The 116,038-nt window shown below is 42.1% G+C and overlaps 2 protein-coding genes across 2 annotated transcripts in view; both read right to left on the reverse strand.

Moving 5' to 3' along the window:
* The window catches only part of kctd15b (potassium channel tetramerization domain containing 15b), a 20,285-nt gene extending 9,808 nt beyond the window's left edge, over nt 1-10,477 (reverse strand). Inside the window, exons 1-3 of the mRNA XM_030766628.1 lie at nt 10,466-10,477; nt 7,698-7,873; nt 2,127-2,271 (exon numbers count right to left, since the gene is read on the reverse strand). Of these exons, the coding sequence (XP_030622488.1) occupies nt 2,127-2,271; nt 7,698-7,873; nt 10,466-10,477 (333 nt within the window). The remainder of the gene's footprint in view (nt 1-2,126; nt 2,272-7,697; nt 7,874-10,465) is intronic.
* A 17,772-nt stretch (nt 10,478-28,249) lies between these two features.
* On the reverse strand, nt 28,250-115,194 carry chst8 (carbohydrate (N-acetylgalactosamine 4-0) sulfotransferase 8). The gene is made up of 3 exons (XM_030766762.1): nt 115,020-115,194; nt 30,601-30,638; nt 28,250-29,389 (listed from the first exon to the last, which is right to left on the reverse strand). Exons 1-3 carry the CDS (start codon nt 115,192-115,194, stop codon nt 28,250-28,252), a joined length of 1,353 nt encoding a protein of 450 aa, XP_030622622.1.
* Nucleotides 115,195-116,038: the final 844 nt, after the last annotated feature.

The raw sequence follows: 116,038 nt of genomic DNA on the forward strand, positions 1-116,038 counted from the left end.
TTTGATTTCAGACTCTGGATGCGTATAGTGAGCGTTACAGGTATCTGCGAAACCCTGTTTGCGTTGCGTGATCTAAGACCACGTAATTCAGTTTCTGTTGATTTCCTGCTGAATTCAGGTTCTTTTCATTCTTGCTGATGTAGTAAAAGTGCCTTTTTTTTTTTTATGAGGGCAAGCAGGCAATCAAAGCAGATTGCGAAGTACCAATACAATATTTCCCACTGATGAGGGAGTGGCAGGCATACTGACTACCTCTCCTGAAAGCTTCCCTAAATACAAAACAAAGCCATAAAATAAAATATGACCTTGGGGGTTTGGTAGACATTACAGTGCAATACCTCCATACAGTCAGTATTTTTCTAACTCAATAGTTCTGGAACCTTCTGCGAGAATTTCTCACACTGAAACAGCCAACTAATCCTTTTTATAAGAACAAATGTCATATATTAGTTTAACACGATGGTCCTGTTACCGATTGGTCGACTATTAACTTCATATACAGTTGCAAAGATTCTTCTCAAAATATATTAACTTTGCCTACATGACAACATAAAATTAGAGCACATGACATCTTTCTTACAGATATGTTCAAAATGACATGCAAGAAAGAAATCTTACAGGTACCATTTACTTCAGTACCTCAAGGATAACCTCTGAGAGCTTGTTTTCAAAGCTGAAAAATACTGAAGTGTGTTGATGCACAGTGACTTGATCAAAGTAGCAAACCAGCTAATTTCCAAAGCTCACACCTTTATCAGGGTTTTCTTTTTTCAGGAATTCAGTGAAACAGGCATAATTATATCACCTTTTTGACATTTACAAGCTATAATCATCAATTTCAGCATACGCTGCACTTAATTTGCTATGCTATAAAATAGAGCTATAGCACATTAACTCTTAAGTCTGAGAGGCTTTCTGTTTGAAGAATTTAAACTATTGGAGGAGATGTCATTGCACAGAAAAAGAAAAACAACAAAAACACGTTTATGTCAGAGCCCATAGGCACAATAGAGTGGCCCCCTACACATTGAACAAGGAACTAGCTATTTAGCCAGTGTACCTGAGGTAGCCAGTCAGGCACACCACCTGAGCTATGTTTCCTGTTCTGAATGCAATTTGTGTAGTTAAGACTCAAGCTCATTCAAAAATTCTTGGAACCAGTGGAAAAGAAGCTACGTGAGATGACTGAAAAATGACCGCGGTGAAATAGTGCTGGTCTCGTACATAATGAAATTAGAGGAGTAAAGATGAATAGCGGTCAGTTTGTGCACTGTTTAGAGTAACTGGTCATCTACCATAAATGTTCACAGGCCAGATGACCGCTCTCTGAGACATTCGAGAGAATCGTGAAGATTGTGAGGGCGAGTACGACATGTAATGGCTGTAACAAAAGCACAGACTTTGGCAACACAATGTTTCTCAAGTTCCTTGTGTTACAATACAGTCAATACTAAACCATTTTTACATCAAGCCTGGTTTGAAATTGGAAATAATTCAATTAGTTTATAAGTTGGCTATGGATTGGAGCAATATGGAGAAATAAATATCGACTTTACATTTAACTTGCATTGTGCTTGCTAGCAATGTCTGGAGGCCAGTTCTACAAAATCAGACCAAGGGTGCACACTAAGAGAATGCTAAGCAAGTGCTATTGTCAGTTTCCTTTCAAGCCTTCACTGACTCTGGTGTGACATAAATTTTTAAAGTTATGAGAACATACCTAATGAGCTGCTGCCATTTTCCTCTCAGAGATCTGCTAGTTAGCTTACCATCCGATCAGCGTCATCGTCAGATTGCAAAACTGCACAGAATCACATAGCACTTACAGAGGCAGGGCTCAGTGAGTGCTGGTCTGCAAATACTCTTTCTCAGTCTTCTAAAAACAAACAAAAAAAACCTGCTCTACGTCCATCTGTAACTTCAGGGCCTTACCCATTTAATAAGCTCCTAACTCAGCTCCTTGCTCAACTGAACGATGACATAGAGGAAAACCAATGAATACACATGATGAGGTACAAACTTGCTGCCAAATAATGATGCGATTTCAGAAAAGTAGTGCAGTGAGGTTTTTTAGGGTGTTTTTTTTTTTTTTTTCTTTAATGTAAGATTTTTCTCTCTGTCTGTACCTTGAAGTCGTCAGGAAGAAGGAGTTTGCAGGTTCTGAGGAAACTGAGAATGTAGCGGAATATCTCTCCATCCCGGTCGATGAAATAGTGCTGCTTCAAGCTGTCCAGGACGATGGGCTCGGTGCCATTAAACAGGCGGCTGATTCTGGAAATTAAAGCACAAGTCATAATGGAGTGAAGGCGGCCTCCTTCAAATGCAAGAAACAATTACCATTTACTTTTCTATTTTATTAGTGGGGCAGGCTAAATTGTATTAGCATTCCGCTCTGAAACAAGAGGCTTAAGGCACATTTTTCTCTTGTACCAGGACCTGTTTGAAGTATCCCTTTTTTTTTTTTGTCGCGAGATTAAAACAACCTAATGTTCTGCAGCAGAACATACTGTAATGGAAAGGGCTTTGGTTTTACAGTTTTTACATTACTAAGACGTCAATTAAACAACGACCAAATATGTAAATATGTCACAATGCACTGAAAATGACTCGTACATGTGTACAAAAGCAAACGCCCAGCTGTGGATGTATACCTCACTCTAGTTCATTTTTTCACTCTGCAGTCATTGTTTAACACCTCCATTCGTGCTATGATTTAATTCAGTTATATATCTCTGGCTTTTTTTTTTTTTTTTCTTACAGTATACATGGCAACCACACAGCTTCATAGAATCCACGGGCCTGAGGGCAAAAACACATGCTTTGTGAGAAGGTGTCTCTTTATTAACAAGCTGTAATCATGTAACGTCATCTGTGAGCTTCTGTAGAGTTCTAGAATACTGGAATAGAATACTGGAATCCTCACATGGAGTTGTAGCTCAGATGAGCTTGAGAATGTTCTGCCATTCACTCACACATGCTATTTCACTTTTACTGATTGTTGGCCGCCCGCTGATATGAATTATTGAAAAAATGTTGGAAGTAACGACGCATCAGTTAAAATACGTCCAACGCTCACGTCTTTCACATTGAAACTGGGACTGAGGGAGGAGTTAGCTGTGATGTTGTGTTGGCTATAGGAGGCTCATCAAGGCATAGGCCAGAATTATAGCAGTCTGTTAGCTTTCATCACGCATGTCTGTGATGTGTCAAGACGTAATGAGAGACCTTCCCTCTTTCCCCTTCAGTTCTGATGTGATCCTGTAGCATTACCACAGCTTCTCATTCTAATGGAACAGCTACATCCATGCTGAGAACAGAAATGTCACAATGCCCGACCATGTCAAAAGGACAGTCATACACTTTTCATTCCCCTATCCATTGCTTGTTTACATTCTGAAAAGAAAAATGAAGACGGAAAGGAAGGAAGAAAGAAAAAAAAAAGAAAAAGAAAGAGACATGGATGCAGTGTTACTTTAATGGGATTTCTGTTAAGGGATTCAGAGGGCTAAATGTTTATATGTGTTCTGTACATCTCCTTCCTCAGTAAGCTCCCTGCTGAATGAGCTTTTGCCATGGGAAGGCTTCAGTGCCGCCGTCGTTTTTTTTGATGTAATCTTCGCTTTAATCATAGCAACGGCTTTTAGGTCAGCTGAGTACAGTACAGACCACAAAAGAAAATCACAAGAAGCTACGATCCACCCCCCCACCCCCCCAAAAAAAGAGAGAAACAGCTCTCAACCCGGCGCTTGTCAAAGCCTGTTATGACAAAATAGCACCAGAGAGAAAGCGCCTGAACAGGACTCTCAATGCACACAGCTGTGTTGACTTTTAAGTCTGAATCTCTGAGACGAATGGAATTGAATTTCCATTACAATCCTCTTGCTTTTTAAACGCAGCCCCCCTGAAATCTGAGGGGGCTCCGTCAGGTGTTCTCTGGAATTCCGAAAGACCAGATCTGTTCTCTTGTCTTTTTTTTTTTTTTAATGTAAACTGTGCATATGCATACACACACACACTAACACACACACACACACACACACACACACACACACAGCCCCCTTTTGTAATGATGCTCTTTTCTCAATCTGTTTCTCTCCCTCCCTTCTTTCAATCTCTTTCTATCTTTCTTGCTCTCCCTTCCTTCCTCTCTCTCTCTCTCTCTTTCTCTCTCTCTCTTTCACTCTCTCTTTCTTTTTTTTTTTTTTTCCTCTGGAAATCGATGCAAAATGCTTTATAAAAAACCAATACTCATCTCCCTGTCCTGCCTGAGGTGTTCCTTTCTCATATGGTCTTGCAATTCTTCCAGCTAGAATTTCACCATACCCCCTCAGGCTAACTCTGTTTTTCATCTCCACTTTTTTAAAAAGCAATTAAAATGCTGCCTGTTTTTCTTTTCTTTTCTCTTCCCTCCCTCTCCCCTTCGTCTCTTCATCTCTCTCTCTCTTTCTCTCTCTCTCTCTCTCTGTCTCTCTCCTTCCTTTCGGTAAATCACTGGCTGGAGCCCCTAAGCACCTGGAAGACGAGCTGCTCTGACTCCTCTTTGTTTCTGTCATGTCAGACAGTCAGAGCTGCACACCATCCTGTCTACATCTCTGAGAGAGAGAGAGAGAATGAGAAAGAGAGAGAGAATGAGAGAGAAAGAGAGAGAGAGAGAGAGAGAGAGAGAGAGGGGCAGTGTAGGAGTTTGTGTGAAGGACAGGAGGATCTCTCAGATCTCCCATCCCAGCGGTGCATTACAGAGGCAGTGAGCGGTAGGTAGGCATTTCATGGACTCACACATGTCAGATCCAGCCTCCCAACAGTAACTAACAGTTTAGTGCAGAGATCATGGCCGGAGGTAAGGGCGGGTCAAGTGCAGAAACACACGCCGTTTTAGTCAGGGGCTGTCTCCAGTTGATTCCACAAGAATTCTGACATTTCATATAACCCTGCCACCTCTGCCTTCTCAGACAGGGAAATGTTTTTTTTTGTTTTTTTTTTAAAAAAAAAAAAACCTTTTCACATCTATTCATTCTTTTATCACCCACTCGCCAGTCCCGGGTTTTAATTCAGACAAAATTTTGATCATAAGTAATGAATTATCCAGTGACAAATAAATCCTAACAATGTATTTTTTTATGAGAGATTACATCAAGCATATGTAGTGTCCTTTAGATGATTCACCACCTCGATCAATATACAAATAATCAGTTCAATCAAACATTCCGAATTTGTGCAGCTTTTCGAAAACTGACGACAATGAAACGCTACACTTTAATATCGTTACAATCAATATTTTGTCTGGCACCTCTAAAACACAATAAGTGTATCTCGGCATTCTTCAACCTGAAGTTCAACAAACGAAAATACCACACCATATTTTGGATATTTATGATCAACAAACAAGTAATCTGGGTTTCCCAGACGATGCCTGTCAGTGTCAACGTGACTACACAGCTTTGCTTAACTCTTTCCCACCACAGCATCACACCAAAGCATCACTAACACCAGTTAAATGAAACCAAGAGTTAACCTGTTAAAAGGGAATTTAAATGTCCGTCACCACCATAGTCGATGAAGCCTACCGTTTGGGACAGGGGTTGTCGGTATGACCCGTTTAACGAGCTGAAACAATTGTTCAGTAAGTCGTCGTAGATGGTAGGCCAAATTCAGAGATAATCTTTAAACACAATTAATTCATTTTACTCATATATTCCACGTCTATGCATTAGGATTGTTGTTAGAAGATGGTGAGAGATTGGAGCTGTGAACTTGTGTTTTCTATTTGACTTTATTAAATTAGACAGTTACAATGAATAAATCGAAGTACTGTTTTGTAGTTGCTTAGCTTAAACACCCACATTTCAGGCTTTTCTCAGTCTACTCTTAAACTAATAGAGATATGATCCAAATCATTTATTCCTTGCGAAAATAAACTGATGAATTCACCAGGCGCTAGTTTTAGAGAAAGAAACAAAACACTTTACACATCGACGTTTGAAATGGTAGATTGACTTGGACTAGTTTCCAACCGTTCATTCAGACTACGTCTACAGGGAAAACTATGGAACCAGTCTGTTCAATAAGCAATAATAAAATGGGTTTTTTTTTATTCGAGTTACACTGAATAAAAAACATTCAAATATCAGAGTGAAATCAGCTTCAATCTCTAGAGAAACATGACCCCCCCCCCCCCCCCCCCCCCCCCGCCCCCTCCTCCTTTTCCCCTTCCCCCTTCCCCAGTCCAAAGTCAGCAGTGAGTGATGGTCAGAATGATTACGTGTCTGGTCTCTTTTGAAAGTAATCAGAGAGGTTCATGAACTACGCTCGCCTGTTTAACATTTGGGCCGTGTGACAGGTCTGTGTTGAACGAGGAGCGGTATCAGGCAGCGTTGTAAAAAGACAGGCTGCCCAGAGAGCACATCAATGTTTTATGCCCGCTGTCTCTTAACGCAGGCTCTACAGAAGAAGACAAATGTTCTCACATTAGTTACTAGACTAACTTTCTTTTCGCACTCTGCATTATTAAGGGATCAATCTATTAAAAGAAATCATCAACTTAAAATTCTTTAACCTTGTTCTTAGTTGTCAGATTAGCTTTTGATGTCAAGCCACTAATGATTTTTTTCTTCCTTCTTTCTTTCTTTCTTTCTTTCTTTCTTTCTTTCTTTCTTCTTCTTCTTCTTCTTTTTTTTTCATTAAGCAATTTGCTGGTGTGTTTTGATTTGTATGTAATTGTTCCCCTGTCGACAACTCTCTAAAAACATATGTAACTTCAACATAGAAATTGCTTGTCATATACTTGAGAGCTATACATACGTATGTCTGTTTTATAAATACATCTGTAATAATGTCATAAAAATGATACATAATTCTGGAAACCTGAAGGGGGAAACATGCTTATGACCAGACTCAAACATGCCTCTTGTTCTTTCTCTAACTTTTAACCCTTTAGGTTTATCTATCTGAATAACCAATCATCTTTAAAAGGAAAAACTTGGATGATAAAGCCAAAGACAATTTCCTTACAGTTACATTACAAAATTTTTTTAAAAAATAATAAAAATTCAAATTCCTTGAATGATGGTAACAGAGTATGATGCATCAAAACTTTGCACACAAGTCTGTCTCCTACAAAGCCCAGAGAAAATGTTTTCTGTCATTCTGTTTTAAAAATTCCCAGTTTCTATTAATGATACAGCCAAACATCTCATCATGCAATCTAGTATTACAGATCAGCGTCCTAGCGAAACACTGACATAACTCTAACAACAGATATATACATATATACATTAACTAACCTTAAGACTCCTATAAAAAGTACAAAATAAAATCACACTGCTTAAATGCGCATCACATGACAAATTATCCTGCTCCATGCAGTATGTAGATTAAAACAGCATTTCACGCATCACACAAATCATTACTGTTAATTTTTTATAGATAAATATCCTTACAGTTTTTGCAACAAAGCAATCCCAGTGTATTAAAACCCTCTGGAAGCAGCTTTTATGTATAGTCAGGCTTCTCATCCATATCCAGACTTATCGAGATTCCACCATGCAAATTCAATTCAAATTTCCTTGATAATCACAGCAAGTTTCCGCTTCTTTTCAAAAACAGAGAAAAATCTGTGAGGAGAATTCCACACAGAGGGTTCTTGGTTCTCGTTAAAATATCAGACACGTTACATGCAGAGGGGATGGATGCAACCTTACCTTGAGTCTGGGTATTTGGTGAGAGTGGCCAAGCTGCTGGTGTACATGTGTCCACCGACGTCAATGTGAACGGGAGCATTGGCTTTGGTGAGCTGAGCCGGTAGAGGGATTCCTTGTGCGGTTAGAGGAGAAACCGGAGACCGGGTCAAAGACAGGCGCGACATGCTTCTTCCCTCCTGGAAGCAGGCAAATGGGAAAGCCATGGATGCAACAGGAGTGAACGTTTTGTATCTCCCACCTTTGGACTAACTGGGGTCCTCACTCTTATCAGATTGCTTCCACATCTGCCTGATCTCATATTTAGCTTACAAATTATTGCCACAGCCCTAATTAAGTATGTTTGCATCTTTTCATTCCTATCACCGGAGGGGAGGATAGAGAGATGCTTATTAGCGATCCAGAAACAGGGAATGCTAGGTGTTAGCCTCTGGGGGGGGGGGGGGGGGGGGGCAAAAAAAACAAACTGCAGTATTCTAATTAAAGGTCGTGTTATGCGTTAGACGTGATATTCCCAGACACTTGTACAACCAATCTGAGAATTTCAGAATCCGGGGCATTTTGACACGCTAAGATTTAAAAAAAAAATAGGCTCATGATGAAGTAGGGCTACTCAACAACCGTACACTCAATTCTTTTAAATCAGTCTAAACTGACTTAGTGCTACGGTGTTCCAGCGAATCATTTTTAGAGACTACTAGTGGATAAGTGGATCATTTTTACAGACTAGGTTTTGATAACATTTTACTCCAAAGAACATCCATGGAGGGTAAACAAAATGAACTGAGGGTCCTGGCTGTGTGCCAGATTTCCACAGCGTAGACCACGAAAAAAAAAAAAGGCCCAATGTGAAATTTTGGATTTACGGAGGTTTTCTCCAACTGAAACCAACGTCACCATTTAGCTGAAACAACTCTGTGTGACATTGTGTTTTGAAAGCACTGGGCTTATTACAGGTCCTCATAACAGAGAGCATTACACACTCTTGTTCAACTTTTTCAAACTGGAACTATTATCATAAAGCCTAGTCTAGACAAACCTCTTGAGGATAAATTCACTGTATGTCCAGTACAAACATTTTTTTCAGCATGAATTGCTTGAAATGGCTGTGGCATTCTTTACATTTTTTTTTTTTTTTTTGCAAAAACTTAAACTCTCTGTGGTTCAAATCCTTACCAGAAAAAAACACACATACACCTAAAATATTTGAGAGAGACTATACCAAGTAACATGAACTGGAGCAAAATTATTTTGCAACGTTCACTAGAAGTAAGATTAAGCATCTCTGATCAGAAAAGAAAATCTGATTATTGTTAATTGTGAGTTAGTTGCAAGGGATCTAAACAGTAATCTCTTCCATGCAGTTGCTCATTTGAGAGGCTGTTATTTTAACCATAAAAGGTAAACAGAAGGCAGTTGTTAGGGCCCCGTTCAGCCTTTTTGCTTCAGGCAAGGTGCTCAGGGCAGAAACTGCTGAAAGACTACAGAATTTTCCAGGGTGTTGCCTGCTCCTGTGTGCACGAAGCCTTCAGGAATACTGTTCATTTAATACACAAGCTGGATGATACATTTCAGATCCCTGTGAAAGAAGCTCTTCAAAAAAGAAAGAAAGAAAAAAAAAAGACATAAGAAGTTTTGGCGTATGAAGCTATCCCACCTCTTCATATAGCCACAGGGCACAGTAACCAAAAGAGCCCGCTGAAATTTATGATAGTGAATATAGGAGATCAGTCTCTCTCTCTCTCTCTCTCTCTTTCTCCCTAACGTGCGCACACGCACACACACACACACACACACACAGAGAGAGAGAGAGGTTTTTAAGGTATCGATGGGAGGAGCTAAAGGGGCACGGGTAATATTAAACTTAAGAAAATCGTAGCTTTAGAACTGGAAGGATATAGAGGCTTTCCAAAAAGAAAAAACACCCAACAACAACAAAAAACTTATACATACTGCATATCCTATAATCAGAATGTATAACTACGATGAAATGCACCGAGAAAAAATGGAACATTCGGAACTTATTTCACAGCCTTCCCCAAAGTCCGTCACCACAAACAGAGCCAAATTGAAGTCATCATAGGCTCATTTTAATGACATAAAGTTTTCCCTTCGCTGTCCGTACATCTGATTTCCGATGGACCAAGTCCTTGGTACAACGAATACATGGCGATTCACAACCAGTAACAACGCAATATTTAAATATTTGATAGGCTATTTCTTTGTCCATATTTGATACTATTCGCCTCTCTAAACCTAAATTATCAAAAGGTTGAAAGATCTAATATTTCCGCAACCAGTTATCATTCCGACACAAAGCTGTCATCATATCACAGCAGTTTTCCCTTTTAAGTTTTGAATGTTATTTTAACTCCTTTGCACACATACCCAGAAATTTGTTTCCAGATTTAGAAACATTCCATTTTTATACTTTTACTCTCTCGAGTATAGTTTGCTGCCCCTCGGGTAGGCTAGTCTAAATTCAGATGATTTCACAATATGGCGTCTTACTCATAGATATCCATGTAAAAAAAAACTATTAACAAGATACTGTAGCGAATTTCCAATATTACTAGTGAAACCGACACAAAACACAATGTTACAATTGATACGAGAGACACATGATGCGCAATAGCGTACATCTGGACAGTACTGGCAAAGACTAACGAATACCTAGCAAGAGTTCATTGTAAAACTGGTTTGTGTGTTGAAATTCTTTGATCAACCAAATTCATGCGAGCAGCCTATATACTGAGATGAAATTATCATACCGTTTCAAACATTGTAGGAGTCCGAAGCAATCCGAGTCAGGTTCAATCCCAGTGGAAGGGTGCGTTCTCCCTTTCAAATGCCCCAAGTTTCGATTAACTACTGAGATCCAATATACAAGCTTTCCCCGAGTCGTGCCTATCTATTCTCTTCCTGTGAGGAGCAAAAATATCCTCAAACTGTATTAAAACGTGTAGGCTATCGCCGTAACGCGGTAATGATAGATTGATTGGAAAGGGACGCTGTGACTTTAAAGATCTATAGCCTGTGTTGGCTTGACTAGTTCAGACCAAGCACTTTCTACAAAAGCGGCACAGGAAGCAAGCAGCGTTCTTACCTTGAACACAGACGAGGTCTCTCCGTCCCCTTTTTTTTCTGTTCTTATTTCTTAATACTTAAATTTTCAGTCGTTGTGATCCTGCTGCGTAATTTTGCTTCTTTACCCTCTTTTTGCAAAAATGAAACTGCTGGGTCTGTTATGAGAAGAAGAAAGCCAATAATCCGCCTCTAAATAACAGAGCGCAGCTAAAAAAGAATTCTTGCTCCAGGCTGCCCAAACGCCTCTAGGGCAAGGATTAGGCTACAATTAGCTCAACCCCACTCGCGCCCAAGCTAATTTTTAAGATGAAAACGTGATATTCTCCCTCTGTTCACAAAACACGAGTGCGATTTTACCGAATCATTAATGTTTTGTTTTTCGTATTTTCCGCCAAAGTAAAAATAGATCAGTGCTCGTAACGGTTTAAGTTCTGGTTTGCAGGGGATAACGGTTTAATGCTGTTCAGCATCCTGCAAGTGTCACGCCGCTCAACAGACTTAGAGTAGAAAAAGCAGATTTTAATCATTGTCATTTCGTCTGATGTAATATTTCCCCAGGCGTTTTCAGCAAGGCATACATTTTCATTCCCTAAATAAGTAAAACAGGGCACGTTTCCGCTCCCTCCATAATTCTTGTACGATGCAAGCGCACTATAACTTGTTGATAAAGTGTCTGTAAAGAAATAGATGTTGAATATGTAGATATATTTTAATAGTTTTCATGCGGAGATTTTCCCCCTGTCCTTTCTCCCTTCCTAATGTCTCGGATTGTAGCTCCAAATTTCCTGTAGGCCATTAAAACCAAATGACGTCTATCGACATGCATTCTGCTATTGCAAAAAGCGCCCTCACAACCTGCCTCCAGCAAAACGCGCCATTTCAATTATAGCACACGGCTAGATGGAGATGTCTGCCGTGAAGATTTCCCATGCAAACAGCAAGGCAGACTGTTGGCTTATCGTGGATATGTTACCCTTACAACAAATTTACATTGTTTTAATGAAATTGGAGCTCTGATTAAACATCAATTTGCTCATACATAAAACACTAAATGTGCGCAAATAAATCTGGTGTTTCGATTTGAAATGTAGACGGATGGTTATTATGCTGCTTCCAGGTGCTGGCATTGGCCGGATGCTTATTTATTTATTTAGATGTTTGTTTATTTGCGTGTAAACAACTGTGAATAATTGATGTTGCATTGAGATCCGTAATTACTATATCTGAAATCCACCGATACCTTGACTTGTTTCTTGTTGTTTGGCGCCTACCAGTGTGTGAATGTATGAATCGTCGAGCACAAATTCTTGTAAAGCCGTATAGGTTTAGCCTCATGAAAACGAAACGTGAAACAGACACACTATACCCATTTAACGATTTAACTTGAAATATATAACTACAGATAAACCTCACATCATATTTAGGTTATTATATGAAACTTCACTTAAATGACCATTAGAATCCGCAAGAATATTACACTTTGCACCTGACCAAAAAACTGGGCTGCGGGACCCCTTGATGTCCGTCCGAACTGAATGCCTTGTGAAGCTAACCTAACCACCTCTTAAAAGGGCATAGAACGCGCCTTTGGGGTGAAATTTGTTGTCTTCAGGAGTACAAACTGCAGGAATATGCTTGTATATTTTTCTCATTACAGTAACAACCCTGGAGTTAGTTCAATTACACGAAGAATGCAGAAGATGTTGTAAATTTAAAGATTTAAATAGCTTACAAAGTTGCCTCAGGCCCCATCAGTTAATTTCCTTAATTTATGGATTTTAGCAGAGTGTCTGATGTGAAAAGGAGACGAAGAAGTAGGTCAGCACCACGATCTGCACGTTAGATATACTTAGCATCGAGTCTTTTGGACCGTTTTTTGGGGGGGGGGGGGTGGCAGGTGAGTAGAGCCATTCGAAAAACCACCTTGTACACTAAAGAATATTCGAAGCAAGTTTTGGAAGATTATAGGGCTTGAAAATAATTTATTAGTTTGACTACAACAGAGTGAGATGCAGAAAAAGACAAAATATTGTTCATTTTATCTTTTTGTTACAGTTTTAGATCCTCATGATCAAAGTCATTTTTCTCTATATTGTGCTCAGTAAAATCACTCCATGGACTACAGTGCCAGAATAGCTAGTTGGACCTAATGATTTGAAATCTTGCATTTATGAGGGAAAAAAGAGTGTGATCTCCCTTTTTGGCATCAGCATATTCTTTCTCCTAATTATAGGAAAGAAAGAAAAAAAACCTTCGAGTGAATGACAAAAAACATCAAGTGTTTGAATATTGAATTACTGTGTCATGAAAATCGAAAGAGTTTTTTTTTTTTTTTTTTTTTTTGCCAGGTCTGTTGGAAAGGGAACGTGTTATGTTAACGAGCTGTATGCATTAATGCATGACCCTATAAGAATAATATGTTTTGCCTCAAGGTTCAAAAAGCAGGTGTCATTAGTGAGGACGCCCTGAGCATAATGTCGAAGTCTGTGGTGCAGTAATGATCTATTTTCAGCATCTCTCTGTACTTCCATTACTTTAAAATCACTCAGATGATACAGTGTTGTTTAGGCAGTGCATGAGGCTACCTAGTAAATTTTAAATCCTTTTTTTTTTTTTTTTTTTTGGTAGACATCTCTGGCACTTAAGAATTTGTAACCTTTGCTGTAATATGAGATCACTTCGTGTATTTACCAGATATTGCGATGGCTAGTCACTGCTCTCAGTATAATGTAAGCATGTGTTTTTAACAGATGGCATTTTATCACTTTGTACCTGCGAACATAAAGGCCATTCCATTATTTCAAATGTTAAATGTGTCCTAAATTAAGGGATTGGCAGAGGTAACGCTTGGAGTCATAAAAGAAAAAAGAAAGGTCCTGTTTGTTTTACATGCTTGAAATAAGACGTACACACACCAAACTAATGTTGAGAGTTTGCGCTGTGTTCTCAGTTTGATGTTTCTGTCCTGTGACACCATGATGTTTTTGGTAAGGGTGCATGTTGTCTGTATCTTGCATGACCACTGCATGACTCTCTATGACTGTAAAGTGTATAAACATGCCCTCTGCCACCACTCAGTATATTCATCATCAGATGAGTGAGTGGAGTATGACCTCACATGTTTTAGTACTAACATACTGAAATGGCTATTTCAGCAGAGAATAAAAGGAATGATCTCATTTTCTTCCATTGAAAACCAGGTCTCTTACGTGTTCCTTTCTCCCGCAGAGAGCCAGTGTGCTCGTGTTAAGTTTTATGACGTTGGGTTTGTATGATAAAGTGCCTGGTGCCAGTATGATAATAACACTGTTAAATAGGATTGTGCTCGTATGACAAATGGTCATACGTACCACCATGAAACAACATTTTGCCTGTCTTCTATCCCGTCTCTAACCTTTCAAACACTCTCTGTCTTTTATTCTTAATTGTGACTTTAAATGTCTTCTTTTTTTTTTTTAAGTAAACATAGCGTGTTTTTGAGGCTTTGGTAGAATAGCCAGATGATGTGTTGTGGGCATAGCACATTGAGAATGTAACATGGAGTATGGTAAAGCTGTTTTTGTAGATGCAATGAGAGCCTGTTATGGTTTAATTTGACCTTGAAAATATTGTATCTTTCCTTTTCTCTTGACCATTGTTGCACCACTTACTGGAAACATTGTAACGGTATTGAAGAGGATAAAAAAGAAACAATGAAGGGGAATTATTTATGCAAGGTCAACATAGGGTCAAATGGTGTATTGTTAGTACATTACAAATACATTACACTTAACCTGAAGAAATATATGTGTACGTATATATATATATATATATATATATATATATATATATATATATATATATATATATATATAATCAAATTAAATGTTATTACCAAAACTGATAAACAATCGTTTTAAGTTTTACTAGAAGCATTTTTCACGAGATGTCTGAAAAGTCACCAAGTCACTTTAAGCAAAACGCAAGATGTCTGTGTGTTTATCTGTGTAATCTCAATTCCTGTGTTGCATCAAAAATCACTCACACGCCAATTTTCTCTTGTTTGTGCTGACATTAATGACTTAAACGGAATTCTCTTGTGAGGCGTTTTGATGTGAGAACCAAAAAAAAAAAAAATCTCCAGCATGGTGTCACCCACTCCATACTTTCGATTCTGTTTTTCCATTTTTTTTTTTTCTCTAAATTTAATAATCTTAGTAACCTGTTCTTGACTGCTGAAGCTCACACCACACCTGATGAACACACTGGCTGCCTACCTCAGGGAGTTGAGTGAAGTTTTTTTTTGTGAGAGCGTTGAGAACTAGCTTTTGGTAATATGCCAGTCTTATCATGTGTTGTAACTGTCAATCCTCAGTCGTTTCCCCAGTCATTTGGCATTCTGTTTGAAGTGTTGTGCGCGCGTCTGTATTACAGCATTGTTCATTATTTCACAGGCAACGTTGGGGCGCCTGTTTATTATTAGAATTTTTTTTTTTTCCGACGTCGCGTTGCATACAAATAGGTATGGTTTAACAAGGCCAGCTATTCCCTCCAGAGCACGCTTACTGTTTGAGATGAAGTTTGACAAAAAGTATGCTTGAAAGACTTCTTTACCTCCTGCGTCTCTCTCTCTCTCTCTCTCTCTCTCTCTCTCTCCCTCTCTCTCTCTTTCTCTCTCTCTTTTTTGTCTCCAGCGTTAAATATCAGTCTAGTTTCTTGGATTAAATGGAAATAATTTATCCAGTTTATGGCATATAAAATAAAATAAATTATTTGCACAAGTTCTTTATATCGTTCTTGTGGCAGATCTGACAAAAGAATTTTATAAATTGGTTTAGAATTTTACCAACAAAAAAAAAAAGGTGTTGTTTGCTGTACCTCAAGCTTGTTATAAAGGTTTGAAACCTGATACGCTTGTGATAGCATGTCCTCCAGCTGTTGTCTCGTTGGGTAAATGGGAAACACAAGGTTCATTAGAACACATTTTACCTGAGATTGCACTGTGCCATTATTCTGCTGAAAATGAAATATCATTTCTGATATGTGACATCCCGATGGGAATTTGGTGTTTCTCTGTCGTCTCTGTCACTGGTTCACCTGAACATTTGGGATAGATAATTCTTTCTTACGTGCACAGTGTAACACATACAAAATGCAGTTTCCTGTTGTTTTGTAATGTGAGACTTAATGTGTGTTTAATACTGCATATCTGCGCAGGTAAGAATGAACATAGCTTGGATATTACTTTATTGTACTTGGTTTTGGCTTGCATAAGTAACAGTCAGAAAGCACTGTGAATTGTGAAACTATTATTAAACATCATTAGCCAAGAGATAAAGGAAATGAACAAAAGATGGGATTGTTTCTGTAACACTATTTATCTGAGTCTTTTGGCTGGGTAGTTATTTCTTATTAAGTTATTGTCAAGTTATGTTATTATAATGATGCTATTACAGGTTAATTCACTCTTAGTTACAGTGTGAGTGGAATCTGTTTTTCTTCTTTAACCAGATTTATGAGAGGTGGTGTGCCTTGCAGAGAGATGTGTGTTGAAACCCGGCTAGTTGTGCCGCATGTAGCCAGTTGATTTCACAGGATTTTTCTGTGCTCTGTGTTAAAAATGTTCTCCCGTTTAATGAAGCACTTGAATGGTTTTCTAAACTGGCAATGTCCAGGTGAAACTCTGTCCATGTCTGTGTATGAGGACATCTGGTGGAAGTGGTGAGCATTGCAGTCTGATATTTTGAATACATTTACAATACATGCATCCGTATCATAATTGTTGAGACGGGCGAATTTCCCTTTTCACTGAGGAGTGAAAGAAACCTTGTTGGAAGTGAAAAAGATTTTTAAAAAATCAGCGTAAAGAGTTTTCAGATTGGTGTTGCGAACCTACTCTGTCTGAATGTAGCCAACCTCTGCTGTTTCACAAGGGCTTGTTTTCTGCTGCCATCAAGTGGTACTAGATTACACTTACAATGTAATTTTTATTTGTTTTTAATTTGCCGTGTTATAAGGCCACTCACCAAATTGTTCTGTCCATTGCCAAATATTACTGCAGATCTCAAATCCATAAAAATGGACATCCAGAATCCAGATCTATAGGGCATTGACATCTTTTTTTTTTTTTTTATGTTCATGAAATAATGTCTGGACTCTGTGGTTTAGTGGTGGAGTATCTCTCCTCATTTTTAGCCTCCAGACTTTTGAGAGCAACAGTCCTTAACCTCAGATTTTCTTAGGAATCCTCCGAGTATCGTGTATAGTCATTATCTTCAGTTATGTTCTCTACAGTCTGTAGCGTGCTGAAAAAAAAAAAAAGTGTATTTGCAGCGCAACACTAACACGCTATAATGCGTCTCTCTCAGCCTTTAAGCAGTGCTCTGTGTTCTGTGTTTTCTGTGTAATGTTTTGTGGTGGAGTATAAACTCTGGAACTTGAGTCCTGCTCTTTTGTCTGACGTTGAGGCGTTTGCATCGTGCAGGGCCTGGGTTTGATGTGTCTCTCTGAAGGCCAGCTGCTTTGTCAACACGCTGAAGCCTCCCTGCCACTATTGGAGCTGAAGGCCTGGGGCGTTTCAGAGACTGGTGAGAGAGAGAGAGAGAGAGAGAGAGACAGACATAGGAATGGGTAGGGGGAGGGGAGTGAAGTAGAGAAAGGAAAGAAGAGGAGGAGGTTGGGGGGGGGGCAGTGGTTGGGGGAGTGGGGGGGGGGGGGGTCGTGTGTCCACTGCCCTGGGCGAGAGTAGAGTGCTCTATGCGGCAGACTGGCTGCTGTTGGGGGTTTCGGCGGTTTGAGCTGATGACATTTTATGGTCACAACATGCAATATCTGTAGGCTTATTGGGCAAAAGGCTCTTCTGCTGCACATTTATAATAATTCAAATGTTTGAGCGTCAGATATTTGTGGTTGTGACTCGGGAAAGACAAAACGCCTGTGTTTTTCTGCTGCTTCACCTCAGCATCATGTCTTTGTCGACTTGTCTTGTTTGTAACGTTGAAATTTATCTGAACAGTTTGCGAAGAAAGTTAATAGTGGATTTTGTGGTTGACTCGTCATTGTGCAGGGGGATTGTTTCATCATATTGTCACTATTATTCGTAATGTATACATTTCTGTTAGGGATTTTCATTATTACTACTGTTCATTTTTACATTTAAAATCCAAAACATTTTCTGTGTAACATCTATCACAGAACGCTTGTCCATGTGTCTGAATTATGTGTCTGTCTTATTATTTGAACAATTCATCATGCTTTATTGTGTCACCATCAGCAGCTGTAGAGGTGGAGAATCTTAAACACATTGCATATGTTTCAGTCAGCGTTAAGAATGGCCTGCATTATGACAGCCCTGTGAGCTTATGATGTATCGTCTCTGTGCAGTGAATCAGGCACTGAATCTGTGTGCAGAGATATAGCTTGTGAGATGGGCCATGCCCCAGGCAATGTGCTCTGTGCTCTCTCTCTCTCTCCTTCTTTCTCCCTCTTTTTTTTTTCTCTCTCTCTTGTGCCAGACAGGCCTGACATCAGCCTGTGAGTAGACCGTAGTACACCCTCTCTCTCTCTCTCTCTCTCTCTCTCTCCCTCTCTTCCCCTGGGGTATTCGGTTTTCTTTTGGTAACACTTTGCATTTAAGTGGCCATTACTTACGCTGGGTTTCCATTGTGTGCAACCACACTCCCAGTCAGCCTGTGAACCTCCTAATGATGCACTCATACATTGCAGTGGCCTCTTCGCCCTGTCGGTGTTGACCTCCCCCGTCCTCTCTGGTTTGAAATCGAGCATTATTTTACCCTTCCCTGAGATAGACTGGCAGGGTTCAGTGAAGCGAAAGTCCTCGGTTACAGCTGATAAACTCTGATGAACGTGAAACAATGACACTGAGATGAATTTGGATTATAATGTGTCACACTGCTAAAACTGCAAGTCCTGCAGGGTGTTTTCTGTTGTTTCCTTTGAAAAGGATTTATTTGGACTGTTTTAGAAAAAGTTAAAAAAAGAAAGAAAGAAAGAAAGAAAGAAAGAAAGAAAGAAGGCACAGGGGAGATTGAAACATGTTGCGAGAGAAATTGTTAGATCTGGTTACAGTGTGTGCATTTCGAACCAGTAAGGGCATTTTTTTTTTGTTCAGAAGTAAGCAAAGATAGAAGATGCAGTGCTTGTAAATACATGGCTGTTTGTATACAAATCATACGGCACTTTATTGGATCTCAGCCTATCAGGGCTCAAAGCCATTCATATGCACCAAAGGAAGTCATGAAGTCACGAGTGTTTAGAATTACTTCCATATAAATTAAAAAAAAAAAAAAAAAAAGGCTCTTTCTATGTAAAATCTCCGCAAGCAACCCAAGCAGTGCCATAGCTCTCTAGTGCAAAATGCAGCTCCAGAATATCCGAGGGGAGGCACTTGAGTGCTGTCCACTCTGTCCAGTGGCCCGCCCGGACCCCACAGGCGCACTCAGATAGCTCCTGTCTGATTAGCTCCTTAGGACCCCATTGTTCCAAAAGCAATTCACTGAACTCCCAGTATTAATTTAGTCCCGTGAGAGAGACTCATCCATCCTGGCTTGGCCAGGCTCTGCTGAGGGCCTTTCCCACAGCCTGGGTAATAGGACAAGGCCGCCTGGCCTGTCATTATAAATGATGGGGCTCAGGTATTTTGCTGCCTCCCTCTGTGATCTTTCCATCAGACGCTGCTGCCACTTCTCTCTCTCTCTCTCTCTCTCTCTCTCCTGCTCTTCCTCAGCAGCAGTGCTGGGGCTAGGCATCTAAACTGTCTCCGACAGCCCCTCCTGCCAATCACGGATCAAGACGGACAGTTCGGAACTTGAAGCTGATGGGAAATGAAGCGGATTCGCTAGACCCTCCAACATCCTCGGGGCGGGAAAACAGACGGGGAATGGAGACAATGAAGTTTTCGGTTGTGGTTCTGCCAGCGCGCACAGATGTACAGGTCAAATAAATAGTATCACTTGACTAAGTTAGGGACACGGATACATTGAAGGTAGGTTTTTTCCACAGGTGTGACTCTTGAGTTAATTAAGAAATTATTTTCCCATGATGCTTAGGGCCTTGTGTAAAACATTTTGGCTTGCCAGGCCACCCATTATTTTGTCTTCTGTGGCTACAGGAGAAGATCTTAGTGACTTTGAAAGAGAGGTTATTTTTGGGACATGTTTGGCAGGAGCTTCAGCATTGAGGACTGTTGACAGGGAACTGTGGCTGAAGGCGATATTGGCATGGAAGTCAGAGAAAGACATCAGCTAAGAGTCAACTGTGGTCAAAAGCCCATTTTCCTGGCATGGCACAGGTCCACTCCACGCCTTTGGTGAAGCGGTTCTATCCCAATGGGAGTGGTCACTTAAAATACAACAATGCACCCGTCTACAGGGCTATGAATCTCTTAATGGTTAGTTGAGTATATAAACAATTTAAACCATACGCCACGGCCCTCTCAGGCACGATGCTGGGACCCAGATGAATGATTTTGGGACATTCTGGAGTTGCGCCTAAGGCAGGATTTTTCACAGCGATCAACAAAACCCCAAAATTTCGCTTGGAAGAATGGCGTCATATCCGTCAAACGGAGGTTTGGAAACCTGTTGTTTTAATGCCAAAGTGCACTGGGGTTGTGTTTGGGAGAACTAAGAAAATGAAAAAGTGGACGTGAAAAATTTCCCCACAACGTCAAGAAACCCAGGACTGGATGTGTAAAAATAATAGGTCTTTGTTTAACTTACAGAACAAGCCAGGATTTCTGTAGCAGGTGTTTTCTAATTTTCTTTCCCTCACACAACAGCCTTGCTCCAGGTTTTTAAAAGGTAATACACAAATCGTTCACTAGTGCAGCCTTGACATGACCAGTGAATCATGACCAGTGTCACTGACATGTCCAGTGAATCATGACCAGTGTCACTGACATGACCAATGAATCATGACCAGTGTCACTGACATGACCAGTGAATCATGACCAGTGTCACCGACATGACAAATGAATCATGACCAGTGTCACTGACATGTCCAGTGAATCATGACCAGTGTTACTGACATGACCAGTGAATCATGACCAGTGAATCATGACCAGTGTCACTGACATGACCAGTGAATCATGACCAGTGTTACTGACATGACCAGTGAATCATGACTAGTGTCACTGATATGACCAGTGAATCATGACCAGTGTCACTGACATGACCAATGAATCACGACCAGTGTCACTGACATGACCAGTGAATCATGACCAGTGTCACCGACATGACCAATGAATCATGACCAGTGTCATTGATATGACCAGTGAATCATGACCAGTGTTACTGACATGACCAGTGAATCATGACCAGTGTCACTGACATGTCCAGTGAATCAAGACCAGTGTTACTGACATGACCAATGAATCATGACTAGTGTCACCGATATGACCAGTGAATCATGACCAGTGAATCATGACCAGTGTCACTGACATGACCAGTGAGACTTTTCAGTAAGCTACAGTTCTTTGAGGAATAAAAGAGGCTCTGATACATTCATTTAAAACAGGTTTTGGTAGACTGGTTGAGAACTTGATTAAAATGATAGGATGAAAACAGAGACTGAAAATGAGGATTCTCCAGTACACACAAACAGAATTGCAATTGAAGATGCATGCTTAACGTTACTTTACTCTGTTCCGCTTTCTGGGAAAGCTAAATGAAAATAAATGAGTAGAGAAATTCACTGCCAACAGTCATTTTCTGTTGCACAAGCTGATTTACCGAAAGAGCTCATAGCTCCAATATCCCTCTGAATTGGGAGAACTGAACAGCACACATGCTTTAGTTTGGTGAACTCCAACTTACTTGAGTGGCTTTCCCTCTGGCTTCAGCACAACTCCGCCTTCCAAGCTGCCACTCCAGGGGTGTTCTAGGGCTGAGTCCATGCCAAACCTTGGAGGATCTCTTCCAGGCACTGAAGTGCACCAATATTGGCTGTCTTCAGTGTACTTATCTCTTTCACTAAACCAAGGGGTTGTTCCAAGCGATAGCTTCAGCTGAGCATTTTTGTAGTGGCAGATCCATCTTTGTTCTTCTGCGGCCCGACTTCCCTTGTTCTCGCTTCAGTACCTTGATCTCTTGAATGAATGATTGTGTCTTGGTAACAAGTGCACCCTAAATCTCTGTTCCTTTGTGTGTGTTTTTACTTCACTAGATAAAGGAATAGGGCACCAGAAAATGCCATTGCTGACATGAGATACTGATATTATTATATGATATTGATATTATATTATTACAGACTCTCTCACAGTGTTTCTCCAAACCAGTCAACTGACCAGTCAATCGATTGATCAATCAACAACCAATCAATGCTTTATCGCCAAATCAAAGGAATTTGTCTGTATAAATACATAATAGTAATAATTATAATAGTATAAATACAAAAGCATGCAGTCAACACATAACAGCACAGCATCAACAGCATTCCAGCATGACAACCACACAGGCTTAAATGCAGAAATCAACAGAATGCACAACCACAACCAGTGTTCCAGATTGTGAGGTTGGGATCATGCACACAGAGTCGTTCACTCTGAATGCCTCGGGACGCGACTCAGGGCTGCTCTAGTTCTGAAGCTCCTGCAGCGGGTCGCAGAGGGAAGGCTTTCAAACAAGAGACACAGCTGGGTGTTAGGGGGTCAGCAGTCACTACTTTGGAGAACTCAAAGGACCAAAAATGAATAAATAAAAAAAGGAAATCAGTTTTATTATTTTATTTTGTTATTTCCTGTGAGTTGTTCTTTCTTTCTTTCTTCCTCTATTTTTTTTGGCATTTTGAGTCTTCCATACAGTACAGCATAGATATTCAGCATGGACAAACAGGTTTCATTAGACAAATATTCATTTACATAAATACAGTTATGCTTATTTCCTCTTTAAAGTAGTAGTAGTAGTAGTTTCCAGACTCATTCTCATCTGTACCACTGTCCCCAATACCAATGAATATTGACAGTACTGGTCTGCCACTGGCATGTTTTACACAGATAAAGTTTTGAACGGTCATCTCAATTTCAAGGTCATCCTCATGAATCACCACTGCATGACATTTGAATGACTGCCCTGTAGTTTCACTTCATAAGCATCATAAACTGTCAGATTTTCCCAAACGCGACAACGTTTCTTATTTCTCAGCTTAGGAGAACAGAGCACATAGGTGCCTGTTTCATCACTGCCGCTTTTCGGTTTGCTTTCATTGCTGTCCGACACCATTACATTTCTTCTTACCCTCTCTGTATCTCCGTTCTCCGTCTCTACCGAGTATCATCAGAAAGTATTTATGTTTGCTTCCCCTGTCCCCGCGCAGCTGTTGCAAGACGCCTAAAATGACTTTTTCATCAAAAACACATACGCAAAATGTCTTCATAATGGGAACACTACGGTTTATCAAATACGAAAGGCAAATATGAACTTTCTTTTTCTTTTTTTTTCCAAGCCAAATGTGAAAGCAATCGAAAAAGACTTTTATTAGCCTTGTTTAAAGATTGCCTCAAGGTTAGAGAACTTAGTAGCTTGCATGACTAGCTTAATTATAGAATCGGTGTTTATTGATTCAAGTTCATTAATGTTGTTGCATAATTCATGCCAGTGATTGTATGAGGCTTTAAAAAAGGCTGAAAAAAGAGGAAAGGCAGACTTAATTAAAGCAGGGGTGTAATTCATGTTCTGACTTCGACGCTGCTAAATTTAGTTTCATTGTTTATACAAACTGAGTCATTTATTTAGGAACCATCTATCTCTTTAGCATTCTATCCGAAGCCCTGAATACAAAGCATGTGACAGCAGCGGTTTTGTAGCTCTAGGTTAAAGCATATTGAGTCTCCCTTGTATCGAGCTTGTCTGTACTGAGATATCCCGCAACTCAGTAGTAAAGAAGTGCTGCCACACTGTGGCCGCATTGTTGTCCTCCGCTGAAGTGAAACATGAAAAACATGTGTTAGGCTACCTTTTTTCTTCCCCCAAATTAAGTGAATCTTTGGAAGATTAAACGGCAAGGATTGTTTAAATAACGCTCTCTGGTTCTTCTCTACACACGGGGATTATTTGGTTGTCTCCCTGTGTGGTTTAACGGATCATTAATGGACTTTAAATCGCTCAAACGAGCTCTGCCCCCGTCTTATTAGCTCTTGCCGTGTTCCAGAATGCTGTCAGAACAGAAAGAAAAGCCGCGCGGAAGCGAGAAAATTGGCCTGACGTGCTTATTTAGGAACTCATCGATGTCTTAAAATGTTCTGATGAGAAACGCGTTCTTGGTGCGTGCGTGGCTAAACTGAAGAATGAACAAGACATTGTGCTGTGCAAACAAATGGAAAATTGAAGCAAACCCATCATACGGTGATAGCTTGTTTGCGTGTGTGTGGTGTTGAGTTTGTGTTATGGTTCGGCTTGCCGATATAGACGCACAGAAATGACTGAAAACATCAGGACGTCATACTTCTGCATTTAAGTCTATACGTTATAATCCTGTATATGTTATTTTATATATCCTGTGTTTAAATGTTGAAGGCCTACTGCTGACTAGTTTCAGAAACTTAGCAGTGACAATTTAGCAATATATCCACCTTTTCAACTTTATGTGGGTGATGTGTGTATATGTCTTTCAGTATGAGTTAAACACATTTCAGCTCTGATTATTATTCTAGCTCAAAAAACCCCTCACAGTGTGTTCTTTTGAGTGTAGGCTTTAACACTGTGCTGTGGGCGATAATGATTGTCTCTTGCTTGTCAATGGTTTTTGTAATGTCATGCATCGTCATCTTCCATTTCTTTCTCGCTCTCTCTCGCTCTCTTTTTATTTATTTACTTATTTATTTATTTTGTGGATCATGAGTGCGTGGAACAAACCGTGAAAGGTCGTGTGTTGTTCTGACTCTGTCACCCGAAGCCTCCGGAAAAAAAAAAAAAAGTTTCAAGATCCCCTTCGCTGCATGACACGAATCCTCTTCAGCTAATGAGATGGATTCTTGACTTTTTGTTTTCCGAATGAATTGGATCCGAATTTTAAGTATGCCCTTGTAGCTAACGCAAGAGCTGTAGCGGAGCCGTGCCCGCAGTGCTTCAAATGTTTTTAACTTCATATTGATCAGTTCTTCAGCGGGACTCGGAGAGAGAGACTCTATGTAAATGCAATCTGTATCACGAAGCATCACATCAAGTACCCTAAACCGGGATGCTAAATGACTTGTTTAAATGCCATACTTACCCAACTAACATTCCCTATGAGAAGTGCCTCCGATGATACGTCTCCACCGAGCGTGGCCCAGCGACACTGTCCTTTTCGGTGTCTCTCAGATGTATGTTGGCAGGGGAAAAGGTCAGTGCAGTTCAGAGAGAAGCTGCTAAGCCAATTGCGAGAAAATCTGTCATCATTTGTGCCTAAGAGTGTTTCTCATTTACACTTATAAGATCTTTAGAAAGCAGAAAAAAACGGGCCGCACAATCAACCTCGAAACTGGTGAAATTCAAAAGTACGATATCTGTTAGGATGCAGTACATATCTTTTACCGTATGTACTGTGCTTTTTTTTTGGTGTAAAACCATTTGGTAGTATGATAAACTGAAACAGCAATGTCGTGGTTCCTCTGTGCCTGTAACAGTGCTGTTTCCAAGGTTACAGGATGCATATGTCAAATCATAATGAAGAGAGGACATAGTATCCTCTAGATACTAAACTCAGTGTATTCTCAGGGCCGTAATAGCTAAGTGAACCACAAAGTACATTTTGTATTTAGACACCAATATTCTTTACCAATAACTCTTTCACACACACGAATCAAGTCATCTGTCTTGACGATGAAGAAATCAGAGATCATTGGTCTGGCGGTAGCCAGCCTGGTTCATTTGTCTTTACCTGTCTGGATGTTAATAAACCTGAGGCTCATGCAAGCACGCACATTTTTAAATATAAAGACATCAACAAATGACTGTACCAGAACAATGATGATACATTCTGGTCACTCCACATCATCAAACTCATTTCTGATTTTGAATTTTTGAACAACCATAACAGAAAAGCCCTAAAGCATGTTGCATTGTTTGTCTGAGCCTGTAGACCAATGCTTTTACGAGCTAGCATGGGCAAGAGTTTCACTGCAAGTGATATATGCAAATTATAGAATAACTACATATTTCATAACTTGAATGATAACATGTAGCATCACACTAAACTCTGAATATGAAACAGCAAAAAAAAAAGAAAGTTCAGATATAGTTAGGATACATGAATAGAAACATATACACGTGTAAAAGCCAAAGACAAAACGTTTATTCTTAGACGGAGAGCTCATCCACCTGAAAGAGGTCTTCCTGACAAACACTTTTTGATTGGCAGTGTAAAATAAGGCAAAGGGTTTTTAATAACCATGAATTCATACACATCTGCACCAACAACAGCTATACATTCACTGGTTACCTTACATATACTTATCATATATGTATATATATATATGTGTATTTATGTATATCTCCATATTTATGACATAGTATTCTTTAAAAAAGGGAGGAAAGGAATAGATCATTTTGCATTTTAAAGTAGAACTCTTTTTATAGAACTTGATCTACACCGGAATCTGTTCACTTGTATAGAATTTGCACATTTAAATCTTTATTATTTATTTATTTATTTAACATGGAAAACATTATTTGGGACCTGCAAAGCCAACACACCACAATAATGAAATCTGATAAACTGTACGCACCCATTGTGGTTAGATATATTTATATATTTATATATATATATAAAAATAGAATAGAATATGAATATAATGTGTCTGTATATTGTTTAAGATAATGTGTGCTATCTTTCGTTGGTTACATAGAAATACAATAACAAACATTTTGACCTTTTGAACTGACATACTCCACTCTACACTCCACCGGCATTGACCAAATACTTTGTCTATGGTTTCAGAAATCTTTGTGGTAAAACGGATTTATATATATATATATATATATATATATATATATATATATATATATATATATATATATATATATAAAATTTTCTAATTTGCTAATGATTTATAAAGGGAATTATTGAGCTGGATCAAATTAAAAAAAAAAAAAAAAACAGGTGAGGTTTAGCTCAGTTCCTGTCCTGAGGGGCTGAGCCTGTGAATAGAAGAGCGTAGGCTATCTTATCCTTTAAGGAAGCGGGGGACTCTCACTGCGCATCAAAGCGAACAGTTCTTTTGTGTGCTCTCTCTCTGTCTCTCTCTCTCTCTCTGTCTCTCTCTCTCTCTCTCAGAACACAGTCTGACTGCCTGTGAGTTAGCCCTGACACGTGTTGCGTAATCTGTCACAGAGGTTTCGTAATACTGTGTGAACAAGACTTTAACAGTGGTCTCTTGGCTTTCTTGTCTCCTGTATGGGCTCAGGGCCAGATCTCTCTTTGTCAGTGAAGAGAATAACACAAATAGGGATTATTACCTTTTTTTCTGTGTGTGTGTGTGTGTGTGTGTGTGTGTGTGAGGAAAAGGTATCGTGCATAAGGAGTAAATTGTGAAGGTTGTGCGTCTCTTGTATTTCAGAGAAAAGAATAACTCACAGAGGGTGATAGAAGAGGAACACGGAACATCTAGTTCACGCACACACACACACACACACACACACACACATAAACAATCACACACGTGCACAGACACACAAAAACACACCCACACCAATACACACACACGCACACACACACACACACATTCTGAAGAAGGAGATATGTCTTTGTGTATTGGCACAACTCTCTGTCTCTTACTGGGACATAATCTGGACTGAGTTTTTTTTTTTTTTCTTTTTTGCGTCAACGTCACCTTGGAAAGAAAGCTCGTCTTACAAACGTCTGGTGCATGCAAGAAACCCTATAGGGCTTGGAGTGACCGGTTACTGTACGCTCTCGACGATATTACTGCAAGAACAATCGATGACCTTAGAAATGACGAGATCCACACAAAAAAGCATTGAGTACACCAAAAGCCATTATACAAATACATAGAAAAATATATAGTCTCTGAATGCCCTTTCTACAATTTTTGAATATAATATTTTTTTCCCTTTAAGTTATTTGTGTTGCTAAAGCTGTTTCGTGACAGTGTGTAAAATATGATTTCTAAAGGGTAGTTAGTTGTGTGTAAGCTCGTGCACAGGGAAATGAATTCTCTTAGACTTGTAATCATGTAATATATCTCCTACTAAAATTCAAAACTCCATATCATATTATTTATCTACAGACGTGCCTTGCCTTTACGTTTTGAAATTCATTAGTTGCAATATATAAGTTTGAAATGTTACAGTTTCGGAAACAAATCGGCTTGTCGCACAGAGCTCCATAGTGCTAATGATTATGAGAACTTACTAAGCATTACAGTGTGTAAAAACTCCTGTAAGGGAGAAAAAAAATCAGTCTCTTACAGATTACAAAACTATGATAAATGCACAGGATGGCAGAAGACAAAGCTATTGATGATGAACGTCTCAGTATAAGTCTTTGAGTGGTTTGGAGTAATTGAACATTAGGTAGTCCATATAATAGAAGTCATAGGCCCTCTGTCTCTCTGATGCATTGAGCTGTGCAAAGTAGTGCTGTGTGATGTGGGTGGAAGTCCTTGCCGCCTTGGGGTTCCTGTCCTTGAAGGTGGGGAACGTGAGGTTTTTAGGGGCCCCTATCTGTTTGAGGAGAAAGTTCGCTTCTTCCTCCATGGTCTCGAACTTACCGATGAAGTCGTAATCCAACAGGCACGGGCTGCAGAGCTGGCTTACTGGTTCCCAGTGGATGTCCATGCCCACCGGCCTGTGCACATCCAGCAGGTACTGAGTAAATTCCCGAAAGGTCACGCCGCTGCCCGTCTTAAGGGCCGCCTTCGAGGCGTTGACGCGATACTTCGAGATGATCGGCTTCCCGAAAACCGGATGGTAGTATGAGTTGGGGCTTTCAAACTTGTCCCGAAAGGCTGACACCAGCCTCTCCAGAGGCTCTCGCACGAAGAGCACTTTGGTGTAGGTGTCCAGTCGACGGGTGATGCCCTGGCGGTCAAAGCTGTCCAGCCGCTTAAGGTGGTTGCCGTAATGCACGGCATCGTGTTTAATGTCGTGGGTGGAGGAGGCGAGTCCAGCTAACACCATCAGGATCCGCTTCCAGTTGGAGCAGCCTGCTTTGGGGACCTCGCAGTAGAGGAGTTTGTATTTGTCCTCCACGTAGATGCGCGACACGTGATGGGGAGTGATCGTCCTGGAGATGTTGCTCCTGTATTTGGCACACACCTCTTTCATCAACTGTCGCCTCGCTTCCTGGATATGCAAAAGTCTGCTCCAGCTTTCCTGTGCGGAGATGACGAAGGAAGGCTTGGAAGAGGAAGAGGAGGAGGAGGAAGAAGAGTTTTGGTGTGATCTGACGACGGGGCTCGTTTTCAACAGCTTCCTGTGACGTTTGGTGACTCGAGGAGAACCCATGTCTTGCTCCCGTGAGCCGGGGGTGGCGGCCTGACCCCCCCACTCAAAAGCGGGGAACTGCATAGGTGAGATGGGGCTGGATGCACCCTCTTGGCCTGGTGTGTTAACCCTGCTCCTGCGAATGGACTCACTCCCCGGTGCTTCACTATACTGAGAACACATCTCCTACAGAAGAACAGAAACAGGTCAAAGTGAGTCAGACAGAACACATCAACATGTGTCAGAAAGAGCCCTATGTGGTTTGATTAGGGTTTTCTTTATAATCCAGAAAAAATATATTTTTTTAAAAAATGTAATATTTTATGAAATGACATAAAATCGTTCCTGTTTGAAATGTGACAAAGCTTCACTTTTTGGGAGATTACATTTCATTTCTTCCAAAAAATGCCACTTGATGGCGCCCTTCTACTGTGTCACTATTACAAGCATTTTTTTTGGTGGAAACATCACGTTCACTAAAAGCTTCCAGTACACTAATGACGATCGTGACCCTTAATGTACTCCAAAATGCATTATCAACACTTGGCGGGATTGTTTTTTTTTTTTTTTAATAAGAATCCTGAATACCTGATAGCCACAAACTTCCCCAGACAAATGATCCATCCAGATATTCATTTGAGTTTATTACAGTGCAATAAACTCAGTGGATTGAATACGGTCATAATTCCACCACTAACAAGGTGATTAGGCCATTATGCGACTTATGACTTATTTGATTAGAGATTGTGGTGTCAGAGATACTGCATTTTTTTTTCTGCTCCCCTGCCCTGTGCAGTCTTATGCTGAAGAATGAGGAATCAGGAATGATCCCTGACTGTGTCATATGAACCGCTTGCCTCCCCAACCTCTGTCCGATCAGACGCCCACATGCCGGATTGCATTTAACGCAGTTCTCTCCGTGTTCACTGATGATGAGAGGAGTGATGAGGGCAGATTCAGTTTAACGGGGGAGAGGAAGAAGCGTGTCTTACATAGCAAACAGCCTGTGCCCTTTCACACACACACCTCTCTCTCTCTCTCGCTCTCTCTCTGTTTTTTTTCCCTCTCTCTGGTCATAACCCTACCACGCTTAGGCAGCACACTGACTCTCTGATACACTGACAGGATCTCTCCACGCTGTCCTGATGAGCAGTGACAAGCTTACATGGGACTGATAAGTGAGACACTTGCTCTGAATGTAATTGTAGACTGGCATAACACACACAGGACTGCCATCCAGTTAGAGAGAGAGAGAGAGAGAGCGAGAGAGAGAGAGAGAGAACGAGAGAGAGAGCGAGAGAGAGAGAGAGAGAGAGAACGAGAGAGAGAGACAGAGAGAACGAGAGAGAGAGAGAGAGAGCATCTCTCTGTGCAAGCTGCATACTGTGTCAACTCACCTCCCTCGTCTGCCTGGCCGTGGCTCTGAACTTCATCCCTGAGAAAAGAAAGATGGAGAACAAGGGAATTAGCGCGTCTGACTCGAAAAGGGCAACACTTTGAGAAACGAAAAGAAACTTTTTTTTTTTTTATTTAAATTTAATCCTGCAAATAAAAACGAGCATTTTATGACGGATCAAATTGCTAAAGTGAATTACTCGATAAGGATTCAGACAGATCTGTTGAGCGGTTGTGCATTTCAGCAATCACGTGTTGGTGATTACATGCTAAAAGCCTCATGAGATGCAGATAAGTAACATTCTCTGTGATTAAGGTATGGTTGTGATTAAGGTTTTGATTAAGCTAACAGATATGTTCATTTCAAGAGCTACTGTTGTGCTAAACAATACTTCAAATGCGCCCCACACCCCATATGACTATGACTTCTCTCCATTCGTCATAGAAGATACATGGTCACCAACAGATTTTTTGTTTGACTCAAATTCAATCTTTATACATTAGTGATTAATGAATTTTTTTGTTGAGGGGCGGGGTGTTAATGGAAATCATCATAGTCCTCAAAGACACTTTTGTTTAAAAATAAAAAAAAAGTCACAAAGACATTTTTTTTTTATTCAAATTCAGTATTACTACATTAATGCATATTGATTTTTGAGGAGTTGAGTTTGCAATGGAAGTGATCAGATTTCATGGAGACACCTTTGCTTAAAAACCCGGAGCTTACACGGAGCTGACAACAAGCACATGACAAATGACACGTCTGAATTGGTCGCATCCTTCAAAACATCTGCTCATTTTCTGCACATCAAACTTATGAGACTTGTTGTTAACATACCGACACACATTCCAACAAGGAAATCTAATCATGGCTTTGGAACGAACCTTGGCCACAATAAAAATAAATAAATAAATGCGGGAATTGAGTTGTGGTTCTCTGCGGCGGAGAGAGATCTAGAGAGAGATGTCCTCTTGTTTGTTTTTATGGTTACCCGTCTTATTTGTGAGATTAGTTTTGTGGCAGATGAGATGGGCAGAGACAGGTGGTATGTCTGTGGGGCAGATGTGACACAGCGGGGCAGCGTGTGTGTATGTGTGTGTGTGTGTGTGTGTGTGTGTGTGTGTGCGGAGGGTGGTGTGTCCAGCTGGACGTTTCCATTCCTGTGTTCCCTGCTCCTGTTGATGTGTCGTCGGTCAGACAGCTCTGTGCGTGTGCGCCTCGCTGCTGACTGGAGAACTGAGACACCTTCGCCTGACTGGCCTGTCACTTCCAATCACCAGCTGGACGTGACAGAGACCTGCAGAGAGGAGCCACAGATGTGGCCTGCGAAACTCCTTTAAGTGAGGAGGTCTGCCCACCCAGTCTTGCCGCCCAGAATAGAAGAAAAAAAAAAAAAAGAAAAGAAAAAAAAGAAAAAGGTGAACGGCATGGAGTGTATGTAATGTTGTGCTATATTACCGCGCATTGTGTCTGAGCCTTTGTTTGCTTTTCTATCTGCCTCTCTTTAATCTCCCATCCAGAAGCGTGATGCTAGTGAGGGGTGGAGAGGAAGGAGGGGCCGGGGGGGGGGGGGGGGGGGGGGGGGGCGCTAGGGTGGCAGCCGCTTGCACACTCAAGTGCTGTAATCTCATTCAGGTGACTTGTGGGGGTCGACCGCTTTACAAACCATAACAACAGATTTATAGAAGAATTTCACCGTGCGTGTCAGAACTCATTGAGAAAAATGCGCTGCGTGATTACTCAAGGAGACGCGCCACACGCGCACTGTCTGTTTGCAGCGGCGGCGGTGGCAGTGCACGGGGAAAAAAAGATCCTTGTAGTTTTAAACATGCGAGAGCTGCAGCGCTCACTCTCATCTCAAAAACTCCTTTCGCTCCGTGTGCCAGAGACTGGGATAAAGCTCGGTAATTGATTTATGAGGTGCTGTAATTGCCTCCTGCTAAATGTGGTTAGTGTGAGTGAATCTGTTTGGCAACATGCAAATGCCGCTGCTCGTCCTCTCCCTTTCCTTCCTTCCAGGCACAAACGGCCTGACGGCCTTAGGTCAGAGGTTCCTAAATCCAGCCCCGAAAGGCCAAAGTCCTGTTGGTTTTCCCATCAGCCAAACACTGAGTTGGTCTCCAACCGACCAAGGAGTGCACTTACCTGTTTCCCTAGAAAAACCAGGCTCTGTTTAAGAGAACCAAACAGCCGCGGGACACTGACCTTCCAGGACTGTGTTTTGGAACTCCCGTTTTTTGGTGGACATGAATCCCAGGTGGAGCACATGCAATGTGTGTACAGGTGTGTTGGATTTAGGTGATTTGAATTCGGGGAGATCACACAGTGTTTTGTTTGAATGTCCTCATACACTGACATACTATTTTCTTCCATTAATTATTGTTTTACCAAGTTATTAAGCTCATAGCCTACTGTCGTCATTTTCCGTCTACAATAAAGCTCCAAAATTGACTTTACATTTGTCTGGAAACTTCTATTCAACATAAGTCCAAACATCCCCCATTACTTCGGATATCCCACAGACACGAGGACACTAACAGAAGTGGGCCTCAGGGTAGTGAATCAGACAGGTAAGTCAGGTAAGGGCTTGGTCCAGTAGCATGTACATCAAGACATCTTTTTGGGTGAGGGAGAACCGGGAAACCAACCATGACTGCTTGCAGGAATACCTCTGTTAGCTACAACAGCACCGTAGTAACTTCTGTGAGTTGGTTACTGGAAAATATTTCCCCCATAAAATATCTTCCTCTAGACAAAGAAAAGAAAACCCAGTAAACATTGTAGTGCATGTGTCAAGTGAAATTTCTAGGTTTACCCAAGCTTGTCTGACATCTTCAGTGAGTTTGTGACATTGTATCTGATGAAACATTTTCGGTGTTTGGCGCATTTCAATTTAAAATGGTTTTTCCGGCAAATGAATACAATAATCGAAGGAGACCAGGATTCTCTGCGACATAACCCGCTGTACTAGTTGCCGAAGCTTTACGCTGACGTGACCGGTTGATTTTAATGTCAGGATCCATTGCTTTGTTTGTGAGAGAACTCTCCTCTAACTCTCCTTTGTTCTCTTGGTCTTATACTCTCAGCCAACGCACCCATTTCTGTTCTGTTCAGCAAACCACCCCCCTGGAGAATCTCAGAGAACTTGGCAACTTTGTAAAAAATGACGCCGCGACTTCCGCACGCCAAGGTGTTAATGATTTCAGCCGCTGTAATCTTGCAATACGTTTGATGTCCAATGAAAGAAAGAAACGATTGCGCTTCATGCTCATTATATCCTGCCTCGACAGCAGTTTAATTAAGTCAATATTCTCTTTTGGTGAACGTTTACTAGCAATTTCACACTCTGTCAACTTCACAAACAACAATAAATGATAATTCCGTTCATAGTGGATTTTATTCCAGGATTTTGATAAGCCCCTGTCACTCCCTTCCCATGCTTTGAGAACGACGTGACGTCAGTAAATGTTCGACGTGCGGTCACAGAGCGGAGATAGCGTTGGAATATTAAACGAAATCAAGATCTCTTCCTTGGGTAACCGGCCCATTTTACTTTTAAGAGAGCAGTTTTCCTTCTCCACGACTTTAACCTTGAGCGTCGACGCAGACATGAATATTCATGCCGTAGCCATTACTGCGTTATTGTGGTTAGTCTTGAAAGCTTTGGCCGCATCATTAGCCGAACCGTTATTGCCTTTTGCGGCAAAAAAAAAAAAAAAAAAAACGATCCCGGTTACTGTTGTGCAATGCAGACAGACTTCAAACACACCCATTTCCCCTCCTCTCCATGTCTAAGCAAACTAAAGCTTAGGAAAAATATCAGACGGAGACACTGGGACTTAAAGAGCCTGTTAAGGAGAGGATGCCTAGCATTTTTCTAAAGGTTGTGGGCGGGAGGTCTTTCTTAATTGCCCCCCCCCCCCCCAGAAAAAAAGTAAAAAAAAAAAAACTTCTCCAGGGAAAAAAAAAAAAAAAAAGATAGCACATTTTTTTTTTCCACCAGTACCGCATTGTCTGCTCTGTGTATCCTCTGTGTTCCAGAGCCAACTCATTGGTCATTTCTCTCTCTAAGCCCCTGACTCACGGTATGTTAGCCCCAATGCATCACTACACCACCTGCTCTCTGCACCGACACTACTCCCAACGCCCAACAGTGTCTCCGCGGTGCGGTTTTGCTTTTACAGTCAAAAGCACTCCAGAGCCGTGGTATTAAGAGCCGTAAGCTCCCTGACATTGATGCTATAGGTTTGTGTAACACAGCGTCTGGCATCCACCTCTAAAAACCTCTCTGTGGGCAGAGGCGGGGGGGGGAGCTGGTTCTTCAGAGGAATTTGCAGAGGGGGTGGCTCAGGTGGCTGTGATCTTTCGCCTCGCTGGATGAATTTTCTCAAAGCTGCGTGGAACTCGGCTCCTCGCCAAAATGATTAGTTTTGGACGAAACAGAACTTTAGTCTTTGGGCTCATCTGGGAGCAGAAACCGGCATGTAGGTGGAGAACCAAGAGCCTTAAACAGGCTTCTCTCTTAATTTCAATCACTGCTGACCTTCAGAGGATGCTCGGTGTTTGGCTTATTGCAGAATGCATAAATTACTTTTGTGTTAAGTGCTTATCGTATCGGATTTTGCACGACCTTTGGCCTCGTTTTTAAGGTCAAAGATCAGGCAGGCCATTAATTCATGAGAAGCTGGTTTGCAGGCATTAATCTCCAGCTGTCGGTTCAAAGCATGCAGCACTGCTCCATCCTCCACTTCCTAATTACATATAGTAAATATCTCTCGATACAAGACGTATTTATTTTCTCTATGACTGATCGTATATTACACATCCATGTGTAAACTGCAACGACAGTGTCATTGATGAATAGTATTGAGCGAACTTGACGGCTTGAGAGAAACGTTTATGTTAATTTTGCTGTAGTAAATGAACTCATCACAGCTGTCTTCACACTACGGTGGTTCAAAGTTTCAAACAAGCTTAAGGTCGAGAAGCATAATGGCACACTAGACACTGATTTCCATGGAAACTGTTTGTCTCTCAGAGGGGGCTCACTGGGACTGTGGGGGGAGAAAGAGGGAGGGGTGGGGGGGGGGGGTGGAGGTTTGATATTACGAGAAATTGGAGACCTGACAGATTGTGAAAGCGGGGTGTCATAAACAAATGTACTTGTCAGCCGCAAACTACAGCCTAAGTGAATTACGGCTGCTGAGACGTGCCGCACAGAGGTCTCTAATTGGCTTGTATCTTTTTAATATGCAGGAGTGCTCTTGACCTATCGTGAGAACACACTGCAGCACTTTGGGAGACATTGGGTTATCGATGACAGGGGAAGAGACAAGAGGCAAGGCAAGAGAGGGCTGAATAGAAAGGGGAAAAAAAAGAAAGAAAGAAAGAAAGGTGTGTGGAAAAAAAGTGTTGCTGACATTTTCACCTCTTTTAAAACAAAGTTTGGCACACCGCGTGATTTGATTCATGGAGAGCGGGGGGGGGGGGGGGGCTTTCCGCTGCCGCTCCTTTGTCTGCGGGGGCTGCGGAAGAGCAGGCGGTGAGAGTTTGAAATCACAGATACACATGCGCGGAAAAGTTCTCTAACGCAGAGGATGCGAAGGCTCCGTGTCTGAGATGGCGTTTTACTGACAACACATCCCGTTTCGCATCACCCCATTTAAGCCGAGATCCACCCCCCCCGCCTCCCACCTCACCTCACCCTGCCTCTTCGTTCAGTAGCACAGGCAGTGAAACACAACGGTGTTCCTTCCAATTTGCTGAGAGATACGTAAGTGGAATTGGTCCTGTCAGTGTTTACCTTGGCCTTTTTTTGTTAAGTACGGACTGTTCTCTGGCACGCACTCCTTGGTCTCCTCCTGCCGCCCCGTGCACTGATTACCCCGTCATTTGATGAGACTGGAGAGGAGGAAGAGGCAGAAACATCCTCTGAATTCTAAAGGCACATCTGTGAGCCACCCTCACCTTGCTTCATTCTGATCTCCCTTGACAGAGGTGAAAGTGAAATTCTGATCATCCTAGCACAGGGGAGGCAGTGAGGGGGAAGAGAGAGAGTTGGCTCTCTTAGGACACAAGTAGCCCAAGGTTATTATTATTATTGGGAGGCGGAGGGGAGAAATGACGCTCTGGAATATTCACCAGCGTTGCTCTGGACTCTTGAAGGCAGAGGGATTAGAGCAGACTGCCAAAGCGTAGCATGGGAGCTTATTGCTCTTTGACACTGACTAGCACAGGGGGCACGCCTCAGATTGATTAACTGTCAGAATCAAATCCTGGAAGCCGCTTTCTTACGTGTCCAGTTAGGGGCGGAAAGCGCGGGAGCCGGAACTGTTGGAGCTTGGCATTTTTAAAATGCCCATTCTCCTCCGTCAAAACCGAGCAGAGCCTCCTGTAACAAGCTGCTCATCTCCAGGCTCAGGTCTAAATCAGCCATCAAAACCTCCTCCCTCCAGCCTCTCTCCTCTCTGTCTCTCCTTACACCTCCTCCTCCTCCTCCTCCATGCCCTTTAAGAACTCTCCCTTATTTTTAGCTTCTCTTTCCCTTTAGGCCCTAATTCTCTTTCCGTATCCCTCTGTTTTCTTTTACTTCGCCCCTTAACTTCTTCTTTTCCTTTTCCCGGCGTGATTGATTTCTTTCTTGTTCTGTTATCCACCTGGCCTCTAGCCTCATGCTGCACTCTTTCTCCTGCATGGGCGCGGCATGACCGTGGCAAATGTTGGGCAGCAGGAAAGCAGCGCTGGTCGTTAAGAGTGTCCCCGCATTTATTCTACCCCTCCAGAGCTCTGCACACTAATGAGAGCAGGGTTAGTGTATGTGTATGTGTGTGTGTGTGTGTGTGTGTGTGCACGTACTGTTGCTGCTCAGCGCAGTCTCTCTCTCTCTCTGTCTGTCTCTGTCTCTCTCTCTCCCTGTCTCTGTCTCTCTCTCTCTCTCTCTCTTTTAGTCTCTCTCTCTCTCTCTCTGTCTGTCTGTCTGTCTCTCTCTCTCTCTCTCTCTCTGCCGTCTTGAATGACGTTAAGGCGACTGAAATAACTCCTGCTCACATCAGGTGATTCTCACCTGGCGGTCCCCAGAGCAGAGGTGTCAGTGTGAAACGTGAAACGCTGCAGCTCATTCTTCTTCTGGGTTCTCACATTATTACACATGTTGAGCTTGACTGCAAAGCCCAGTCCGGCATACCGCCGCACGCAGAGATTCGAAGGATGATTCACAGCGAAAAAACAAACACACACAAACTAAAATAAAGTTTTGTTTACAAAAAACAAAACAAAAAAAGGGAAAAAAGAGTGACAGAAATAAAGACATGGCCAACAGAAAGAGATAGAAAGATTTTGACTCTGCTCTTGATTCACACTGCCTGCCCTCCTCTCGCCAGATCGATTGTGCTGTGTTACACTCCTCCTCCTCCTCCTCCTCCACCTTGTCACCTGAACTCCTCTGATCACAATGTTTTAACATTTAGGACGCTCCCCAACTCCCTCTGTGATGGCGGTGAAGCCTCTGCTCTCACCGGCGTGGAAATGTCACCGCGCAGGGCGGGGCCCGGGGCCCAGGGCCGCTGTGCCCGGAGCTCTGTCAGTCAGACGGGAATGCGCCTGGACACAGAGTCATTAGAATAATACCTGCGTGTCACTCCCGACCTTTAAATTATTCAACGCCGTGTTTCCTGCTGTAAAGAACCCACCCCCCCCCCAAACACACACACACACACACACACACACCCTCCATTTGAGATGCATATTGTAGATTTTGCTAGTTGCCTTCCTGAAGGAAAAGTAGGTTTATCACACAAATGAGACATCTGGCCTTTTGTCAGGTCTGTTTGTATCAGAGGCCATGTGGGAATAGAAAGGTAGAGAATACTTCAGTTATGGTTATACGTTTTTTTTTTGTTTTTTTTCTTGGATGTGGAGGTACACCGTGTTCACATGCAGGTAGCCAGAACAGGAAAGGAAAGGTAGCTAATGGTCATACCACATCTAAATTATGATTTGTGGGGGCAGAAATGAAGGGTTAGTCCTAAAGAACATGTTGAAAGTGTTGTCATGAGATTGGTGGGTTTTTCATTTCTTTCTTTCTTTTCTTTTTCTTTTTTTTTTTTTTTTTTGGCCAGGCAATCAAAGACAAATCTGCAGCCAAATACATGGAACATTTTTCCCCTGTTCCCTCTCAGCATTATTAGCATTACATTATTATTATTCTTTTGCAGGTCAGAATCTTGTTAGCTCTGCAGACCACATTCTTATGGTCTTTGAAGAACATTTTAATTGGAGGTTTCCCATGGCAACGTTGCTCTCGCTCTCTACAGCCTCGACGCAACTTAATGCCAATGACGGCGTGAAGGATCAGCATAGAAACAGCATTGCATAGCCCTAATTACCAAAGAGTAACAGAATGATAATTGTAGGAGTAAAAAAAAAAAAAAAAAAAGGGACACCACAGATGCCTGCACTGCCCCCTGGAGGCCGGTCTTAATCATTACACCGCTAAACAAACAGTCTCTGTGATATGGGGGAAGCTGTACGTCACTGTTATTTTTAAATGGGGAAATTCACTGTTATGTTCGTATGTGCTCCTTTTTACAACTGTCCTCTAGAAATTAAACCGTTAACACAATTTCTCACCATTTTTCCGATGTCTGATGCTATGTTCCCACTGTTTTCTGTTGTTTACATTTTAATTTTCAGGAAGCGTATCAATTCACAACTAACCCGGTGTTAACAGCTTCACAACCTGTCCTAAGTCTGGTAGTAACAGATGCTGCTTTACCCTGTATCTCGTAAGAGGGAATGACAACAGTATAAACCCTAGTCAGAAAACTCTTCCTTGGCAAGAATAGCATTTAAAAAAAGGGAATTTGTTAATTCACTATCAACAAAGGCAGGGCTTTTCAATGGCACTGTGTATCAGTGTAGTTTGTACTATTTTTCAGGTTGTTATAGAAAATGAGTGTATTTGGTAAAAAAAAAAAGAAAAAAAAGGCAAGAATTAAAAAGAAAAAAAAAGAACCTAACTCTTTGATCCCAGAGGTAATTCTATTGAGGAGACTATAATGAGCACATATATCTGAAAAGGTGAACCCACCGCGGTCTCTCTCTCTCTCCCCGCCCACTGCAAGCCACCTTGTCTGTGCAAAAAGAAATTCTGCAAAGAAGCCTCTCAGAAAAAGTCTCTCAAAGCCTGCTTTTTTTTTTTCTCTCTGTATCACACATCTGTTACATTTATTCAGATTTGTTAACATCTGTAATCACAAAGAAATGCTGAGAAGAAGGAGCATAATGTAATTCTAATTTGCAGCCTGGTCTTGGATCATCCATGTGGTAAGATAGTGATGCATGTTCTGTCAATGGTCAATATCCTTTCTTGCGAACAAAAAAAAAAAGAGGGGGGGGAGTATTTTATGTAGCCTGTCTGCTCATGCACGGCAAGGCACAGCAGATGCATGCTGAGGAGGGGTGGGGGTGGGGGTGGGGGGGTGCAGGAGGTGGGGGAGTGGCTGGCATTGGCTCTGTCCAGTGGGACGTGAGAGGTGATGAGGCATGGGTTGGTGGAACCTGGAAGGGTTGCCCTGATAATCCGAGGAGGCATCCAGAGCTTAGGTAGGGCGCATTGCACTGTCACTGACAGAAGCGTCCATCTGACTGAGCACGAAACCTGTGTGTGTGTGTGTGTGTGCGTGCGTGTGTGTGTATGTGTGTGTGTGAGATTGTGTGCACACAGGCATGTGTGTGTGTGTGTGTGTGTGTGTGTCTGTGTGTGCTTCGAGCCTTTCTATCAGCAGTGAAAATTCTCCTGAGGCAAAGTTACTGTCTCTAACGCAGCAGCCCAGTGCTCATGTCCCTTCACCACTGAATCACAGCGCCGTGTTCCACAGGAGCATCTCTGGACGGTGAAGACAGATATTTCCTTTTCATTTATTACAGTGAAATGACTGGAACGATAACAAATACATAAGAGGGTGAAAACAAACTGATCCAGATTACGTGATGATACATCCACTGATGGGGAGTAGTATCTGTGACTGTATCGTGGTACTGAATTATTCACGGGTAAATATCTCTCAGGACGATTTTTTTTTTTTTTTTTTTTTTTTGCATTTCGAACGAGTGAGCCAGCCTGTGACACAATACACTTCTTGGTTTGTTTGTGAGTTTCGTTTTTCGTGTTTGTTTGAGCTGGTGCAATTTCTTATACTCTCAGGCAGTGAAAGAAATGTCTTTTCCGACAGGTTTGATGTGGCATGAAAAGGAGGTCTTGGCAATGGCGCCGTCTCGGGGTAAAGACGAACTCATCTGGCAGTGCATTACCAGGGTACCATCACAATGAGAGCTCTGTGTCATTGAGGGAGCCTGTCCTCTGACAGCACACCCTCTCTCTCTCCTCAAAGCCTACACTGAAGCTTTTACAGCGTGATGATTAAAGGCGAAGGAATGGTCCTTAGCCTTATTGTGAGCAAAGAGAAGTCACAGAGGCAAAAAAAGGGATGGTAATTATTACCTGGTACACTCGGGGGGGAGGTGGAAGGTGATGAGACATTTATGAATCACTGGAGACGTACCCCGCATTCACGGGTTAGATATTAGGCGCAGAGCTAAACATACAGTTGTATAAACCAAGGTATACAGAGTGCATACGGTCCTAAATATATTAACCCTGAGGGTGCTGCAGAGGCATGTGAAAGTGAAAATGGCAAGTGGGCCTGTATAGCAGCAGTGGCAGAATAAATAATATGTAAATATCCGTGTTGCGTTTACCTTGCTTATCAGTGTTAATATAACATGCGTTGAAGCGTGATGGAAATATTTGCTTATCCTCCCTCATATGCTGCGTCTCGGGCGCTTGTGTTAATTATTAGTTACTCCTCTTTGTCAGATGTGAAGGGAACCTTATGAATTTTTATGTAACCGCTGTGCTCAAAAAAACAAAAAAAAAAGAAAAGAAAAAGAAAGAAAAAAAGAATTGGATCAAATGGCATGCGTATTATTCAAAAGCACGCACTTCTGAAAGAAGGGAAAAATACCATATTGTAAAGACGCTGTGTGTAAAACTTTGTCTCTGTACTCTAGAGGAGGCAACCCCATCCCCTCACATACAAATACACACACACACACACACACACAACACACACACAACATACACACACAAACACAGCCCCCCCCCTTCCCTTGCCAAGTGCGTGCTCGCTTGTAGGTAAGAGGCAGAGCAAATTTCAAGGCTGTGCATGAAGAAGCGTCTCGCCATCTTGGCACTGTCATTAATCTCTCTCCTCTGTCTGTCTGCACTAGATATATCTACCCAAGTGCCTTCCTCCCCCCAAAGTGAGCAACAAGGGAGATTTAAGGTCAGGACACAGTCAGGGAATCTGTCAGCCGCATGATTGACATGCCTCCTGACGAATGGCAGCAGCTGCTTTAGATAATGGAGAGGAGGGTACTTATTGCTCTGGCAGAAGGTCGTCAGCTAATTATGCTGGCCCTACAGACCTTTATGTCAGTCCCACGTGTAAGGGAAACATGAATGAACATGATTCCCTGGGCTTTATTGCTACTGGCCCTGAGCTGCACAGCAAATGGATAATTGACACAGTTCACCATAGTCCTGAAGAAACTGTACAGCTGAAGTGCTAAACGTGCTGGAAACGCGTTAAATACGATTGCAGCCGGTCTGGACAACATGACACGAAAGGCAAGGGAAATAAATGTACGCCTCTTTTCAGCTGTGTCATCTTACTTACTTACTCTACTTGACAAGTATAGTATTGGTTTAAATATTAATTGCTTAATTGTTTATTTCTGATTCTTTTGGAAGGGGGGGGGGGGTTGCAGGAGGTTGATGGTCGTATTTCATTATGGACATTGTGTACAATGCGTGTAGGATATTTTTCACTGGAGACTGTCATCCAAAAGTGCTTAAAATGTACATTTTAAAAGCCTGACGTTGATAACAGTGCAGAGAGAGCGGCGGAAATTTGCTGACTATTCTTTTGAGAGTCCTGCAAAAATACCAAACACTCCAAAGCTTCGTCAGCCTCATATTTCAGATACATATTGCGTATTCTCAATGTGTACCTCATTGACTTTGTGCTTACTTAGGCATGTATGTGTTACATTTCGCATTCAACAAACGTATGACTATGAGGTTCTGCATATTTGGAAGGAGAAAAAAAACAAATACATTTTTAATGAATTCACCTCATCAATCACACTCACATACAGTATACAGTACACACAACAAAACTGTTGGTTGCACTGTTGGTTATGGACTTGGCCTCTTCTTTTTTTTTTTTTTTTTACATCAATATGAGTGAAGAAAGGAGCGTGTTGCAGAGGGACGGTGAATTAGCGTGAAATGCTAATTCGATAGCAGGTGGGATTTTGCATTGTGCCTTGATTCTCAAGCGGACCACCTGCTCACTACGGCTCACGCCGGAATGAAAAGCGGCATTTGCCGGATGATTAGGGGAAAAAAAAAAAAAACGCTGTAGGACAGGCCACCTTTTTGATACCTCCGTAATTATATTTGATATCTATTTGTTATCCACGTCGCTTTGTGCCCGAAGGGAAAACAGTCGCGCGCTCCCGTGCCGCGTTCCTCACACTGCTGACTGAATGACTAGACCTGGGTTCAGTCATTCACTGATGTGAAAACCCGCGTCTGTGGGGGCAAATGGAAACATTTGGTTTGGGTAAATAAAGTGAGGTGGAACATATGTTAATTACAATGAGGTTTGCAATAGCTCAACCCCTGGTGTGTGTTCAGTGTTGCCCCATTGAACGTCTCTCTGCTGGAACAAGCACATTAACACAGTCTCTGAAGATGAATGCGGCACGCACGTCCGCTAATAAATCTTTATTATGACTGAAAAGTCCGGGAGACACTCATACTCAACTATTAAAATGGGATGTAAATGAATATAGGTATACAAAATGTGTCCATTTATTTCTTTTGTTAAAATCTGATTTTTCGCACAGCAGTCCGCAGGGCTTTGGTCTGATATAAGCAGTAAATGTAGAGATGAGTCATAACGAATGAACTTAAATGACCTTAGTTTGCTCTATAGATGATATACAGAGAACTAATACATGCAGTGGTGTGATTGGCAATTATAGAGACAATCTCGGGCTGTGTGTTATTCCTTTTCTAGGAGATGGCTCTCTCCTAAGGGGACTAATAAACTCTGTTATTTCTCTGTTTTGCCCTGCTGGAGGTTTACTCTAACTTCAATATTTTTCTCACAATCCTGATAAGGCAGGGGGAGTTTGTCCTGGTATACAAAAACACCCCCAAACAAACAAACAACAACAACCATAAGCAGGAAAAAACAAAATTCTCTGAATATTGCCTCAATTATATCTTGAATCCACACAAAAAACAAAATAACGATGATATCCATGAAGGTTAGCGCCGAAAAGATCACGATCATGATTTTTTTTCTCTCTTTATTTTTTTATTTTTTTTAATGGCTGTTCTGTCGAAGGCCAGCGAGAGCATGAATATTAAAAAAGAGTGAATTAAGTTGATTGGCAGGCCTTTATTTAGCGGTTTCACACAACGCTAAGGTCACTGCTGACCAACTAAAAAAAGGCAAGGAAGCGAAAGGGGAGGAAAGGAGGGAGTCATGAGGATGGGTAAAGAGACAGACCGGCCACACATCCCAGGGAGTCTGTCACCTTCTGCTTTATGTTCAGGAACTATATTGTGAGAAAAGGTCAGATGTGCATATCCAGAGGTAGGGAGGTGTTCTGAATGGGAAAAGAGGACAGCCCAGCATGGGGCGGGAAGCTAAACAGCTCCGCTAGTCTGGTAGCTAATGTCTGGAACTCTTCTGCATTCCCTAAGGCTAGCAGCTCACAATCACAGCAAAGCCTACGACACAGTCTAGTTTTACACGCCGCCTTTGGAAATTCAACCTGACTAAATACTGCCTGAGATTGTACCCAAATAATCCGTCTTTCTTTTTTGTTGTTGTTTGTTTGTTGTTAAAATGTTTTTGTTGTTACGAGCCATGTTAGCTGTATGTTTTTGTCATTACTATAGCTTGTAGTTTTTACAGCTTTCCTGGAGACGTGTGGGGCAGTCCATGCAGGTAAAGTAAAGTCAGTCTATGGTCTCTTGCGATTGCGGTCTCTCACCTAGCCGTCTGTCTAATGCAGGAACGGAAAAGCCTTCGGATGCAAATGACATTTCAGCATTGAGCCCACAGATCATCTCCCATGGAACAGATTCACTCAAGTTCCAACCTAAATGGCTTTTAAAGCCAAGGAGAGCTTTGTGCAGAGAGGGGGGGGCAAATGCCATTCTCACAAAAGCCCCCCCCCCCCCCCCCCCCCCCCCCAACCTCCTCCTTTCCCTTTCATGCTGAGCAGAAAGGGCTTTCAACTATCTTTTCTTTTTTCTTTTTTTAAACCTTTCCATCAATCGAACTTCAAACCTCTGGTTAAATTGGCAGAGCGAACGAAAAAGTGTTGTAATGACAAAAAAAAAAAAAAAAAAAAAGATTGCAATGCTAAGTGAAGCACTTACGTCATGTCCTTCTCACCACAAGCAGGAAAGGCTCCTGAGGTTTATAGTTAGCAGACATTGATTATCAATGTTTTTGTTAGCGTAGAGGGGAGCTCCCTGCCCATCGGGGCGGCCTGGCTGTGTTTTCCAGTCTGTTACCCAGGGTGTAAATCAGCAGACTGAGGAAGTCTGATTATGTGATTAAAGATGAGGGAGAGTTGAGACTTCTGCCCAATACTCCTCAATCAATAGTTCTCAGGGGTCAGGAGAAAAGAGGGATTTCGTTGTGATTCCATTTAGGACCCCAGACTGGAGGAGTGGGTGTGTGAAATGTGTGTGTTTGTGTGTGTGTGCGCGTGCGTGCGTGTGTGTGTGTGTGTGTGGTATAAGGATAATCTCTGTACAGGAGGATTCGATATTTCATCTGTCTGCAGACAAAAGTCTTTCGGCTCTCAAACTGAAGACTGACCAGAGCCAAGATCATAACGGCCGCTGTCTCTTCCACGATTAATGACGGAACTGACATGAGAACGTTTCATTTGAGGCTTCATCTCCGTCGCCTTTTACAAGCTCGACTTTGTAATGACGCATTAGATAATTAATGTGCCAAATATTTCCGCGTTGAGGCAAAATATGAATTTGCGGGGAAAACATCACACAGTGAGGCAGAAAATGAGACGTTCAATAGCAGGATATTAGAAAGGGATTGAATTTCACAGACAAACACAGATATGTGCTCCGATTTATTTTTTGTAAAACACACTTGAAAAGCCATGAAGTTAAAAGCCTCCGTGAAGATAATATGCTATTATGATTGGAAATTATTGAGTTATGCCTTTGTAAATCTCTGAATATTTGGTTTGCTGATGCAGGTTTTTTTTTTTTTTTTTTTTTCCCCGGCAAAAACCATTGTATGGAAGCTTTCAAGGTAATACATTATTGAATGCCGTATTTGATTAAAAAAAGCAACCCCCATGAAATTGCTGCCACCTGCAACAGCGCTGCGTTCTGTTTTCAAAGATTGTGATTTAATTCAGTTTTAGATATCTCATTCAATCTGTCTCTTCTCCCGGCACCTAAACGCAGATCCCTGAATGCTCTAGCCTTTTAATTTGATATTCATGAAGCTTAAACTCATAATAACACAAAATGCACCTAAAATTAATGTTTTTCCCAACTTTTGGTAGCCTACTTTCCTACATGTTTTAGGTCTCACGCTTCCCTAATGCGTCTCTGTGGATTGGGGCGACTAAAGCGAGAGAGAGACCTAGGGTGTGCCATCCGCTGAGCCTCCGAGAGCAGTATTTGGAAACAGTCCCTGAGTAAAGGCTTTCCGGGCAGTAAACGGGAGGGGCGCTCTTCCTCCCTCCGTCCCTTTGAGAGGAGAGAGGAGGCTCTTCTGTCACCGGTGTCTCGGAGGACACCGAACAGCACCTCCTCTGAGCAGCGGGAGCCCATGCTACGTGCCGGCTCATTTATTCTCCTTCACGCCTCCACGCCGTGGAACTGATAAAGAGGATATTGTTGTTCTGTGACAGGTTAGCCCCATAGCGTGCAATTCATTTGACACCGGGGATAATCTCCACACCCCATCTTATTTCCCAGCGTTATCTGTAGCGGGGAGACGCATTTGTCGCGAACGGAACCACCGTGTTAAATGTAGGACGCACGCGAACAAATTGCCCCCCTCAGTAAGTGAAAGATGGATAATACTTCGCTCCCCCCCCCCCCCCCCCCGGTGAGAAAATTACCTATATTAGTGAGAGGTAAAAGCCTCTTTGTTCAAAGACCAAGAATTTTCTCAAACGGTTCTCGCGTAAACGCAACATAAAGGAGAGCGGCGTAGAGTACTGCTGTGTTTGGAGAATGATTGTCCTTTGTCTGACCCCAAGCTTAAGGCCAGAGAATGCCACCAGCACAGGCTCTTTATGAGCTGATCTCAGATCAGTCAGGTCAGGGAACTGAGACAGCAACCCTGTGAATCCTGACAGCAATTCCTGTCATGCCTAATTAGCTTTTATGCAATATGTTCCATTTTGCATAGATCTTGTGGTTGACGTAAGGTGCAGACAGAGAAAACTGCGATTTGTGATTCAGTATAGTATTACAACGTGATGCTGTGTCTTGTCGATTTTCCCGCACGCGAAAAAAAAAAAAAAAAAAATAATAATAATCGGTTCAATTTGTTCATTATTCAAGTTACACATTCATTGATTTTGTTCTTATGGCTTTTGCATTGTGACATGTTCTATCGATAAAAAAAAAAAAAAAAATCGCTGTAATTCTGTGTCCGCACTTTAATTTAGAACTTTATGCCCACAGCGCAGCGGCATACCCCTTTGTCTTTCTTCCCTTTTTCTTTCTTTCTTTTTCTTTTTCTTTTCTTTATTTTTTTTTACTTAGATTATTACATCTCCCAGACAAACACCCATACATACTAATGCCAAGAGAGCAGCTGACTGATAAAGAGAAACTTACTTTCCAAATGTCAGTTCATCAGATAGACACAAAAATAGACACTAAATTATTCCCAGAATGAATCTGTCTTTGACAAAAAAAAAAAAAAAAAAAGAAAAGGAAAAGAATCTTCCACTTCTTTTATTATAAATGTCGAAAGCAATATTTTATTGTTATTAAAATACCAACCCCCTCATAGAGTGTGTTGTGATTCTCGTGAGGGGGAGTTTTAATATCTTTATGATTTAATATCCAGAGCATGTTCATATCTGATGCTCTCACCACACACACACACACACACACACAAACACATACACTGTGTTTTTATGGCTCTGGGGGGCCGTTTGTTTTCTAATTTGTGGCACACGGAAAATAGGATTTGTTGTGGGACGCCTCTCGTGAAAGCCCAGAAAGGTTTTAAAGTGGTTTCTCGCTTGGATCGAAGGAAGTTCGTTCTTGTCATCCTTGTCCCATTTTAATAATGTCCGTATTGTAATTTAAATGCCAATGAGATCTTTGTCTGATTACTTATTGGAATGGCTGAATGTTGCTCATAGTTTTAAATCCGGTAGTACAGTGAAATCCAATGTGCAACTTGGTGATCAAGAAACAACTGAAAGCAATTTGGCATCCTATCTTCAATACGAAAAACATTTTGACTGAGAATGAATGAGAACATTATGAACAAGACTGTGTCATGCAGAGGATGCTCTACTGGAAAGATAAAAGGTTTTCACTTCATTTTTAAACCTTCTGACATTTAAAAAAAAAAAAAAATTTTGAAACTCAGCCGCAGTTATTGGTATGACAAATCAATGTCGCTTTGTTTGAGTGTGTCTCAGAACATTCTGTCTGGAAAATGTTTGGAAAGCATCTCTGAAAAAAATTAAACCTAAAAAAATTGCTTAAAACACCATCTGAGGTACCAACAAACATTAACTTAAGGGCTGTAATGAGCTTGTATGTGAGGGAGGACTTTCCCTTCTGAACCATTCTGGCTCAACTTCAACAAAGCCATGTTGGGAAGAGACTCTAGTATTTTGTGCTGGACTGATTAGACAGCATTCATACACATCTGTGCAAAAGCAAGTGCAGCAGTAAATACTGTATATTACAGTATATTAAAGTACATCAGTATATCAGTACATCAGACAGACTTACAAGCTACTAAAGCAGCAGGTTTTTTTTTTTTTAAATTACAGTTGCATGACAACACTAACACAATTACATGACAGCAAGATAAAATGCAAACTCGACATCCTGAACTTCAAATAGATTATACCTAAACAACAGCAAAAAAAAAACAAAACAAAAAGACTTCAAAAACATTGAAATGATGCTTAAAATTGGCTGTTGATTTCATTGTTGTCTTTTAACAATTCAGCAAATGGTTGAGCTTAATCAGACTCTTTAAAGTCGATATCAGCGGTTTGTTCGTTTGAGGCATTAGTCTCAAGGTTTTGGTTCAAAGCTACTTACCTAGAAATACAGATTAAGAAAAAAAAAATCTATCAAGCTATCAAAGAGTTGTTTTTTTTTTTTTTTTTTTTGCCATTAGGAATTCTTAAGGAACAACAACATCTAGCGAGCAAATTCAAATAAATTCACATACATGGATTCGTAGTTGCGGGCCAAACCACCACACTGTCAGCCAGTGAAGAGGCCCAGCCAACCATAGCCAGATTGTGAGCACAGTGACTCTGGAGCCTGAAGCAGCGAATGTGTTTCTAAGATCCTGGGTGATTGTGTCTTTGTGTGAAACACAAAGAGACAGAGGCCTGGCCGCATGCTTATTTATCTAGGAGCCCGCTAACGCTGTTTTTGTTGAGTCAGGGTTATTAGCACAAAAAGTCCATGTATCCTTCATCTTACTTCATAGTGTGAATTATTAGGTATGGCCAGGTACTGCACAGTATAAATCAAGTCCTGCTTTGTTTGCTGTTTTTTTTCCCCTTTTTTTTTCTTTTTTTTTGCTTGTATAGGAGCAAGGGCAAGGCAAGTGAAGTACATGTTTGTCCACTTCTCCATGAGTGCCCAATTAAACATGGGTCAGCCTCGACTAATTCAACCTGTAAATTAAACCCGCCGTGTTTTTGTTTTTACATGAAGTTGAAATGACCCCAGTAAAATGACAACGTCTAAGCCTGTTGTTGTCAGCTTAATCATTCTCACTTAACGTTGTTATTAGGCGTTCGTGTCACCTTGAATCGTTCACGGACCCGTCACGGCGGTTTTTGTTCTCAACCCTCAAAGTCTCATTTAACTACACTGCAAACACACAAAGCGCTGCCCTGAATACCAAGGCCTCAAACAAGGTGCAAACATATTAGCATTGACTGTCCACCTGAACTTCACCTGCCTATCAAGGAGAGCACACTGTATCCAATCAGCCGGTGAAGTCATGGCAAATAACTGGTTGGCCTGGGCAAACGGGGCGTGGCGTTTATGTAGCGAGGAGCTCGGGTTGCAAATACGTGTGGTGTTTGGGGAGACGGGAATGAGCGTGTTCCTTAATCAGAACCTGGATCAGCGAGCTCTAATCTCTCCCTCTTGTGTGCGAGTGTGAGATATTACTGCTGGGAAAAGGACTCATTTTCCAGATTTGGCAGCGAAGTTGAAACTCTTCCGCCGGGACAATAAAGCCTGCGTCAGGCTGAGGCTGTGTGCGTATCCTGTGGTGTTTTGGAAACACGCATCTTTGAATCTCTCTCTCCCTCTCTCTCTGTCTCTTGTCTGTCTCTCTCTTTCTCTTTGTTCGTACTAGGCTTCAGTAACATTTGGAAGGTCAGTTTTTCAGATGGTTTGCGAGCATCAGAAGAGGGCTGAGGTCGAACCATGTCAGGCCATGAGGGATAAGTGGTTTAGAGTCTTGAAAACCCTTGGACCTTGGACAGACTTGCACTGGAAGGGACAATGTTTGGCCAAATGGCTGTATGCTGGTGAGAGAAATTGAGGAAGGTGTTGCCATGTTAAAAAGATCTTGGTAAATCCAACTGATTGAAGTTTCATTTCAGTTTAGTGCTTGTCGTCAAACAACATCAAAGAAACAGTTAAAACAAGCCCATATCATAAAGATGGATCCAGTTCCCCTTAAACAACTGTTTGTGCCTTACCTCATTTAACTACAACCAAAACAGCTTATTTATTCTTCGTCCAATGTTTAGATTGGTTCCTCTAGAACATTCTTACACTCTCTGTTGTATTCCCTCTTTGTATTCCTGAGCTTAAATCTAAAGATACCAGATATATGAAGGAACATAAGACATCTGGACATCTGCAGCTCCTGAGGGACACAGGGGAAGGGAACAGGGCCATCCCATTAAAAAGAATTATGAGTTACAGTAACCACCAGCAGTAATGTAATTCTCAAAATGTCAAAATACTCAAAGCAGATTTTTTTTTTTTCTAACTACATGGACACTGAACGATCTTCTTCCACACACACCACCTCAGCGTGAGATCGATTTATTATCATTATTGTATTGTTGACATATCAATCAGAAGCTTTAACTCTGACTATAATCCTGGCTTTCTTGTTGAAATGTCAAATCTATGTGTCCAGCAGTATGGTCCAATGGAAGCCAGCTTTCTCTGCACTTGCTGTTAGAGAGGTGAGTCATCACAGTCTTTCGTGCCTGTCATCTCACAGTTTCCCTCTGAAGCCCCACCCCCCACAGAGCCTGTCTGCAGGACACCGGTTAGTTATCACGTCTAAAAACCCCGCTCTGAAAAACGCGGTGTGATGTTTCGATAAGTTTCCATTTGTACCAATTACCGTCTCCCTTTCTGAGAGAAAAACGGTGATTGGCGGGTGACCAGGATGTATCGTGTCTAGTAAAGACACTCAGAATACAGCTCTGTCTCCTCATTAAGACCATAGTGTGGCTTGCATAAGGCTCGAGGACTCCAGGGTCATTTTTAATCTTAAACAGCGTTTTACAGTAACCCGGGAATTGTTAGTAATCGTTAAAACACATTGACTATCTGTTAATGGTACTCGTTGTTTAATACTCAGCGTTTCAGTGCCTCCTGAATATTACAAAGCCTTTTGTTCTTCGGATCTGTATTTCACCCATAATCCTCCAGGTGTCCCTGAAGGCAGTAAGAGCGTCACATGGCGTGATGACGTGGACGATTCCTGCAGCTGCTTCAGTTGTTGAGTTTCAGACACAGAGAGACGTTGAGTTATGATCAAGAACGATTCTGAGCCTGGTTTAAACCGCTCTCCGCAACCAGACGTGGGTTCCGTTGGGTTCTGTTCTGTTTACTCTGACCCGGGCTCTCTATTGCTCTGCAGCCCTTCCCCCTCCCGCCGCAAGGCACCTTCTGTTCACAAGTTCTCTGTGTTTGCACTTCTCTCTAGCACTCAGAGAGCACGCTGTCCCCTCTTTCCCCTGCTGCTTCTGCACTGGACCAAAGCCCGGGCCTCATGAGCTTAACTAATGTGCAGCATTTCTGTCCCTGCGGCGGGAGCAGAACTGGCTCTTCACCTGGTGACGGTGGTGTCTTCCCAGCCGGCCCAAAATACTGTACAACAAACCCACGCCGCGTGCAGTTTTATTTATCCAGCCTTTCATTATTCATGACAATTTAGTCTCCCTCTAGTCAATTGAAAGGAGTGACAAGCTATATTATGAGCGAAGCAGAGCTTGGTCTAAGAAATACGGATGAATAATACACCGTGAAGGAATTAATCTGTTTAAATAAGCGTCTGTGTGATTCACTCGAAGCGTGCGCCGTGCCGTGGCAGATAAATGAGTAGAAGAAAGCAGGGACTACCTTTTTGCCTTTTTTGTGTGTGTGTGTGTGTGTGTGTGTGTGTGTGCGCGTGTGCGCGCTTCGCACGCGTGTGAGTGTGTCCTACCGCACGACCAAGGGAGATTTGTCTCATCTTTTCAAGTGATACCCCCCCCCCCCCCCCCCCCCCCGCCACCGCCCCCCGCCCCCAAATGACAGCCGCTTTAATAGAAATATGAGGATGAGGGTCAGTGAATTTGACAAATGGCGACTCCTCAGTCGGTGTTGACCACATCTGTCTCTCTTCATTAGTCTTTTCCCCATAACCTCGGCTAATGAACGCGCCGCTGCGGGTTTGGGTCCTATCTCTAAGAGTCTCTCTCAGGCCTTGCCCCTATAATCTTTATTTTTTACAGCTTTTAATCCTCGGCATTGATAGAAACGTTATGCGCGCTTTGGGATCACATGTATAATTTAACAGCCTCTTCCTTATTATTGCAGGTAAAATGGATTCTTTATCTTATGCCTTCCGGCTCTGAAGCGATAAAAAAAAAAAAAAAAGTTTTGCCTGTTCGTCAATCTGGCATCTACCTCTTTCAGTTTTTTATTATTATTATTATTATTACTGTCATTATCGTCCATTATTTACTTATTTTTTTTTAATGAAGGATATTCACAGGTTCATACTTAAAAACTCTGTCCATCTGTCACTCTCCGCTCAATTCCTTTGTGACATTCATCAGCCGCCTGTCCCTCTCTGCCTACTATCCAATTTAATGCATATCTAATTGATTATTCATTCTTCCACAACATGTGAGGGTAATATTACAATTTCAGATTTGAGGCGGTGCGTGTGAAAACTCATTCTCCTCGCATGAGATCAGACCTATGACTCAGTAGGAGTGTGTTTCTGGAACAACTTGAGGTAGACTTGCTTCTTTGACCTGCTTTTTTATGGGTTTTTTTTTTTTTCCTTTTACCTCGTGGCTAAACTTTCAGCCTCCCCGCAATGAAGGGTCACCCAGGCCAAGTCATAGCTCCACTCTCTGCTCTGAGAGAGGAAGTTTGAGAATGACAGAGTGTTGCAGTCCTGGAATGGGCTCCCTGTCCAGACCAAAAATAAATGCCCTTTTTCGCCTTCTTTGGTTTATGGGTCAGAGCCCATTTGCTATTGATCTCTTCAAATTACAGCGCATCGAAACACCTTTACTTCACAGCCGAGACTCTGTGACCAGCTCTGTGTCGGACAGCTGCCTTGACCAACTAATTACGTGAAGAGTAGAATCAACTCAATGTTATGATTCCAACCCTCTGATTTACTTTTGTTCCCTTCAGTTATTTATTTCTTTATTTTAATTTTTCGTCTGGCTGCGGACTGGCTACTGTATGGTTCTGAGGTAAAGGAGATTCTTCCAACAGACTCTTTACTCTTTACATGGACTTTACACAGACACAAAGCACTTTACACAGATAAGCAAGCCTTTATACAGATAAGCAGGACTTTCCACCGATAGGCAGGACTTTCCACAGTTAAGCAGGACTTTACACAGACACAAAGCACTTTACTGTGCACTTTACTGTGTATTGTAGTCCTGCGCAGAAGCACCTGTTCAAATGAGTTTGCTCTCTTTCCTGTCCATGGCTATGTGATTAAGGTCAAATAAGTGATGGTTTGTTCTTTCAAACCATCTTATTTGTTATTTGTGCTGCTTGCACTGAACTACAGAACAGTATTTACAGGCAGAATATGTGGAACAAGGTGAACGGCTTTCATTTCTATATATGTTATGTAATCTAGTGGCACTGTAAGAGTCCAAAACACCTCAGTATTGGATTCATTTGTCAGAGAAAGCCTGCACTAGCCTGACTCACCCAGACTGAGAATCTCATGTAAGGACACTGAAAAGATCATAGATCACTGATCGTTCAAAGGTTGGGCAAAAAAAAAGGGAGGAAACATTTAAATTCACTTGTGCTTATTAAATTTTCAATTTAAGGAGAAGATGTAATTTTTTTTTTTTTGAAGTTTTGTAGCATGTGTGGCCACAAACTCAAAAAGGCACTGCAAAACTTTGACGTAAACATTGGCACATTGCAAATAAAATGTCTCAGAACATAGATGAAGCAAAAAAAAGAAAAAATAAAGAGTTTGTTATTTTAAAACCACAGACGTTTGGATGGTAAGAAAGGATAGAGCCTAGCAAACTTGGTGCACCGTAATTTCTCTCTGAACATTTGCACAGAGTTGTTGGACAGAAACAGTTCCTATAGACGGTGTTACAGCAGTTCCATAGGGGCGTGATGATCTCTTTTTTTTTTCTTTTTCTTCAGATTGCTGTCTCTAGATTGTTTCACACCAAAGTGTGACTCTGTGCCGTAGGCAGTATAGGCTATAAGAGTGTGTGTGTGTGTGTGTTTGAAAGATTCACACCCCTCCCCTTCCCGGGCAGCTATGCATTATCCCACTAACACTTTGGCTTTTTCAGCTGCAGAGCCCCCTTCTACACCAATCAGCGCGTGACAGACCTGAGACAAACTGGAATCCTGGACCGTGTTTTCGTAGAACAGCCTGATATGTTTGACTCCAATCACAAAATGCTGTGAAAGAATTCTAAAACTTCGTTAGCAAAGCGCACGTGTAGAAGCTGCATGCCTACCTCTGCGTTGGGATCTAACCAAACGACATCAGAGGCACTCTCATATCAAACAGGGTATATAAGACACCAAAAGAGAAAACACGCCACTGTGATGTCAGCGGATCTATTTTTAGAGAAAAGAAAAAAAAATAAATAATAAAAAGCACACCGTCTGTGTGAGTCCTGGGCCCTAAACATCTGGGTGTTGTACCTGTGAAACTGCACTGGCTATCTCTGCTCCCTTAATCATGACTGCTCAGGGTTTGAATCCCTGTGGGTCAAGAACTCATTCACACTTTGACTGCTCATTCCCTGTTTGGATTAGAAGGCTGGCAGAATGAACAACAGCCTAGAATGAAAGGCATTGGTTTTTCTTTTTTTTTTTTTTTTGTTTTTTGTTTTTTTTGCTGACAAGGGACCAAGCAAGGAAGGCTTCCTTAGGACAAAATTGAGTTCTAATGACTTCTATCAAATACAAACAAGGGTGGTGTTTGGAGAGAGATCAGTTTGTGGTCCTCATGAGAAAGGAATGAACAATGAACTGAGCACACCTCTTCTAGATCTTTTCTACCAGCAGACCTCTGCAGTCAGGCACCCCCTCACCCCCCCCCCCCCCCCCCCCCCCCCCCCCCCCCCACCCCCCCCCCCCCCCCGCCCGCTCCTTCCTCTGGATGTAATCTCATTTTCACACCAGCATCATCACTCCAAAAACCTCATCTTCTCTTTCCCGGTACCTTACAGCCCCAAAAGACATCTAAATAAGCAAAAGCTTCATATTAAAAAAAAAAAAAAGAAAGAAAAAGCAAGGAACACAAGTCTTGTAATGTGATCTGAATGAAATCGCAGATATGTTACTTGAAATTGTTCTAAAAATAGCTTACAACCATAATAATAAAAACCATAATAAAAAAAACAAAACAAAACAAAAAAAACTGAGAATCATAGGGGAGATACTTTGGTATTCACACAATGCTGCCTTATTTAAACATCATAGAAATTATTTTATGTAAGCCATCAAATCTGAAATCATGGGAAATGTAAGGTTGTGCATACAGACGTTCTGATTTCAAAGAGGAATTGAAAAAAAAAAAAGCAGAGAGAGAGAGAGAGAGAGAAAAGAGAGAGATGTAACACAACCCCCAATTAGCCAATTCACTTTTTGGGTCGACGGCTTTGATAAATATTGATCCGCTTCAGTGAATTATTATGAAGGAGTCCTTTCTTAAATATTACAATTCCTTTATGAACCAAAGGAGCATGAGTGGAGATGCAGGCATTTATCTGTGTTCATAGTAGTTTGCCGTCCCTTCACTCTCGTGCTGATGAACTGATAGTCCCATTCAGTGAAGAATTATGTGTTCTTTTCGGGAGAATTAATTCCGAAGCCAGCGGTGCCTGTCTGCGGTTCTCTGTCTCTAGCTAAAAGGGACGAGGCATTTTAATTGTTCTCCGCGCCAATTCATAGTCGCATTACTGAATTACACCAACATTAACAACATTAGAAAGGCGTCAATGGAAAAGGGCAGTGTTGCCCTCCGGAAGCAATAGCCTCCTAACTGCTCATAACATGACTATCACATAATGTCAGAATGTGTTTAAATGTTGGAGGCCTCACTACCCCATTATACCACGCCCCACACAAGTGAGGAGACACGAGGGCATTGCATATATGTAAGAGCCAAAATAAGGGAGACATGCGAGCGAATGAGGCATAGAAAATATACTGAAAGGCTGTGATTTCATACAGGTCTAATTCCTAAACGAATTAAGTCATTAAAGCTTCAGTGCTGGACAGGCCAAACTGGACACGTCTTGTGCTATTATGACTAAAGGAGACTGACTTTGAAAGAGGAAATTGACTTTGAAAGAGGATTTATTGTTTGGGCACGTTTGGCAGGAGTTTTGAGACAGTTCAACCCGCCAATGTGCGTGAGGAACCGAAGCCAAGGGAATGGTGACCCGGAGGTTTGAAGGATGGACGTAGTCGATTTGGGTCAGCTGTTGCAGAAAGGGTGTAGTCCTTCAATGTAATGTCTGTGCAAAGGTTTAATGATGCAAGGGAAAGTAAATGACCAACTCTGCGTCAACAGACTACAAATAAGACTTGGGAGTTCAAGAACAACTCTTCAAGAGTTTCACTTTGGGGGGGGGGAGGGGGGACTACAGCAATGTAGCTTTACGTGTCTTCCTTATTACCTTTGCAACTTACAATTTTGTTATTTGGCAGACGCTTTTAGCCAAAGCGACTTACAATCAGTGCATCAGTCGGATTTCTAATACCTCATGAGCAGAGATCACAATAAGACTGAGCGTCAATTCACCCCTTCGTATTGTGCCCCTAGAATACTTTGACAAACACAGATACAAGACAAGGTTTATTTTATTTATTTTTTTTATAAGGAAAGGGAGGTTAGGCAGTGGGGGACAGGTGGGTTTTAAAGAGGTGGGTTTTCAGTTTCCTGATGAAGATGGTAAGAGATTCTGCAGTCCTAACTGCATGAGGGAGGTCATTCCACCACCGCGGGGCAATGGCGGAGAAGAGGCGTGGTCGGGAGGAGTGGCTGCTGGGTTCCCGAAGTGAGGGGACCGTCAGTTGACCAGAGGTCGTAGAGCGGAGGGTTCTAGTAGGGGTATACGGAGTTATAAGGGACTGAAGGTATGATGGGGCGGAGCCTCTTGTGGCCTGGTAGGCCAGCACTAGTGTCTTGAACTGGATGTGGGCAGCTACCGGAAGCCAGTAGAACGCAGTAAGCAGTGCGAAGAATGAACAGATCTCGAAAAATGCACATTTGTGAGTAAAGTCGTGTAAAGAACTCATGCAGTGATCTGCTGAGCAGTGGACAAAAGTCATATGGTTAGATGAGTCACTGTTCCCTCACCATTTTCTCAGCAAGGAGACAAGAGCATGTGCAGCATGTGTGAGATGGCCAAATTAAGCCAGGAGGACAGAGTGCTTGTTTCCCCGCGGTGAAAGGGTTCTGGCGGTTCTGTTATGGTGTGGAGCGCGTTTTCTTGGCATGGTTTATTTCCACTGAACCTCTCAGAGGATGAGGTAAATGCCCATAAATACAAAACCAATCTCAGGGATTACATTTGTCCCATCCTGAAATTCCTCTGTTCTGACAGGAGTGATCCCTTCCGGGACAACAATGCCCCCATCCAGAGTGCATAAGTGGTTGTGGAATGGTTCAACAAGCATAGAAATGATGTAAATCAAACACAATGTTTGCCCTAGCCACCAGATCTCAGGCCAATTAAACACTTATGCAAGATTCTAGAGCTGAACTGTTGCCATCAGCAAAATGAAAGACCAAATGATGGAATTTTTCATGAAAGAATGGTGTCAGTTCCCTCCAGTGGAGTTCCACTTGTGGAATCCATACCCAGGCCACACTTACTCTATTCTGGTTCCTTGTGGTGGCTCCCTACACCCTATTAACGCATTATGTTTGTGTTTCCTTTGTTTTGGCAGTCGCCTGCGATAGCATTTTAGCTTTGTGAGGCCATGTATGAGTATGATAAGATACTATATAAGAGCATATCATAAAACCCCTCATGAAGGATTATATATGATATGTATGAAAACTATATTACACTGCTTTAATCTGTTCTATGCTTCACCACACTTGCTATGGTGTGCTTTGTTGTCCGACACCAAACTCTTTCAGTAAACAAATCTATGTTACACGCACGTCTGTGCTATGCATTCTGCTTTATATACTAACAGAAGTAACATATATACACCAAGGTTTATGAAATCCAACCTGACCTTGTGAAGTGCTACGAATATCTACCTTAAGTCTTTCATAAAGTGAAACTGGTTTGGTCATAACCTTGGGATAGCATGTAGTGTAATATTCTTTATACGTAAAGTCACAAGACACTTTGTCGAAATGAAAGAAATGTGCTTATCTGAAGAGAATAAGAGTAGGCTAGCTTGCCTTTGGCGGGAATGACTACTTCTTAGCATCATGCGTCTTTTCCCATTCATTTCTGTCAGAAAAGCTGCTGCACCCCCCCGCCCCACACACACACACACACACCCATCACTTCTTCACTTCTTTGTTTTCTGTTTCTGTTTCAAGTGTCTGTCACTGGGTTGTGCTGCTTATTCTATAGCCGCTATGTTCTGAAGACATAGAAGTTATCTTGTTGATTTCACTGTTTCCGTGTTTGCTGCTTGCTGCATGGCACTCTAAATATATCTAAACCCGGAGGAAAGGAAAGAGTGTCGATCAAATACTAACTATATTCATCCACGGTGCTATATGAATGAGGAGTGAATTCATTCTGAATGACAGCTCTGTGCCGAACTCTTAATGAATGAGGGATGAGGTAGATCAATGTTGGAAGCAATGTTGGAAAGCAACATTGGAAATAGGTTTGCCAGCCCATAGGTTGTGGAATTTTACTTGATGTAGGATTGCTGTAACGAAATCACATCTTCAGCTTCATAGACGAAAATGATCTTATATGGGTAAAATGAAATGTGATTGTCTTATTTCAGATGTAGCTTGCATTATTCATATGTATTACATTTTAATATTAATCATATTGATGATGAAAATGAATGATCAAAACGGTGCAAAAAAAAAAAAAAAAAAGAAGCTCCATGTTATGGAGACATAGGTTTCCTTTGAAGTAATACAGAATTGAGTGATCTAATGCTTTAGAGACAGAGCACAGCATTTTATGTGCATGAATATGTATTTACCTCGCTGGTGGTATAAAACAGCACATTTAGTTGACTGACTCAAAAAAGAAAGAAAGAAAGAAAGAAAGAAAGAGAGAAAGAAATGTCTTTTTTTTCCATTTGACAGATTTGCACCATGATTGCCAACAAGCTAAGGTAAAGGACATATTCATGCCCATGCAGGTTCACAGGAGCTTGGCAGGATGCTAAAAGAGATGGGTATATAGCTTTCCATTAGAACCGTGCGGCTGTTCCCTGGTGGAGACCTACATTAGGAGACAACATCTAAAAAAGAGAGTGTGCTTTATTTTCATTTTCATCCGACTCGCCGTCTTTGGGGACATCTGTCCCAGATAACTGAGTGTACGCTTGTCTTACGTGAATGATGCAGGGGAGGGAAAAAAAAAAAAGGATAGTGTATTCGTCTGCTGAGATCAATTATGGATGGAGCGAACAGCGCTGTGAGAAATTAAGTCTCGGTTTGTGGGATCAGGCCTCTGGCTCTAGTAGTCGACTGAGGCATCAACTGGCACATGTCCCAAGAAAAGCGGTGCGTAGAGGGGCAGGGAGACGTGATTCCAGAGGTGGTCGGCCATTGGCAGGCCTGGATAATAGCCGTTCCCACAGGCCTTTTCAAACTCCCCAGAGCGGCCTCCTGAAGGACAGGAGAGGCAGCTCAGCCCACGCGGTGTGGAAATAAAGATGCGCAATGAGTCAGTGAAACCTTTCTTCACCGCGGTTACGCTGTCAGATGCTAGACAGAGAGAACATGCGACAACAGGTGAAGCCAGGCGGTAACTGGTTTACTTATACAACATTCCTACACTATTTCAGAAAGTCTGCCATTCCTGACAAGGGAGAGAGAAAACATACGCCAGTTTGTTGCACAGATTATGTAAGTAAGGCGTGACAAGACGGTTTTCAGCAACAGATTTTCTAAAGCAAAGAAAGACATTCATATTTCAGCCTTTAAAAAAAAAGAATGATCAGTTAACAGCTCAGGTTCAGAATCTTTCAAAAAAAAAAAAAAAAAATTCCTGAATATAAAATACTTTATTGAGTTTTGTTGTGCTCTCCAGGCAAAGAGATGCCATATTGCATGTCAGTGTGTTCAGAGCGTCTTTCTGTAGCCTCTGTGATTCAGTGCTGACTCATTCAGTGTGAACTGCGAGACTGGACAGGTTCAGCTGCGACTGGAGGAGATGTTGCTCTAGCGAAGTGTTTGCCTCGCGCGTTATCAGTATGCAGTGTTGATCACAGCGAAGATTTGAGCGTTTTCAAATGGCGGGGGTTCGGGTGGGTGGGGGTTTGATGGGGGGTGTCAGGAGCCAGGGAGCATAGGCTGCGTGGGCTGAGAGACGCTATTTACTTTCTTTGCTTAGACAGGGAAAGTTAATCTTTGAATTAGCAGCAGCGTTTAATTGATGACGGTGCCGAGCATGCCTCTCCGTCCTCCCCGATGGACAAATATTGACTGTGGTGTATGAAGCAGATGGCCGGAGCTTTTCGGTGTGGACCCAAACAGAGGGGACAGGAGAGGGACATCTGGTCCCCGTGCCCCGCGGACACGCTTCGTACTTTAGTGTGATTCATTAGAGCCGGCCAGGTCTGAGTTGCTGCGGCCATGCCTTCTCTACTGACCTGGCCGAAAGCACTCCGTCTCAGGCTGAGGTATGGATATGTAGCACTGTATCACTGCTTCCCAATAAAATTACATACAGCCTTATCCTGTCTGTCTTGAGCTTTAGTGTATTCCACTTATATATATATACATACATACACACACACACACACACACACACACACACATATGTATGTATGTATGTATGTATGTATGTATACAGTGCCTGGCCAAAAAAAAAGTTGCACACTACAATATTTCGTTGGACCCTTTTAGCTTTGATTACGGCGTGCATTCGCCGTTGCATTGTTTCGTCAATCTTACATCACAACATTTATTTCTGTCCAGAGTTGCATTCATTTTTGTCTGAGATCTTGTTGACGACAGGAGAGTCTAACCACTCCATAAAGTCTTCTCCAGCACATCCCAAAGACTTTAAATGGGGTTGAGGTCAGGGCTCTGTGGTGGCACATTCATGAGTGAAAGTGATTCCTCATGCTCCCTGAACCACCCATTCACAATTCGAGCCCAATGAATCTTGGCATTGTCGTCCTGGAATGCGCCCGTGCCATCAGGGAAGACAAAATCCATTGATGGGATAACCTGGTCATTCAGTATGTTCAGGTCCTCAGCTGACTTCACTTTATTGCCACATAACATTGCTGAGCCTAGACCTGACCAGTTAAAGCAACCCCAGATCATAACACTGCCTCCAGAGGCTCCAAATCCAAATGCCAACTTTGGCCAAGCAGTATAGCAGTATAACATATATATGTATGTATGTATGTATGTGTGTGTGTGTGTGTGTGTGTGTTTATATATTTTAGATATATATATGGAGCATCCTTCTAATAACAAAAAAAGATCAAGTTTCATACCTCTCACACCTCTGCAGAGCTGTACACAAAGCTGGTCCACAGAACGTATAGAGACTTAATTTTTGCATCACTGTTATTACCACGGGCGAGAGAAAAGAAAATCACACACACAACGTATTCCTGTTGGCATCCAGCTGTGTTGCAGGCTTGTGACCTGCTCTCGCCGGAGTAGGTGTGTTTTTTTTTCTGTCGCCGGAAGTTTCTGAACAAACCGTCTCATCCCTCTTCCGCCCACGAGAGCTTTTCTCAAACACCGCGGGGCTAGTCTGACAGACACACGCGCACTACGTACCTCAGGTTTGCTTGACATGCCGGATCATCATGCGAAATGCAATAAATAATTCAATTTAAACACTTTAAGTTGAATAATTTATGTGTTTACAGAGAGAGCTAGGCTGACAGCAGTATCAAGTGCACATTACAGGTTGGTTTGACGTCCACGATCATTGTGTTAAGTACAATGAATTATTAACTTTTTGGTTTTTTTGTTTGTTTTTTTGTCTTGGGGGGGGGGGGGTTGCAATGGCTTTCATACACGTTAATTTGTATGTAGTATTTCTAAAGCATTTTTAGCAAAAAATACATGTTTGAATAAATATATAAAATAGGTTTAAAATATAAAATAAACTGTTAAATAGCCGTACAGTCAATGAATGCAGCTGAAAATGAGTCAAGACCATATAAGTTCACTGATCTCTCCGTAAATAGCCGTCGTCCGTCATGGACAAAGACATTGGTCTTCTCCTTTCTGCTGCACTCCTGCAAGATGTGTGCAAACAGTTGTCGCCGCTTGTTGTTAGCAGAAAACGACAAATCGCTATGGTAACTGTGGATGACACAGCTATGCTCATTGGTCACACCGGTGCACTACCTCTACCACACCCTAAAACCAATTCACAACAGACCAGCCTTTACCACTGGTGTTCTGACAGCCAATACTGCTAAACAGAAAATCCAATTGCACTCTTTCTTTCTGCCCATGTGTAGACACGCACACATATGAATTGTGAATTTTTGGGACGCTGTTACCATCAGGTACAGTTATGTCTTATGTCTGATAGAGAAACTGGGTGGCTTGGCGGCGCAGTGAGTAGTGCTGTTGCCTCACAGTGCAGGTTCGATTCCCGGCCTTGTGTGGAGTTCGCATGTTCTCCCCGTGTCTGCGTTGGTTTCCTCCAGGAAACCTGGTCTGGTTTCCTCCCACAGTCCACAGACATGCAAATTGGAAATGCTAAATTGCCCCTAGGTGTGAATGTGTGCGTGAATGTGAATGTCTGTGTGTCTGCCCTGCAATGGACTGTCCAGGGTGTTTCCCTGCCTTTCGCCCAGTGAGCACTGGGATAGGTTCCAGCACCCAGAGAAACCAATAACGACAAAATATTGGCACTATCGACACTGCTGATTTGAGAGATTAGCATATGTGACTCTGACACATCCACAATGTTTTGCGTGAACTCATAAGATTACCTGCCTTCAAACTACAAGTCTCAAGTGGTAACATAACTCTGGTGGATTTACAACAAACAATTAAATACATGCATAAATGCATAATTAAATACTCAGATCTTGGCACATGCCAACACAGCTCATCCTGACCTCCATGGGGCATATTTTGAGTGGATGTGTGGAGTGAACTGGCACTAATAAGTCCACCATGCTTATTGTGTTTCTGAAGCATGAGGTCCAGTGTTGGCACTGTACTCTTTATTCATCGATGCAGAGAGGTTTGGTTTTCCCTCGACCATATGTTCATATGTAAGAGGACTCCGCCATGTTACACCGCATGACACAACACAAATCAGGGACAATATTATGGAGCCGGAACCTCTGCAGAGTTCCCTATGCAGACCTGCAGGGTTCCCTATGAAGACCATGAAAAATAAAACCTCTGTGGCAAGTAGTTTTCGTCTTCCATTTACAGCGCAGCTGCCTGTCTCTACCTCTCTCCCTCTCTATCTCTCCCCTCCCGCTCTGTCTCCTCATCGGGTCAGTGACCTCCGATCAGGTCAGTGAGTGCTGATCAGGTCAGTGACAAACCATTTTTTTTTTTTTTCCCGGGTGTTGGCCCAGCATTGCAAGACTGTATAAAATGCATCGCTGGTTTTCGATATACCTCTTATGGCACTTTCTCCATTAATGACAAAACGACAATCAACCTATGCCCAAGAAGCTTCTGAGAATTTTCGCTTAAGGTGTCTGGTCAAAGAGCCAAAAGAGATAGCAGCTCTTTAAAACGTTACTAGATTTCTGAACTGCTTTCAATTAATTTCACAGTTTTACCGATTATAAACTAAAAACGTACAAAGCCCCCAGTGATGGTAGTCATTAATTTTAATATGGAATTTAATATGGAAGAACAGCAAACTCGAGACTCTAGTCAATATCTGGAAAAGGGATGATACTCTGAAATTAAAATTGTGTTTGGGCTATCTCAGAGAGGAAGAAAAAAAAAAACCCCATCTAAACTGACAAACCTCTCTCTCTTTCTCCTCCTCCTCCTCCTCCTCTTTCTCCCCCTCTTCATCACATTGTCCGCTGATACCGCCGCATATCGACAGCATTAGTATTTGCATTAGCACTCGCTCCAGTGAGTTTACGTTCAATGCTCTCGCTGGAGTTGACCAGTAAGCCTCAGGAAGCAGGGGCAAAAAAAAGGTGGATAACAATCAAAGAAGGTTTCTTTTATTTGCTTTGAATTGTAAATAGAGATTTAAAAAGTTGCTAAAAAGAAAAAAAAAAAAAGAAAAAAAAAGAGATGTGCATTGATCATTCCATTACGTTTGGGCTGCGTTACTATCACCTTGCCATTTTCCTGCTTCTTGGCCTTTAAACTTCACAATGACCTACGCAGCATTTAAGTCACAATGGTTTCTGTAACGAGTCTAATTTTCTGACATTACTGTTATGCTAGACAGGTTTTTTTTATTCTTCCTGGTGTGTCATTATACAATACATACAATGTGCCGCTTATTGCAGACTCAGGTGTACGAGCGGAGCAGGAACACAAAGGAAAACGGTTCATTCACAAAAAGTACACAATGCTTCACAATTTCTATGGCTTTTTTTTTTCTTTTTACATTTCTTTTTCTAATCCATATCACAATCGGGTGTTAGTAAGAAAAGAGGGGGAGGAATGATAAACGCAGCCTTACTAGGAATGGATTAACAGTAATAGCTTTACTTTCACATTACCCAAAGGCAAGATTTCTGAAATGTGTCAAATTTCTTTCGTGAGGCGACATATAAAGTTTCCTCTTAAATGGAGATGGATTGGAATGGTAACACAGACCTCTCCTCCCTGAGGACACAATCTCCATTTCACTGTCTTTTAATATTATAAAAATGACTGATAATTCTCACTCCCTGATTGACCTTCATTTACACATTCACAGTACCATGTGAAAAATGGCAGCGCATAGTTTTACAGAATGTGATTCAATGCGGAACCTCTGATTAAAGTTTTCCCAGTGACATGAGAAAATCTGTCAATGGTCTGTTTTTTTTGTTTAATAATCACTCAAATTCAATGTAAGAAGATGCACTTTTTTTTTTTTAATTGTTTTTTTTTGGCTGCAAAGTTCAGTGTATTGTCTTTTAGACCCTTTCAGAATGAGTGTCTTTACAATTACCTACCCTGCTTACAGGCCAATGTGAATGAGCATCTGTTCACATTGTGGTGTGGTTTCATTTTCATACAGCTTGTGCATCTCCCAGGCATTGTGAAGTTAATGTCTTCCTTGGGTTATCATATTCGGACAATTGACTCCTATCCAAAGATTCCGGTCACATCACGGATTGCTTCCCTTTTTGGGCAGTGAAATGAAACAATGCCAGCACAACACTAAAACTCTTATGATTCGATGTTCATTAGGTGGCCACAGCTAAATCGTTCTTTGAGCCCACTGCACACTGCTATTCACTACGCGTGGCATAGACAGCTACAGTTTGACACTGATATCTTGTTGCTTCTCAGTGCGTTGACTCCATTTGAAGCATTGTTCTGAGCTTGCACGAGTTTGATATGTTGTAAGAATGAGGTTGACAGGAGGGGAAACTCGTGCCCTTTAACAACATGTTGTGTGTCTGCATGTCTTTGTGTGTGTATTTGTTTTTGTTTTCTGTGTGTGTGTGTGTGTGTGTGTGTGTGTGTGTGTGTGTGGTTGTGTGTGTGTGTGTGTGTGCATGTCAGTGCAGGCCTTCACTAGATATTGATTTAGCTGTGTGTATGTTTGTTTCTCACGGCTCGGAGAATTCATGTCAAAAAGTGGGTAAAGCATGCAGACAGCATGCATCATAGATCTGAGGCCATTACTGGTTGCTCTGAATTTTAAAGGACTGAATGGCAGGACTGCTTTCAGTGCTGTAAAGAACCCCTCCGTCGGGCTGCCAGCACACTCATGAAGTTTGCATGAGGAGTCAGGAGCAGAGGCTGACAAGCTAAAACACTTTTACCACCAGGACTGGACCTGCAACTTCTACTGCGTAATTGGTGCATACGTAGTTGCATTGGAGCTTTCCTGTATGTATAAAAAGAACACGTCTGTGTGTGTGCGTGTGCGTGTTTGTATATAAATGAAAATTAGTCATGCATGGATTACTGTGCCTTCTGCCTGGCATCTCTTTGACACTGTTTGTTCAGAAACTGTGGGTACTGTCAGAGTGATGTCAGAATACATGTTCTACGTGTGTCTTTCACAAACTGAAGTCCAACACATATGTGCTTCAACATTCAAGCATTTGAGAACTGAGGGAAAAATAGGAACATCTTAGTAATTCTATGATCTCTGCTACCTCTGAAGCTAATAGAGGAGAAGGTATTTTATTCATCATATGCCGTGGCTTCCTCCGGTCCTTACAAAAAAAAAAGATGATATCTCCACTATAAACCTTTTTTGGGGGTCTTTTGCCATGTAAGACAGAGCCTAATTTGATGTGGTATAAAAATAGTGCCTTACACAGTTCTGGAAAACAAAAACGCCTCATGGTTGTGTCAACGCTCCGGTGACACATGTCTTCAGTACGAGTGAAATGTTTTCTCTGGAGATGACAGATACCTACACCAATGATGGAGAGATTCCTAAAGCTGAGCCGCCTTAGGGGAAGCAAAGCCGACAGCAACACAGAGCAGAACAGATGCTGTGCGGTGAGGCTCTGTGTATCATTAGAACGCCTCTCTTCTAATCCATGAATAAAAAATCAATCTGGAAATAGTAACTTAAATGTTTCAAACTGATTTAGTCATCACCTGAGAGAGCCCCTGCCCCGAATTCCAAAACGTCGACAGGACTTGCTTCAGCTGCACAATAGTTTTCCCGAGATAAAATGATTGACACCAGGATAATCCCTTTTTTGGTCATTTTCCCAGTTCATAACAGTATGTTCATTACAGGGATGATGAAACTAGTTTTCATGAAATATTCATTTCTTCTGATAATACGTAAACCCCTTAATATTTATCCAGAAATTGCCAGCAACAAGAATGATAAAGCTTCCTTCCTTTTTTCTTTTTTTTGAACTCTAATCTCAGTTCAGTTGGATATCAGACCTAGCAGGGTGGACGGCCAAACACCCTGAAGAAGGAGCTTTGAGAGGGAAAAACTGTGTGAGATATTTCAGAATTTTGACAGTTGATGTCATAATTACGTCTCTAATTGTGTCATCTTCAGAATGTTGGACCTATTACATCATCGCTACCTCGCATGGCCTCGATAGTATTGTTCGTTACTGACAGCCCTCACAGAGTGATGCAGTGAGTGCAGTGTGCATTGAATCAATGGCTAGCGCTTTGTCTGTGCTCTGATTGCTTGAACTTGAAGTGGAGTCAGAATCTCAGGAGATGGGGAGGAGCGGCAAGAGATGTGTTTATTTATAGAGAATAATGGGCCTAATTGGTAAATTAGTGCAATGATTGATTCAGTATTGAGTGTGGGCTGGCTCTCTGTCTGGGCTCCAGAGTGAAGGATGTCTTTAAATAGACAGAATGACATCGAAGCGTAACTGGAGCCAAAGCTTGGTCCCGCTGAGCTGGATCTCTGTAATGACTGCTCCAAGTCTCCATGGAACATCTTCAAATAACTCTCAACTTACCGAAGGAAACTTTTATAGCACCTACAGCCTTTTCCTCACCATAAACACACACACACGTATGTAGCAAACTGATAAGGAATCTCAAGGAGTACATTTAATAAAATTCAAGCTTGTACTGACAACTTTGAAAATAACTTTCATAGTCGCATACTCCAATCTTTGGAATTCCTACAACACTCTGACTGTAACTATCATATCTATTAACCTATGTTCAGTGTTCTGAAACAGCGACTAATATTTCACCAAAAAAAAAAAAATCTTTGCAGTGTGCTATATATAGGCCATGGAGTTGGAAATCATGCCCTTGTTGTAAGTGCGGATTAGGCTGTTCCAAACGCCTTCTCCTGTATCTGTAATTACGCAATTTCTCATTTCCCTTTTAACCCCTGTCACGCTAGCCTCTGCTACGAGGCTAAATATACGCTCAAATTCAATAATTGTCATTTACACGCGATCTATCCGCAATGTATTATTATCTGGCTGTCAGTGTGGCCTAACAGAGGGAAGACAGCTGAAGTCCTCCCTTCATTATATTACTGGATAGCAACAAATGATGTATAACTCAGAGGATAACGACATCCAAAGCTCCAAAGGAGAAGCTTAGAGGCCTATCCATTTCCTGCCTCTTGGCTCTAGATTCAATTATTTTGCGCTCTGAGTTTTTCTACTTGGAGAGCTGTGCATCTGAAGCTAAAAGCTAATGGATTTAAAATATCATTTTGTCTGGGGCCGGCTCATCGAAGACAGGTCACCAGCGCATGTTAACGATACTAAAGGTCCAGTAAAAAAAAAGTAAAAAAAGTAAAAATACTTTTAGCAATAGGGCACATCATATTTACTGTTGGCAATCAAAATGTCTTAAGAAATGGAATTTCATGACAAATTGCGAGTGTAAGCAGGTACAGTATTAGGATGAGGAGGCCTTTTTCACATTTTCATGTTTTCAGTCAGAGCTGGAAGTGGGCCGGTACTCACCGGTACACGGCACCGGCACTTCTACATTTTACTCTTTGGCATACCGTGACTTTTTCTTGTGTATCGGCACTTCTCAGAAGCTGCCGGTACTGTTTTCTGCCCTCTCCATATCAGGTTCTGGCCGATTCATGATGACCCTATGTAAACTGCATTACCCAGGGGGCACTACGTGACGCTGACCTGTTCCCGTTCTCTCGACAAGTACAAGTAACGTTAATGCTAGTCTAGTGACATAATGTTAACGCTAAGTAACGTTAATGCCAATAATGTTGGCCTGGCTGCAAAAGAGCACAAAGAGAATGCATGAGTCAGACAATGAATAAATTCATGTAACTAAATTTGCACTGTGAACATCAGCGATATCTCCTAGTATCTTTTATTCACTGTAGAAATTCAGAATGTAATAATGTTTTGCTGATACCAGCCAACACGTGCGCCAACAATAAGAGGAGTACCGCCACTTCCCCCCCCCCCCCCCACTTCAAACACTGTTTTCAGTCTAAATTCATGACCGTCCCTCCCTCTGAGCACCAACAGCATTGCCACCTGGACCTTATAACTGAAGAACTTTTCTAATTATTAATTTAAAACAACGCTTTCACAAATCAAACAGCGTCAGTCTGCAAGTCACAACAGTTATTGATTTTGAATTGAATTAGTCTGTAGTTCGATTGTAAGCTTTTAGCTATCAGTAACTTATACCTGCCTAGCTAAGGCTCCCTAAGTCTGTGATATCAAAACACACACTTTAATCTCTTTTGGTGGATTTCTAATACGCATTAATCACATTGACCTTTTTCACTTTAAATGTTGATGTGACCATCTTGAGCCCTATCATTCAGTGGGCTGGGTCCCTTTTGGGCTTTCATTCTTGTACCCTCGAGATACCTATTATTAATTCTCCCAGTTTAATCCAAGACCTGAGAGGGATTATCTTTTTTTTTTTTTCCTTGAGTTGAGAAGATGACAAATGAGTTGCCAGAGCTAAAAAAATGCACTCCAATTCATTGGCTGCTGGAATTCCACTTTACCATCCATGAAATGCATTGTTCTCTGCAGGAGATAATGGATGATCCTACACAGGCTGGCACAGCCCAGAATGTCAATAAATAGTTAATGTACTCAGCAGTCAACTCTTTCCAGTGTGCTGGTCTGGAGTATGGCCAGGAATGATTTACTCTGCTTATCAGAAAGTTTACCCACAGGAGAGCAGACCAATAGAAGCAGAAAACAATTGGGAAAAGCAACTTTCAGGTGAAACAATAAAAAAAAAAAAGAAAAGAAAAGCTGCTCTCAGGATAGAACAGATCGCTAAAAATAAATAAATAAATAAATAAACAAAATATAAATAAATAAATAAATAAAGTGAGCCAGGGAAACAGAAGATCATTTATAAAAGTGACACAGCGCTCTTTTAAGGCCTTCCAAGGCCCTCCTTTGCATATAAAGTGGTTTCATTATAATCACTTTTTAAATCCTTTTTGCCTTGGTGTCTGTCCTCTGATGCCGAAGCAAGCCACCTGAAAATGTCACTGCTGCCTCCCCACGTGGTAATCCAATCCCTCAGCCGCACTGTTGCTAAGCATCCACCGGCGAACTCCCGAAACGTGATGAATCAATGGATAAAGCTACAATACAGATGTACCTTGATAGAATCCATGCATGACCACTGGACATAGCAGCGGTGTTGGTTTTTACAGTCTGTTGGCTTTTTTTTATTGATGCAGTGGGAGCCCTTCATATTTTCTCCAGGCGTTTCTGTCCAGTGTCGTTGGCCGCTGAGTGTTATTTGTGTCTCTGTTCTCTGCTCCTGAAATACTGTGCAGTCTGTTTTTTTTTGGGGGGGGGGGGGGGGGGGGGGGGGGGGGGGGGGGGTTTGCGCAAGTTTTGTTGGCCGTGTTTCCTTTATTTCGTTTGGTTAACGGAACTTAAGACTTACTGAACTTCATAGCAGATCTCCTTGTTCTTTATGAATGTGCTTTCAGACGTTGACATGGGTTCTGCCGGTCATCATGGAGCAAAACTACGGTTACGTGTAAATCATTCTCCCTTCTAAAGGATGTATAGAAACAAGGTCTTTCAAAAGTACTCAGTGACAAGACCTGAAGAGTATGCTTTTGAAGGGAAGTTTGAGAGTGAGTCTGTGTTGAAAATCCCTAGAAACGGCTTGAATCTCAGGCATCCACAACTTTACTAAAGGTTGCATCATTTTGAAAGAGGAAAATGTTTTAAGTCGGTTTACGCTTCGTGACACCTCTTTTCAATCTATGTGAAAGTAAAGTTTTTTTTTTTCGACACTGACAGATTCCATTACACATGATGAGGAGGGCAAATCACCTTTTGGCTCTGCCGCTTGGGTGTGTGTGTGTGTGAGAGAGAGAGAGAGACAACACTGATGGGTTTTAATCTACGCATTTGTGTGTGTATATTCATGTGCTTGTATGTGCGTGTGTGTGTGTGTGTGTGTGTGTGTGTGTGTGTGTGTTTATGTTTTCACATGGGACCTGCTTGTGTTTGTTGGCAATATGACAACGTGTGTCCTTGCAAAGAAAGGGCCGGCCAAGGGCAGGCCAAGCCGTTTGCTCAAAAAAAGAAAGAAAGAAAGGAAGAAAAAAAAAACCTCTTCAAACCTTTCTATTTAACATTGTGAATTTAGCCTCTCACAGGCTTTCAGTTCTGTTTCCTCTGACAGCCCCAGAATTGAGCTCTTACCTCATCACCCGACGGTGGTGTCAGCTTTAAAAAACAGCGGCAGAAGAAACTGCCCAGGAGTATGAGCGGATTTCTCATCCTTTCCGAACTCCGCTGATAGACAGAGTCCGAGATTGTTAGAGTAATTGCAGCAAATAATCAATAGAATGGGTCAGAGACATCCGGGGGTTAAGAAATAGTTGGATAGCTGATAATTCGGGCACAACAGACCTAAGGCTTTCTCTTTCCTGTTGTGAAAGTCTCTGTCAGACCTTTTGACGTGCGGCATTGTTGAATAATGCATATAGCAGCGTTGCATCCCTTGCCACAGAATTAAAAAAAAAAAAAAAAAAAAGTAATGCTATTAAAAAGGTTCATAATGATGAGGGAAAAGGGAGGGAATTAATTGAATTTTTTTTTTAATGAGCCCACACTTTGTCATTCAACGAGTCTGGCTCAAACAAGATAACACTGTCTAATAAAAGGGAGTCAGGCTTCCCTCTTAATGAGACTAAAGGTCCCTGAACCTCATTTAATGTGTTACATCTGAGAAGACAAATATTTAGTGGGATGAAGAGGAGGAATGAAGGGAACCCCCCCCCCCCTCACACACCCACACCCACACCCACAAAAACGAGCACAGGAGATAGAGGTGTAACCTGCGGTGAGAGGACTTTGAGGCCTTTAATTCTCAGGTTTTTCATCGGCCCATGTCAGATAGATAGACCTAGCCCCTGGTATAGAACTCTCTGGAATAACTGTAGCAGAATTTATAGAGTCTTCTAATTAAGCTGGTGTGTGAGGTGCTGGTGAGTAGGCTTTGAGTGATAGCCTTCAGCCAACACGCTCTGTGGCCAGAGAGCACTGAAGCAGAGGATGAACGATAATCAATTCCGTCAAAAAACCTGAAAAATATTCGATCGGCCATGACAGGGTCTCCTTCTCCCACACACAGAGCCTACAGTGTCTCACTATACAGTATGTTCTTTGGAAGTGACATGTTATCACTCCTAACACTGACTTGTTTTTTCTTTCTTTCTTTTTTTTTTCTTTTGACCAGTTGATCTTAGATCTGAGTGTGGTGTGTGGTGATCTTCAAGACATTACGTAAGCGTTGATGTGGAGATATTGAGATTGTAAAGTGTATCTATTCTTGGACACTGTGTGATGTCTGTCAAAGCCCGTTATCTATCTATCTATCTATCTATCTATCTATCTATCTATCTATCTATCTATCTATCTATCTATCTATCTATGTGTTTATTTATTTATTTATTTATTTGCCGAGCCGGTCATCTCCTCTGTGGAATTGAAAGGCTGATGAAAGTGCCTCCGCTGAGACCTGAGTGAGCGACACTTTTGTGATGCGGTAGCGTCTAATCCCTTGAGCTGCCAATGAAACGTGGCCTTCTGCAGCCTTTGGTTCAGGTTACGCTATGTCTCCCTTTGAAGAATGTCTGGAGGCTGACTAAACCCCCCCCCCCCCCCCCCCCCCCCCCCCCCCCCCCCCCCCCCCCCCCCCCCCCCCCCCCCCCCCACTCCAACCCACCCCACCCATCCCCATTCCACCTCCACCCCCAGACCTTTAATACAGTTTGAGAGGCTTGGCAGATTGGCACAATTTCTCCTCAGTCTTGTATTGTTTTATGAGGTCACAAGCAGGCTTTTGCTTTAGGTGAGCTGCCATTGCCTTTTGTTATCGGAGCTTTCAAATTTGGTGCCAGTAACCGCCAAGATACAGCTGTTGACACAAATAAACAAAATGCCAACAACAACAACGACGACAACAACAAAAGAATCCGTTTGAAGATTCACTTCCTTTGGTTTTTTTTTTATGTTGAGAAATGACACAGGGGTAACATTAGAAAAATCTCCCCACCAGAAACAATCTCAAAAATAAGTCAGGCTGAAAATAGGGTATGCTTCTTTTCTTTCTTTTTTTTTTCTTTCTTTCTTTTTTTTTTTTTTTTTTTTTTTTTTGAGAAGATGTTTTTGCTGCACATTAAAGTTTAATGTTGAATCTTCTCGCCAGTCATCATCAAAATCTCACTCCAAGAGTCCGTTTGACTGCAAATGTATTGATTTAAGAGATGATCCATTATGGAATACCTTTGAAAGATCCTGCTAGGTCTCAGGATATTTATCTCCGCATAGAAAAAGGAAACACTCCTTCTGAATTCACTGTATCACTCTCTCTCTCTCTCCCTTTTTTTTTTTTTTTACCTTACATTTCGCAAAAACCTGTGTCTCTGATTCTGTGCCCTGGTAGTGAACGTGGGCTTCCTGGCTGTGAGGAGCAGGATAATTCGGCAGCCTGGCTGCTTTCCCTTATAGCAGTAGGAGACTGACCCCCATAAATCTCCTCCGACTGTGAGGCAGCACGGATGCATTTTGTAGAGACAAGTTCGTCGTATGAGTCCCAATTAACCGGAGGAGCCACGATGCCCGGAGATCCAGAGACTGGAGCTGAGCAGGCAGAACATACTGCCGCCCTCTGTCTCTCTTTTTCTTTCTCTCTGTCTATCTCTCTCCGTCTCTCTCTCTCTCTCTCTCTATCTATCTATCTATCTCTCTCTCTATCTATCTCTCTCCGTCTCTCTCTCTCTCTCTCTCTATCTATCTGTCTATCTATGTATCTATCTACCTATCTCTCCTGGACAAGCCATACAGACGTGCCATGAGTTCCCAAACTGAACTTCTCCAGTAGAGTCAAGGAGCAGTAATGCACTGTGAAGTCATGCCCTTCCAATCAAAGTGCTCATTCCAAATGTGGAAAACAAGCCCTTGAGGTTGGGAAAATATCTGGGGCCCTGTAAGACGGTCTTGTTTCTAGGTATCGTGGGGACTGGCCAGTAGAGACCATGGGCAAACTCCACTTGAAAACAAGACCGTATTCCGGTCAGCTCTCTACAACTCCATCTCTTGACCCCTAGATACGCATTCTGGGTACAGATGCCAACGCTGCCGCTGCTGAGATTCTGCACTTCATCTCAGCCATACTAAGACGCTCTCAGATGGTCTCTGCCGCCCTTACCTCGTTCATAGAGCATCGCTATGTATCATCAAGCCATAATAAGGACTCACGGGTGAAATAAAATTTCTTCTTCGCTTCATCACCCAAAGATGATTTTACTTTTTATGATAATCTTCAAGTCTACATCAGACTGACAGAACAAGATGGTAGCTTGTATCCGAGCGGCATAGCATTATACTCAAACAATGTTTACTGTTTCCGATTTAGCATTGATTTGGTATTCTGATTAAAATTTCACACTTCATTAACAAGTAGGACTACATCAAACCTTAGCTCTGCAGTATTTCCCTGTGTTCACTGAAAGCTTCAGTTAGCCTTTATCTAGAAGCCCAAAGCAACGATGTATTTGACTTCTTGTATAAAGCCACTAGAAAATGAAATATTATTCAGAAGAAATGGCCTCTTGAAACGAGAGGAATTTCTCCAGGGGAAATACAATAACTGCCTTGATGTCTTCAAATGAATGCAAGCATGCAAACTTTTCTGAAATATGTCTCCCTGGCTCTATAATGGAAAAGGCTGTGATATGCACATATATTTTTGTTTTTAATATTTTGACTCTCAGGAATCATCTCTGAGATTTTCTCAACTTTTTGACAAATTGAATTTTCTGTATGGTTCAGTCTTTTTATGGGTTTATCAGTCTTAATTAAACCCATTGGACACAATGCTAGAACCCCCTTCTTACAGCCAAAACAACATGTTACCTAGTTGTACTATATACCATAGCAAACTGAGCCTATACAACATATCCCAGAGCATAAGATACCTATATGAACATTACACACCATACCTATACTATATATCACAGTGCACTATTCCTATACAAACATTATATACCATTATATGTGCACTATATACTTTCTTATACCATTGCTGTATATACCTTAGTATACCATAAATATACAAACATCACATGCCATTTCTATGTTATATATATTAGTATACCATCCCTTACGAACAACATGTACAGCAACTATACTATGTACCACACTGTACAAACATCATATACCATATCTATGCTATATAACATAATATACCATACCTATACTATGGGTATACTACACACATTCAGACATCACATATCTTATCTAATACTGTATACCATAGCATGAGTTATACCATTCCAATGACTAACATCATATCCTAATGCTAATGCTATGTACCATCCTTTGCCATACCTATACTTACATGACATACCATGTCTAAACCATGCATTTCACCATACCAACACCAATGCTGTATATCACAAATTACACAAACACCACATACCTTTACCTGATGTGGTAAGTCATTGTTAAAACATTCTCCTCTCTATTGCCCCTATCAAATAAGCAAGTTTTCTTGACCTGATGTAAAATATAAAAAAAAAAATAAATAAAAGATATCAAAGTTTCTTTGCCTACTGAATAGCCCTCAAAATTTGCTCATGCGACTGGAACCAGAAATTTCCAGTAGCATTGCAAGGCATGATGTCACCTGTCAAGTGTCCAGAGCTTAATTTCACTTGAGGTTGTCAAGACCAGTTAAATGCAAGAACAGTGTATTGCATGGTGTTCTAAGTATTTATTTTCAGTAAGAAACTTTCGCTTACCTGTTGGAAGGACAGAAAGGCAGGGGAAGCATCCGCCACAGAAAACAACAGATACAGGGAGAGACAGAGAGAGAGAGAGAGAGAGAAAGAAATTAGCATTCAAAAGCAATCCTCTTTTTGCATTTCCCTTTGCACACTGACACACAGTGGCTCAGAAAACCTTGTACAGTATTCTTTGCTACAACAATGAAAGCTGGAGTGTGTTGGTGGGGGGGCAAAGTCTGCAGGGGGGGCAATCCCTGCAGACTTCAACAGAAGCAATCCGGCCCCCCAAGCATTCATTAGTGCACTGCCATGGTCTGAGAGCTTGCATCCGTCCCAGTACTACCAGCCCCAGGCCCTGTGTGGGAGCGCAACCCAAGCCCCAGAGCCTTTCGCTCAGCCTCCACACCAAGGCCCCGCCACAGGCCACGTACAGGCCAGATCAGTGAACGGCCGAATCACAGGACGCTACGGAGAGGAATCTCGTGCTATGCAGTTGTCCAAAGAGACAGATGAACATGGCATTTTAATGAATAAATGGTCTGCTAGGGAAACTACTCTTTCTATTATAGTGCATGTGCAAGGACACATTGCATCACCCCAGCCTAACACAGCTCAGTGTGCTCAGTGTTTGTCTCCCTTTTTTCGGTGAGTAATTTATGGGTTTGCTGTACCTTCCTTAAAAAAAAAAAATAAATGAATAAATAAATAAATAAATAAATAAATGTTAAAAGGAAAAAAAAAACTTTGAAAGTTTAACTTTTGAAAAATGAAAAACGGCCGTATCCTGATGTACTTTCCATCTTTATTATTCTGCGTGGGATCAGATTATTTAGGCATGTCTGGGTTTTATTTTATTAATAAAAACCTTAATTATGAATAAAACAGTGCCGTATTCATATTTCATTAAATTACTGCGGCACCTTGGCAATTTATCTGTCCTCTGATTTAATAAGCGTTGACCTGTCTGTGTGGTGTGAAGGCCTTTGAGTAATTCTGAATCATTCTACCCACCACACATGTCAATATGAAGAGAGACAGAGTTGAGTGAAGCCACTGACAGCTTTCAGCTAAAACCCACCACTAATTAAGCCCTAGTGTGCCACCAGGGTCATGAAAGAGACAGAAGTTGTGCATAATTAAGAGCAGAACAGGAGGGAAAAAAAAAAAAAAAAAGATTGTGTTACGCATCCTATGTAGTTTCACAGCCCCGCGTACCATCAGATCATTAAATGGGAACAGCTTAAAAACAGACCAAATTCAGTCACGTTCCCAGATATGTGTCCCTCAGAGAATGACCGGGGTCAAATGAGGAGTTTGAACTCATCTTTTTGTTAATCAGGCTCCTGTGAAAGCAGACTCCGTTACTGGTGACCGGGTTGCGATTTAATGGAAGTTCTAGCTGCTGAATGGTTTAATGGAAATCGGCTACCGCGGGCTTGATGAAAGCTTCTGGGAAACATACTGAGAACCCGAGTCATTGTACAGTTTGACGTTCCGTGCAAAAGGCTTCCAACTTTATCTAACCTGCTGCTGAAAACAAGTTCTCTTTTCACATCAGTGATTGGGGAGAAGGGATGTCATTTTCAAGGTCTCAGTCAACACGCACCCTCCGGCGAGACATTTCTTCAGTGTGCCCTCAGGATTCAAACCAAGAGCCGTCTGTCAAATCTCTTAAAGCACGCAACTGAAATGAGAATTTTTAAATTGATATATTTTTTGTTTGCTTGTTTGTTTGTTTAGTTCTGTTTTGTTTTGGGTTTTTTTTAATGTATAAACTGTGGTGAATTGGTGGATTTCTACCGGACAGACCAATATTTTAACATTTTCTATTTCTGCATTTTCACATCTTTTGGCCCTCACATCAGCCTTCATGACAGGTTTAAAAAAAAAAAAAAACCCTCCTCCATTAGAGGGCTACTTGGCAGTTTCCACGAACATGATAGCATTAATCACACTTAATTCAAGGTAATCAAAAATAATTGAAATACTAACGGTTGTGTGATTGAGGTAATGCAGTCAGGTTATTATAGCTGATTATGCTACTGGGGACTTTGTGTGGAGGCTTTGACAGCATCTGGGTGCCTGGTGACTGAAAGTGTAGGAGTGAGAACAGGATCAAAGAAAAGGGAGGGCATCAAGTCCTGATGGCTGGGGGTGGGGGTGGGGGTGGGGTTGGGGGGTAACCATAAATCCATTCCACTCTGAAACACAGCAAGACCGAATATAAAAATACAGCCCCTTTCTCTTAGCTAATCTTACATGGGCTATCATGGATATCCTAAAACGACATGGATGAGATGTTTGAATTTGACGTTTTATTACTCACTCACTCACTCACTCTCTAAGCTGCTTATCCTAATTAGGGTCGTGGGGGGTGCTGGAGCCTATTCCAGCATTCATTGGGCGAAAGGCAGGGAAACACCCCTGGACAGGTCGCCAGGCCATCACAGGGCAGACACACAGACAGACACATTCACACCTAGGGGCGATTTAGTATCTCCAATTCGCCTAACCTGCATGTCTTTGGACTGTAGGAGGAAACCGGAGCTCCCTGAGGAAACCCCACGCAGACACAAGGAGAACATGCAAACTCCACACAGAAGGTACCTTGGTCACCCGGCCGGGAATCCAAACCCAGGACCGTCTTGCTGTGAGGCGATAGCGCTACCCACAGCGCCACTGTGCACCCTGACATTTTATTAAGTTATTAATAATTATTAGAAACTTTACAACTTTTCAATCTGCATGTCCTGTATTATGACATGAGTTTGATACCAAAAGATGGCTACTTCTTTCCTTTGATTCTAGCACTGACGTCTCTTTTCTCTCAAGTTCGTCAAGTTTAACACAAAAAGAAACGCAGTGTCTCAGACAGCAGCGGCCCCACTGACAGGTGGTCTTGCTGTAAGGATGTGAGTTTGGCGTCAGAAGATAACACGATTCTCAAACTTTCCAAAAATGAGCCGAAGATAGCCTTTAGCCTCAGCCAGGCAGCAACGCGGCGGAATTATTCTGATTTATTCCGATCAGAACCAATCCGTCATTTGATTGGAGAATGTGAGGAAGGCCTTAAGCTGTCTCAGCACGGACTAACGTGTCATGACCGTTACAGTTATTTAATCCCTGGCCAGACAACATCAGACACAACCGGGTTTCGGTCTATGACAGTTCTGCTGGGCAAAGAGGTGAACATTGCAGTTTATTGGACGAGCATGGCGCGAATACCAATCGGCATATCGAGGAGGAATAATTAGGTGCGGAGTTACAGGGCGCCGTATCCTCTCAGCATGTGGTGACAGCGGGCAGCTGATTGGCATTAGTAGCGTGGGGTTTGCTGTGGAAGAAGGGCAATGAACAAGAATATGCTTTTTGGTGCATTTCTAATTGGATGTCTCCCAGTAGGGCCGAAAGGCGTTTGGGTGTGCTGAAGCAGAACGTTTTGCCAATTACTAGAGACCATAGCCAGTTGGTTTTATCTTCTGAGAGAGACAGAAAGAGAGAGAGAGAGGGAGAGAGAGAGAGAGACAGAGAGAGAGAGAGAGAGAGAGAGAGAGAGAGAGAGAAAATAATAATAATAATAATAATAATAACGAATTGCAGATTCAGCAGTAGTGCACTGCATCACTTGTTAAACATCTTCATCTAACGCCACACTCGTTAGGATGCAAAGAAGACCATGATGAAGAAAATTAAATCTGGCAAAAGACAATCACCCTCCCCATCCTCCCCTTAAACAAATCTCTCAGGAAAACCTCTGTGTTTGTGAATCTTTTTTTTTTTTTTTCTCCCGTTATGCAGCTCAAATAATCTGTCAGGACTGGGCCCGGGGCAGACCAGCCGGGTAATGAGCGCTGAGTTCCTTTTATTTGTTTCATAAGCCCTGATGATGACCAAAAACATGACTCTGATCCTTCTTTATGCTCCAAGCTTTTGGCCAGCCACAAAGAGAACTTGCTTTCTTTCTTTCTTTCTTTCTTTTTTTTTTTTTTTTTTTTTTGTTTTTTGTTTTCCCTAGCTGTAAACATTTGTAACGTTAGGCAGAGTGCCTGCATGTGCCACAGAACAGTGCATTTGGAGTTGAAACCCTGCTGTTTCCTGTCATTCTACAAGGCACAAGTACTAAAAACAGGAAGCCTCTGATCAATCCTTTGACTGAGACCTAAACAGAAAAAAAAAACAAAAAAAAAAACACCATGACCTTGTTGATGCATTTGTGTGCATGCGCGCACACACGCACGTGAACACACATGCAAACGTACACGTGCACACACACACACACACACACACACACACACACACACACTCTCTCTCTCACTCTCTCTCTCTATTACCAATTTTATGGTGACATGTTTGACTTCCACATGCGTCTCCCTGGAGACAGGCCACAACTTTGTGACTCCCCGTTAAACAGCTCTGTTAGTATTTTTCTTTGTGACTTCCCCTTAAAAAAAAAAAAGCTCTGGCCCCGTTACACTTTTTCTTTTTTCTTTTCCCTTTTTTTTTTTTCCCTCGAGTGAAAAACAGACAGGTCTTGCTCTGTGTGTGAGATGAGAATTTTATTGATTGTAAGGTGTAAAGTCTGGTCAGAATGACTGAGGGAGAATAGCTGGGTTTTATGCACAGTAATATCACCCATATCCCAAAACGGATCTTTGTGACCTTGCAACAAAAAGTAATTGATAGAGTGGAAAATAAAGTCTAAAAACCGGGGGGGTTGGGTCTTTTAGTGCTATCTCGTTGAATATAACAATACTAAACCCAGTGTCTGATCCTTTTCTTACACTGGGACCTGAAAAACGTGTTTGCAATGTAAATTGTTTCATTCCACTACAGTCCAGAGATGCTGTTTTATTTTACATTTCAGGTCACATTTATTCAAGGCTCAACCGTGGATGCAGACGCACATACACAAATACATATGTGCGAGTGTGCTCTCAAACGTGTATACTTGAACACATGCACACATGTACGCGCACGCACACACACACCTTCTGTAGTACTATGTCTTATCCCTTTGCTGTGTTTAAGTCACCTAATCCAAGCTTTCTGTTCGGTGCCACCCGTTCTGTAGTCATGTATCCTGTGAGTCAGTCCTACTCCACAGACCAGCTCTGCCACCTGTTCCGTTCTTCTCTATTCCCCGGAGAAAGCTGTCACAGAAGAACGGTTTGCTACTGAGTTTTGTTGTCAGCGGACGGTCGCGGGTTCACCTGCTGCCACCGGTACGCTGTTTCTTCATTATAGCCATCCTCACCCAGGAGGACACGGCCTCAGTGAGGAGCTGACAGTTACCACAAAGGGTGGGAATTATCACATGACAGCCCAGGATGACATGCCATGATATAAAGGGAACACATTCTGTTCTTTACTACATCCGTACTCACCGCAGTTAGTTCCAGATCGTTATTTGTCATCTAAATTGTTCTTTTTATAGGCTTTTTTTTCCCCCTGTCAATTGCTCAGGCAATTTTAATGAAACTGGGTCCATTCATCTCCATCTTAACCCTACCGAGCACAACAGCATTCTGCAAAACAGTGCATTGTTTCTCACTGCTTTTTTGAACACAATACAAAATATAAGCACTTTTTTTTTTTTTTGGAAAACATTGTACACAAATTTATACCAAAGACACAAAGCCAAAAATAGTCAGGTTAAACGTAACGAAACCTTGCGGTCCCCAGCTGAGCGTAAGGTTACTCTTATGAATATGAAGCTCGTCTGGACACATGCATAACCTTTTTTTTTTTTTTCACAACTGCTCAGTCCTTTCTTCAGTTTGGAAGAAAAGACCGGGAGAGAGGCCCCCGGGCCAGGGTCGGGACGAGGCGGTGGCCGAGGCGGTCCACGGGGGAACAGGAGAATGGGAGCAGTGGTAGTGCTGTAGCCCAAAAGTCGCTCGAAACAAAAATCGAATGTTTTTTTTTTTAATCCAATTCGTGCAACAATCGTGGACCGCGTTTTCAAATATGACCTTTCGGTTCACAGTCCAATTAGATCAGATCAGAACGACGTATAAATCGCAAAACGCATTCTTAAACTGAGGGTAGATAAGTTAGAGTTAGATTTGTTCTGCGGCCCTGATTTGATCATAAAAATGGGAGTGTGTCGTTATTTATGGCGTTGGAAGGATCCCCCGGTGGCAGGAGGGGACTCATCACTCTGGCCCGTGAGGCCAGCACAGAGGACGTGACTGCGGCTGACATTTCGTTAAGACTGCAAGACGACCAGACAGCCGTGATTCAGGATCGCAGCACTCTCAGATATGTCAGGTCTGAGTGAGTTTTGCCATTATCAATCAAGTCCTTGAAAGACACACAGCGAGAATTAAACATACAAACAAACAAACAAACAAACAAACAAACAAAAAAACCCAACCAAACCTTTAAAAAGCTCCGTCCTGGAGGAACAGTGAATAGAGTGAGGGAGACTCTACTCCAGTATGCGCAGATAAGAGCTTGAGTGGAATAATTTACGACGTATGTCGTTTATATGTACATAAATAAATGCTGCTTAGAAATGTATTGTTATCTTAAGGGATAATGGAGCATGCAGCATATGTGATGTGCCATACATGAATGTGGATGAAGCCAGCAGGAGACAAGGGAGGAACCTCACTGGTAAGGGGGGGTGGGGGGCACGTACATCACTCTGTTTACTTGTGTCTCCACTCATAGCGTTCTTTGTCAAATCCCTGTAATTGTCCAATGTAACATAGAAACATGCCTTATGTTCACTGATTCATTGCACCAGGGTGTGGTATCACTGGATGACAGAAGTCTGCCAAGACCTGACATTGCACCAGAGTATGGTGTCACCAGATGACATAAGGCTGTTGACCAGAAATGTCCTGTTTATGCCAGAGTATGGGTTGAACGCTGCTCTCCACCCCTCCTGTCCATCTGGGTTAGTGAATGGTTTGCACTCAATTCACAAATAGTGATGAAATTCCCTCTTCCATACCCTCCTTTGTTTTCCCCTCTATTGACAAGTATAAATGGACTATATTTGGACTATTCAGGTTGCCTCTTTTCAACACTGCTTTGGTTTTGCATGGATTTATTAGCTTGACTTCTTTTATTTTTCATATATATAGCATTTGTATTCATAGCATTTGTAATCGACAAAGAGGTAAAATACAGACTGTTGTATCCAGATGTCTGTGGTATTGAAAGACAGTCTTTCTTCATTGGCCTTCTTTGATGACTCATTATAAGAGAGAATGAATACAGCCCTTAATAGCTAGAAATGGCCTTTAATACCAATTAACAAGAGAGAAAAGACACATTGCCACATATTGATGGTAAAAGAGGATAAAACCATTTTGGGGGATGCTGGAAGTGGTGTGTATGAATTTTTTTTTTGTTAAAAAAAGTCGTGTTATTAATGTTTAAGGAGTCTCAGTGCATCCCAGTAATGAAATGTTTTGAAGCAATGAATATGTTCCTGCAATTCAGAAAAAAAACCCCTGTACTATACATAATTTTAACTGTCAATTTAAGAGACAATATTTATGGATATTATATTTTATAGAGGACTTGCGAAAACACGCTGTGAAAAGCGATTTATTACTCTGTAACCCAAGACAGATATGTAGGATTATGCTCACATAGCACAATACAAAATAGTCAAATCTGAGAGTGTAATGTTTGCGGAAGTTACTGAGGCTCCTACATTAAATGGCCTGATGGCATATCGCACATCTAGCACAACTCACAAGGGTCTGTTTCTGGTTACTCTGCATCTTTTATTTACAGGATGATGCACCTTCCGAGAGGACACCGAAAGGCCCGGTTTGCTACTCATTCAGGTTTGGATCAAAGTCAAAAATGTTATCAGCTTTCTCGTTCTGTATAAACAACCGTGACCTAGCCTGGTTAACACAGCTGTTCGAGCATACAACATTCCCTGATCCATTCCTGGCTCCAAAAGTGACTGTCAAGAGAGAAAGGTTGCTAAGCAAGGACAAATACCCACAGCAGGCGTTGTTTTGAATGTCATAGTTTTGCAGGGAAATAAATAGCGGCTTTAGGTGAATTTATTTGACAGGACTCTGTCATAAAATCAAACACCGACCGAGACGCTCTCTGGTACGAAACAGTCCGGCGATGACGGCCCGGTTTTGACAGCAATGTCTGATCGAAGCACGGGGGGGGGGGGGGGGGGGGGGTCAGTTTATAGAAGCTGTCAGCGAAACTTGAGTTACGATTGGGCTCACGGGGTTGTTTTAATAAGGCTACAAGCGAGTAGCCTTTCACTTACAGTGAAACATTCTGCTCTCACTGACTCCAGTAATTGACACGGTTAAAACTCGGGGGAGCGTAAGATTTAAGAATAGAGTCTGCACGTATGCATGAGAATGCGTTCAGTCAGTCAAGGACGATTCCACCTAAAAACCACTTTCATTTACCACTGTTCTTCATGTTGGATATTTACTGTTATAGAGAAACATGTACATTGGAACACCATCATAAGGAGTCTTCACAAGGTTGTGAACAAGCCTGAGAAAGTGCAACAGCAATGTCAAGTTGAAATTTGTGTAAAAGCGACTGCTAATAATAAAAGCGAGAGAACGCGGATGTGCTACAAAGCATTCTCAGTTACAAAAAAAAAAAAAAGAAAAGAAAAAAGAGAGAGAGAGAGAAAAAAAGTGTTTGTTTTACCGATGAAGGATATGTTGTGAATGCACAGAAGTCCGACTTGGACAAGAGGGGAAGAGTTTACGACATGCTTGGTTAGTAGACTGGAATGACTGGGAAGGCGCTGTTGGGACTGGTCTATACACGCCGTTTTCTCGTTCAGAATACTCACAACAGGTGTTAAAAAGAACCGTTCAGCATGGTCTGTGAGGTGTGTGTGTCCTGGAGGTATTTGTTCCAGCCATCGACTACGCCACTAAATTGAACTAATTAGCATGCATCTTCAGCCAGAGAGGCTAGCTAATGAGGTATGGCAGGGCTAGCAGTGCTTGTCTGGAGAAAATACAACCAAGGCTCAGAGATTTTGAAGACCGAATTAAGCAGTCCTGGCTACTAAACCCTACTCTCTGCTTTACATGTATTCTCAAATCTAAGGGCCATACCTTTACTTCAATGGGACTGAACACAAAAATCTGTTAAAGATGGACTTTATTTTCAGGTATACAGATTGGAGTTGATTTCTAAATTCACAGAATAATCGATTTGAGACGGCAGAGTTGAACTCAGTATCTCTGTCTGAGAACTAAATGCATATGAGAGTGAAAATATGAGAGTGGCTTTTTACGAGAAGATAATGTGCTGTTCGTATTATACACAGGGCTAAGGAGTTGCTAAATCTAGTTTGGAAACATATTTGTCAGCGTTGCTGTCTCGCATCGATTCTTCTTGAGGGAAAACACCCGCTCCATCTCACTCCATCATCGCGTGAGGGCCTGCAGAGTTATGTGCTGGCTGCTGAACACATCTCCATCAGTGATCTTAGCACAAGTCATCACGGGGACGCATTTAAACCTCTGTGTGCCAGCTCAAAACCAGTAACGTAACTCATGCTTGGTGTATTACACAAACCATGAGACGACCATGAGAGTGTCAGTGTATTTACAGCAGGTTGTGTATTTAAAACAGCAACAACAACAACAACAACAACAACAGCAAACAAACAAAAAGAACAGCTGCTACGCACTGCAAACTGTGGTTTTCTTTGTAAGACTTCTGACACTGGAAATATTCTGGTCAACTTCTTTTTTTTTTTTTGTCTTCTAAAGAGCATAGTAAAGGCTATCAGCAGGCTTTGGATAATATGGGTTATAGCTCCTCTTTGGTCATTTTACATGCAAATTAATTAAGCAGTAATAGCTTTCAAAGGGATCCTTTTTCTTTGTGTGTGTGTGTGTGTGTGTGTGTGTGTGTGTGTGTGTATAGTAATGAGACACAACGTGATCATTTATTACTCTACAACTGGCCTGCAATTTAGAGCAATTTCCCTTATGTAATACTGCCTGGTTGCGGATGACTGAGGAAAAGATGTGGGACTTAGGTCTATAGAAGCTGAATGTTAAACCACCATGTTCTCCTGTCCTCACATAACAAAAGCAGGAATTTGTCATCTCCACACTCTCAATCTCTGTGTGGGTTTTCACATTTGGCCCCAGTGATGCTTTCACTTAAGACATCTAACGGCTCCTCCCAGCCACTGCATGGCAAGATGCCCAGATATGTGTGTGTAAGTGTTTGTATGTGTGTGTGTGTGTGTGTGTGTGTGTGTCTTACAAAAGCAGACTGAACTGTATGTTATCTGTGCAATAAAACATCTGAGCCATGCAATATTGTTTTTGTGGACAGTGCAGTTAAGTGATTAGTTCATTCCATTCAGATATAATATGTACAGTGGAGCGTCCGGAGATCAATCGTGGGCCATTACAAAGACGTCCCGGCTCATTTCAGACCAACACAAACCTTATGGGCTGGCTTCACCGAAGGCTTCATCATTGATTGGGGTTTTATTTCATCAAGAACAAAGACAGGGGATGTTTCATTGATTAAATCTATCCAGCTAGACATGTGAAATGTGATAGAGTATCAGTACTTCCCCTTTCCATTTAAAAAAAAAAATAAATAAAATAAAAAATAATAATAATAATAATAATAATAATAATAACAGACCTCTTTACTGCAGTCTGCCACAGACTGTCTGGACAAAACCATGACATACCATACGTTTTTTTAGTGTTCACATTTTTAATTGGGATGCACTTAACTCAGGGGAGTCGTGTGGCCTAATAACGTCCATTTAATGATTTGAGACTTTTTTTTTAAATCTGTTTTGCCTCTTCCCATAATTAGAGGGGATGAAGGGATGGTAGTCTGACCCAATCGATTGATTTTAAGCTGGCGTGTAAGCATTTGCCCTCAGGTTACTACAAATCTGAGGAGGCTTGGGTCTGTGGGTATGGGTGTGAAAACAGAATAATAACACACTTTGCTTGCATTCTTGTACAATTTGATTAATAGCTTCACCGCTAAGCTCTGTGTTCCCTTGTCACCTGTTGTCTTCCTCTCTCCCTCTCTCTCTCTCTCTCTCTCTCTCTCTCTCTCATGACAAGTATGGTCTCCGCTGGCGTCCTGCTAAATATTTAAAAAATGCCAACACAGAACTGATATTTGCATTAGCATACTAACAGGGACGATTACTGTGGGTATCTTCTCTCTGACACACGTGGGGTTTTGGAAGGGACAACGAAAACGTGCGTGGTCCTGCTGAAATGCACAGATGAGCCTAATTAATTCTATCCCACATATGGCAGGTTGATAAACACACGTCACGCCATTAATCAGATGCTAAGGGGAAATGAGCAGGCCATTTGATTGACAGTTTAATTTATTGTGGGTAGCAGCTATTCATTGGATGAAAAGGGCTTTGCTTTCTTTGCCCAATTAAAGGTTGATATGGAGAAGTCCAGAGAGACATGATCATTAAGATGCATTTGGATCTCTTTGCAGGTGTGTGGGCCTTTCACAGCCTTTCAGCTTTTCGCTGGGTAAATGTCTCATTGTTTTTGACGGTCTGCAGACACAGGCTGCCTCTGTGTCCATGTCTTCAGAGCGCGGCTCACAGATCCTCTGCCTATAAAGAGTTGTTCGCAGGTGCAGGTTTCTCCAAGATCCTGTGTTTAAACCCCCTCCTGCATACTAACTCCCCCTCCAAACACAGTAGCGTTCAGGATCTCTCCGGCTGTCCATTTCACTTTATAGAACCTATATTTCCTTCACTCTTCATTCTACTTTTTGTTGTTGTTGTTGTTGTTTGAAAAAAATGTGTTCTGTTGTTTATTTTTACCCATGGTTGTCTGATATGATACATGTTTTGTTTTTTTGTTTTTTATCTTTTTTGACTAGTGCTGTGAATTTGTTCACATTATGTTTGTGTGCCAAGAAATGCTTTTGCTTGAATGGAGGGCTAATCCAATCAGGGAATGTACGCTGCAGTCGGAGGATATTCAACCTCCGCTGAGGACATCGCTTTGCTTAAAAAGCTTCCTCTGTCTTAAGCCAAACCCATTTTCTGCTCGGAGCATTCTTACTCCATTTCTTAACCCGTTTCCACAATTATTATGGAACGGTGATTGAATTTTCCCATGTTACCTATTGCTGTGGTGGCGTCGTACGGGAAGAAGGACGCTGAGAGGGGGAGATTTGGTTATGTCTTGGGAATAATTACAGTATGCTCCAGCGCTTTCAGCGGCAACAGAACGAAACGAAAGGAAAAAAAAAGTAGCATTTGTTTCTTAGTGACATAGAGAATGATTGCCTCTGATGTCCTCATAATGCAGGATCTTACATACACACAGAGCATCAACCAAAAAAAAAAAAAAAAAAAAAAAGCATTTGACTGTGGAAGTAAACACATGGATGCTAGCAGACTCCGCAGTCCCCTCTGTGTGAGAGACGAGAGGAGAACAGCACGAAGCAGAGGAACCGTCGAGAACACTGTGCATCCGCACAGGTCAAGTAGTTCAGCTGTGTCTTCTGTGTTCAAATCACATTATGCCTAAGAGACTACACGACCGACCCCGGTACAGGCGGAATAATCATAATATAGTAATAATAATAGTGATAATACCCCCATTGTCCTTGGAATAGGAGGTGCTGCACACGGAGAGAGAGAGAGATACAACATACAAAAACAGCCAAAGTCAGACCCTGGTTTTAATGATGCTGTAGCTCTCGCTCGACCGCTCCCAGGTCGAACCCCACTGACACGTTTCTTCCAGCGACGAGCCCGCGAGAGATCAGAGGAAACGTCGGGATGAAAATAAAAGGGAGAGCAGCGGGAGGGATGTGAGCAAGAAGACGAATGAATTACAGAGCGAGAGAGACAAAAAAAAAAGAGAGAGGCAGGTAGTTCCCTCCGTAGGCCCTGCCAGCGCGGCGAAGGAACCCTCCTCCTCCGCGACGGCGTCCGCCGCATTCACATGCGCTTTTACATATCTGAACGCGGGGAAGGAACGCGCGCGTGAAAGCCAGAATCTCTCATTAAACGAACTTATTTCATTATTTAGAGAGTGTTATTTTCTGCCTCAGTTCATGGGCAGAGAGCCAACTGGCAACAAGGAGACCTATTTAAATGAGTTGGATTCTCATTCCATCTGCCCCTGCTGGTTCTCCTTCGCTCCTTGCAGAGTGGGTGGGCAGCCAGGCTAATTCAATCAGCTGCTGAAGAAAAAGGCAGATTTGCTCCGTGCCAATTGCCATTCCACTCACCTCTCCCACGTCCGTGGTTCATTCTCAGGACAAAGGCTTTCACTGGGGAGGGTGGGTCCTGACACGGAAGCAGCGCCAGACCGATTCATTAATTGATTAATGGATTCTCGGATTGTGAACGTCCCCCCCAATCGATAACTTCATTTTTTTTGTGTGTGTGTATGTGGTTCAGTGTGGTGGTTCTGGTTGTAAAATGTATTTGTTGTTCCAAAAACATTTTTATTGTTGGAACAAGAATCATACAGTTACAAATACTGACATGGAAAAATAGCTCCACTTATTTTTAACACCAGCACCAAAAGTTACAATAAGAGAAAAAAAAAAAAAAAATAGAGTTGGCTCACTCAGCCTTCTGATATTGGAATTAAAAAAAGAAAGGAAAAAAAAAGAACAAATAGCCTTACTTTTTACCCCAGTGCGTTTGGTCAAGTTCACAGAACACACAGAATATGTAGTTCAGTATGCACCAGTTTACGAGTTCCCTATTACCTCCTCTCGCTCCATTTGGTACGGCTTCAATGCTGTCCAGATTTCTGCTGCTCTAAAGTATCTCTACCCTCTCCTATATTTCAGTCTGATCTTTAGAGAGATACTGTAGTCTTAGTTCCCCTACGACGGTATAAATGTCTGTACTCTCCCACTCTGTCATTCTGTAGATGGAAAGACTCACTAGCCTGTAAATTGTTGCCACTTTGTCTCTGATCCAGACGAATAAAGTACATTTTCTTGAAAGATGACGTAGTTTTTTTTTTTTTCAAAGGCTGTTTTACAGCTCGAGAAGAACCCTTTACACCTCACTGGCAAGCTTCTAAAAGTACAGAATAATTGCTTCTTAATTCACTTCGGCGCTGACACAAAGGCCTACAAATGGCAGTGTCAACCGTTTGGTCATGTCAAAAAAAGAACACCAGAACATTTTTCACAGTCTCTGTGAAGCACCTCCGTCACCCCTGTAACACTACCATTAACGGTCACATCATCAGCACACAAAACAGGTAACAGCAACCAGCCAATACACATACTCAGTAGACATCAGCTAATCCGTTATTACACAGATTCCAAGCATATACTAGGTGTCAACAGCATGTGAATGTCTGACTGGGCTTTCCTATCAGTCAATGAAATTAAAAAGAAAAAAACAAACAAACAAAAAACTGATTGTCGTATTGTTCAAATCATTGATTTTCATGATGCCTCTAATTCTCTTCCCCTGGTTTTATTTATTTATATATTTGTTTGTTTGTTTGTTTAGGTCTTTGACACTCTGTTCTTAAGTAAAGCCTTTCTGTGTGTACTGCAGTCTGCCTGGGCCTTAGTGTTTTGATTAGTTTTTGCTTAAGTTACAACACAGACTATAGTAATTATATTTTGAGATTAATCATAATAAGAACATAAGGAGAGACAAGACACAACGATATTGCCTGCTGACTTAATGTTGTCAGAAGTGTAAAATGACTTGGTTTTTTGTTTACCAGAAACAAGCAAGAACAGTGAGCATCAATCTGTTTTTATTTTTATGTATGTATGTATTTATTTATTTATTTTGGAGCTTAACAGTCAGGAAAAAAAAATCTGCTTTGCTTTTCTTTTTCTTTTTCCCTTAATTTTCCAAATGACTTGGTGAATAAATCTCTTGTGGGAACAGCGCCGCGTTTTTCTTCATTTATTGCTGGACTTGCAGTAAAAGCAAAAGCACCAGAGGAAAGACATAGCATCAGCAATAGCATTAGCATCAGCATCAGCATCAGCCCACTCTGCTTAGCCCAGTCGCCATCATCAGTGTCATTAAGCAAGATATAATTGGAGCTCACATTTCATTTGAAAAAACACATTTCCTTTTGTTTGGTCGCTCAAGATTGGATTAGCTCCAGAGACGTTTTATTGGGCTGTGAAAATCTGCGAGTTAATGAGATGATTTGGCTTCTTCCTGTCCCCTTTCCCCCAGTGACTGATGCTCTGTCCTATTACACAGATTCACAGAACAATCTGAACAGCTCTGGCAGATGTCCTGTTATCTGTGCTCTCTCTGAGTGTGCGTACGTGCGTGTGTGTGTGTGCGTGTGTGTGCGTGTGTTTGTGTGTATGTGTGTGCATGTGTGTGAGCATATGTGTGCGTGTGTGTATGTGTGTGCGTGTGTGTGAGCATATGTATGTGTGTGTGTGTGTGTGTGTGCGCGCGCGCACGTGTGGGTGTGCATGTGCGTGTGTGCGCGCGAGTGTGTATGTGTGTGAGTGTGCGCGTGTGTGCATGTGTGTGAAACACAGAGAGAGAGAATATTATCCTGGTCCGATGCAAGTGGATTTCGCTCTGTCACTCACATCCCCAGTGGAGAGTGCCCAGATGTCTCTGGGTAAAATCCACACTGAGCATATTTTACATACTGGGTATCTTGTGCTTATTTGTAATGTACAGAAAATTAAACAAGTTCTGAATGCAAATTTAATATATGTGGAACATAGCATGGATACTCATTTTCAGTTTTATAAATGTAATACTTTAGAAAAGAGCCTTCTTGATCCTGTACTCTAAACCACACTAATTAGACCAGCTATTTTTTTTTTACCATGGTGCTATTAAGCTAATTTATCCAACAGATTGCATTCTTGCATTCTTAAGAAAAGACCAAAAAACCCCCCCCAAAAACGCAGGCTTGCACTCTACCCATAGGTTATTGTGGATGGCTGAAAATAGATTGTAAACCAATCCCAGGGTATCTCTTTTTTTTTTTCCCTATCGAGTCCCCTATCGATCGACTTTTACTTCTTCACTGATTGGCTTCCATTGAAATGTTTAATCTGCGCCTTAAATTCCATCTTGGTAATTTGGGGGAAACTTTAAAAGAGGGATTTGTTTTCAAAGGCTTGATTCCTAAACCCTATACATCACTTTGTCTCCCACTGGCTCTTGCTCAGTGAGTAATCAGAAGTGTAATTAGAGTAATTAAGAAAGCACGGGCCAGGGCACTGTTCTTTCATGCTGTCAGGCCCAAGACATACTCCCTGGGTGTTAATTACATACATACACTTATCCGCCTGTGCTATGTTTGGGCTGCTCTTGTCTGTCAAATTGACTCTCACAACCTCCCCTCCCAGGAGTGTTTATTGTTGTTTTAGTACTGCACTGGGAGTTTGGAGTCACATCAATGATATTTTGTCATATTTTGAGACACGCCACAGTGTCACTTGGTTAAGTGCCGTGGTTGCATTCAGGCGACGGTTTGGTTTTACCGACCTTGACTTTAATGAATAATGAGGACAGTTCTAAAGCTACTGTGTGAAAGTGGACGAAGACTGAGATAAATTTGGCCACATCACCTCCTTTCCTTTCCATCCTCCTGCTCTCCTCTCCTCTCCTCTCCTAACCTCTCCTCTTTTCCTGTGCTGAATTTCATTTTGGACTACCTTCTAGAAAATTCTCCTACTTCTCATCTGATCGGTTCCCTTCAGCTGAGCAGGACTGTTTATCCATATCTGTCATATTCATCACCCCCTCCCCTTCCCAACACACACACACACACACACACACACACACACACACAATTTCTACCAAAAATAAAAATGTGCTTTAAATAATAAAATATTCATCTCTTTTCTGTCAATTATAATGGCAAGCCTGTGCATGCTGAGCTGTGTGACACAAATCAATTTTAAGGACTGCTTTCACAAACTAAATGTCACTTACGTTTGACGTGAAATATGGTACAGTATTTCTGTTGCATCGTGGGATGTCTCAGTAGAGGCAAATAAGTGTGGCAGAACCCATTTGTTTGTCAAACTGTCCAACTTATAAAAAAAAAAAATAAAAAAAAACCTTGTCCAAGGGAATAGACAGCTCCTGCGTTCTCAGCGAGAAAGAAAAACTGTATCTGGTTAGCAGAACAGCTTCATTAGATTGACTTTTGGTCGTCATAACCTGAATCACTGCTGTTGAAACCAAACATAGAGAGTGAAATACAAATACAATATCCTCCCCAATTTTCTGCGACGTGTTACCTGCTGACACCCTTAACAAGAGTGCACAGAGTAATCTTGCAATTTTATGGGGACTCAGGGCACTTCTCTTTTGTCATTCTAGACCATTGTGAGAGTCTATAAATGGTCTCAGAGTTCATTTTAAAACGGGTGAATTTGTTGACTGCACTGACGAAGGTGTTAATGAAGGAACAGTGTGGTTAAAAAAAAAAGCATTTCTGTGAGTATGTGTATACTTTCTTTCTTTCTTTCTCTCTTTCTTTTCTTTTTTTGGGGGGTTTCAATCATCCTGAAGACATGGCAGCACCTAGTAATTTCTTAGCTGATCAAGCTGAACATCCCATTTCTATTTTTAAGTTAATTTCTTGGTTATCCATCTGTTTATGAAGATTGTTATATTAATCACTCTTCCCCCTTACAAGAGGAACTTGCTTTTCTTTAATTCGAAAACATCTGGAGCGGGCCATATTTCACACGTCAAACCCATTAAGTGGTAGTTTGCTATTCCGAGTGTGGGGCGTGTTGAACGTACAGTAGTGGATTATCTTAATGATGTGCACAGGAACTGTAAGGAAAGCTTCACAGAAGTATAATTGGATAGTTCAAATTAGTGGGCTCGTAAGCTCTCAACAGGCTTCTGCTTCTTTCTTCTCTTTTTGTTGCTGTTGCTGTTGCTGTTGTTGTTGTTGTTGTTTTTGTTTTGATCGCAAAATAGCTTTCCTTCTCTGTTTGTTTCCATGAGTCTGTGAGCCTGTTGTCCTTGTGTCATCTAATGGGATTTATCTTAGTGGTTTCCATTATCTAAACCTACAATGCAACTCTCTCTCTCTCTCTCTCTCTCTCTCTCTCTCTCTCTCTGTCCTCTCTCTGAGTTTAATGACTTCCTGTACCAGGGTTGTGTCTCCTAATGGCAATCTTGCTGTACTTTGTTCTTAGACATAACCCTGAAAAAATCTCATTAATTCCCACTTAATTGTCCTCGCCCACTATTCCAAGGATGGAGAGACGATACAAAATGAAAAGATGATATCGACACATTTGCAGACAGACAGGCTTGTATATACCTCTCACATCATCCCTCCATCCCTCCCTCCCAATCTCCTTCCCTTAACAAGCATAAGATCCTAATGTATTCTGAGTAATTAATCATTTACATACAACGACTGTCACCTGCGAGGTCATATGACTGAGAAGCTCCATATCCCTCTTATTAAAATGCTAATCTTGAAGCCACTTGCCCATTCTGTCACATGGAGTTGTCTCTCATTATTACAACCTTTTGCAACCAGTGGGTACATCTCCAAAGGGCTGTCCAATGCAGCAGTCTCCTCCCTTCCACGCACCCCCCCCACCCCCCCCCCCCCCCTCTCCACACAGTCCCCAACCCTCCAGCCAAAATACCTGCAAGCTAGGATAGTGGTAAAGATGCAAACTCTCTAAAGGAGCTTTAAAAAGCAGAAAGCCAACATTGTTTCTTTTGTTCCTTCCTCTTGTTCAAAACTAAAAATCCTTTTGGCTTTAAGCCTGGCGTTGCGGGGCTCATTAACTGGAGCTGAGTTTGTTTCATTCCACTCTCTTTGAGGTACGGGCCTACATTCAGGGCCCCCCACCCCCCAACCCCAGGCTTGCAAAGTGGCCACTTGTGGCCGCTTTTAGGAAACAAAAAAAAAAGAAAGAAAGAAAGAAAGAGAAAGAAAGAAAGAAAGAAGTGAGTTGTCTCTGAACCATGCTGGACTGAGCTGTCAGAGGCAGGGGGTCAGAGTGGGCATCCGGAGGATTCATCGAAGAGAACCGTGGAACCAGGCAAAAGTAACACAGGTCAGTGGACCTGTGAACTTTGTGCTTCTGGAACTTGGAACTTTGTGCTTCTGTTCTCTGGCTGTTTCGTTGTCTTGGTGATTCTTGGAAAGCTTGCCCACTGAGAAAGACTTTTAAAAGGGGTAAGAAAATCACTGGTCCTCTCAGATTTTTCCTCAGATATTTAAGTATTGTATATTAGTGCAATATGCAGAACGTATTAACCCGTCCTTTTGCCACTGTCCTGAGACTGTACACCGAGAAAGAAAAAGCTTGCTGTACTATATTGGTTTGTAAAGACTTCTGATACACCAATGGCAAAGCTCTCAGGACCAATATAAGCGTCGTGAATTGCTCAGTCCAGCTGTGCGGAGCCTCAGAGAGCGAGAAGAATATCTGACACCTGGAAATATTCAAGCACTGTCATGCTGGGCAAGTCCTGCTGGGCTCATCTGACCCATAGACACATAATCACATCCATGGGACCGCAGTTTGTGTGGTGCTAAATGTCAGAGAGTGATGCAGTGAAAAACATCTCTCTCTCTCTTTCTCTCTCACTCTCTCTCCCTCTTTCTCTCTCTCTCTTTCAGGTGGTATTAAATGGCTCTTGTTAAACATTTTGTTGGCTTAACTCACCAGTGTGACCTCCCCCCTGCCTTGGAATCCTGGGTAATGCACAATGTACATTCACATGAATGACCACATGCACAGCTAACCATGCATGTTAGTGCCACGGGCCAGTGGCAGGGTCAGGTTGCCTGTTCAGGCTAGAGGTGCGTGTGTGTATTTGTGTGTGTGTGTATGTGTGTGTGTGTCCCCTCATGAATGGGAGTTACACTGCAGGCTGAGCTAGATACGAATTTCCTAATGGTTACTGAACAGCCTCCTCATGCCCCCATGCCCCCACCCCCCTCTTTCACCAGCCCCCCCCCACCTCCATCTCCCCGCTCTCCACAGCAGGCGGCCGTGAACAGACAGTGCCTCTGCTCTGCCAGGCAGGGATCACACTGGATGATTACTGTTTTCCCGAGGAAAATACAAGACAGTCTGCCTGTAATTGCAGCTCAATTCCCAAGGAAGCCACTCAATAGATATAGCAGTTCAAAAACACTGTTTAAGGGGAACACGATGCCGTTTTCCACACATAACAAAATCTCTTTGAACGTGAGCAATGCTAAACATAGTTAGCTGTCAGAGCGTCGGAGAGGAGGAAACTGATTAATGGAAGTGTACAGTGGAATGCTAATGGGTCCAATGAGTGCTCTGTGATGTGCCTATAAAAAAAGAAAAAAACCATGTAATGCATCTTTACTTGTAACACTAATTATAATGTTATGAATTTTTTTTTTTGCTGTCAAATTAAAAACCTTGGGTCACAGAAAGGTCAAACGTATAGATGTTAAGTAGCATTAAAATACTGAATTGCTCTGCTGTTCAATTATGATTTTGAAAAAAAAAAAAAGTAACCGTCTGTGACTGTGTCAGTTTTTTGTGGCTGAGTGGGCTACATTTGTTTCATACGTAACAGCAGCTTCTAAATTAGCATAGCAATGGCTCATAACTGCTAGTGAATGTGTTTAAGTAAATTATTAATGACAATATACTGGCACTAATATATTTTTGGGCAAAATGAAGATTTTTTTTTTCCCCTCTTGATTTTAATTTTTAATGGGAGCGTTTCATTTAAAACAAAAAAGGTAAAAAAGAAAAAAAAAGGTTTTACTGTTGTCATAATGACACAAAAGGAGATGTAAATTTCAAAGCTAGTTTCCACTTTGGAAGTCAATTAGCTTCAGTCTAACTGTAACGTGAACTTATCAACCATCATTGCTTTAAAGAGAAACCTTTTAAAAGAGAATCCTTCATCTATGGGCCTGAATGTGACCTGTATCATTTCAAAATGCTCAGCAGTCATACGGTCTACATAATTCATGCGGTGTGACATCAGAGCCGTTGTGCCTCATTCCGTCTAATTACGACCTGTGTATCACCCCAGAGTGTCATGCAGTATTATGGAGCCCGTAGACACAAACATACATCTCCATTATATGTTTAGGCATGTTCACAACACCTGCTACCGCAACCTTTAATATTACCCTGCTCACTGTTTCAGCGTCTCTTCATTAAAGTCAGAAAGTGTTACGAGAGCGATTAACTGATGTGTGATGTTACGGGGCGGGGGGGCGGTGTCGGGGGGGGGTCAAACAACAGTGAAGTTATGAACTTGAAATAAATCATCCTTGTGTTCAGGATTAGGAATAATGATACACATATTCCTCACATCCAAATACATTTTCACATTGCCTCTATGGAGCAATATTAGCCTGTCAGTATATAAATCAAGGCCTTAGTGCCCAGTATATAAATGAAAGAAAACAAGATTATATATATATATGTATATATATATATATATATATATATATATATATATATATATATATATATATATATATATATATATATATATATGTATGTGTGTGAGAAAGAGAATTTCTCTTTTGTGAATATGAGTGATTTTTTTTTCTCTGTTTTGTTTTTTGGCTGTGAACTCTCAAGGAAAATACATTTGTTCAGCCTATTCAGTCCCTCTGAAAACTAACTTTGCCTGATTGACTACCAACACAATGAAATGTCACTATTGTGCTTCTGCTGTGAGCCTCTCTGCGAATGTGTTTTATGGCGGTTTTTATATGTGGGGAACTCCCCGCTTCCATTTGAAAAGAAGGCACACACGTAACGCTTTACCAATTATGTGTTTGGCTCACAGTGTTAAAAATAGCCTTTCAGTAATATTGCTCATGACAATATTAATCACGTCAGAGCTCCAGCCAAGCGTACTGGAGAGGGTTCCTTGTCTCCTTGTGTTCAGAGAACGGGCCCTGCCTCTTCACGCGGGCCCTCTCCTCACAGTTTGAAAGGAGTTTGTGGCAAAGAAATGGCAGTTTTCACTTCGGGCATCTCGGACAGCGACTGCCTCTCGTGGCAAAGGACTGGGTAAAATGGCTTAAACTAAGCAGAAGTGATCTTGCACTATCTGAAATGCCGATTTTTTTTTTTTTTTTTTTTTTTAAGCGCAGCTTCAGAGCACTCGCTTCAGAAACGGACGTGAAGCGAAACAAAGTGAGGGAGGTTTTCTTTTCTTTTCTTGTCTTTTCTTATTTTTCCTATTTTGAGACACATGCATCTAGATGAGAAGGCAACCCTGCCGCCCATAGGGCCAAAGATCTGCAGAGAAAATGGACTCAGCGGAAACGAAAAAAACCAGATGATTCACTTAGTCAAGTGAGAGAGAAGGAAATGAAGGTTAATATGCTTCTGACAGGTCAAGTCATTTTTTATTAGGAGGTTTTTCAGAACCCCCTCTCTCTCTCTCTCTCTCTTTTTAATTCCCTAACAGTATACTCATCTTCATATTTGGAAATACTGGATAGCCAGTGACCCAGCAGCAAATCTTAAATACAGACCAAACCAACCAAGTGAGTCAAATCAGTGAACTCAGCAAGCGTTTACTGCGAGAGAGGATCAATATGCCAGCTATCACAATGAGACCCAATGGGTGGAGAGAGAGAGAGCGAGAGAGAGAGAGATTCCCTTTTGGCCTACGTTCCCAGTATAAAGGATGACTGGCTTTATTTATCATCGTCCTCCCGGCACTACGCTTATCGCCTCTGTAACTTTTAGAGGATTGATAATACGGTGCTGATTTATCGGCGGTCAACACAGAAGCTTCTCATCCACTTATGCATTATTCAAGATTTGCCTAATCAGTCTTTAAGTGTTTAAGACTGAAATTGCTTTGGCCATTACTTTTTTTTTCTAGTCATCTTCAAGGGCTTAAAAAAAAAAAAAGTTTTTGGAAAGTTGTCTTGGCACTGTTATATCACACTGTCGGCTCATAAAGAACGTCCTGTTTGTTAATGCTGATTAAAGCTCTGAAATTTTTTTTTGTCATTTTACTAGCAGTTGACATTGGTTAAGTCCTTAAAAACGGTTATAAATGCTTTATAAACTGTCCATAAGTATGTTCTAACTGTTTTTCCTTTTTTTTTTTTGCTCTCTGTAGCAAAAAGGTGATTAAAAAATGCAAAAGATGCATAATAACTAACGCTCAAAAAATAGGATTTATTTTTAGGATTTAAAGATAGGATTTGTTTATCTATTGTGCTGTATGGTCTCCATGGCAACAAAACTGAGTCACTGGACAAAAATGTCAAGCAGTGAAAATTTAAGGACTTCAGACACACCCACTGCATATTCTGACATACGGGATTGGTTGATGAGAGGAGCTGAAGCCTCTTGTACCATAAATACAGTAGTGGGTTTCTGATGTGGAACATATTATAGAGGGGAATTATGAGAGATCAGGTAAATTATGAAAATCAGGCCCAGATTTCTGCTCGCCTGTCCACATTGATCTGTGTCGCCATGTCTGCATCCCGACTTTGCATTCCACTCCTGGCAGGAAATTACGGTCCCTCATTTCCCACTTGATATTATTCAAACTTTGGCTTTTCTTTTTGTGTAAGGCTTCATTTTCCCCCTGCAACTGTTAATGTTTACAAATTTCAGTTCAGTTCAGTCTATTTATACATATATTGTACTGAGCGACCAGCTTTCCTCACATCAAAGGGTGTCTAAAACCTGGCCATCTGGAAAGGTGCAAACAATGCAGCTCAGCCAATCAACTCTTTAAATTTACACCTCCCCGATTGGTTGCTTCATCACAAATCCCTTTGAGGGGGCTGGGGCAGGGGCGGGGCGGTTGGGGGGGGGTGTTATCTAGCCATGTCAAAGCTGCTTCTGGATTCAGCACCTTTATTCGTGTACCTGCCCACCCGGGAAAATCGGCTTTCCATGTTGACTGGCCTTATTCAAATATTAGACGGCACACACATTAGTGAATCTCTAAAGGAGACATCCTGCAGTGTCAGTCTATTTGATCTCTCTATGCAGGAACAGCCTCCAAATTACCTCCAAATCACTGTTTCCAGATATTATCAAATATTAAATGACTCATTCTGTAAGGTTATGCTGTGTTGTGTCATGTAACATTCTTCACTGTGATCATAAATAAATACATACATACATACATACATACATACATACATACATAAATAAATAAATAAATAAATAAATAAATAAATAAATAAGCAAGCAAGCTTTTCTTGCACAGTGAAATCACCAGGCTCAGTCTGACAGTTTAGAGCTGGTCGAATTATTTTCTTTTGCCTGCTTTTGCAGGGGGTCTGAGGGAGGGACTGTATTACTATAATGTCAAAATAGCAGGTCAAACGTGTAGTGCCACTTAGTTATTGACTGCATTTCATTTTTAGCCAAGCTTTGTGCTGACCACCATTCTAACATTTTGAATGAGTGTTGTAAACTGGTGATTAGACATGAAAAAATGTATAGTGTTCCCTTTATTCATTACTCTATATCGTTGTTACGCCAGTTCTTCAAAAGAGTTATTACTGACTCTATGTGGAAACGCTCTTGTTCCTTTCTGTCTCTGTTCTCATTCAGTGGGGCCGTGTTTCATCTTCGCTTTTCATCACTGAGGCAAGCCTGCTGTGCCACTCCCTGGGCGTTGCCGTGGAGACTGCAGCAAGCTCTCGACTTCCAGATGGAGCAGCTGGCGGTATTCTCCCGTGGAGCGGGAGTGGATACGGAGCTGGCTTTGAACTTTGCTCAGGCAACACGTTCTCCGAGTTCTTCTCTCCGGCTCGGCTCAGACCGTCCCTTTGTCATAGTTCGCTCCCCCCCCTCCCACTCCCCACCCTTCATCCCTCACCTGCATCACTGTACTGTAATGCTCACGCAGGGACAAAGTCACACAGCAGGATCACCACTCACCCAGCGCGAGCTTCCGCAGACAATCTTGTCCTGAAGCTGACAAAGACACCAGGTAACCTCATAAATCATTACAGAGTAAAGGGAAGGCGACACACTCCTCCTAGACATCTCCTTGTCTGTCTGATTTTGTCATGTGTTACTTTGTCACGATGATGTCACGGTAACGCGTTGACAGAGACCAGCAGAATGGGCAAAGATTCCTGCTATTATACAGGTGTGTGGTTTAAAATGGAGATGTCTTCTCACCTCAGTGGAGCAAATGTCTTGACGTTTGATTATCAGCATATTGACAGCCATTGCTTTGTATAATAAACCTAACAGTGTATTAACGCACTCAATACATTCTGTGTGAAGTTAAACTTAAAGCTCTCCCATCTTGGATAAAACGAAGTATATCCTCCAAAGTAATACGTACATTTTGACAGTTCTCTCTGATCCCCGTGAGAAAGGCGATATGTAGTCATGCATGAATGTCATGTGACTGGAGGTAGGATGTACATCTTCTTCGTAAGGATGAAGTAATACGCGGGGTTAACCAGTTAGGCTAGCTTGATATTAGCTAATTTTGCTGAAGGGCATTAGACACACGCGGAGCATGCTGACAGTAATCATATGCTGAGGAGAGACCCTATTCTGTCAGTAAAATTCTTTCCATGAGCCCTGGTTCGGTTGTCTGTTTGTCATCTGGCCTCGGTGAGAATCGGTCTCTCTGACTTTTGGGTACGCCAGCGCCTGGAAATGAACGCTGGTCTCACAGGAGCCTGTAACCTCAGCGTCCTTCTGATGTAGAGTACAGAGAGACAGGCCAACTGTCAGCGTCTGTGCGATATGAATGACTCCCACTGCAGCATCAGCACACAGGAAAGACAGGGGACAATAACGAGTCTATCCCATAGCGCACCACCGCCTCACTCAAAGCTAGAGCAAGCTGAACCAGCCAAGGCCAAACACCAAACTTTAAAATGGGTCATCTACAGGGTGCAGCCTATCTGTGCACATCCAATCTATGGCTTCCAGGTACTTCAGATGATTCTATCAACACTTTGTAAAGCACAAACCAATAAACTGTTGTTTGGTCTTAAACAGGCATGTAATTAGAACGCTGTTTGAGGCTGTAGTCAGACGATGCCGAAATTCGATGGATTGACTCGCTTGCGTGGCCACAGTCTTCCGCGAGGAATGGGGTGTTAACCATTAGCCCAAATGTTCACACCATCTAGAAGCGCAGTTGTTTCCCCAACGAAACTTTCTGAAGATGGCCTCCCCCCCTCCCCCTCCAGATAATCTAAAAGCTGGGTGGGGGGGTCGGTTGTCTTTTGTGAGTGATTGTTCCCTGGCGTGCCTCACTGCCCAGTGACGGCACGCACCAGCCTGGCCAGCCGCCCTGGCCTTAGAGCCGCGTGTGTTTGCGAGGGCATGTTTTATCAGTTAGTCTTACACAGCAGCCTGAGCAGAATGCTGATAGCTAAGGGTCAAGAGATGTTGACCTGACCCTAAACTCAGTGGCATATACAAATGTCTCCCGGAGCCAAGAAAGAAAAAAAAAACAGTAAAGATTAACTGTCGCTCTGAGCTTTACTCGTAATTAATGCATTTCCACTCCCTTGGATGTCTGTGCGGCCTCCGGTTTTGACGCCATTGATGGAATTGCCATTTAACAGTCACTAACAATGCCCCCCCCCCATCTCCCCCTCCAAAAAACAAAATTTTTTTAATATGTAAGTGACAGTTTGACAAGCACAAATTCTTTACAAACACTTCTGTAAAAGGGTATTCTTCTGGTCTCATAAAAAATGCATAAAGCGCAAAGATTCATCCTTTACATTCAAGGTAATTTTTTTTCCACATACACAAACCAGCGCGAGATGTTTTTTTGCAGGTAAACATGTGGAAACGCTTGAATAAAAGCTTACTTCCCTAAGAGAAGAATTGCATTGATTCTGCCCACACTCAAACACAAAGAGAAAGAGAGAAAGAGAGAGAGAGCAGCAGTAGAATGGTTGAGGAGATATAAATAAATAAACTCTAAAATAGGAAGGATGGCTATGAGTGGAGGAGACTGGAGAAACGCTTAAGATGCAGCAATATTTCAAGCTGGTGTGCAACGCTTTGGTTGTGGACCACAGGGAGCGGGGGGTGGGGTGTGTGTGTTGTGTATGTGAGTGTGTGTGTGTGTGTGTGTGTGTGCGTGTATGTGTGAGTTTGTGTCTGTGTTGAGGGGGGGGGGGGGGGGTTGGATGAAGGCAGTCAGAGCAGACTACTGTACTCAGCCGTACAGCGTAGCCTTGAAGCGGGCGGATTTTAAAAGACTCCCTCCCACCTGTGAGGGGGCTCAACAAATCCCTCCATTGAAGTGAGCTTAATTCAGAAGTCTGGCACTGTGTTCCTTTAGGAGCCTCCACAATCCTCTTTGCTCATAAAACACCCACAGTGAGGTTGCTCTCAGAAAAGACTCTTGGTCATTTTAAATCTATTTAGCTCTCATCGATAACCTGAGAGAATCTCACACGAAACTTGACCCCCCCAGCAACTCTCACACAGGGTCTAATAGGATTCGGATAGTCTGAACGCTACACGCTACTTAGCATTGTGCTACTACCAGAGAAAGCACAATGCAGGAATGTAGCATTGTGAAACTGAATGATGAAACAGTGAACATTCTGCCTGTGTACATAAATTAAAGCAAGAAACTTCAAAAAAAAAAAATCTGGAGATTTAGAATTCTGGGGAATAACACTGTCCTAAATATGTGCACATAAAGCATTCAGGACTGAAACAAAATGACCATTTGGTTTATTCTGTAACATCCTTAAATCATTCTTCCTCAAATCAGCCTGCTGTTTCTATGGTTTCACGGCTGTACTCGTGAATGTTAAACCTTGAGAGAACAGGTAATGTGCAGTTAATGAGCATTAGTGAACTGAATATGAAGAACAGTTAAGGGATTTAATGAGTTGTCTCGTCTTACGGTCCCCCTTCATTCAAATGAAATCTATTTGCTTGATCACCTGTAAATTAAAGATAGGAAAACTGTTTTTTTTTTTTTTTTTTTCGGGTCTTTTTTTTTTGTGAGCGAGTTGAAAGCTTTTGAACTTCTTTTGCATTTTAAGCAGCAACAGTGTTCTAAAAGTCTAAAAATAAAAGCCTCATTAGACATCAAAGATGCTGAGTCAAAAAAAGAAAAAAAAAACGTTTTCTAACACTTTCGCATCTGCTGACAAAGTGGGAATTTCGTCACAAACTGGTTATTAGGGTCGTAATGGAGAGAAAAGTTTTGTTTTGACAGAGCCGTTCCTTCCCCTTCTCGAAACGAGAAGACAATCGTGTGCAACCTATTGTAAATTATAAAGTGGGACCGGTCTGGCACCGTTGGTTAATGGCAAGACCTCATGTGTTAGAAAGTAAATGATGTAAAACACATACCCCCAGTGGTGACAAAGACATATTCTAGCTCTGTCTTGCTAAATGAGGCAGGGATTAGGAGGGAGTTTGGAGGGAAAATTACAGGAGCGCACGGTACGAGACAGGACAAGGGGAGTACTCCTAGTTTCCCAGTCTTTCATGATTTAGCGATGATGAGATGATGGCTCTCCGGGTTCTTGCTGCTGGTCTTCAGGACACACAGGTATCTGTATTTGTCTTCAGTTCCCCTGCCCTTACGCTCAGTTAGCCCTGCTTGTCTTTCTCTCTCTCTCTCTGGCCCACTCTCTTTCTCTCTCTCTCTCTCTCCCAAAGACAAACACATCTGCACACAAGCCTCTCTCTATCTCTCTCTCTCTCTCTCTCTCACACACACACACACACACACACACACAGCCTCTTTCACATATACACACGTGCACACACATGCTAGACATTACATTGCATTTTTCATTATGCCATTAAACAGGATGAAAACAGTGGTCAATACCTCTCTCGGTTATTCTCCTTCTCTCTCATTCCCCCCCTCTCTCTCTGTCTCTCACTCTCTTGTTTTCTGCCTCTGTTAAAATGTGTAAATGACATCAGCCTCTGCCCACTGCTGCTGTTATTGTATAATGATGGAGTCGGTTACGAATGTCTAATTTAATGATGGACACAGGGATGAGGGGACAGTTCTGTCCGACGTGTACTCTTACAGCGTTTGTAAGCCTGCAGTTAGCTGATGCTCTTACGCAGAGCAACTCACAATTATTGCTATTAATATCAGAGGTCACGCACCTCCAGAGAGAAACCTTGGGATCACGTGTCTTGCTTAAGACTACTTCCCTTAGCACTCCTGCGTAATATTGTATCAGAACACAACACCTTATGGTTACAGACTGAACACCAAAAAAAAAAAAATAAAATAAAGATAAAGAAACCTGGCAGCACTTTGTATGCTCCTATCAATCCAGTACCAAATGAGTGCAGCCATTAGACTGTGTAAAGAAAGCTACGTGAATTTTACTGCAGATATCAACCAACGAAAGTAATTAAAGCACAGTCCCAAAGGATCAAACACCTGCAAAAATTAGAACCCCAAATCATCATAGCTTTACGAAAGGAAACCCTGTTCCGTTCGTGTGGGACCATTTGGTCGTTCTTTATCACGCTTACGGAGGAACGACCGGCCAGGTAACCCGCCTCTGCCTTTTTACTCAACCAATCAACTCCACCCTAAAAATCACATGGCACATTTTCATCAGAGCTGCGTCGGGTTCAGTGGAAAAAAAAAAAAAAAGGAAAAAAGAAAAAAAAGAAAAATGGATAAACCCTGCAAACATATCACTTTCATTCCATACGATTGGTACTTATGGATCAATATGAGAGGATCCGTGGGGAAAACCTCAGGCTCCAGACTGGAGAAATAAAATTGTAAACAGGAGGCAGACCAGACTGGGGTCCTTGTGACTAATTCATTCTCCCTGCCATGGCTGCTGAGACCCTAACTGGCTTTTTTTTGTGAGGACCAGAAAATTAGATTCTTTACTCTATTAGAGACATAACCCCATGCTGCTAACTCTCTCTCTTACACACACACACACACACACATGCACACTCACACACACACACACATGCTATCAGGGAATACAATCAAGAATAGCTGTGTACAACTTATGAGTTGCGTTACATTTGTACACAGGTTGTACTTCAAAGTAATATTTCATATTTTTCATTTTGTTTCTTTGCAGAAACAAAGGAGCACAGGGCTGGTGTGTCTGGAGAGAGGTTGGGCCAGTGTCCTGTGTGTGGCAATGCCTGGACTGGCATGTTATGAGAGAGTCTGGATCAGTACTCCTGGGTGGTAATACCTTCTTTAAAGTGTGACTAAAGCCACTCGAGACTGAAGTAGTATTTTCAGATCTCTGCTTGGGAAATCAGGAGGCCTCCCTCTGCCAGTAAGTGAACATTAAACCAGTACGGTCCAGTTCTGATCCCATAATCAAATGAACTTTGAAGACGTGGACGCGGAGTGCTGAGAGGAGGCTCTGACAGCATGAAGCTTCTCTTACTTTGTCATTCTTGTTTATGACAGTGACCCACTAAACAGAGTCTGTCATAATGACTCTCTTCACCTATCACTGTGCACTTTATCAACACCAATGTTCCCTCCTCTCTCTCTCTCTCTCTCTCTCTCTCTCTCTCTCTGTTTGTCTGTCTCTCTGTGTGTGTGTGTGTCTCTCTCTCTCTCTCTCTGTTTGTCTCTCTCTGTGTGTGTCTCTCTCTGTCCATCCCTCTTTGTCTCCTCTCTTTGAACCACTGACATATACTATGCTGAGATTTCTCTTTCTTTTCTCTCTCTCTCTCTCTCTCTGTTTGTCTCTCTCTGTTTGTCTGTCTCTCTGTGTGTGTGTGTGTCTCTCTCTCTCTCTCTCTGTTTGTCTCTTTCTGTGTGTCTCGCTCTGTCCATCCCTCTTTGTCTCCTCTCTTTGAACCACTGACATATGCTATGCTTAAATTTCTCTTTCTTCTCTCCCTCTTTCTTTCTTTCTTTCTTTCTCTCTCTCTCTCTCTTTCTTTCATGACCTGTCATTCAGGAGATAAGTATCACTCAGCCCACTACGGTGACACTGCCACCTCCTCCTACAGTCAGCAGATTGCATTTTAAGAGCTGACAGCTTCTTATCACTTCTCTGTGGCAGAGGAGCTTAATCTTTCGGTTCCTTTTGGAGAAGCTCTGGCCCACAGACTGCTCTCCTTGTCATTTCCACAGGGACCGGTGAAAGGGAGCCTCCTCTCCTTCAAGAGATCCTTGAGGAGATCTGGCATCTTCATCAGGGATTAGAGTAATGGAAACCTCGGAAGACTGCTGCTAAATCCACCCTATGCGCCCAAGAGCGGGCCCTGTGCCATACGCGCTAAACCCGACGTCATGTCCTCTCGAAGAAACCGCTCGGAAGATTGTCTGACTGAAATAAAAATAACACAGCCTTCACGCAGAGAGCAGAAAAGGCCCTGGCGCAATAATTACGTTTGTTTGTTTGTTTGTTTGTTGTTTTTGTTCCTTCATAAAAAAGGTTTCACATACAGATATTGCTTTTCTGTCTCTCCAGTGGCGAAGGCTGCTCATATTAAAATGCATCAGAAATGGAAATATATTTACATGGGTTCCCACCCCCCCACCCCCCAACCCCCATTTTTTTGTTGTTGTTGTTAAATATTCATCCACATGTTTCCATATGAAAACTAGCGGCTGCAAAAGCTCCCATGAGGATGAAATGGAATGACAAAAGCAAAGGGGAAAAAAAAAACCCTGAACATTCATTAGGCGTCAATGCAGAAGCCACTGGCTAAAATATACACCTGCGTGAAGCCCCATTTCTTATCTAAGCTGATAAATGCATATCTGTTACAGGTAAATAAGACAAAAAAAAATAAAAATAAACTTTCTGAACAAATGTGCTTGCATAAAATTGAAATATCCAATTATTTTTCAGGTACTTCTTAATAAGCTGACACACACTTTCAGCTGCTTCCTACTGTGCAGGCTAAATAAAGCAACCCTGACAATTATATGTTTATGAAAACTGAAAAAATTGGTGCAGTTTTTTCTCGTTACATTTCTTCTTCAAAGCTGTTTCTCTCCTATCCTGCCATGATGAGAGAGGGGGAGCTTACATAAGATCCTCTCTCTCTCTCTCTGTCTGTCTGTCTCACTCTCTCTCACTGTCTCTCTCCCCATATTCTGTCTCTCTCTCTCTCTCTCTCTCTCTCTCTGTGCCTCTCTCCATCTCTCTCTCTCTGCCCCCCCTACCCCTCCTGTTATTTTATATTTTTTTCTCTCTCGTATCTTTGCATTTCTCACTCTCTCTCTCTCTTTCTCTCTCTGTTGCTCCTGCTTCTCTTCACAGCCTGCCTCTTGCCTGCTGGGAGACGCTGGCTGAGGAGCCGCACTCAGTGCCTTATTTGACTGTGAGCGTTCAGAAAGAATTTTGGCATGGTGCAGACAAGTGTTCCCTCTCTGTGAGCCCTCAGAAGTGTGCGCAGTGGCAAAGACGAGCTTTCTGACAGAAATAAAACTTTCAGAGCGACGCCGGGCCTCATAGGAGGAAGACAGCCACATCTGAGCGCTCTGGCGCTTACGTAACCAGCCCGCCCCTCCTTTGTTAAATCAGCTCTGTGTGTATCATCCCTGTGACAGTCGGGAACCTGCGGATGAGTTTGCCAGCTCTAGTTTACCTGCTCTTCTCCCTTTGATTACTTTCTAATCAGACCCTTTTTTTGAATAATAAAAAAAAAAAAGGGTTACAAAAATAGACAAAACACAGGGAATTCGTTATATGTTTTCAGTATTCTCTTTGAAGTGGTCCTCGATAATTATTGCTGGGAGAGAGAAAAAATAAAAAATGAGGAGCGTCATGGCGATAGACTCTTCCTCGCTCGGTATGTGAGAGGAGTTGGCATTAGCAATATTGGCTCAGCACTAGACGTGAGAGTGCATTCCTGTTCCCACTCATTAAAAAGCCTTTGATAGTCCATGCACTGCTGATTAACTGACAGCGCCGTGACGTCGTAGATGCTGCGTCTTTCCGCCGACGACTGAGGAGAGCCGTCAGACAGATGAAGAAACCAGCCGGGGCGGAGTCGGTTCGGGTCTCAGTCGTGTTAAATAAGCGGAACCGCTTTTACACGGACAGTGGAATCACTGGCTGACCTGCTCGTAGTAATTATAAAAGATGACACACGATATTGTTAGGTTTTTTTTTTTGTACATTGCTATTGTCTCCTCAAAATAGCTCACCCACTCACGTGTTGCAAAGTACCATGAGCTGACAGTATGGGGAATTGGCTCAAAGTGGTTTAATGGTGCAGTAATTTAGCTTAATAACCAGAAGGTTGTGGGTTTGAACCCCAACAATGATGCGCTTCTGAACAAGACACTTAACCCTTGGGTCGATCCGGAGGCATGTGAATTAAGTAAAAGTTGATCTGGATAAAAGCACCAACTAAATGTAAATCAAAGGCAGATGTGAGTTCAAGATGTGTGTGTGAGAAAGAGAGTAAATGTATACGGGTTAAGTTACTCATCTTCTGCTTTGGTAAAATGGAAGTCGCTGGGATTCCCCTCTAAAATGCAAAAAATCTGTGTGTGTGTGTGTTTGTGTGCACGCGTGTGCGTACGTGCATGTGCTCCAAAGTCCCTCCGCTCTGTCTTTTCTCTGCCTAGTCTCCACTACATCAGATTAGTACACCATGGCAACAATCGTCCCCATATGGTCTGCCATCCCGCGTCCAAAACATCTGTCATGGAAAATAGTGACTAAATCGTACAATGCAGCCTGCACACAGATGATGCACTTACATCTATGAAGTCCACCAAAGCTATTAACGGCGTCGGACACAAGAGGGATGTTTGGGGATGCTGTCCGATGGACCTAAGTTTAGATGTTCGTCTGGATTTTTCGTTTTTCGCTTTGCTTTAGAGACAGCCGGTTCGTCATGTGACAATATGAGAGAGGCTGAAAGGGGCAAATGGCAGGGACCCCTAAAGGAAACCTTCAAAGAAATTTCCAAAAGTCACCTCACAGCTGGAGCCTTGTGGCGCTCAACCCTGTGTGTCTCTGGGTTTGCTCTGATTGGGGTTTTGAACACAGCCCAGCATGGTCTACACTAAAGGACACACTGATAGATATTTTCCCCACATTGGATCAGCTCTGAAGATCTGTCCTCAAGAGGACTAGCTTTTCTGGAGGGGTGGTGGGGAGCAAAAGCAGACCCTGTCTTTTTCAGTGAGTCAGTCAAAGGTAATAACAGTCATTGCGCTTAGATTTGCTTCCCCCTTCCTCAGTTAAAAGCATTCTCGACTCTTTTTAGTTTTTGGGGGGGGGGGAACTTTTTTCATGGCTTATTGGATGGTACTAGATCAGCTGTTTGAAGGTTTTTTCATGTCTGCCAGTGAGGAATGGTTCAGGAGGGAGATGTATTGCTTGTCCAAGTCCCCGGTTTTGCTCTAATGTGATTTGGAGCTCTGTTCTCTACCAGCTGCACTCTCTTTTCTAAACTGCCGTTCACTGTACTTTCACTGCCGCTGAAATAAGAAATATATCATTGACTCGGCCGTTTCTTCACATCCCTGCCACGCAGGTCTTTTGAGGCGACGTTCAGACAGTCAACAACTCTCCAAAAGCCACGGGCATGAAAGCAACAGGAACAATCAAAAAACACTGTTTAACAACCAATTAGGAAACATCAGGAGAAGAGGACCTCCTTGTGAGCGAATTGGAGTTCTGTATCTGTCTGTTCTCTCCTCTCTGCGATCATGAGGAGGGCTTCGTGCACCCCCCCCCCCCCCCCCCCCCCCCCCCCCAACCGCCCTCCATCCCCACCTCCACCATTACAGAAACAGCAAGCAGTATGCAGAGAGGTACAACTGCCTTGGGCTGGCAGAGACTGCAGAGTGCCTAGTGCTTTTAATTAAGACAAATGAGTTCAGGATGCACCAGCCTCATTATCTATTGTTTAGGTCAGTCTGTAGTTGTGTCTGAACTAGTGGCGGTTTGGCCTTTCTGCATACAACGGGAAACATTTCATTCTAAACAGCCTAGTCTATATTTCTTGCAAGCTAGAAGACAATAACTATCTTGTTGTGTTGCTGTTGCCAGCTTGCGCTAATGACATGCAGAGTGAATTGGATCAAGGTACCAAATGAACACAAACAGCCTTTGTCAGTGCAGCTCTGTCCGTCCTGACCGCTGAACATCAGAGAGGGGAAAGTGCTCAGTAGGCTCCCACTGTACTATTATAGTCTCTTCCTCTGGCATTCCTAGACGGATTTGCATTGAAATAATGCCCATTCTCTTTGCTCTGGGTCATCAGCACAATTTAATTACATTAAGAGACAGCTAAATTAGGCTTTGCAAACAGAGACGGCTTAAGGGATTACTTGACCTCGGCATGGGAGAGATCAAATTCTACCTTCCAGCATGAAACAATACGCACTGGCCTTGTCATCATCCTTACACAGACGTGGTTAGGCTGAGAGGAGAATTAGAGAGCTGAGTGGATGTTCTGTAGATGAGGGAAACTGTCAGGCAGGAAGGGCCTTTTTTTTTTTTTTAGCCTGAATAAAATTGCCAAAAATCTGGCCTGAAGATAGTCATAAAATGTTAATGTCAGATGCGGAAAGAAATAGAAAAAAAACAGAGAATAATGGGATCTTGTGTTTTAGTCCATTAATAATGAATGTCACACAAACTCTTTTGGCTGAATTACTATGAATCATTGTACTCAAACAGGGCTGCATTGAATACCAAATGCTCCAAACACTCGTCATCTGCTGTAATGACATAACGTGCATAGTAACTGCGAACTGTAAACCGTATGACAAAGTCCAGTCAAGCACAACCTTTGAACATAAGCGATCTGTTTCATCGCAGTACCAGTGGGCCCAGACTAGTGCCATGACCTTCCCGTGCACCCTCTCTCTGTACAATTAGACGTAATTGCATCCGTTCACGTCTCCATGCTGCAATCCATGACGTCAAGCCGGTCAAAGGGAGATTCACACTGGGGGTGAGACTGTTCTCTGCTGAGCATGATGGGAACACAAAGAAACGGACGTCTCTTTAACATGATCACCGGCTGCATGGAGAAGCCCCAGCAATGGATGGATCATTAAAAGGTGTCAAGGACCCTGGACAGGATTCTCTTTGCATGGTCGGGACGTAATTGCCAAGCTGTTTCAAAAGGGATGCACACGGTGCTGGGTTTGTTTTTTTTTTTGTTTTTTTTTTTAGTCCAATTTGTGTCACTTTATCCCCAGCTCAGAGGTAAACAGAGTATCTCTGTGGATTACATGCAGTAACCAAGGAGAGTCGATACGCAGGGTCTCATGCCTTGATTAGTGAGGAAACAGGATGAAGAGGTGGATTAGTTCTGTTCAATTATGAAGTGGAACATGAGAGCTTCCCGTGACTGGGTCGTCACTGTACACAGTATCTACCCGGAGATCCAGTCAATGGGTTCTCTGTGTGCTTCTTCCTCCGTTTCCTCCGAAGGAGAACCGCTGCCGCTCCTGCAGAGAGCAGGAGAGAGAGAGAATGCCGCGAAACAGGGAGAAGGAGCGTTGCAGCTCCACACAGCAGCTAACCCAAGCGTAGGCTGCGTCAAAAAAAAAAAAAATGCTTGCTGCTCCAAAATTTTGTCAGCAATTTATCTCAGCTGCTATTGCTTTGAGCAATTGAACTCCCATGGTGCTTCACCAACTTGATTCCCCCAATTGTCCTTAAACAATTATTTTTGGAGGAGAACAGAAAAGAGACTTCCACATTATTTTTTTTTTTTTTTGCCTTGTCATTGTGTGTCTGATTGCCTCCATAAGGGAGTAAAGCTCTTCATTGAACAAGCCAAACAAACACAGAAAAGAAAACAGAGGTTGACATCTCCTATATTACTCCTGTAAAACCCAGTACTAGACAATTTGAATGTTTATGTGGAACAAGGCACCAGAACACAGACACAGACAGCCTGTACTTTTGCCCATGGCTGAAATCGTTTTACATAATCTTCCAGCTATCAGATCTGATTCCAAAGACAGACAGGAAGTCTCCTTACAGCGTGCTGCTGAGTCCCCTCTCTCACAGGGCATGTTACGGCTGTCTTCTTAGAGTGCCGGAAAGACGCGAAAAGAATTACGCAGCGGAGGACATGACGATTATTTCAGATTTGTTTGGATGGAAAATATCATCTGACTATGGTATAATGTATTAACATCATTTCCAAAAAAAAATGAGAAAAAAAAAACCCAAAAAAAAAAAACTAAAAAAAAAAAACATTGGCACAGAAAATGTCTTTAGTCACCACTGCTCTTAATTTCGCACTCTCTAATTTCCTCAGGGCACTTCTCTAAATGTAAACACTGAACTGATGTTCACTCAGTCGGACTAAATGGGGCAATTATCAGCCCAGTCGCATCATTAATCTCTTTTTTTTCCCTTTTTTTTTTTTTTTTATAATGCTTTATCGTCAAATCCTAGTATATTTAAGTGTCAGAAAGCAAGCTTCGCGTAGTGTTAGCGCCAACCTGCACCATCGCCACGAAGCATTTTGTGTATTGGCCACACAGGATGGCTTGGAGTCTACACTATGTCGCACACACATACACTCCTAACACACCCACACACTAACACACACAAATGCGTTTACACACTAAACATGCACGCGCAGACACATACACACACACACGCAGACACACACACAGAGCATTTGATTCAGCAGGCTAGGGGCCAGACAGCGGCTCTGTTGTGTGATGATAGCCGTGAGAGCGTCTCACAATCAGTGGAATATTACAGCTGTGAGAGATTCCACTTTCAGTAAGTGGCTCTCACTGATGGAGAGGCAGACAGCGCACTGATAGCAGCTGATACCGATGACAACGCTGCCCAGGTGGCGACCTGATCTACTCTCACATACAGTAGAAGAGCATTTCTTTATCGTTTCTACCCTGTAGGGACTCTTTGCGTGAGCGTGTGTGTGTGTGTGTGTGTGTTGTTTTTGTTTTTGTTATTGTTGTTTTTTCCACTGCTGTTGTCTACTTCTGTTAGCAGGTGCAGGTGTGCCAGCTGATTTACACTACAGCAAACAGGGTCACTGCTTGCAAAGTGCTTTTTTTCCTTGTTTTTTTTTTTTTTTTTTTTTATAACTCCACTTACATCGCTGTCAAACGAAATTCACTCTCATAATGGCTTTGCTTTCCAAAGAATTGAACTCAAACTGTGTGACATTTAGAAACAAAGAATGATTGATGGATATAATAATAAGTTAGTCAAAAAAAAAAAAACAGAAAGAAAGAAGAAGAAGAAGGAAAAAAACAAACAAACAAACACCAAACTGCTCCTGTTTACCAATAAATAACATACTGAGCAGCCTTATGTATTTGCACCATGCAGTTTTCTGCTATAATAACCGTCATTATTGGAACAGCACACTTGTGTTTTAGCACACATGTGCTCTTAAGCCTCAGGGATTTAACAGTGAGGGTTAACACGATAGAGAAAGCAGAGATGTTTCTCACCTGGGCTCTAGTGTGAACAGAACAGAGACAGGGCCGACCTGGACTTTTGTTTGCAAAGAGCATAGACAGCCCTGACTTGGGCCTTGGTGTACAGTGCTCAGAAACAGTTCTGACGTGATCCTTAGTGTGCCTTATAGCAGAGACAGTACTGACCTGATCCTTAGTGTGCTTAGAGCAGAGACAGTACTGACCTGGGCCTTGGTGTTGGACCATCTCTGAGAGGTCCTGTAGATGGATGAAGAGCACCAGACCTCCGGCTCCAAACAGCAGGAAGAACCAGAAGAAGCAAGGCAGCTTCATGGCCACGGCACGAATGCGCCTCCTCCCCCGGAGAACCTCCAACAGTTTACAGTCCACCAACAGCATGACGACTCAGTCTGAGAGGGCTGACTGCAAACACACACACACACACACACACACACACACACAAACATCAGGTTAGTGAGATTTCCTTCGTCCGATCCCTTTTTTTTTTTTTTTTTTTTTTTTACATACATATTGGTGAAATGGTACACAAAATGAAAGAGCTCTCACTCTACAGAGAGCATCGTTCATGTATGTGACAGACTTTGCCCTCATATGAACTTCATGAGGAGATTTATGACTGAAATTAGGCCAACCATACAATGTCACCTCTTTTTCTTATTATTTTCATATGAATTTATCACACTGCTTGACGAATAAATAAGTGATTGCATTGAACTATTCACTGAACTGTTTTTACAAGCTCTGTCAAACACGCCTTTAATTCGCCTTATTTTTGACATTACGTTGGATGTCACAATCTTTCACTCAAAACAAACAATTAATTTTTTTCTCTCATAGTTCTGAACACGTAAACTTGTGAATTTTGAGCGCAGTCTGTGAATTATTGGAAACTGAACGCTGCGCTAACTCTTAAATTTTAGTCACAGCCTAAAGATCAGCTTATTAAACAGCGTCATTGGAAAATACTTATTTTGCATTGTGTGAATTCATCATAAAGACTTGTCAACCAAGCCGGCTGATGTAAGAACGAGCATGACGGAGGCTGGAGTTAATGTCTGTCCTGAATGTTTTTCCTCTCCAGTGAAAAGTGGAGCATAAGGAGGAGCCTTTAAATGATGTCTGACAGTCTCCCGCTACCTTTTCTCCTCAAGTCTTGAGCTGCCTTTTAACCAAACGCGACACGAAATTAACAAGCGACGCGAACAGCCAATGGCACGAGGCG

Source organism: Chanos chanos, chromosome 2, assembly GCF_902362185.1.
Source record: "Chanos chanos chromosome 2, fChaCha1.1, whole genome shotgun sequence".
NCBI lineage: Eukaryota > Metazoa > Chordata > Actinopteri > Gonorynchiformes > Chanidae > Chanos > Chanos chanos.

Bases quoted from the DNA above. Each gene is read 5' to 3' on its own strand.
- chst8 (XM_030766762.1), bottom strand. From the start codon at position 115,194: ATGCTGTTGGTGGACTGTAAACTGTTGGAGGTTCTCCGGGGGAGGAGG. The intron at 30,639-115,019 runs GTCAGTACTGTC...TTCTTTTCTCAG, and splicing joins GGTCCAACACCAAGGCCCAG to GGATGAAGTTCAGAGCCACG. The intron at 29,390-30,600 runs GTGAGTTGACAC...GTTCTTCTGTAG, and splicing joins CGGCCAGGCAGACGAGGGAG to GAGATGTGTTCTCAGTATAG.